This window comes from Lampetra fluviatilis, chromosome 63, assembly GCF_964198595.1.
Source record: "Lampetra fluviatilis chromosome 63, kcLamFluv1.1, whole genome shotgun sequence".
NCBI classification, from domain to species: domain Eukaryota; kingdom Metazoa; phylum Chordata; class Hyperoartia; order Petromyzontiformes; family Petromyzontidae; genus Lampetra; species Lampetra fluviatilis.
In genome coordinates this window covers 4,341,134-4,442,516 of record NC_136337.1, presented here as the reverse complement: position 1 = coordinate 4,442,516, position 101,383 = coordinate 4,341,134, and the positions used below count along the sequence as shown (strand labels likewise).

Sequence of the window (101,383 nt, the reverse complement as noted above, 5' to 3'; positions counted from 1 at the left end):
TCCTTAGGCCCCTCCCCTGACCCCCTTTCCCTTAGGTCCCTCCCCTGACCACCCCCCCCCCCCCATATCCTCAGGCCCCTCCCCTGACCCCCCTTCCTTAGGCCCCTCCCCTGACCCTCCTCCCTTAGGCACCTCCCCTCTCCGTACCCGGCAGTAGGTCTCCACCAATCAAAGAGCTGTTTGTAAGGTCTCCACCAATCAAAGAGCTGTGTGTATTATATATTTATTTATGCACGACAGACATACAGTCAGACAGACAGCTAAATAATCCCTGGTGGGCAGTGTGGAACATTGTTCCTCCCTGTATAAAAGTTGTTTAAAAGTCAAAAGACTCCTCCCTCTCTCTCTCCCCTCTCTCTTCTCTCTGCCCTCCCTCTCTCTCCCTCCCCCCCTCTCATCTCCCCTGCACCCCCCTCGCCGCCCCTCCTCCATCTCTATAAGAGCCGTACACACAGGCTGTGTGGATGAGCCGCTGGCGATGGGGGCAGGATTGTTCGTGAACATTAGCGAAGGGTCATGGTGAGTTTTTTTTTATTTTTTAGTCGTTGAGCACAGGGCCAAAAGGGTCGAAACGTGATGCGGCCAGCCACAAACACTCACCGTCAAGAGTTGTGATAGATGAGGATGCACACGTTTCTCGAATTGAGCAAGGGCTATTACGACGGCCTGGCGATGCTGGGAGGGAATTCCAAAGCGGACCAGTGCGAGGGAAGATGCCAAAATAGCAGTGTAGTGACCTGCAGTGTGGTGAGTGGGTGAGTGAGTGAGTGGGTGCATGAGTGAGTGAGTGGGTGAGTGAGTGGGTAAGTGAGTGAGTGGATGGGTGGGTGAGTGAGTAAGTGGGTGAGTGAGTGGGTGGGTGAGTAGGTAACGATGTGTGACGAGGTGGGAGGGTTTGAGAAATGTGACGTCGTATCAAAATGCGCAACTTAAAATAAATATAGACAACACGTTCTACTTAATTAATTCGACTTTTTAATAAATGTTTTATCCTACAACATCAGAGTGCAGCGCCACATTAAAACGCACTACAATGACAATAGTTTAAAGCGATTTGAAGCATGTTTGATTTTGGGGGGGGGCAGAGCTTTATGACGTCATATTTGAGGGGGGGGGGTCTGACTTTTTGTGACGTCGTGTGACGAAGGGGGGGGGGGGGTCAAAAATCGTCCAAAATCGCGTGACATCATTTATGGACGGCCCCTTGTCGCGATCGGGAGGCGCACAGAGCTCCTCCCTCCTGCAGAGGTCCTTCCGCCAGCAGTGGCACGAGTGCGCAATCAGGTAAAGAACAAACTTGCAATCGATAATTGTTTTTTTACCCTTCTATCTGGCAACAAAACTGACACCTTTTTTACAAGGAGTCATGTTTGCATAGACCACAATACCTGCAGCCATAATGCAAACAAAAACATGACTCTGATAATGTATGCACTGTCCTTGTAGTTGATTGGTCCACACCCGAGACAGCTTTCCTTAGAGCCTAGTCTCACATGGGTTGGACCAGATGACGCCAAAAGGCGCACAACTAAAAGACAATGCACCATCAGAGTAGGAGAGCTCGGGGTAAGCATTTACACCATTGGAACCTCATTTGCCAGTAAAAAATATGATAATTGGGTTTTTACCCTTCTTTCTGGCAACAAAACTGACGCCTTTTTTTTACAAGGAGTCATGTTTGCATAGACCACAATACCTGCAGTCATAATGCAAACAAAAAACACAACTCTGATAATGTATGCACTGTCCTTGAAGTTGATTGGTCCACACCCGAGACAGCTTTCCTTAGAACCTAGTCTCACATGGGTTGGACCAGATGACGCCAAAAGGCGCAAACTGGTGTAACAGTAACAATGGTTTTAGGGAGAATAAAATAAAACGCACGGTAAATTAATTTGTATACATACTCTTAGTTTTTTTGATAAAGTCACGTAGGTAAAAAATGAAATTAAAATGAATAAAAATGAAATATCGATTTAAAGCTTTCGTGACTGCAGGGATTAATCTTCTTGGTTCTTTCGGTAAAGTCACATAGAAGGGAAATATTAAAATAATAAAAATAAAACATAATAAAATAATTCTCACGACGTTTCGGCCACAACGCACAACGCAAGCAGCCGTCCTCAGATGCTGTCTCCCCGACAGACCTGTTCTTCACCTGAGGACGGCTGCTTGCGTTGTGGCCGAAACGTCGTGAGAATTATTTTATTATGTTTTATTTGTATTATTTTATTATTTCCCTTCTACGTGACTTTTACCGAAAGAACCAAGAAGAAAAATAAAATAATAAAAAATCACGACGTTTCGGAGGCATTTTGTGATATTTTTATTTTTTTATTTTTTTTTATTTTAATTTCATTTTTTTACCTACGTGACTTTACCAAAAAAACTAAGAGTATGGATCCTTGCAGTCACGAAACTTTCAAATCTAGAATTAATTTGTATACCTCACCGAAAGGGATTGGGAGGGGTTTTTCTTCCTTTAGTTTGTTGCATTAGTATTACTCTTTGCGGCAAAGAACAGAATGCACTATTTGCGATGTATAGCCGCTGGCTGTGGCAGGGTGGAGTGGTTTGTGCCCTAGGGCGGCTGTGAAAACGGAGAAGACAACTTCGTCCCAGTTGTTGACTCAGTTTTAATTTCACGACTTAGGAGTGGGCTCACAGGTCGGGGGGTCGTTAACTTGGTGGGAGTTTTTTTAGTTTGGCCATGTTTGTTTGTTGTAGTACAGAGTTAGACTGATGGCCTTAATCTAAGTTGTCTTGTGGTTGTTGTTGTTGTTGCTTGACTTGCATCCCACTGGGATATTTGCACACAGCGTTGGTGTACGGTGATTTTTCTGCAATATTTTGCTGTCCTTTCTTAGATTTTCTGTTTGCACTTAGTCACTTTAAGATGTTATTTTGTTCATGTTTTTGTTTTTTGTTTGTTGCGGTTGCACCCGATTCAAGAGCCGAATGGCTCACAGGGCTATACCTAATAAATGAACTTTGGCATTACCGGTAAGGGGCCGTCTATAAATGACGTCACGCAACTAGAGGAGGGGGGGGGGTCAGACATTTGTGACGATGTGTGACGAGGGCGGGGGGGGTTGAGAAATGTGACGTCACATCAAAATGCACAACTTTAAATAAATATAGACAACACGTTTTACTTAATAAAATATACTTTTAATACATGTTTTCTCCTACAACATCAGAGTGCAGCGCCACATTAAATACGCACTACAATGACAATAGTTTAAAGCGATTTGAAGCATGTTTTATTTTTTTCGGGGGGGGGGGGGGGGCAGAACTTTGTGACGTCATATTTGAGGGGGGGTCTGACTTTTTGTGACGCCGTGTGACGAGGGGGGGGGTCAAAAATCGTCCAAAATCGCGTGACGTCATTTATGGACGGCCCCTAACCACATGGTATATACAGGTTTTGCCGCGCACACATTATCAATTATAGTATAGGCTTTTTTGGTGGGGGGGGGGGGTAGATCGCGTAAATATATAAATGTGTTGTTAAACCCGCCACCACCCGACACAGCCAACTAGTAAGGGTTGTCACGTAAACAGAACGTGGACAATTCGTTACTAGTACAGCACCAGTGTATAGTGTAGTGTATAGTGAAGTGTATAGTAGTGTATAGTGTAGTGTATAGTAGTGTATACCAGAGGTGTGGACTCGAGTCATGTGACTTGGACTCGAGTCAGACTCGAGTCATGAATTTGATGACTTGCGACTCGACTTGGACTTGCATAACAATGACTTTGTCCCACCTCTGGTGTATACTGTAGTGTATAGTGTAGTGTATAGCAGTGTAGTGTATAGTGAAGTGTATAGTGTAGTGTATAGTGTGTAGTGTATAGTGTAGTGTATAGTAGTGTATATTGTAGTGTATAATAGTGTAGTGTATAGTGTAGTGTATAGTAGTGTAGTGTATAGTAGTGTGTAGTGTATAGTGTAGTGTAGTGTGTAGTGTATAGTGTAGTGTATAGTGTAGTGTATAGTGTAGTGTATAGTAGTGTAGTGTATAGTGTAGTGTATAGTAGTGTATAGTGTAGTGTATTGTATAGTGTAGTGTATAGTAGTGTAGTGTATAGTAGTGTATAGTGTAGTGTATAGTAGTGTAGTGTATAGTAGTGTAGTGTGTAGTGTATAGTGTAGTGTTTAGTAGTGTAGTGTATAGTGTAGTGTATAGTAGTGTATAGTGTAGTGTATAGTAGTGTATAGTGTAGTGTAGTATACTAGTACAGCAACACCGGTGTGTTGGAGAGCAAATCCACAAGTTTTACAATCGGAGTACGACTTTTTAAACCGACTACATTACATGTTTTTAAATAAATTTTATGTCAGGGTGTTGCAATGTACAATGCGAGGATGTGTAATAAAACATGTTTTACAACATTATACACTGCCAGTACGCTCACTCAGTTTAATAACCATTGCTACAGTCTACATAACAGACTGCCAGTACGCTCACCAGCTTAAAAACCAGGCTACAGTCTACATTATAGACTGCCAGTACACTCACCCAGCTTAATAACCAGGCTACAGTCTACATCATAGACTGCCAGTACACTCACCAAACTTAATAACCAGGCTACAGTCTACATTATAGACTGCCAGTACACTCACCGAGGTTAATAACCAGGCTACAGTCTACATTATAAACTGCCAGTACACTCACCCAGCTTAATAACCAGGCTACAGTCTACATTAAAGACTGCCAGTACACTCACCCAGCATAATAACCAGGCTACAGTCTACATTATAGACTGTCAGTACACTCACCTATCTTAATAACCATTGCTACAGTCTACATTATAGACTGCCAGTATACTCACCAAACGTAATAACTAGGCTACAGTCTACATTATAGACTGCCAGTATACTCACTCCGATTTAGAACCAGACTACAGTATACATTAGTGTTTTTTGGTTTTGTTATTGTTTTTTATATAAAAAAATATTTTATTATTTTTATTTACTTAATTTTTCTTATTATTTTTCTATCTACGTGACTTTACCGAAAGAACCAAAGAATATAATTTCCTGCAGTCACGAAAGTTTTAAGTCAAAATTTAATACTGCGGTGCTGATTAATTATTGATGATGATGATTATACTGGTAGGAACCTCCTGGTTACACCAGCCCACAGGGGATTATTGTGTCCGTCCGTCCGTCGTGCAGGGAGGGGCTGGGTGGGGAGGGTGGGGCTGGGTGGGGAGGGGAGGGTGGGGAGGGGCTGGGTGGGGCTGGGTGGGGAGGGTGGGGCTGGGTGGAGGGTGGGAGGGGTGGGGCTAGGTGGGGCTGGTCACCCCGTGGTGCCCTTATAAAACTCAACGTTTAACCTACTCACGCCGGCTTGTGCCCGCCCTCACAGTCGGCCATATTTGCGGAATACACCACGCCGCCGTTGACCCTGGCCATTGACCGAGCAACCCAACGTTCCTATCAGCTCCCTCCGCAGGGATGTGTTTAATTACTACTATTACGGAGATGACTAAATATGACGCTCTGCGTTTTGTGGAACACACAGCTGCTTATAAGAAAGACAAAACACTCTCCCCCTCCCCCCCAGCACGGACAAATAGTTTTTATTGCTGGTGTCGTCAATGAGTCATTGCCCAACTTGTTCGGGTTACCCGCCCCCCATCCCCCGCCCCCCCATCCCCCGCCCCCCATGTATAGGTACATGCATGCTTGCGGTAAACCATACGAACAAGCTTTTGATGTTTGATTTAAAGCTTTCGTGACTGCAGGGATTCATATTATTTGTTCTTTCGGTAAAGTCACGTAGAAGGGAAATAATACAATAATATAAATCAATAAAATTCTCACGACGTTTCGACTGCAACACAAGCAATCATCATCATTAGGTGTGAAATCCACAGAAAGAAAATTTGAAAAAAAACAAGAATAAGCTTTTGATTATTATTATAATAACACGAGCGGGAAATACCCGGCGTTGCTCGGGCGAAAAAAGACAGACACACACATCGACTTACACACACAGACATCGACCCACACACATAGAAACACATCGACTTGCACACACACACGTATGGACTTACACACAGACATCGATAACGTATGCAATAGTAATAGGGTTTTACCCTTTTAACTGGTACAAAAAACTGACACCTTTATACAAGGCATCATGTTTGCAATAACCACAACACAAGCAGTCAAAATGCAAACAAAAATGAACATCTCTGCGCAGTTTCAGAGACAATGCCGTCTATTACACTGGTCAACACACTTTTTCTAGCACAAGGTATTCCAACGGGTTTAAGGTAATTTTGGGGTGCTGATTCCAAATCTGGCATCAGTTTTTGTCTATCACATCAGGTTTTTGAAATATAAAATATTGCATTTTCAATAAAAACTGCGGAAGAAAAATATTAAATAAATGTGGATATCTACATAAAATGATATCATAAACACACTATCCTAAAAATACAGCACCATATTTTAATACTAAAGCAGTCACTGACTCGCAACAACTTGCAATCATAAGTGACAGAGTTAATTTCTGGTAAAATCAATGAAAATGGGGTATGCCAATAGCATAAAATTAGATGTGATAGAGCAAATCTGACATCAGATTTGGAATCAGCACCCTGAAATTAGTCTAAAACAGCTGTAAAAGTCCAGGCCAGAAAAAAACGATTTTTTTCTATTGACCAGTGTTATCAGAGCATGTTTTTGTCTGCATGTTGTACACATGTACGTGCGGTTAATGCCGTAGCCATTGAGTCAACATTGGGGGGGGGGGGGCAAATCTTCCAGGGGGTCTGGGGGTCACCCCCAGAAAAAAATATCTAAATTTGAAAACTCATTTCCTGCCATTTCCTGCCTAAAATATTAAAACATTCACTAGCACATGGTATGGACTTTTTTATTTATTTTTGACAACAATGTCTAATAGTGTATTATATTACACTGCTCTGTTTTTTTACTTTTTCTTGTTTCATTGTATGTAATGGCAGAGATTAGGGATTAATAAAGTACAACCATAACCACAATCATATAAACATAAATCTATGCATTGTTATATGAAGACAAGTCCAGATATTGTGGCCAAGGTTTAGCAAATTGTTGTTTTTATTTAAATAGCATAGCAATTTTTTATATATATTTATAGCAATATATTGGGTGGGGGGGGGCATTTTGAGTATATTTGAATATTGGGGGAGATGTGTCCCCCAATATATATTATAATTAATATATTATAATTAATATATTATAATTAAGGCCTTGCGTGTGGTCAATGCAGACATTCGAACACATTAACTCCTCCTGTTTTATTGCCAGAGAGGGTTATTAAACCTATTCTTATTTTTTCATATCAAGTGATGAATAGCTCGGGGTTGAGTAGTTATATCAATGGGACGCCTTTTGTTCCGTGAATGAAGATGCCTTACAATAGGTGTGTCTATTTGGTCTTTGTACACCGTTAACACCTCCTGTGTTATTTGCCGGAAAGGGTAGAACGCCTCTGTATTATTTCATCATCTTGATACCGGCAAAAAAAAAAATCTTCCCCAAAGCAAACAACGCGATGACTCTTGTTACAAAAAAACTGGCTCAGACTCAATGACGGCTGCCTGCCGGTCACCGGGTAAATCCGGATCGTCCGGTCGGAAGACGCCGGGTGAGATACTGCGGCGGTCGTGTCGCTGAACAGGGGTAGCAGCAGCAGCAGTAGGAGCAGCAGCTGTAGTAGTTGTAGCATCAGCGGCTGTGGGAGCTGCAGCAGCAGCTGTAGCAGCAGTAGCTGTGGTTGTGTAGCTGCAGCAGCAGCAGCAGTAGTAGCAGCAGCTGTAGGAGTTGTAGCATCAGCAGCTGTGGGAGCTGCAGCAGCAGCTGTAGCAGCAGTAGCTGTGGTTGCTGTAGCTGTAGGAGCTGTTGCAGCAGTAGCAGCAGCTATAGGAGCAGTAGCAGCAGCGGCTGCAGGAGCTGTAACAGCAGCTGTAGCAGCAATAGCTGTGGTTGCTGTAGCAGCAGCTGTAGCAGCAGTATCATCAGCGGCTGTAGCAGCAATAACAGCAGCTGCAGGAGTTGTAGCAGCAGCTGTGTGGGCTGTAGCATCAGCGGCTGTAGCAGCAGTAGCAGCAGCTGTAGGAGTTGTAGCAGCAGCGCTGTAGGGGCTGTAGCTGCAGCTGCAGCAGCAGCTGTAGGAGTTGTAGCATCAGCAGATGTCGCAACAGTAGGAGCTGTAGCAGCAGCTGGAGCTGTAGCAGCAGCAGCTGTAGCAGCAGTTGGAGCAGCAGCTGTAGCAGCATCAGCAGCAACAGCAGCTAGAGCAGCAGCAGCAACAGCAGCGGGAAACTGACCAAACGAGACTATCCCTGGAACAAACTCAAACATGTTCTCGTGACTCTGCTGATGAGACGCTGAATATCAAAACCAGCATGGAACTTTGCTTATTTTGAACCAATGCCGCTGAAATTAGACAGCCCCAGAAGACGGAAAGGCTGATGGAATGTGTTAAACATGTTTTGCGTGGACATAGTTGGGTGGCTTTGCGAGAGTTTGAAACTCATAATTAATGGGTTCCCTGCAGCCAGTTGTGTTTGAAACTTGCTCACCCACCTTCAGCTACCCCAACCACTCCCCCCCAACCACTCCCCCAACCTCCCCCCAACTACCCCCCTCCCCCCAACCCCCCCCCAACCACCCCCTCCCCCCAACCACTCCCCAACAACCCCCTCCCCCAACCACCCCCCAACCTCCCCCCAACCACCCCCCTCCCCCCAACCTCCCCCAACCACTCCCCCCCAACCACTCCCCCAACCTCCCCCCAACTACCCCCCTCCCCCCAACCCCCCCCCAACCACCCCCTCCCCCCAACCACTCCCCAACAACCCCCTCCCCCAACCACCCCCCAACCTCCCCCCAACCACCCCCCTCCCCCCAACCTCCCCCAACCACTCCCCCCCAACCACTCCTCCAACCTCCCTCCAACCACCCCCCTCCCCCCAACCACTCCCCAACAACCCCCTCCCCCAACCACCCCCCAACCTCCCCTCAACCTCCCCCCAACCACCCCACACCCACCCCCCACACCCACCCCCCTCCCCCAACCACTCGCCCCCAACCACCAAACACTGCTGGTTCTGGTTCTAGTTCTTACCTTGCCCAGATGCACTTTTAAAATCCCTCCCATCCTTTCTTTCACCCGAGCATAGGCCCAGAGGTCAACGCAACATTTTAATTTTAACAAACGTCTATCAATTACAACTCTGATAGTGATGTCGATTGTTAGCCTCCCGGCATTTGTTTGACCTTCGGGCCTGTGCTTAGGAACCTCGTTTATACAAACAAATACGAAGTTAAATACTTATCAATAATTCAACAACAATGGCCTGTGTTAATTCAGGAAAGCCTCACAGAGTATCAAGACGTTTCACAAGGGGCCTGTCACATTGGGATATTTGGCCATTTTTTGTTTTATTAATGAGGTTTGGCTACGCGTTGGGCACAGTTTCATGTATTAGGTATAGCCCTGTGAGCCATGCGGCTCTTGAGTCGGGCGCAACCGCAACAAACAAAATATAAACAGAGAAACATCTTAAAGCGACGACGCGTAACAGAAACATCCTGGATAGACCAGCAAATCTTCCAGAACAAAAACAAACTTATTACAACGCTGTGTGCAAAAATCCCAGTGTGATGCAAGTCAAACAATAACAACCATAAGACAATTTAGATTAAAGTTATCAGGCCAATTCCGCACTTCCGCAAGAGACATGGCTTAACCATATGTTTTCGAAATCACCAAAATACAGCCATGAAATACAATGTAACAATAGTAATCGTAGGAACTTTGATTAAAATTTAACAAACCCCGCTGTGCGTTGCAGGATGAAAGCACTCGGAGATGCACGCAAATGTGGAGTCGTCTCCACTGCTGCCTTTCCATTTCCTCGCCACATCACAGCGAGGCCGGGTTTAGGAGTTTCACAAATGTGCGTGACCCGCGCCAATGCTCGCCTCAACAGCGCCGTCTCCTTGCAGTGGAACCAGTTCTACTGCAGTTCAAACACATTCCTGCGGAGCGAGCTGGTAGGAACGTTGGGTTGCTCGGTCAATGGCCAGGGTCAACGGCGGCGTGGTGTATTCCGCAAATATGGCCGACTGTGAGGGCGGACACAAGCCGGCGTGAGTAGGTTAAACGTTGAGTTTTATAAGGGCACCCCGGGGTGGCCAGCCCCTCCCCACCCAGCCCCACCCCTCCCACCCCCCTCCCCACCCAGCCCCTCCCCACCCTCCCCTCCGCACCCAGCCCTTCCCTCCCCACCCAGCCCCTCCCTGCACGACGGACACAATAATCCCCCGTGGGCTGGTGTAACCAGAAGGTTCCTACCAGTATCATCATCATCATCATTATTCATACAATGTCGCCACCTCGTGCCAACTGCCAGTATATCCCTCGGATTCGCCGAGCCACAAATCGGCAGAGGTGGGACAAAGTCATTGTTATGCAAGTCCAAGTCGAGTCGCAAGTCATCAAATTCATGACTCGAGTCTGACTCGAGTCCAAGTCACATGACTCGAGTCCACATCTCATAGGTGGGACAAAGTCATTGTTATGCAAGTCCAAGTCGAGTCGCAAGTCATCAAATTCATGACTCGAGTCTGACTCGAGTCCAAGTCACATGACTCGAGTCCACATCTCATAGGTGGGACAAAGTCATTGTTATGCAAGTCCAAGTCGAGTCGCAAGTCATCAAATTCATGACTCGAGTCTGACTCGAGTCCAAGTCACATGACTCGAGTCCACATCTCATAGGTGGGACAAAGTCATTGTTATGCAAGTCCAAGTCGAGTCGCAAGTCATCAAATTCATGACTCGAGTCTGACTCGAGTCCAAGTCACATGACTCGAGTCCACATCTCATAGGTGGGACAAAGTCATTGTTATGCAAGTCCAAGTCGAGTCGCAAGTCATCAAATTCATGACTCGAGTCTGACTCGAGTCCAAGTCACATGACTCGAGTCCACATCTCATAGGTGGGACAAAGTCATTGTTATGCAAGTCCAAGTCGAGTCGCAAGTCATCAAATTCATGACTCGAGTCTGACTCGAGTCCAAGTCACATGACTCGAGTCCACATCTCATAGGTGGGACAAAGTCATTGTTATGCAAGTCCAAGTCGAGTCGCAAGTCATCAAATTCATGACTCGAGTCTGACTCGAGTCCAAGTCACATGACTCGAGTCCACATCTCATAGGTGGGACAAAGTCATTGTTATGCAAGTCCAAGTCGAGTCGCAAGTCATCAAATTCATGACTCGAGTCTGACTCGAGTCCAAGTCACATGACTCGAGTCCACATCTCATAGGTGGGACAAAGTCATTGTTATGCAAGTCCAAGTCGAGTCGCAAGTCATCAAATTCATGACTCGAGTCTGACTCGAGTCCAAGTCACATGACTCGAGTCCACACCTCTGCAAATCGGTGGACCTGCTCATGGATTCGCGATTCGCACACACTTCATAACGGTGGCTGCAAACACGAGACGCAATGGGAAATAATGCAAACGAGACAACAACAACAGCAACAACAACGAATCGGTTCTTTAATCGCAATCGAATCGTGCAGAGAATTGGATCGTGGGAAACCCACGAGTGGCGGGCAGGAACCGCGCAGATTTATTCATGAGCCCCAAGCGTCCCCTGGGATTTGCGGCCACGGTACAATCGTCATCTTCTTCTTCTTAGACATAATATAAAAGAAAACGACACAGTTTTAGAAACTCCTGCCTTTCTTACACGTGACTAGGGTACTCTTATGAGCTACACATTCTTGTTTTGGGTGCAGCCGCAATTGCGTTTGCATATACCAGTTTGCCATTTGCTTTTAAAATGCTTGCCACAATAACTGCTGATGCCTCACCCATGTTGCAAGCAATTTTCTATTTTTAAACATATGCCGGGCTCAACTTCAAACCGGTTTTTTTTCTTCTACTGCCCTGCAATACTATGCAGCATTACCCGTCAATCTAGATAAAATTGTATAATTAATAAAACAAATTCGATTTTCCTCCATCCACGACAGTAGATGTGGAGCACTAGGTCGACCAAGTTTACTGCTGTGTCTCGCCCACGCTGTGTTCACGCCACCATAATCAAGGTCAACCCCCGATTAGCACGGTTGGCTACGTACGGTGAGAAAGAAGTTGAAGATGCAGACAACATACTCTCTCTGCGTTTCCCCTCACACTGCTGCACTTTGAAATTCCCTGCCACCATCGTATATTTTCCCCAAGCCTTGAATCCACGGTGGCTAGGAGATGTTAACGACCTCGCCTGGTGTGCAGGAGGTCGTGGGTTCGACCCCGACCCTGACGCCTGCTGTCTGTATGTTTGGAGTTTGCGTGTCTCTCTCTCTCATCATCATCACGGTGGCTATGAGATGTTAACTACCTCGCCTGGTATACAGGAGGTTCGTGGGTTCGATCCCGACCCTGACGCCTGCTGTATATTTGGAGTGTGCGTGTCTCTCTCTCTCATCATCATCACGGTGGTTAGGAGATGTTAACTACCTCGCCTGGTATACAGGAGGGTCGTGGGTTCGATCCCGACCCTGACGCCTGCTGTCTGTATATTTGGAGTGTGCGTGTCTCTCTCTCTCATCATCATCACGGTGGCTATGAGATGTTAACTACCTCGCTTGGTATACAGGAGGTCGTGGGTTCGATCCCGACCCTGACGCCTGCTGTCTGTATGTTTGGAGTTTGCGTGTCTCTCTCATCATCATCACGGTGGCTAGGAGATGTTAACTACCTCGCCTGGTATACAGGAGGGTCGTGGGTTCGATCCCGACCCTGACGCCTGCTGTATATTTTGAGTTTGCGTGTCTCTCTCTCTCATCATCATCACCGTGGTTAGGAGATGTTAACTACCTCGCCTGGTATACAGGAGGTTCTTGGGTTCGATCCCGACCCTGACGCCTGCTGCTGTATATTTGGAGTCTGCGTCTCTCTCTCTCATCATCATCACGGTGGTTAGGAGATGTTAACTACCTCGCCTGGTATACAGGAGGTCGTGAGTTCGATCCCGACCCTGACGCCTGCTGTCTGTATGTTTGGAGTTTGCGTGTCTCTCTCTCTCATCATCATCACGGTGGCTAGGAGATGTTAACTACCTCGCCTGGTGTGCAGGAGGTCCTGGCTTCGATCCCGACCCTGACGCCTGCTGCTGTATATTTGGAGTTTGCGTGTCTCTCTCTCATCATCATCACGGTGGCTAGGATATGTTAACTACCTCGCCTGGTATACAGGAGGGTCGCGGGTTCGATCCTGTACTGTCCTGCAATACTATGCAGCATTACCCGTCAATCGAGATAACATTTTATAATTAATAAAAAAATTAGATTTTCCTTCATCCACGCCTGACCCCCCCCCCAGGTGCGTGACGTCATTTTTAGACGGCCCCTAACCTCAATAAAAGTTGAAGGCGGTACAGTACTAATGTAATAGAGCAAGTGCAGAATCACCGAACCGGAATTGATAGCTTGAAAGCATTTAGCGCGGGCACCCGTAGCATATACAGCTAAATTTCGATTTAAAGCTTTCGTGACTGCAGGGATTCATCTTCTTGGTTCTTTCGGAAAAGTCACGTAGAAGGGAAATAATAAAATAATACAAACAAAAATAATAAATTAATTCTCACAATTATTTTATTTTGTTTTATTTTTATTATATAAACATAAAACATAATAAAATAATTCTCACAATTATTTTATCATGTTTTATTTTTATTATTTTATTATTTCCCTTCTACGTGACTTTACCGAAAGAACCAAGAAGACATATGTAGCTACTTTTGCTACTACGCCACTGCTCCATGAACAACCTGAACACACACAGAGGGCAATGTCGAAATACGACAAAGGGGGTGAGGTGGGGGGGTGGAGAATGGTAGCGACGAATCGCTTGTCGGATCGCTCTTTGCAATTTGGGAGCGTCGCTTTGCGCCCACGGCCACGTCACGTTTCGTGACACGGCTGACTGCCTCTCTCTGACCGCCTTTCCGAGAAACTACGTTGCCCCCCTTCGGGTGACGCGAATATAAATAAAGCCGGCAAAAGCGCCGCTCCGCGTTCAGCCTCGCCCAGCTGAACCAGAGGGCATCCGTTGATGCTGGTGAGTGATCAGTGTTTCACTATGACCACCGTTTCATTGCTTTTATGGCTTAATTTGGTGATTTTTGAAAAGTTTTTCGGTTTGGCCATGTTTGTTTGTTGTAGTACAGAGTTAGACTGATGGCCTTAATCTAAGTTGTCTTGTGGTTGTTGTTCTTGTTGTTTGACTTGCATCCCACTGGGATTTTTCAGTCCCTCCAGAAAAACGCGTAGTTTTTTGGTGATTGTTGCGGGCAAAAATCGTTGATTATGCGGCACGTTTTCTTAAAAAATGCGATGGAATATGCGGGATATTTATGCAATTTTATGCGATTAAATTGCGGGAACTTGCAAAAATTGCGGGAACTTGCAAAAACTGCGGTTTGATGAAAAAGAGAAAAAAAAGTGATTCCCCCAACACCCTATTCACTAGGCTACTACTTTAATGTAAAGAGTCATTTCTTATTACTTCCTATGATAAGCAAGCATACTACATCACAGAAAGTGCTGGGAATATTTAAGTTCTCATCTTGTTTTATTTCAGACCTTAACAAACAGATGGCTCAAACTTACAAAACATTGAGTCGAACAAGTTCTGTAGCTTTACAAAATGAATATGCTACAACTTCTGTAAAAATGAATAAATAAAATATTAAAAAATAAAATGTGTGCTTCCTGTTTTACAGAGGTAGCTATGCAAAATAATTTGCCCCCACTGTCATGTAACACACTGGGGAACTGCTTTGCGCGGTCTTTTGCGCTTATGTTTGTTGGCAAATGAGAAAGATTTGCGGGCTTCATCATGGTGTCATTGGCATCGCGGGGTTTGCAGCTTTTCAATGATGTCGCGTAATGAGTGACGTCACTTCATAACGTTCCCATGGCAACAGGGGAAATGGCTGCGCTTGTGTGAAGTAAACGCAACATTTTTCAACTTTCTGCTAAGATATATGTGACTTTTTGCAACGAAAATGCGGGGATTATGAAATCATGCAAGCCCGCATATTTTGCGCGCGGAAATCTGCAATTTATGCGGCGAAAGTGCGGCGTATTTGAAAAAACGCGCCCCCCGCATAAATATGCGGACTTTGGCTGATTTTGCGTGAAATCTTGCGATCGCATAATCGCGTTTTTCTGGAGGGACTGATTTTTGCACACAGTGTTGGTGTACGGTGCTTTTTCTGCAATATTTTGCTGTCTTTTCTTGGATTTTCTGTTTGCACATAGTCACTTTAAGATGTTTTCTTGTTCATGTTTTAGTTTTTTCTGCTTGTTGCGGTTGCACTCGATTCAAGAGCCGAATGGCTTACAGGGCTATACGAATATAAGCATCCTTTCGATTTAAAGCTTTCGTGACTGCAGGGATTCATCTTCTTGGTTCTTTCGGTAAAGTCACGTAGAATGGAAATAATAAAATAATAAAAGTATAAACATAAAACGTCGTGAGAATTAGTTAATTATGTTTTATTTTTATTATTGTATTATTTCCATTCTACGTGACTTTACCGAAAGAACTAAGAAGATATAAGCATCCTGTTTTGGTTTTTTTTAAAGTTACCGCATTCACTGCACCGTGCTTCAATCTCGAAGACTTGGGGGTGATGTTTTTCCATGCAGTAATTTTGATTAAGTTGTATGTATGTGGTGTGTAACGTCGTGTATGTAAAATTTGACACTGGAATCAAGCGGAGCGACTTTTCTTTTTTGTCACGCTCGAAGACTGGCTTACAGATTGGTAACACATTGCCATGTTCTGTTCACGTGACAGCCCTTACTAATTGGCTGTAGTGAGTTTCACGACGCGTTTATATGTGTACGCAATATAACCCATAAACCTCTACTATGGATGGTATTGGTCGCGAAAGCCTACGTGTTAAACTGAGTCGTTCTCGTCTCCACGACGTGCCACGTATAACCCATCCGATGTCGCGATGGTGGCTGTTGGCAGTTCCTGAAGAAGAAAAAGAAAGAGGAAGTGAGTGAAAAAAACGTTTTGGTCACTAACGATTCACAGCGATCATTGCGCGTCATTGTGTGGAATGTAAGTAAACACCTAACCCTCATTTTACAGGGAAGAGTATGCAGATTGGTGATTTAACTATATATTGCCGCCCACCCCCTCCCCGATATGTGATATTGCAGATAACAGGAAGATATTTCTTCCCAGCTCCTGTGTGTGGATACACGCCCCGGTATGTTATACGACTCCTCACACATCTCAATTTACACCATTGGAACCTCATTTGCCAGTTGCAAAATATGATAATTGTTTTTTTGCCGTTTTATCTGGCAACAAAACTGACACCTTTTTTTACAAGGAGTCATGTTTGCATTAGCCACAATACCTGCGGTCAGAATTCTTACCCCGAGCTCTCATACTCTGATAGTGCATTGTCCTTGAGTTGTGCGCCTTTTGGTGTCATCTGGTCCAACACCATGTGAGACTAGGCTCTAAAGAAAGCTGTCTCGGGTGTGGACCAATCAATTTCAAGGACAGTGCATACATTATCAGAGTTGTGTTTTTTGTTTGCATTCTGACTGCAGGTATTGTGGTTAATGCAAACATGACTCCTTGTAAAAAAAATGTGTCAGTTTTGTTGCCAGATAAAAGGGTAAAAAAAAACAAATATCACATCTCAATTTGTGTGTGTGCCTCCTGTATTGTGAAATAAAAAGCATCTTAGGGAACGTTGCAAAATCATCTCTGCTGCCAACATTGCAGATGGCTCGTCGTTTGTACCGTACAGTATTTCTATTCATGGACGCAGTAGTCGCAGCCAGTGAGTAAACGTCCGGGTTTGATGAACATTGACCCGTCGACCAAAGGTCCAGGAGCCGGTAATCCATCTCGGTGGAATGTCAGCAGGGGTGGCGGATCGAGACTCTCTGCTGCGAGCAACTTTGGGGACCATTTTGCGAACCGTTCAATCGACGCCGCCACCACCAACCCCAAGGGCAGATCTCGGCTGAAGTTTTGGGTAAACTGGGAAACATTTAGTCCCCCAATTTTCCGTTTTAATGTTTTTTTTAAACAGACGCAGAATTTCGATTTAAAGCTTTCGTGACTGCAGGGATTCATCTTCTTGGTTCTTTCGGTAAAGTCACGTAGAATGGAAATAATAAAATAATAAAAAATAAAACATAATAAATTATTTTAATAAAATAATCAAAATAAAGCATAATAAATTATTTTATAATGTTTTATTTTTATTATTTTATTATTTCCATTCTACGTGACTTTACCGAAAGAAGCAAGAAGAAGAGGCAGAATTATTCGGTTTTACATAATAGGGGTTTTTGTGTTTTTATAAATGTGTCGTTAAACCCGGCACCACCCGCCACAGCCAATTAGAAAGCGTTGTCACGTAAACAGAACATGCCAATTCGTTACTAGTCCAGCACAGCAGTGTGTTAGAGAGCAGATCCACAACATTTACAATTGGAGTTCGACGTTCCGCCAGTAATTACAACTAGCCTCATCAGGTGACAGCTGGTTTGTCCATCCGTCCGTCTGTCCAACCAATACATTCTCAGAAATGTTGAGAAACTAATTAACACATTCCTGCGGAGGGAGCTGGTCGGAACGTTGGGTTGCTCGGTCAATGGCCAGGGTCAACGGCGGCGTGGTGTATTCCGCAAATATGCTCGACTGTGAGGGCGGGCACAAGCCGGCGTGAGTAGGTTAAACGTTGAGTTTTATAAGGGCACCACGGGGTGACCAGCCCCTCCCCACCCAGCCCCACCACTCCCACCCCCCATCCAGCCCCTCCCCACCCAGCCCCTCCCTCCCCATCCAGCCCCTCCCCTCCCCACCCAGCCCCTCCCTCCCATCTTCACCCAGCCTCTCCCTCCCCACCCAGCCCCTCCCTGCACGACGGACGGACGGACACAATAATCCCCTGTGGGCCGGTGTTACCAATATGTTCCTACCAGTATAAATGTATGAATAATGAACATCAATATTTCAACCAATTGCCCTAACTAGCTAGTAACTGGAAGCGGATAAAACTACAAATTAATGAACGCTCTATTTTATTATTTCCCTTCTACGTGACTTTACCGAAAGAACCAAGAAGATGAATCCCTGCAGTCACGAAAGCTTTAAATCGAAATGCAATCGGTAATGTTTATCACGTGAACAGAAGGTGCCAATTGGTTACTACTTCAGCACCAGCGGTATGTGTGTTGGAGAGTGAACTCACGACACATTTACAATTTGAGTCAAAGGGCGTTTGGCTGGTGTTTACAAGAACAACAACAACAACCTGCATCATCATGCGATTGCCAGAATTGTGAATGAGTCTTCCACTTTTCCGCTCTTAAAGCCTAACGTGTTAAAACTATTTTTGAAAAAGAAACAGGGTGCGTTTGTTGTTGCCAGTCATTTTTGTACGTGCGGCGAAAAATGTTAACCGGCTTCTAACCGCTTTTATAAAAAATAGAATACTGCTCTGAAAGGAATGTCGTTCGTCGTCGTCGTCATAACATAGACAGCTTACAATTTATATTCTTGGTTCTTTCGGTAAAGTCACGTAGAAGGGAAACAATAAAATAATACAAATATAAAACAAAACAAATTCTCACGACGTTTCGTCTGCAACAAAAGCAATCATCATCAAGGTGTGAAATCCACAGCAAGAAATTTTTCAAATTAATAAAATAATAAAAATATAAAACAATAAAAATTCTCACGACGTTTCGACTGCAACAAAAGCAATCATCATCAAGGTGTGAAATCCACAGCAAGAAATTTTTCAAATTAATAAAATAATAAAAATATAAAACAATACAAATTCTCACGACGTTTCGACTGCAACACAAGCAATCATCATCAGGTGTGAAATCCACAGCAAGATTTCACACGTGATGATGATTGCTTGTCTTGCAGTCGAAACGTCGTGAGAATTTTTTTTTATTGTTTAATATTTGTATTATTTTATTGTTTCCCTTCTACGTGACTTTACCGAAAACAACAAGAATATGAATCCCTGCAGTCACGAAAGCTTTAAATCGAAGCTTACAATTTGCCCATCGTGGTAAAAAGGGGCAGAGCCATTTGTTTTCTCCCCACAGTTTTTGGACAGCGAGGGGCGATGCTAATGGGTGTGAGTGGCGCTTCGCCGTTTTCTCTCCGTCACGATTATAAAATCATTTTATTGTTGCCACGTCTTACAACTAGTAAGGTGGCGAATGAGGAAATAGACTCACCATGTGACGATGCCCTTATCTAACCCTCGCCTACTATCATGTTTTTGTATCGTCTGTTGTTGTAGCGTTCGTACCTGAAAAAAAATCCACGCGACCACGGAGAGAAAGACATCGCAAACTGCAAACACACATCAGACATCAGGGACGAGATCGAACCCACGACCTACTGCATACCAGGCGAGGTAGTTACCACCAAAAACATCAAATAAAACGGTGAATTTGATGACTGCCTCGACACTTTGCCCAGTGACAGTGGTGGATTTCTCCCTGTGCCTGGCAACTGTCCAATGCAGCCTCGGGACAAATAAGTTAAAAAAAAACACCTTAAGTAAAGGGTCAGATTCATGAATAGAAACATGCATACGTGGTGAGCAAAGGTGCTCGGCATCTGCACATGTGAAATGAGTGGCTCCGACACGGTAGAAATTCAAGTTGTTTATTCAATTCTTCGGTAAAGTCTTCTTGGTTCTTTCGGTAAAGTCACGTAGAAGGGAAATAATAAAATAATAAAAATAAAACATAATAAAATACAATTCTCACGACGTTTCGGCCACAACGCAAGCAGCCGTCCTCACCTGAGGACCGAGCAACCCAACGTTCCTACCTGAGGACGGACACAATAATCCCCTGTGGGCTGGTGTAACCAGGAGGTTCCTACCAGTATAATCTCTACTCGAGAAAAGCCGTAGCTGTATAACCAATGAGCGCCCCGCAATATTACAGGGGACGGCGCTCACATCACACATGTGTTTACCTTTGTTGCACTTTGCACTGCTATCGTGTTTTTGTACTGTTTGTTGCGGTAACGTCCTTATCCGCCCCCGACTGGACATCTGTGAGAAAAAAAAGCTTTATATCTCATCTGATTGCTCCAGGAAAATAAATATTACGACACTGTTTCCACCCACCACGAACCTTACACAAACCCCAAGCATTACCCCCCCTCCCCTCCCCCCACTCGCACTGTCTCACACAAAGCAACTTTTTAGCTTTTGAGCCCAGAGTTGACAAGTTGTAAAACACAAGACAAGTGGCCAGAGGGAAGGGTAACACTCCAGTATACGGGAGGAGCGCTTCGACCACGAACCCTTTCTGTTTTCTGGAAACGAAAGCAAACAGCGATCAAATTCATGTTCTTGGTTCTTTCGGTAAAGTCACGTAGAAGGGAAATAATAAAATAATAAAAATAAAACATAATAAAATACAATTCTCATGACGTTTCGGCCACAACGCAAGCAACCGTCCTCAGGTGCTGCTTGCGTTCTGGCCGAAACGTCGTGAGAATTATTTTATTATGTTAAATTTTTATTATTTTATTATTTCCCTTCTACGTGACTTTACCGAAAGAACCAAGAACATGAATCCCTGCAGTCACGAAAGCTTTAAATCGAAATTTGAAGCGATCAAATTATTGCTGCGGGCAGCAACAGCAAAATGTAATGTTGTAAATGCGGCCGCAGGCCTAATGCGGATGTCATCGACATTGCCATTTAGGTCCGTCATGCGTCAAGGAGAGTTTAATTTCGAGCTAGTGATTTCATTTCAATCAAGTGCAGAGCCAAATGTAATGTGATGAGCCTTTTGCGTATTGATTGGTGACTGGGCCGAGATCATCACTTCACAACACTTAAGAAGCCCACTTGTAATCACACGTTAAAAAAAAAAAACTCGCATTCATCAATAGCACTGTCATAAATATTTATTAGGTAATGTTTCAAGAAATGGCCCTTCTTTGAATGGCAATTGCCCAAAATGTGGCTTATTAAATACATTAATTTAACAGTCATTTTGTTTCTTGCTGTGGTTGTCCCACCTGATGACGGAAGCTTGTGTTGCTTCCGAAACGTCGTAATTTAATTTAGTTATTATAAAAAAAAATCTTATTTAAAAAAAAAAATTCACCTAAGTGACTTTACCGAAAGAACCAAAGCGTATGGATCCTTGCAGTCACAAAAACTTCAAAATCTAGAATATTAAATACATGTTAAGGCAGTGTTATTGTTACTTTTCTGCTAATTATGCTGTTGCGCCACTGCAAACGCACCATCACAAAATAATGTATATCACGGAACTGAGGGTCTTTGCACTCTGACCTGGGGGCACCCCCTGGCGACCAGAGTAATGTTGAATTTGGCCTGCAGCTAAGGTGCAGATGGCATTGCAAAAATGATGAGGATTTTTTGGCCTGTGAAGTAATAAGGATACATTCCATTATTGATCAGAGGCAGATTTTGCATGTTCAGCAGTACAGAATCAGAATATGCATTTGTCCTGGAGGAATCCGATGAGCTATTAAGCTATTTTCACAGATTTCCAGTAGGGGCAGGTCAGAACGTTGCAAGGCTCTGTCACATCTGTGATGGGGTCTACCCCGTCCTTAATTAAAATGCAATCTAAAAAAACTAAAATGCGAGGGTGGTGTGTAATGCTCAACATTATGTCATTATATACTGTATATAATAATGCTTATTCTTGGTTATTTCGGTAAAGTCACGTAGAAGGGAAATAATAAAATAATATAAATATAAAACAATAAAAAATATGAATCCCTGCAGTCACGAAAGCTTTAAATCAAAATAATAATGCTTGTTAGGAATCACAAAAGTCAATACATTTGAGGTAAACTTTTAACGGTTAACAGTAATTAACAAAAAAAATTGTGTTGCAGTGAACTACTCCGACAATGGCGTCTGGCACCGATCATCTGGACGAACTTAATAAATTCTACAAAAAGAAAGTTGAATTCCCACCTAAACAGCTCGAAGGCCACATCAACACTGCTAATCGAGAGGTGAGGAAACTTCTGCAAGAGATGAGAAAAATTCAACAGCCAGGCTTGGAACCCGTCATTGCAGATGATTTCATTCCCACCGGCAGCTCTTACGAAGGACTCAAAGTTCGGGGAGATATGGAACTGGATTTTATGATTCCTCTCTCTCACCCTGAATTCAACTTTGTCCCAATCTCACATGCCAGTGTACCAGGTGGCTATCGTCAATTAAAAGTCGAGCGACACAAACAATTGCAAAGGCCCGAGAAAGTATCAACACCACCAAGTCAATTTGAAAATAAATTCACCGAAGGCGGATACCTGATCCCATCAAAGGTATATCATTGGTTTCAGTCATTAGTAGACCAAGCAATGAACAACATACGACCTCTGGTTAGATTTGATGTGAAGTTTACAGGCTACCAACCAGCCCGTACGCTCGTCATAACTCTCAGCCCTGACAATGAAATCCACGTGGACCTGGTTCTTGCGGTCTACATTGGGGATGGTCTCTACGTGGTGGCCAAGCCTTTGAAGATTGTCCCAGAACAGCTTCTCTGGAGGCTGTCGTTCTCGGTCTTCGAGAAAGACATCCTGAATAAGCTTCCAAGCTCTTCCTGCCACCTGAAGACCCTGAAGATCCTCAAGTACCTGCGGGAGCACGACACTCGGCTGGAGGAGACGTCGCAGTTCGCGAGTGGAATCTGCTCGTACCACCTGAAGACGGCCTTCCTCCACCTGCTCACGCGCACGAACCCGACGCAGTGGGAAGACACCGCAACGAACCTGAATGCCCGCCTTGACGACCTCATGGATCTCCTGATTCAGGGCATGGAGAAAGGGGAGCTCAACCACTTCTTCCTGGGAAATAAATCGAGCCTGGCAAAAAAGGTGGGCGCACGGAGCATGAAGAGTGAGGGTGTTTTCAATCTCTTTGACGCAAAATTTATGAATGAAACCACCCTCAAACAGGCCAAGGCGAGACTCGTCATCATTAAATGCTCTCTGCCTGCCATACTCAATAAACATTAATCCGTTTGTGTAGCTAAACTAAGGCCCACTGATCAATGTAGCTCTTCTTCATAAGTGGCCTGGCCACAAATGATAACTCAACGACGTGGTTCATCATGTGCAAATTTATAGCAGCCAAATACTCTAAACGTATGTTGATTCTAAAAACCACGCGACCACAGGGAGAACATGTGTAGTAGTGACTTAACTCGGAGACACTAAGAGTTGGAGGCCCTTCTTTTATTTAACCGAGCACCCTCGGCACAATACACAGCCTACGCTGGTAGACACTCTTCTGTCGCGAGTTGTTTATAAACAACTCTACGTGGGTTGCTAGCCTATACACAACACGAGCCTTTTAACACTGACGGTGCTGAACCGAGACAGCCAACTACCGTCTAGGAGCAAATTATCGAGTGAAGACGACAGCGACAATGGCGACGATCTTCAACAACACAACGGGGCTCCCACTCCAAACGACAGCCCCGAGCTCTCGCTCAGGGCCCCCTTTTATACTCCCGGTGTGGCCTTGCTCTGCCCCAACCACGTCCCCTCTCTAGAACCTACTAACGGGTTCCTGGGCTTCACCCAAGTGCCCCTTCTGTAACCTTTACCCCAAATATTCTGTCTGGTGGGTCACGTGGTCTGCTGACATCAGGGCTGCTGTAAGCCGCAGATCCCCTTCCCCGCCAGCAGCCAGCGCTATGCTGCTACATTACTTATTCTATGCCACTACACATGTAAACTCCAAATATACGATCTCCTATATACCAGGCGAGGTAGTATGTTGGAGAGTGGATTTACTCTCCAACGTACGGGTGGGCTGAAGTAGTATCTAATTTGGTCCTGTTTACGGGACAAATCCGAATGATGGAAAATTATTTAAAACATAGAGATTTTATACGATTACGCGTGAAAAATAATATCTTGTAAACGACCGCCTGCATTGCGTTGCCAAATCCGTGCTCTTTCACCGGCATTTTCCGTCACTCTCCTCAAAACTTGTGGCGAAGTCGGAGATCGACCCGGTTCGAGGTCTGCCAACAACGCTTTGCGTCCGCCGTTGTTTCTGATTCCCGAAATCGGGACATCAACGCCCGAAAACGGTGCGGAGTTGGGAGCTGTTCAGCTCTTAGAATATCTGCGATAGTCTCTCCGTGTTGAAATAATTGGAAAAAAAATCTGAAAATTAATTTCAACTGTTATTGCATGCTGCTGAGGTGTGTAACCGATGCCTCATAAACTCCCAGGCTTCTACTTTATTTCTGCAAAAAAAAATGGTTTAATACAAAATACCGCTTTTTCAAATCAGGAAGTTAATTATGGACAACCCTATAGAAATGCCATGAAGATTTGGTTAAATAAATCCGTGATAATAAGCATGTTGAACATTGGGTTTGCAAATGATTTTGGGATTGGGTGTTTGCTTACAGAAATAAAAACGTTATTCCAAATTGATTGCCTCTGCTATTTATTAAATCAACGTGTTGTAACACTTAGTCACGGTTTCAACCCCAACAACAGTGCCTCGCCAGATTACAGTCTAGTAAAATTTTAATTTCATTAATAGTTGAAGTGCATGGCACTCTTAACTTACATTTGTAATGACAGTGGAGTCTACATGCAGTGTGAGTGGACTAGTGGTCACGGGTGGTAATGACAGGGGAGTCAGCTGTGAGTGTGAAGCGACTGGTGGCCACGGGAGGTAATGCCAGGGGAGTCAGTTGTGATTACGAAGGGACTGGTGGCTACGGGAGGTAATGACAGGGGAGTCAGTTGTGAGTGCGAAGGGACTGGTGGCCACGGGAGGTAATGACAGTGGTATCAGTTGTGAGTGCGAAGGGACTGGTGGCCACGGGAGGTAATGAAAGGGGAGTCAGTTGTGAGTGCGAAGGGACTGGTGGCCACGGGAGGTAATGACAGGAGAGTCAGTTGTGAGTGCGAAGGGACTGGTGGCTATGGGAGGTAATGACAGGGGTATCAGCTGTGAGTGTGAAGGGACTGGTGGCCACGGGAGGTAATGACAGGGGAGTCAGCTGTGAGTGTGAAGGGACTGGTGGCCATGGGAGGTAATGACAGGGGAGTCAGCTGTGAGTGTGAAGGGACTGGTGGCCACGGGAGGTAATGACAGGAGAGTCAGCTGTGAGTGCGAAGGGACTGGTGGCTACGGGAATGATTGAGAAGGAAGCGCGGTCAGGTGACGGAAGAGGACGGTGGAGTCTGCCGGTGGAGCGAGCGTCCAGAGTCAGCAAGAAGGTTCGGGAAGGGGGGTCGTGGCCTCGTGTTGGTATATAAGGGGGAGATGTGCGGGAGACTTGGGGCTGTTGCAGTGGGGGTCTCCGCCTGATGTCAAGTGAGCGTGTCTTCAATAAACAGCCATCTCAAGAGAAGTTTGTAAAGTCTTTACACATTTGAAGATAGAAAAAATAGATGTTTATGCAGCCTCGTACACACGCTAAAGTGTAATTTAGCACTGAACAAAAGATATGTGCCAAGGTCGGTCTTGGATATCATCTCTGGAGGACATCCCAATGAGACACAGACTAGATTTCCTGTAAAAGGAGTTTGAAAGCGTGAACGCATTGCTGTGTCCGCCTGTGCATGTGTAATGTGAGGATATATCCAGCTCACTGACGTATCACAACTCGTCATGATGATTGGCTCTGCCGGTCCTGGTCTATAGCCAATGGGGGGAAGCCTAGGGGCGTGGCCCTGACGTAACGGAAAGGTGACAGCTGGAAATAGAGGATTGGTTCTGCTGGCTTTGGCCACAGCCAATGGGGAGATGAGTCAGGGGCGTGGTCCCGGGAACTTACGAGGGAGCCTGGAATATTCCATGGAGGCTAACCAGGATTGGTGGAAACGTACCACGTGACCCGGGTATTAAATAGTGGTGGAGACGAACGACACGTGGTCAGAACGGAAACGAACGGAGGAAGGGGGCCACGCGGGAGCGGGGCTCTGGGTTGCCACGTGGCGGTGCGTCTCTATCTATCCCTCTCACGCTGCCTGTCAGCAGCGTGAAGGAAAGCTGCAATGCAAGTTGAATAAAAGACCGGATTTCAGAAGTCGCCTCAACGACCTTTATTACACATGTGTTTTATGATGCAATGTGAATTCAACGTTCGTGTGCTAAGTTGCGTTGCCATTAGAGACGTTACACTCGACCAAAAACCCGGAGAGAAAGACAAAGATAAAAGCAGCGCTACAAAGGATTCAACAAAAGCTTCACCGCCCACTCTCGTCACCGGATAAGAAGTTGCGTGCGACTGCATCCCACTACGTCATCACGTCACCCAACACGAGGAGATAATATTCCCGCAATGATTTGATGTTCAGGCACCAAATTGACACTTTTTTTTGTTGCACGGCATCAAGTTTGCACTAACCACACGTGATTTCTTTAGGGGACGTCCATAAATGACGTCACGCGATTTTTGACGATTTTTGACCCCCCTCCCCCCCCCTAGTCACACGGCGTCACAAAAAGTCAGACCCCCCCCCCTCGAATATGACGTCACAAAGCTCTGCCCCCCATCCCAAAATAAAACATGCTTCAAATCGCTTTAAACTATTGTCATTGAAGTGCGTATTTAATGTGGCGCTGCACTCTGATGTTGTAGGAGAAAACATTAATAAAAAAGTCTATTTAATTAAGTAGAACGTGTTGTTTGTATTTATTTAAAGTTGCGCATTTTGATGTGACGTCACATTTCTCAAACAACCCCCCCCCCTTTCGTCACACATCGTCACACATGTCTGACCCCCCCCCCCCCCTAGGTGCGTGACGTCTTTTATGGACGGCCCCGAACCTTAAACACCCAGTCGTTCATAAAAGTTGAAGGCGGTACAGTACTATAGTAATAGAGCAAGTGCAGAATCACCGAAGCGGAACCCCCCCCCCCCACCCTTCGTCACACATCGTCACAAATGTCTGACCCCACCCCCCAATAGGTGTGTGACGTCATTTATGGACGGCCCCTTAGAACTGCGTGTTCTGTCCTCCACAACAGCTGAGAACCAGGGTGTGGTGATTGTGAAACGGCAAAAACTTGATTTCAAAGTTTCGATGTAAAGCTTTCGTGACTGCAGGGATTCATCTTCTTGGTTCTTTCGGTAAAGTCACGTAGAAGGGAAATAATAAAATAAATTTAACATAATAAAATACAATTCTCACGACGTTTCGGCTACAACGCAAGCAGCCTTCCTCAGGTGAAGAATGAAACACCACCAAGCTTGGAGCGTATATTTAAGCTGGGTTGGAGGGGGAAGGAGAGCGCCTTGACAAAATAATTTGCATATCAAGAGGAATTTAGCATATTTATTGGAAATACTCTGTGGTTCTGCGTGTTCTTCAGAAAGGCACACCTGCCAACCCACACGGTTTACCCCGTATTCTTGTACATGGAAATTGAATTTTCAGGTTCACACGGCGTAACAGCCGTTTCAAATATTTTTTTTCTCCCCCTCCCCACCCTCCCCACCCAGCCCCTCCCTCCCCACCCTCCCCACCCAGCCCCACCCTCCCCACCCAGCCCCTCCCCACCCTCCCCACCTAGCCCATCCCTCCCCACCCTCCCCACCCAGCCCTTCCCCACCCCACCCTCCCCACCCAGCCCCTCCCCACCCTCCCCACCCCACCCACCCCACCCTCCCCACCCAGCCCCTCCCCACCCTCCCCACCCAGCCCCTCCCTCCCCACCATCCCCTCCCCACCCTCCCCACCCAGCCCCTCCCCACCCTCCCCACCCAGCCCCTCCCCACCCAGCCCCTCCCCACCCTCCCCACCCAGCCCCTCCCCACCCTCCCCACCCAGCCCCTCCCCACCCTCCCCACCCAGCCCCTCCCCACCCTCCCCACCCAGCCCCTCCCCACCTAGCCCCTCCCCAGCCAGCCCCTCCCTGCACGACGGACGGACACAATAATCCCCTGTGGGCTGGTGTAACCAGGAGGTTCCTACCAGTATAATACCCGCACATGGGCTTGCCTGTGGCTATCAGCAGTGCACATTTTGAACGTGGTTGGTAACAGCAGCAGGAGTTGGGATAGAAACCGCGAACCTCCTGCGTACCTGGTGAGGTGGTTAACATCTCGCACACGATGGATTCCAAATACATCCCCGTTGCCCGTGACCTGTGTTTTGGATTAGTGTGCTGATCTTAAAGGTGCATTGAAAAATTATAATACTCCGACTGATGCTCCTGCTGTTGTGGAGTGACTCATGCAGCCAGCTATGGCTGCAGGGTTTTTGGTAGTACATGTTGTTTATTGTGAAAATTCCGTCACAGTTCCTATTAACACTGTTTCATTGCTTTCATGGCTTTATTTTGGTGATTTCGAAAAGTGTATAGGTTTGGCCATGTTTGTTTGTTGTAGTACAGAGTAAGACTGATGGCCTTAATCTAAGTTGTCTTGTGGTTGTTGTTGTTGTTGTTGCTTGACTTGCATCCCACTGGGATATTTGCACACAGCGTTGGTGTACGGTGATTTTTCTGCAATATTTTGCTGTCCTTTCTTAGATTTTCTGTTTGCACTTAGTCACTTTAAGATGTTTTTTGTTCATGTTTTTGTTTGTTGCGGTTGCACCCGATTCAAGAGCCGAATGGCTCACAGGGCTATACCTAATACATGAACTTGAACTTGATCATGGAATTTAAATCGTAATCGTTTTTTAATTTAATTAAAGGTATGTACTGCAAACTGCTGTTGGAGACATCATTTTTCGTGCGAATTGGTTATTGTGAACAGTTGTCAGCTACGATTATTCGGTTTTATTTTTGCCCTTAAAGATTTGAATTGCTATTATTAATTGGTTCGTTTACTTTATGTAAATACATATTTTTAGTTTAAATTGTGATATCGTAATGTAAGTATCCTAAAGTATTTGATTCACATTCAGCAACCACAAAATATTCGGAACCTTCAGTTAATGTTTTGTTTTGTTTCTGTACGTAGTTTTTATTTATGATCAGCTCAGTCTTTAGTATTTGCCCAACAATAAGCCGTTCTTAAAACACAATAGAAAGGCTGGAATCTAAATCGAATCCGTCAAATCATGGAAAGCGAATCGATTATGGAATCAACTCCATTCTTTCAATGGGAATCGCCCATCCGCGGTAGTGAACGCGCCACTCGGAATCGCCTTAAGCGATTAACAAAAAACGCCGCGACAGCCGGAGTCGATTCCGATTTGTACCGCTTCGCGGACGGCGAGAGAATCGAAGGGCGGGAATCGGAAGCTCTAACTGGTGACTGAATCGATTAGCTCAGGCGAAAGCTGTGATTTTGCGGCGTGGTCAGATACACAGAGACAGAAACACAGAGAGACAGAGACACAGAGACACAGGGACACGGGGACAGAGACACAGGGACACGGGGACAGAGACACAGGGACACGGGGACAGAGACACAGGGACAGAAACACAGAAACACAGAGACACAGAGACACGGGGACAGAGACACAGAGACAGAAACAGAGAGACAGAGACACGGAGACAGACACAGAGACACAGGTACAGAGACAGAGACACGGGGACAGACAAGAGGACACGGAGACACGGGGACACGGGGCTCCAAACGAGAGACTCAACGGACTGAATGGTGGTAAGTCTCTAGTCACTGTCCCACTGTACACTGTCTCACTGTACACGGTCTCACTGTACACTGTCTCACTGTACACGGTCTGACTGTCCCACTGTCTCACTGTACACTGTCTCACTGTACACTGTCTCACTGTCTCACTGTCCCACTGTCCCACTGTCTCACTGTCTCTAGTCCCTGTCTCACTGTCTCACTGTCTCTAGTCACTGTCTCACTACACTGTCTCACTGTCTGACTGACTGTCTCACTGTCTCACTGTCTCACTGTCCCACTGTCCCACTGTCTCTAGTCACTGTCTCACTACACTGTCTCACTGTCCCACTGTCCCACTGTCTCACTGTCTCTAGTCCCTGTCTCACTGTCTCACTGTCTCTAGTCACTGTCTCACTACACTGTCTCACTGTCTCACTGTCTCACTGTCCCACTGTCCCACTGTCTCACTGTCCCACTGTCTCACTGTCTCTAGTCCCTGTCTCACTGTCTCACTGTCTCTAGTCACTGTCTCACTACACTGTCTCACTGTCTCACTGTACACTCTCACTGTCTCTAGTCACTGTCTCACTACACTGTCTCACTGTCTGACTGTTTGACTGTCTCACTGTCTCTAGTCACTGTCTCACTGTACACTGTCTCACTGTCTGACTGTCTGACTGTCTGACTGTCTCACTGTCTCTAGTCACTGTCTCACTGTACACTGTCTCACTGTCTCACTGTCTGACTGTCTCTAGTCACTGTCTCACTGTACACTGTCCCACTGTCTCACTGTACCACTGTCTCACGTCACTGTCCCACTGTCTCACTGTACACTGTCTCACTGTACTACTGTTTCACTGTCCCACTGTCTCACTGTCTCTAGTCACTGTCTCACTGTCTCACTGTACCACTGTCTCACTATACCACTGTATCACTGTCTCGTCACTGTCTCACTGTACCACTGTCTCACTGTACCACTGTCTCTAGTCATTGTCTCACTGTCCCACTGTCTCACTGTACACTGTCTCACTGTCCCACTGTCTCACTGTCCCACTGTCTCACTGTCCCACTGTCTCAATGTCTCACTGTCTCACTGTCTCACTGTCCCACTGTCTCACTGTCCCACTGTCTCACTGTCCCACTATCACACTGTCCCACTGTCTCACTGTCCCACTGTCTCACTATCCCACTGTCTCACTGTCCCACTGTCTCACTATCCCACTGTCTCTCTGTCCCACTGTCTCACTGTCCCACTGTCTCACTGTCCCACTGTCTCACTGCCCCACTGTCTCACTGTCCCACTGTCTCACTGTCCCACTGTTTCACTGTCTCACTGTCCCACTATCACACTGTCCCACTGTCTCACTGTCCCACTGTCTCACTATCCCACTGTCTCACTGTCCCACTGTCTTACTATCCCACTGTCTCACTGTCTCACTGTCCCACTGTCTCACTGTCCCACTGTCTCACTATCCCACTCTCACTGTCCCACTGTCTCACTATCCCACTGTCTCACTGTACACTGTCTCACTGTCTCTAGTCACTGTCCCACTGTACACTGTCTCCCTGTCTCCACAGACGCCGCTGGCAGTGTGAGGATGAAGCTGCCGCTCCGCGTGGCCCTGGCGGGCTGCGTCCTGGCGCTGTGCGGGGCGCTCTACGCCCTGGGCTGGAGCTCTACTCTCCTCTTCGAGTTCAAGGGAGGAGGAGGTGGAGGAGGTGGTGGTGGAGGAGATGGAGGAGGAGGTGGAGGGGTCAAGGTGTTGAGCCGCGACCTTCACCTGCACGGTGCCGGGGCTCAGCCGCCCGTCTTGGGCGTCAGGTACCAGACGGAGTCCGTGCGAGGTGGTGGCCATTTTATTTTTGTTACTGCTGCTACTGCACGCGTTCATTTAGCTCACTCGGTCTGTCGTCGTTGTTGTTGTCGTATCCTCAAATCTTGTAACTCAATTTGAACCCACTTCCCAATGTGGTATCGACTGCAAACTTGGTATACTTATGTCATACTGGTGACAATACTATATTATATCATAATAAATCCAAGACATATTTTTAAAACATTTTTACACGCTTTTATTTAACTTACTATGTGTGTTGTCGTATCCTCAAATCTTGTAACTCAATTTCAACCGTATTCCCAATGTCGTATCGACTGCAAACTTGGTATAGGTATGTCATACTGATGACAATACTATATTCTATCATTAAAAAATAAAAAATATATATTTTTAAACAATCTTTTTAACGGCTCTAATTGTCCACGATCAACTGACGTTGCCTGTAAATCACCACGTGGTCCCTGACGTCATGGCAAGCCTCGGGGAGCCACGCCCAGGGGCGGGGGGTGTGGAAGGAGGGGAGGGGCGATGGGGGAAGGGGGCAGGGGGAGGGGCAGCTCGGACAGTACATTTCATTAATGCGTGTTTTTAAAAAGTATTTTTAAATATTTTTTATTATTACATGCTTTCATTTGACTCACTCCGTCTGTTATTGTTGTTGTTGTATCCGCAAATCTTGTAACTCAATTTTAACCCACTTCCCAATGTGGTATCGACTACAAACTTGGTATACTTATGCCATACTGTTGACAATACAATATTCTATCATGGAAAAAAAAATTAAACAATCTTTTTTTACATGTTATGTTTCGGCTTGGGTCTAATTGTCCACGCTCAACTGACGTTGGCTGTAAATCACCACGGGCCCCTTACGTTATGGCAAGCTTCGGGGCCACTTCCTGGAGTCGTGGAGTTCTGCCATTACTAGTACGGTACATTTCATGAAAGCGTGTTTTTAAAAAGTATTTATTAATATTACTTAAAAATGTTTATACAAATAACGAAGACGTCATTATTTTAATTCCTGTGCGTGTGCAGAGGGAATACGAATTATACTGGTAGGAACCTCCTGGTTACACCAGCCCACAGGAGATTATTGTGTCCGTCGTGCAGGGAGTGGCTGGGTTTAGGAGGGGAGGGTGGGGAGGGGCTGGGTGGGGAGGGTGGGGAGGGGCTGGGTGGGGAGGGAGGGGCTGGGTGAGGGGTGGGAGGGGTAGGCTGGGTGGGGAGGGGCTGGTCACCCCGTGGTGCCCTTATAAAATTCAACGTTTAACCTTCTCACGCCGGCTTGTGCCCGCCCTCACAGTCGGGCATATTTGCGGAATACACCACGCCGCCGTTGACCCTGGCCATTGACCGAGCAACTCAACGTTCCTACCAGCTCCCTCCGCAGGAATGTGTTTGACATGTAAAACGGTTTTTTTATTTAATTTAACGTAGAAATTCGATACGCGCTCGTACATGCACGCGCGTTGCGCACGCCGGACTTATTTCGCGCCGTACGTAGCCAACCGCGCACAGCCGGACGGAACCTTAAATACTCTTAGGTTTTTTCGGTAAAGTCACGTAGGTTAAACTTTTTTTAAAATAAAAATTAATGAAAGTAACATAAAAATCATGACGTTTCAGAGGCAACACAAGCTTCTGTCTTCAGGTGGAACCGTCACAGCACGCTCGTTGCGGCTGAAGCTGCTGCTAGTCTACATAACAAACGACTAAGCCTTTGTTATGTAGACCGGTTGAGAGGGGGAGGTGCCAGAGTTGTTAAGGTGCGGTTAAATTTCGATTTAAAGCTTTCGTGACTGCAGGGATTCATCTTGGTTCTTTCGGTAAAGTCACGTAGAAGGGAAATAATAAAATAATAAAAATAAAACATAATAAAATAATTCTCACCACGTTTCGGCTGCTTGCGTTGTGGCCGAAACGTCGTGAGAATAATTTTATTATGTTTAATTTTTATTATTTTATTATTTCCCTTCTACGTGACTTTACCGAAAGAACCAAGAAGAAGGTGCGGTTACTTTTTTTTAACCTACGTGACTTTACCCGAAAAAACCCTAAGAGTATGAATCCTTGCAGTCACGAAAGCTTCAAATCTGGAACCTTAAATGTCGCCCGCCGTTTCGCAGCGAGCGCTTGCGGCAGCAGCAGCGGCGGCGGCGCGCGTCCGAGACGATGCACGTGGCAGTGGTGGCGTGCGGCCAGCGGGTGAACGAGACGCTGGTCATGGCCAAGTCGGCCGTGCTCTTCAGCCGCAAGCACCTGCACTTCCACATTTTCGCCGAGCTGCAACTCCACCGCAGTTTCGCCGAAAGCGTACGTTGCACGATGCCCCCCCCCCCCCTCCACCACCACCACCACGCCCGTTGATCCGGCTCCTGCCCCGGCAGTCTGGCTACGGCTCTGCGGGGTGACGAGACGTTGAACTGCCTCGCCTGGTACAGTACAACCTCTGGTCACGACCATAATTCGTTCCATAACTTTGGTCGTAACCCGATTTGGTCGTGGTCAGAAGCGTTCGTGACCAGAAGTTCTACTGTATACGGTTTGAGGTCGTGCGGTTTGATCCCCACCCCAGAGGTCGCAAACGGGTTTTGATTCCTTACCCGTACCCGTACCCGGCCGCACCAGGGTCGCAAATGGGTACCCGTACCCGTACCCGGCCGGGTACAGGTAGCCGTATCCTACCCGTACCCGTAACCTACCCGAAATGAGTGACAAACGGTGACTCACCAGTGACTCACGGCCTACCCGTATCCGGCCGCACCAGGGTCGCAAACGGCTACCCGTACACGGCCGGGTACGGGTAGCCGGGTATCGGGTAGGGTACGGGTATCGGGTACCCGATTGCGACCTCTGCCCCACCCTGACCCCCGCTGTATATTTGGAGTTTGAGTGTTCTACCCGCGGTCGCGTGGATTCTTATACGTGTCCTCCGGAATTTACCTACACATTTAGCAACGTGCATTGAGGTTATTGAGATTATTTTGGTCCTATAGATGCCCAAATGATGGGCCGCTTTGTGGCCGATATCCATCTCCGCGTGATGATCCCCCTATAATATGAGGCCAGGTCGCTTCTAAAAAACGAGCGAATAGCCCCCCAAATTCCTTTGTCAAGGCGCTCTTCCCCCCCTAACCCAGCTTAAATATACGCTGCCAAGCTTGGCGGTGTTCATTCAGACGCTGTCTTTCCGACAGATCTTCGTCTTGATCGTGTCGCGGGAGTGAGGAAACGGCTCGTCGCTCGTGTCTCCCCCCAGCTCGACTCGTGGCCGGACGAGTATCGGAGGAAGTACAACTTCTCCGTGTACCCCATCACGTTTCCCAAGGAGTACGCCGAAGAGTGGCGACAGCTGTTCAAGCCCTGCGCCTCCCAGCGCCTCTTCCTGCCTGTGAGAGACCACCGTGTCCGCACTCGCAACATTTAGTGCACTGATCTTAAAGGTGCATTGAAAAATGTTGATACTCCGACTGATGCTCCTGCTCTATGGGAACCTCATTTGCCAGTAAAAATATGATAATTGGTTCTTTACCCTTCTATCTGGCAACAAAACTGACACCTTTTTACAAGGAGTCATGTTTGCATAGACCGCAATACCTGCAGTCATAATACAAACGAAAGAACATAATCTTCTTGGTTCTTTCGGTAAAGTCACGGGTTGGACCAGATGACGCCAAAAGGCGCCTTTTGGTGTCATCTGGTCCAACCCATGTGAGACTAGGCTCTAAGGAAAGCTGTCTCGGGTGTGGACCAATCAACTTTAAGGACAGTGCACATTATCAGAGTTATGTTCTTTCGTTTGTATTATGACTGCAGGTATTGCGGTCTATGCAAACATGACTCCTTGTAAAAAGGTGTCAGTTTTGTTGCCAGATAGAAGGGTAAAGAACTAATTATGATGCTCCTGCTGTTGTGGAGTGACTCATGCAGTCAGCTATGGCTGCAGGGTTTTTGGTAGTACATGTTGTTTATGTTGGTTATTGTGAAAATTCGGTCACAGTTCCTATGACCACTGTTTCATTGCTTTTATGGCTTTAGTTTGGTGATTTTCGAAAAGTTTTTTGGTTTGGCCATGTTTGTTTGTTGTAGTACAGAGTTAGACTGATGGCCTTAATCTAAGTTGTCTTGTGGTTGTTGTTGTTGTTTGACTTGCATCCCACTGAGATTTTTGCACACAGCGTTGGTGTACGGTGTTTTTTCTGCGATATTTTGCTGTCTTTTCTTGGATTATCTGTTTGCACTTAGTCACATATTCACTATAAGATATTGTCTTGTTCATGTTTTAGTTTTTTTGTTTGTTGCCGTTGCACCCGATTCAAGAGCCCAATGGCTCACAGGGCTATACCTAATACACGAACTTGAACCACTTGCCCGGCTCAGACTCTGCTGACCGACGTGGACTCTCTCCTCTACGTGGACACGGACATCCTGTTCCTGCGCGCCGTGGACGACCTGTGGGCCATGCTGCCGGAGTTCACCGCGGCGCAGGCGGCCGCCGTCGCTCCTGAGCACGAGGAGCCGCGCGTCGGCTGGTACAGCCGCTTCGCCCGGCACCCCTACTACGGCGCCACGGGCATCAACTCCGGCGTCATGCTGTTCAACCTGACGCGCGTGCGGGCCGCCACGTACAAGGTGCGCCGTGTTGACTGCCTCGCCTGGTACACGGGAGGTCGTGGGTTCGTAGAAGGTGTACGGTGTTGACTACCTCACCTGGTATACGGGGGGTCGTACAAGGGGCACGGTGTTGACTGCCTCGCCTGGTGTATGGGGGGTCGTGGGTTCGTACAAGGTGCACGGTGTTGACTACTTCGCCTGGTGCACGGGGGTTTGTAGAAGGTGCGCCGTGTTGACTGCCTCGCCTGGTGTATGGGGGGTCGTGGGTTCGTAGAAGGTGCACGGTGTTGACTACTTCGCCTGGTACACGGGAGGTCGTGGGTTTGTACAAGGTGCACGGTGTTGACTGCCTCGCCTGGTATACGGGAGATCGTAGAAGGTGCACGGTGTTGACTACGTCGCCTGGTATACAGGGGTTGGTACAAGGTGCATGGTGTTGACTACCTCACCTGGTACACGGCACGACAGCGCTCGCAGTACGATAGCGCGCAAGGCACTGTGTGTGCACGCACGTTGAACTTCTTTTGCACCGTACATAGCCAACCGTTCTCTTCGGAGGTGCTCGTATTGCCGTGCGTGCCGCTGCTGTTTGTATTTGCCGCTGCCGCTGATTTGTCTAAAGCTAAAGCCAAGCGGGGGGGGGGGGTGTGCGCCGTCCGTGTTTTCTGTCGACGCAGAACGACATGAGCCCCGTGGAACTGCAGTGGGAAGAGATGCTCCTGCCGCTGTACAAGAAGTACAAACTGAACATCACCTGGGGGGACCAGGACCTCCTGAACATCATCTTCCACCACAATCCCGGTGAACAGCTGCTCAGAGCTCTTCGGAGGAGGGCGTCGAGAGGGAGACATGGTTTCAGTATTGCCTCGTCATTCACGAACTTGGCCATATCTATACTCTTAGTTCTTTCGGTAAAGTCACCGTGTAGGTAAAAAATGAAATTAAAATTAATAAAAATAAAACACTTGATGCAGCAAATCTGGCTGTGACGGTCCCACCTGATGACGGAGACTTGTGTTGCCTCCGAAACGTCGTGATTTTATTGTTTTATTTTTATTAATTTTTACTTCATTTTTTACCTACGTGACTTTACCGAAAGAACTAAGAGTATGAATCCTTGCAGTCACGAAAGCTTCAAATCTAGAATTGGCCATATCTGCTGCATCTATAGAGAGAGCGAGAACGAGAGTGATGGTATTAAAGCAACGAGAGAGAATGTGATGCGATAAAGTGATGGGATCACGGTCATCATCATCGTTGTTGTCAGAATCATCGTTACTGCATCCTTCGACTGTGCAGCATCATGATTTAGCGTAAGTTAATTTACAAACGTTTATTTAATACTTTCATATTTATAGATTTTTTACTTTAGGTTTATTATTACCAATTTAAAAACGTTTGCGTTGTGATAATATACGCTGCCAAGCTTGGTGGTGTTCATTCAGACGCTGTCTTTCCGACAGACCTGTTCTTCACCTGAGGACGGCTGCTTGCGTTGTGGCCGAAACGTCGTGAGAATTGTATTTTATTATGTTTTATTTATTTTATTTTATTATTTCCCTTCTACGTGACTTTTACCGAAAGAACCAAGAAGATGAATCCCTGCAGTCACGAAAGCTTTAAATCGAAATTTGTCATGTATTTATATAGGTAATTAATTTCGTAGGCCAATATCATCCGCGAATTTTATTTTGCTTTTCACGAGCATCTCCGGGGATACGTACCTCTAGCGGATAACGAGGGAATGCTCCACTCATTTACCCAGGAAAGCCTCGCTGGGACCGGGGGACTTGTTTCAAAAGGCTCCCGCTATCTTTGTCTTCATCATTTTACTTTTTTAAATCCTTTATATTAAGTTCGCTTGCTTGCTTAGGACCGTGCAAATCTTTCGGTCGTTTTTTAACCCACTTCCCGTGATCCAATCGAGCTGACATTTCCCACACAGACTCGTTGTGCGTGACAATTAATGTTCGTGAAAAAATTTTCCCAAAATGTTACACTTTTTAGGACAAAAATATTATATTTAATTACCAATTGCTTAATGGTGCAATGCAATCATCTGACCCATAGGTGGCAGCCATCTCAAGCCAGAGGACGAGAGGACTCTAGCCGCCACACATATAAAGGATTTATAGTGAAAAACTTTGTTTTTACTGGTTATACTTGTTCTTTCTTCTGTCGTTGCTTTTATCAATTTCGTTGACCCGTGGCCACTTTTTTTTACGCGAACGGAACTCTCCCTTGTCTCTGATTTATTCCTTTATTGCATTTTCAACATGAGCCCGGCACTGAGCACAAACCGCGCAGCAGAGAGGAGTGACAGAAACTTGCGCGGACGAATGTCCCGAACTCTCTGCTTGCCTGGGTTCAGAGGAGAGAGCAGGGGATTGGTCCCACAGCTCCCCCTCTCTCCTCGTGTCTCTCGCCGTCGCTCACACCCCTGGCGAAGCGAAACTTTAACTTTTTTTTTACGTTTGGCGCTACCGCAGAAATGCTCCGCGTGTTTCCGTGCGAGTGGAACTACCGACCGGACCACCGCATGTTCGGCAGCAGCTGACGAAGGTCCCGAACTCTCTGCTTGCCTGGGTTCAGAGGAGGGAGCAGGGGATTGGCTCACAGCTCCCTCTCCTCGTGTCTCTCGCCGTCGCTCACACCCCTGGCGAAGCGAAACTTTAACTTTTTTTTTACGTTTGGCGCTACTGCAGAAATGCTCCACGTGTTTCCGTGCCGGACCACTGGATGTACGGCAGCGAAGCAAAACTTTATCTTTTTTTTTACGTTTTTACGTTTTGGCGCTACCGCAGAAATGCTCCGCGTGTTTCCGTGCGAGTGGAACTACCGACCGGACCACTGCATGTACGGCAGCAGCTGCAAGGGCGCCGACGCGCACGGGGTCTACGTCCTCCACGGGAACCGCGGAGTCTACCACGACGACAAGCAGCCGGCCTTCCGTGCCGTCTACGACGCCATCCACAACGTACGCGACACGCCAGTTCGCGTTTTGAAAGCGACGTCGCGAGCGCGTTTCGTTTGTCGTTTCGATTTTTTTTTGCGGCCGTGAATTTCTCGCGCCTCGGGTACGTTATGGCGGCGTACACCGGACGTCAAGCGGGATTGGGTGTTTGGCTGCTGATATAAATTTACACGTGGTGATGATGGTGATGATGATGAGCCGTTTCGTTGTTTTAGCTCATTAGACTTTACCTGATAAGATAGAAAAAATATATATATATTTTTTTAAATATTTTTTTTTAAGTGATTTGTTTACATTTCCTCAATTTTGCACTCTTATTGTGAAAAAAAAGCTTGATAGCTCATAGAATTACTCCCGGATAAATAAACACATATTCAGAATATGACGCAATGGCAACGCAGCCTAATAAACAAGCAGGGAATGTGCCGCCTTCACATCTCCACCCCTCTGAGCTAAGGAGGCATTGGAGAAGCTTGGTCTTTAATTATTTAACTAAAACTAAACCACTTTTTATTTTATCAGCTAAGGCCCACTGAGCTATTTAGCTCGTTTTACCGACTTTGCGCAGGAATTGGTTACCGGTTCCCGAATTTCGGAAGCAATCACCGATTCTGAAAATGGTTTACCGGTTACCGTTTGACAACCATAGTTTTCAATTGAACATCGGGACAGGGTGTCATTCGAGATCTGAGTCGGCTCGGTGATATTCTATCAAGTTTTAATGCTGCCCAGATAGGACATTTCTTAACTGGATGTGAAATTGGTTGTCGTTATTTCTAAACTATTTTTTTATACCATTGGAGCCTCATTTGCCAGTAAAAAATATGGTAATTGGTTTTTTACCATTCTATCTGGCAACAAAACTGACGCCTTTTTACAAGGAGTCATGTTTGCATAGACCACAATACCTGCAGCCATAATGCAAACAAAAAACATAACTCTGATAATGTATGCACTGTCCTTAAAGTTGATTGGTCCACACCCGAGACAGCTTTCCTTAGAGCCTAGTCTCACATGGTGTTGGACCAGATGATGCCAAAAGGCGCACAACTCAAAAAAGACAATGCACCATCAGAGTATGAGAGCTCGGGGTAAGCATTTACACCATTGGAACCTCATATTTTTTACTGGCAAATAAGGTTCCAATGGTATATGGCCTCTTGTCACGGCAGCCCTTTGGCCCACTTCAGCAATTGTTTCTTGCTGTAGTTGTCCCACCTGATGGCGGACGCTTGTGTTGCGCCCGAAACGTCATGATTTATTTCACTTTAGTAATAGGTTTTTACCCTTTCAACTGGTACAAAAACTGACACCTTTATACAAGGCATCATGTTTGCAATAACCACAACACAAGCAGTCAAAATGCAAACAAAAAGAAACGACTCTGATGATCTTCTTGGTTCTTTCGGTAAAGTCACGTAGAAGGGAAGTAATAAAATAATAAAAATAAAACATTATATTATTTTATTACTTCCCTTCTACGTGACTTTACCGAAAGAACCAAGAAGATGAATCCCTGCAGTCACGAAAGCTTTAAATCGAAACTCTGATGATGATGATGATGATAATGATATGCACTGTCCTTGAAGTTGATTGGTCCACACCCGAGACAGCTTTTCTTAGAGCCTAGTCTCCATTGGTGTTGGACCAGATGGCGCCAAAAGGCGCACAACTCAAAGACAGCGCACCATCAGAGTATTGAGAGCTCGGGGTAAGCATTTACACTATGAGACATCTCCTTTACCAGTGGCAAAATATAGTAATAGGTTTTTACCCTTTCAACTGGTACAAAAACTGACACCTTTATACAAGGCATCATGTTTGCAATAACCACAACACAAGCAGTCAAAATGCAAACAAAAAATCATCATCGTGCAATTTTGTTTATTATTTGTTGTTGTTGTTGTATCCTCTGCCCCCCGCCCATTCACAGTTCCCGTTTGACGAGAACCTCTTCCAGTCTCTGCTCTATCCCCTGGAGCGCGAGCTGCTCGCCACAGTGCACACTCACTGCGGACGCTCCTCACACCTCTTCACGCGCCAGCTGCAGCGCACCATGCGGGCGGTGTACGACAAGATGGGGCTGGCCTCCTAGGCGGCGCCGGCAGGGACCCGTGCCGCGTTCTGTGTAAGCGCCGTGGGTGCGTGCGCGTGTTGGGCAGTGTGTGCGTGCGTGTGTGTGCTGTTGTGTGGGGAGTGGTAGTGTAGCGGTTAGCGCTACGCCGCGCTACGAAGCTGGCGACCCGGGTTCGATTCCCGCTCACGGCGAACACCGCTGACGATTATTTGAACCGGTCCTGGGCCTCCCTTAGGTCGACTCAGCCTTAAATGAGTACCTGGTGCGGTGTGTAAACATCGCCACTGGGGAGACCAAGGCGGTCGGGCGTGGTGCTGGCCACCCACCCCCTAGTGTACCGTTCCGGCCTTCATAGGTGCTTGCTAACAGCACTTGCCCCTACAGTCTGTTAAGGCTATACGGGGGATCTTTGTTATCTTTGTGCTGTTGTGTGTGCTGTTGTTGGTAGTGTAGCGGTTAGCGCTACGCCGCGCTACGAACCCGGCCACCCGAGTTCGATTCCCGCTCACGGCCAACACCGGTGACGATTATTTGAACCGGTCCTGGGCCTCCCCTAGGTCGACTCGGCCTCATGAGTACCTGGTGCGGTGTGTAAACAAAGGCGGGTCGGGCGTGGTGCTGGCCACCCACCCCGTCGTGTACCGTTCCAGCCTTCATAGGTGCTTGCTAACAGAACTTGCCCCGACAGTCTGTTAAGGCTATACAGGGGATATTTGTTTGTGTACCGTACTGTTGTGTGCACTGTGTTGTGTGTACTGTGCTGTGTGTCCAGGGCTGTGTCTGTGCAGTATGCGTGGGGCCGTGTGTTGATGTGTGTGTGTGTGTGTTGGGCTGTCTAGCACGGAGAGAAGAGTGCACTTTTCGTTTTTCGTCCCAATTACATTATTTTTTTTTAATCTGCGCCATCGGAACTTCGTCGCGAGGAAGAGACACGCGGCCGTTCGGTACCCTCGGACCGGGTCGGAGTAACAGCAGCCCCTGGATGATGACGTCACCGGCGACGTGTCCAGTCGTCCGAGGTGCCCTCCCCACGCGAGCCAGAGGCAGCGGCATCGCGGGTCGAAGCGGCGTCGCCGTTTGCGAGAGAAGAAGAAACACATCGTGGGGGGGGGGGGGGTGTGGGGTGGTTGAGATCGCCAACAGGAGACATCGTGGACCAGAGGTCGCAAACGGGTTTTAATTCCTTACCCGTACCCGGCCGCACCAGGGTCGCAAATGGGTACCCGTACCCGGGTACTCGTTCCCTACCCGTACCCTACCCGAAATGAGTGACAAACGGTTACTCACCAGTGACTCATGGCCTACCCGTACCCGGCCGCACCAGGGTCGCAAACGGGTACCCGTACCCGGCCGGGTACGGATACCCGTTCCCTACCCGTACCCTACCCGAAATGAGTGAAGCCATGTTGCAGGCGCGGGTGGGTTGATTCTAGGAACTTGAATTGTGAGAAGAGACAAGATGTTGGGAAATGAGTGCCAAACATTTACTCACCAGTGACTCACGGCCTACCCGTATCCGGCCGCACCAGGGTTGCAAACGGCTACCCGTACCCGTACCTGGCCGGGTAGCCGGGTATCGGGTAGGGTACGGGTATCGGGTACCCGGTTGCGACCTCTGTCGTGGACTACGTTTACAAAACCTTTTTTGCCTGTTTCCCAGCCGCTGCACGGAGATGCATCCGTCTGCTTTTTAAATGCCCGCCGGGTTCAAATAAGGCGGCAAAGACGCCCACCTCCGCATGTCTGTTGTGCCTCGCGTATGTGAAGGCGGGCGACTTGTCGTCTTATTTATTCCGTCAATTATCTTCTCAGCAGCTACGCTCGTGAATAGTTTGCGTTGTGCGTTGTGTTTAGTCTCGTGTGCAGAGCTCGGAACCATGTCTAACAGAGAGGGGTGGTTCTTGGCTAGAAACATTGCCTGGCATTTCATCAGCATCGGCTCAAGCGCAAGCCTTGCTGATGAGACATTTAATGTCGAAATACCAGCCCAGAGCTTTGCTTGTGTTGAACCAATGCTGCTAAAATGATGCCCTCCCAGAAGGCCGTGCGGCTGATAGAATGTGTAAAATACTTTTAGATTATTTTTTTACGTGGAGGGACAGATATATATATATATTTGTAATATAAATGGGCACATGTAAGTTCATCGAAATGTGTGTCACGTGAAAATATTCCACATTGCCTTCATAGCATATCGATTGAGTTGCTGTTGCGTATGCCACCTGCCTGGGTTTATTCCCTGCCAAGTCAGTAAGTTGGTGTCTGTGTTTGGGTGGCAGCAAATGATTTGTACGGAGATCTGGTACCAGTATTGTGTTGAACTTTATGACGGTAAACTGCACGGTTTTCACAGACCAGGGCTGTCTACCGTGAAACGCCACGGTGGCTAGGAGATGTTTACTCCCTCGCCTAGTATGCAGGAGGTCGTGGGTTCGATCCCGACCCTGATGCCTGTTGTATATTTGGAGTTTGCATATTCCCTCTCCCTGTGGTCGTGTAGATTTTTTTTCCTCCGGACGCCTCCGGTTTTAACCTCCAGATTTAGAAACATGCGTTTAAGAGTATCTGGCGGCTATAAATGTCCACGCGATAAGCCGTCACCTCGTTCGGCTATGAGTTGTGATGATAGCCAGGTCATAATCAGGTCGCTCAGTGGGCCTTACCTGGTCAAAACACATTCCTGCTGCGGAGGGAGCTGGTAGGAACGTTGGGTTGCTCGGTCAATGGCCAGGGTCAACGGTGGTGTGGTGTATTCCGCAAATATGGCCGACTGAGGGTGGGCACAAGCCGGCGTGAGTAGGTTAAACGTTGAGTTTTATAAGGGCACTACGGGGTGACCAGCCCCTCCCCACCCAGCCCCACCCCCCACCCAGCCCCACCCTCCCCACCCAGCCCCGCCCCACCCTCCCCACCCAGCCCCTCCCCACCCTCCCCACCCAGCCCCTCCCCACCCTCCCCACCCAGCCCCTCCCTCCCCACCCAGCCCCTCCCTGCACGACGGACGGACACAATAATCCCCTGTGGGCTTGTGTAACCAGGAGGTTCCTACCAGTAAAATAGCTACGTAGCTCAGTGGGCCTTACCTGGTCAAATAAATAGTTGTGTAAGTATGTTTGGCGATGGTCTGTGCATCGCAGCAGCCATTGGCATTTGCGTGTGATCACGCGGTGGCTCGGTGTGCCACACACTGCTCCAGGGACTCTTCTACTTACGCACATTCAACTTACGAACTTCCAGAGATACGAACAAACCTGTCCCCGTATGTCCAGTTGCCTCTGCTGCACAATAGATGGCGGTGGTGGCATCTACATCTGCGGACAGAACATGAATCGAGTGGCATCTACAGGAGATTATAGAACTTTTAAAGCCATTCCTCGTGTTTATTGTACACGCCGTACAACGTGTTTGTAATCGACAGGAGTGAAGTTTGGACTTACGAACACATCGACGCACGAACTTACCTCTGGAATTTCGATTTAAAGCTTTCGTGACTGCAGGATTCATCTTCTTGGTTCTTTCGGTAAAGTCACGCAGAAGGGAAATAATAAAATTATAATAAAACATTATAAAATAATTCTCACAAATTATTTGATTATGTTTTATTAACAAAATAATTCTCACAAATTACTTTATTATGTTTTATTTTTATTAATAAAATAATTCTCACAAATTATTTGATTGTTTTATTTTTATTAATAAAATAATTCTCACAAATTATTTGATTATGTTTACTTTTTATTAATAAAATAATTCTCACAAATTATTTTATTATGTTTTATTTTTATTATTTCCCTTCGGTGTGACTTTACCGAAAGAACCAAGAAGATTACCTCTGGAACCTAACCAGTTCGTAAGTAAAGGAGTCCCCTGTATAGGTCCAATGCATTTCTGTTCTGATGGTCGAGTGCCTTACGTTGTTGTTCAGGCTGTTACAGTGTTATCGTTACACAAGGTATGACTGCCCTCTGTCGAGAGAGAGATCGATGCCGCTGTCAGAGAGAACTTGAGCACAGGGCGTTCCAAATGCCGAGAGCTCAATTGGGGATTCAGCCACTCCCGGATCAACCCTCGTTCGACGTCGCAGCCTGGTCATTGTCGGCTGCGACAAAAGACACACACCATTGGAACCTCATTTGCCCGTAAAAAATATGATAATTGGTTTTTTTACCCTTCTATCTGGCAACAAAACTGACACCTTTTTTACAAGGAGTCATGTTTGCATAGACCACAATACCTGCAGCCGTAATGCAAAAAAAAAACATAACTTTGAAGTTGATTGGTCCACACCCATAGCAGCTTTCCTTAGAGCCTAGTCTCACATGCGCCTTTTGGCGTCATCTGGTCCAACCCATGTGAGACTAGGCTCTAAGGAAAGCTGTCTCGGGTGTGGACCAATCAACTTCAAGGACAGTGCATACATTATCAGAGTGTTTTTTTTGTTTGCATTATGGCTGCAGGTATTGTGGTCTGTGCAAACATGACTCCTCGTAAAAAAAAGTGTCAGTTTTGTTGCCAGATAGAAGGGTAAAAAACCAATTATCATACTTTTTTACTGGCAAATGAGGTTCAAATGGTGAAGATTGTATTGTTTTTTTTGCAGCCATGGGACATGAAACGGATGGTTGTTTTGTTGTTGTAAATTGCTACGTAACGTAGTAATCTTGACATTCCAAAACGTACGTGGCCTTTGATCAGCTCTTTGCTGTGTCGTCTTTTAAATTGTCTTGCAAATACCATCGTCCTCAAGTTGGCCAAAACATCCCAATATAGGACCACAGATCTTGGGCAACTTGCGCGTTCAAAACGCCGCGGTGTGTTTATTTTTTTCCTGTCCGCAAATTCGCATGCATTACGCTTTATCAAAAAAATAAAACATTACAGTGTTATTACAATACGCAAGACCGGCTCTGCTTGGAGTTCGTCCGTGTTCGACGCTGGGCGCAGCCGTTGTGGAGGCAGCGGCGATGGTTTGGTTGATCGGGACGACTGTTGGCCAGAGGTCGCAAACGGGTTTTGATTCCTTACCCGTACCCGGCCGCACCAGGGTCACAAACGGGTACCCGTACCCTACCCGATACCCGGCTACCCGTACCCGGCCGGGTATCGGGTAGGATACGGGTACCCGATTGCGACCTCTGGGATGAAGCCATGTTGCAGGCGCGGGTGGGTTGATTCTAGGAACTTGAATTGTGAGAAGAGACAAGACGTTGGGAAATGAGTGACAAACGGTTACTCACCAGTGACTCACGGCCTACCCGTACCCGGCCGCATCAGGGTCGCAAACGGGTACCCGTACCCTACCCGGCAGGGTATCGGGTAGGGTACGGGTATCGAGTACCCGGTTACGACCTCTGCCACCGTCTCATCCGTATGGGATCGAGGATGACCCCCTCGCACGTGCGTGGGTTGAACTTCTTTGGCACCGTACGTAGCTAACCGTGGGTGCTCATGGGGGTTGGGAAGGACGACAACTCATTAATTTACCGAAAATATGTATAGAGTGACTCTACTTACGAACGTCCGACTTACGACCTTTCAGAGATGCGAACAAACCTGCCTGTTGAGACCGAGAGTCGCAAGCTCAACCGCCGCGCAATAGATGGCGGTGGTGGCATGAAGAACCAGTGGCATCTACATCTGCAGAACGTGAAGAACCAGTGGCATCTACATCTGCAGAACGTGAAGAACCAGTGGCATCTACATCTGCAGAACGTGAAGAACCAGTGGCATCTACATCTGCAGAACGCGAAGAACCAGTGGCATCTACATCTGCAGAACGTGAAGAACCAGTGGCATCTACATCTGCAGAATGTGAAGAACCAGTGGCATCTGCAGAACGTGAAGAACCAGTGGCATCTACATCTGCAGAACGTGAAGAACCAATGGCATCTACATCTCCAGAACGTGAAGAACCAGTGGCATCTACATTTGCAGAACATGAAGAACCAGTGGCATCTACATTTGCAGAACGTGAAGAGCCAGTGGCATCTACATCTGCAGAACGTGAAGAACCAGTGGCATCTACATCTGCAGAACGCGAAGAACCAGTGGCATCTACATCTGCAGAACGTGAAGAACCAGTGGCATCTACATCTGCAGAATGTGAAGAACCAGTGGCATCTGCAGAACGTGAAGAACCAGTAGCATCTACATCTGCAGAACGTGAAGAACCAGTGGCATCTACATCTCCAGAACGTGAAGAACCAGTGGCATCTACATTTGCAGAACATGAAGAACCAGTGGCATCTGCATCTGCATAACGTGAAAAGCCAGTGGCATCTACATCTGCAGAACATGAAGAACCAGTGGCATATACATTTGCAGAACATGAAGAACATGTGGCATCTACATTTGCAGAACGTGAAGAACCAGTGGCATCTACATCTGCAGAACGTGAAGAACCAGTGGCATCTACATCTCCAGAACGTGAAGAACCAGTGGCATCTACATTTTCAGATCATGAAGAACCAGTGGCATCTACATCTGCAGAACGTGAAGAACCAGTGGCATCCACATCTGCAGAACGTGAAGAACCAGCGGCATCCACATCTGCAGAACGTGAAGAACCAGTGGCATCCGCAGAACGTGAAGAACCAGTGGCACCTGCAGAACGTGAAGAACCAGTGGCATCTACATCTGCAGAACGTGAAGAACCAGTGGCATCTGCATCTGCAGAACGTGAAGAACCAGTGGCATCTACATCTGCAGAACACGAAGAACCAGTGGCATCTACATCTGCAGAACGTGAAGAACCAGTGGCATCTACATCTGCAGAACGTGAAGAACCAGTGGCATCTGCAGAACGTGAATAACCAGTGGCATCTACATCTACAGAACGTAAATAACCAGTGGCATCTACATCTATAGAACGTGAAGAACCAGTGGCATCTACATCTGCAGAACGTGAAGAACCAGTGGCATCTACATCTGCAGAACGTGAAGAACCAGTGGCATCTACATCTGCAGAACGTGAAGAACCAGTGGCATCTACATCTGCAGAACATGAAGAACCAGTGGCATCTACATCTGCAGAACGTGAAGAACCAGTGGCATCTACATCTGCAGAACGTGAAGAACCAGTGGCATCTGCAGAACGTGAATAACCAGTGGCATCTACATCTACAGAACGTGAATAACCAGTGGCATCTACATCTGCAGAACGTGAAGAACCAGTGGCATCTGCAGAACGTGAATAACCAGTGGCATCTACAGAACGTGAAGAACCAGTGGCATCTACATCTGCAGAATGTGAAGAACCAGTGGCATCTACATATGCAGAATGTGAAGAACCAGTGGCATCTACATCTGCAGAACGTGAAGAACCAGTGGCATCTGCAGAACGTGAATAACCAGTGGCATCTACAGAACGTGAAGAACCAGTGGCATCTACATCTGCAGAATGTGAAGAACCAGTGGCATCTACATCTGCAGAACGTGAAGAACCAGTGGCATCTACATCTGCAGAATGTGAAGAACCAGTGGCATCTACATCTGCAGAACGTGAAGAACCAGTGGCATATACATCTGCAGAACGTGAAGAACCAGTGGCATCTGCATAACGTGAAGAACCAGTGGAATCGACATCTGCAGAACGTGAAGAACCAGTGGCATCTACATCTACAGAACGTTAAGAACCAGTGGCATCTGCAGAACGTGAAGAACCAGTAGCACCTACATCTACAGAACGCGAATAACCAGTGGCATCTACAGAACGTGAAGAACCAGTGGCATCTACATCTGCAGAACGTGAAGAACCAGTGGCATCTACATCTACAGAACGTGAATAACCAGTGGCATCTACAGAACGTGAAGAACCAGTTGCATCTACATGTACAGAATTTGAAAAACCAGTGGCATCTACAGAACGTGAAGAACCAGTGGCATCTACATCTGCAGAACGTGAAGAACCAGTGACATCTACATCTGCATAACGTGAAGAACCAGTGGAATCGACATCTGCAGAACGTGAAGAACCAGTGGCATCTACATCTACAGAACGTTAAGAACCAGTGGCATCTGCAGAACGTGAAGAACCAGTAGCACCTACATCTACAGAACGCGAATAACCAGTGGCATCTACAGAACGTGAAGAACCAGTGGCATCTACATCTGCAGAACGTGAAGAACCAGTGGCATCTACATCTACAGAACGTGAATAACCAGTGGCATCTACAGAACGTGAAGAACCAGTTGCATCTACATGTACAGAATTTGAAAAACCAGTGGCATCTACAGAACGTGAAGAACCAGTGGCATCTACATCTGCAGAACGTGAAGAACCAGTGTCATCTACATCTGCAGAATGTGAAGAACCAGTGGCATCTACATCTCCAGAACGTGTATACACGCCATGCACCGTGTTTGAAATCGACAGGAATAAAGTTGGACTTGCAAACAAATTGACTTATGAACAGACCTCTGGAACCGAACTCGTTCGTAAGTAGAATCGTCCCTGTCGACGTTTACACGCCTCCCGCGTGTTGTGGATTAGCGTGGTGAGATGCAGTTTAAATGAAGGATGCCAACTGCAGCGTGTAAAAAAGCTCATTGCTTAAAACAGCTCACGCATTTTGTATGTTATATAAACAGCTTTGACAAATATACAACCTTTTGTAAACGTACACTGCATGTCTGGAGGTTGATTAACGTTCAAATATTTGTTTTAGATTCCTCGCGTGACGTTTGGTTTTGTTAAAACTTCAAAATTAGTTGTAACTTTATATTTTGTTTGTCATTTTGGTGCCGTAAATCACTCGCAAATTACCAGATCGTTTTTACCACCCCCTCCACATTTTCGAAATCAGAAACGACCTGGCCATAATTGATCGCTAAAGCATGTGGGACTCTTCGTGCGGACATTGACGGCAGAAACAAAATACTTCTTGAACTCGTGACGCCGATTCTCAATGTGTGATTAGTTGGAAAAAAAACGGAGGACCCGGAGACAAATCCACGCGACCACATGGAGCGACAGAGAACACGCAAACTCCAAATGTACAAAAGGCGTCAAGGTCGGGATTGAACCCATGACCTCCCGTACACCAGGCGAGGTGGTTAACATCTCGCCACCGTGTTGCCATTAACCACACTGGCCTTAAAGGAAACATATATAATGAGTGACGTTTCGGGCAATGACCCTTCTTCAGAGTTCGCGAATGGAGAGGCCAGTAGAGAGACGGAGTGGGTGATGCGTGTCGGTCACTGCACCTGTTTACACCATGGGGAGCTGGATGATGAGAATTTGATTGCAGAAATGAGTTGGTTTTTAAACAGGAATAGCTTACCTATATTTGGGGTGCTGTTTGCATCAAGTTACCTATTCTAAGTCGCGATTATCACCACTACCACTGCCACCACTGCCACCGCGATTATTACCACCACTACCATCGCTACCACTGCCACCACTGCCACCACCACCGCGATTATCACCACCACTACCATCGCTACCACTGCCACCACTACTATCGCCACCACTGCCACCACCACCGCGATTATCACCACCACTACCATCACCACCACTACCACCACCGCCGTCATTATGATCACCCCCACCACCACCGCAGACCAAAGCGCGGGTGACCGCGGCGAGGTGACGCTACGAATGTGAATGACGACGCCTCGTTTCGCAAACAGGTCGTCGCTTTATTAGTAACACCGCGACCCCATTGGCGTTGCCTCGACCCCATGCTCGCGTCGCTGACAGCCTTGTCCGTCGCCTCTCGGCCTTTGCCTCCACCACCACCGACCACCGACCACCGACCACCGACCACCGACCACCGACCACCGACCACCGACCACCGACTACGACTACTACTCCTGCTCTATAAATCGCTTTGATCGACGTCGTTGTGATATCCGTCGTCGCACCTTCCAAGAACGCGTCCCCCGCTTAAACCGCGGTATCACCGTACCGCTCATTGTATTGATCCCTGAGTGACGGCGATGATGACGACGGAGATGATGACGACGATGATGATGATGATGACGATGACGACGACATTGACGGTAATGGTAATTTGTTTTTTACCCTCTTATCTGGCAACAAAACTGACACCTTTTTTACGAGGAGTCATGTTTGCATTGAACACAATACCTGCGGTCATAATGCAAACAAAAAACATAACTCTGATAATGTTTGCACTGTCCTTGAAGTTGATTGGTCCACACCCGAGACAGCTTTCCTTAGAGCCTAGTCTCACATGGTGTTGGACCAGATGACGTGGGTTGGACCAGATGCGCCTTTTGGCGTCATCTGGTCCAACACCACGTGAGACTAGGCTCTAAGGAAAGCTGTCTCGGGTGTGGACCAATCAACTTCAAGGACAGTGTATACATTTGTAGTGTTGTACAGACGGACTCTTCAACGTCTTTTGTAGCACACACTTTTATTCGTCTTATGAACACAGTCCCTATGCACTGAGGGGTATACGGTCCCCTCACCCGTTACACTCAGAACGTACAAGCCTCCGCACCCTACAGGCTACTTAATATCCCGCTCTTTCAATGTCCTCTGACTGGACCTAGGGAGATGTCTCCCCGACCACTTGTTACTCTGAACCCTAGCCCTTATAAGGGCTGGAGGGCTTGGTCCAGGGTCCTAGGCTTCTTCCGCCGTCTTGGGTCTTCGTGTAGTCGAACTCCCCGAGAGCTCTGAGCGCTCTGGCTTTATACTTGTTCGTGGCCGGGTTGTCCAATCCCCGGCCACCTTGTGGAACCCTGTGATTGGTCGTTCCCAATCTGCTTTTCGATCCCAATTCACCCTATCTGACCCTGACCGTTTGGTCACGCGGGAAAACCTTGTTTACAGTCAGCTCTCACAGCTTGTGAGACCCTGACCGTTAGTTTGAGCGGGAAAACCTTGTTAACGATTTGCTCTCCCAGTTTGTGAACATCGAGTAGTTAACTCTACTACACATTATCAGAGTTATGTTTTTTGTTTGCATTCCGACTGCAGGTATTGTGGTCTATGCAAACATGACTCCTTGTAAAAAAGGTGTCAGTTTTGTTGCCAGATAAGAGGGTAAAAAATCAATGATCATATTTTTTACTGGGAAATGAGGTTCCAGTGGTGTAAATGATTGACGGCAATGTTGATGACGACGTTGAGGACGATGTCGATGACGATGTTGAACTTCTTTCGGACCGTACGTAGCCAACGGTGCTAATCAGAGGTGGGGGGCCAGCGGACCGCTTGGTGAAATCCGACAGCAGCATTCACCCGCCCCCCCGCCCCCCCCCCCCCCCCTCTCCGGGGAGGTCAACGTTCAACATCCGACAGCGGCACGTCGGATTAAATGACGCTTTTGCTGCGATTACTCAGCATTTCTTCCTCTGGCTTTGCCGATGAGCCAAATTGCATATGTGCTCATGTGACGAGATGGCCCGGATTTGATTGGCTATGCCGTGGTCGGGTGGTGGAGGGCTATGAGTTACGACACATCAGAGGTGGGACAAAGTCATTGTTATGCAAGTCCAAGTCGAGTCGCAAGTCATCAAATTCATGACTCGAGTCTGACTCGAGTCCAAGTCACATGACTCGAGTCCACATCTCATAGGTGGGACAAAGTCATTGTTATGCAAGTCCAAGTCGAGTCGCAAGTCATCAAATTCATGACTCGAGTCTGACTCGAGTCCAAGTCACATGACTCGAGTCCACACCTCTGCGACACATTACATTGCCACGGACACTGCGATCGAACCTAAAATAAACTCGCAATGAATCAACGCGCCTCCCGATTTCCCACAGTGTGCGACTTCAACAAAATTCAACATCGCATTCGTTTGTGAACTACTTTTCGTGTTCAGTTCGTCGTCCTTGTCTCGCACACCTCCGATTAGCACGGTTGGCTACGTACGGTGCGAAAGAAGTTCAACGTACATGCGTACATACCAGAGGTCGCAAACGGGTTTTGAATCCTTACCCGTACCCATACCCGGCCGCACCAGGGTCGCAAACGGGTACCCGTACCCTACCGGATACCCGGCTACCCGTACCAGGCCGGGTATCGGGTAGGGTACGGGTATCGGGTACCTTATTGCGACCTCTGGGATGAAGCCATGTTGCAGGCGCGGGTGGGTTGATTCTAGGAACTTGAATTGTGAGAAGAGACAAGACGTTGGGAAATGAGTGACACACGGTTACTCACCAGTGACTCATGGCCTATCCGTACCTGGCCGCACCAGGGTCGCAAACGGGTACCCGTACCCATACCCTACCCGATTCCCGGCGACCCGTACCCCGCCGGGTACGGGTCGCCGGGTATCGGGTACCCGATTGCGACCTCTGGTACATACATATGATATATATATACATCAACTCGAAGGTTCTTCCACACAGGGATAGCTGCCATCGATTAAAGAAATGCGCTTGGGAGACCTGTGCTACCGTTGTTGTAAACCATCGCCTTCTATAGATTAACACCGTCGGCTTTCGCCACCAATTTTACCCACAGTTCATGTTTTGAAGGTCAAAGCAGGAAGACTCTTTCACAATTCTGGCTGAACGCCCGATGGAAGCTGCTTGCTGCTGTTGTTGTTGTAATAATCGCCAGCGAAACGTCTTACACAGCTGCTCGGGAAAATAGTAAATGTTTTCATCTTCTTGGTTCTTTCGGTAAAGTCACGTAGAATGGAAATAATAAAATAATAAAAATAAAACATAATAAAATAATTCTCACGACGTTTCGGACGCTGTCTTTCTGACAGAACTGTTCTTCACCTGAGGACGGCTGCTTGCGTTGTGGCCGAAACGTCGTGAGAATTATTTTATTATGTTTTATTTTTATTATTGTATTATTTCCCTTCTACGTGACTTTACCGAAGGAACCAAGAAGATGAATCCCTGCAGTCACGAAAGCTTTAAATGAAAATTTAGTAAATGTTTGTCGTGGTTTTACTCTCCCAACGCACGCAACTGGTCAGTGATGAAGTGGTCACGAATTGGCACACACCTTCTGTGTACGTGACACAACCTCTACCGATTGGGATGTGGCGGGTTTAACGACACATTTACATCTCACCAAATTAGACTCTTTGGTGTTTTTTCCGGTAAAAGTCACGTAGGTAGTAAAAACATTAAAATGAATTAAATCGCGACGTTTCGGGCGCAACACAAGCATCCTTCTGCAGGTGAGGACAACTTAGCGAAAGCACAACACCGCTTAAGTGTGTCTAACGCTTGTTTTCACGCCAAGATACGTCGTGATTTTATTAAATTAATTTTTTTTACCTACGTGACTTTACCGAAAAAAACACCAAAGTGTCTAATTTGGTGAGATGTAAATGTGTCGTTAAACCCGCCACATCCCAATGGGTAAAGGTTGTGTCACGTAAACACAAGGTGTGCACCAATTCGTGACCATCTTCTTGGTTCTTTCGGTAAAGTCACGTAGAAGGGAAATAATAAAATAATAAAAATAAAACATAATAAAATAATTCTCACGACGTTTCGGCCACAACGCAAACAGCCGTCCTCAGGTGAAGAACAGGTCTGTCGATCAGACTCTGTCTTATCGACAGACCTGTTCTTCACCTGATCGACAGACCTGTTCTTCACCTTAGGACGGCTGCTTGCGTTGTGGCCGAAACGTCGTGAGAATTATTTTATGATGTTTTATTTTTGTTATTTTATTATTTCCCTTCCACGTGACTTTACCGAAAGAACCAAGAAGATGAATCCCTGCAGTCACGAAAGCTTTAAATCGAAATTTAATTCGTGACCACTTCAGCTCTGACCCGTATGAATCCTTGCAGTCACGAAAACTTCAAATCTAGTCTCACCAAATTAGTATTTTTTTATACTTTCTAACAATGTCCAAATTATTAGTATGATTCTGTTCGTTTACCCAGGAAAGCCTCGCTAAGTCTCAAGACTCGTTTTAGTAGAGGGGGGTTGGAGACCGGGGGGGGTGGGGGGTGGCGATGATCGCTGGCTGCTGCTGCTGTAATCACAGTCGAGCCATCTGTGGTGTTAGTTTTCATTGACATTTTTTGGCTAATTTGGACCACAAGGGCCCACTCTTGCACGCACGCACGCCTGCCTTGCCTGCCTGCGTGGTCGTGCGAGATCATCCGCTAAGCGGCCGCAGTATTAAAAGGGGGCCGGCCCCGCTGGATCCAAAACCGTCGTCGAAAAAGGTCGGGTTGCCCCCCGGCGCGCTAACCACAACGTATATGCCCGGCCATAGCGAGCGACGTTGTACTGTACTACGGGGGGGGGGGGGGGGGGGCAGTTCGCGGTTTCAGAGCCGAGAGGGCGAGGCGCCGGGCTCGGTCCGTGCGCTCCGCACAGCGTTCTCGTAGCAGAGCTTGGCGAAAATGGGCTCCACCTGGCGCGGCGAGAGAAAAAAAAACGACGGCTTAACAACGACGAATGTGCTCACTTTGACACGCAGGCTTTCGAAAAGCGATTTTTATCATGGTAAAGGTTTTACTTGGGTTGGATCGCGTGGGTGTAAATTCGTCGTTAACCCACGACAATTCTAGCAAAATTGCTGGATGACACTGGATGTAATCACCGGGGAAACGGCACGGTACTCAAATTGTAAACGTTGTTGGATTTACTCTCCAACACACTACCGGTAGCAGCCTATTGGCGCGTTTTGTTTACGTGGCAAACCTTACTCAGTGGCGCTTAGCTGGCAAAGTCAAAATTGGTTAATAACAGTTTAATAGTTTATACGTGGACGTCTATGTTTCTCCGAGTCTCGACGGGTTTCTTTGTGTCCGATTTCTATAGATCACAATGGGTCCCTACTACAACAAAACGACGTTCGACGCGCGGGCAGGGCGGGTAGGGTGGGGGGGGTGGGCGGGGTGGGTGGGCGGGGTGGGTAGGGTGGGGGTGGGTGGGTAGGGTGGGGGTGGGTGGGTGGGTGGGTAGGGTGGGCAGGGTGAGGTAGGGTGGGGTGGGTGGGCTGGTTGGGCGGGGTGGGCGGGGTGGGTAGGGTGTTCAGGGTGTTCAGGGTGTTCAGGACGGGCAGGGCGTGGTCAGGGCGTGGCGGTGCGCCCGGCAGGGCACCGACCTGCACGGTGACGAACTTGTGGTGCAGGGGCCTCTCGTCGGGGAACTCCTCGCCGAAGCAGAGCACGACGGTGAAGCGCGGCTCGGGCCCACGGCCTTCCTTGAAGGCCCTCAGCTCTATGTGCACCAACGACAGCGTGCGGGGGGCAGGTGACGGACGGTCATCGGCACGGACGAACATCTCAAGTTTAAGTTCATTTATTAGGTATAGCCCTGTGAGCCATTCGGCTCTTGAATCGGGTGCAACCGCAACAAACAAAAACATGAACAAAAAACATCTTATAGTGAATATGTGACTAAGTGCAAACAGAAAATCCAAGAAAAGACAGCATAATATTGCAGAAAAATCACCGTACACCAACGCTGTGTGCAAAAATCCCAGTGGGATGCGAGTCAAACAACAACAACAACCACAAGACAACTTAGATCAAGGCCATCAGTCTAACTCTGTACTACAACAAACAAACATGGCTAAACCAATACACTTTTCGAAATCACCAAAATAAAGCCATGAAAGCAATGGAACAGTGATCATAGGAACTGTGACGGAATTTTCACAATAAATGGCATAAACAACATGTACTACCAAAACCCTGCAGCCATATCTGCCTGCCCCCCCCACTCCCGCCCCCCGCGCCCCGCCGTGTAGCCGTAACGGACCGTCGGGGGTGGGTTGGCACGTGTATGCTGCTATTCGTGTGCCTCCGAAACGTCGTGATTTTTATTATTTTATTTTTTATTAATTTTAATTTTAATTTTTAACCTACGTGACTTTCCTCTTGGTTCTTTCGGTAAAGTCACGTAGAAGGGAAGTAATAAAATAATAAAAAGAAAACATAATAAAATAATATAATATTATATTATTTTATTATAATAAAATAATATTTTATTATATTATATTATTATGTTTTATTTGAAGGGAAGTAATAAAATAATAAAAAGAAAACATAATAAAATAATATAATATTATATTATTTTATTATAATAAAATAATATTTTATTATATTATATTATTATGTTTTATTTGTATTATTTTATTACTTCCCTTCTACGGGACTTTACCGAAAGAACCAAGAGGATGGATCCCTGCAGTCACGAAAGCTTCAAATCTAGAATCAGCACCTATAAGACTAAAAATTGGAACTGTTTTTATTTTGATAATTGGTTTTTTACCCTTCTATCTGGCAACAAAACTGACACCTTTTTTACAAGGAGTCATGTTTGCATAGACCACAATACCTGCGGTCATAATGCAAACAAAAAACATAACTCTGATAATGTATGCATTGTCCATGAAGTTGATTGGTTCACACCCGAGACAGCTTTCCTTAGAGCCTAGTCTAACATGGTGTTGGACCAGATGACGCCAAAAGGCGCAACAACTCAAAGACTTTTATTTTTATCATAAAAATGTTTTGGTAAATCTCAGTGGCCCCGTCCGTCGCCCCGCCCGCCCGCCCCCCCGCCCGCCGTTCACCCACCGTCCCAGAAGCGGCGCACGTCGAACATGGTCACCACCTCCCTCTTCTCGAGCTTGTTGGGCACCGGGGGCGGGACCGGCGGCGGCGGTGGCGCGCAAGGCCCGTCCCAGAAGACGCGGCCGCGGCACAGCCGCTGGGCCTGCAGGCCGCGGCGCGGGTCCAGGCGCAGCAGCAGGCCCCGGCGGGCGTGCCACACGGCCGCGCTCGCAAAGTCCTCGTGGAGGGGACGCGCCAGCGAGCGGACGCGCGCCGTCGGTGGGAACGCCAGCAGCTGCAGCGGGGGCGACGGCGGTGGGGATGGAGCGCGGCGTGGTTGTGGCGGTGGTTGTTGTCGTGGTGCTGGTGAACGTGCTGGTGGTGGTACTTGTGGTGGTTGTGATGATGAGGAGGAGGAGTACGGTCGTGGTGGTTCTGGTGGTGGTGAACGTGGTAGTGATAGTGGTGATGATGATGAGTGTGGTGGTAGTGGTGAACGTGGTAGTGTTAGTGGTAATGATGATGAGTGTGGTGGTAGTGGTAATGATGATGGTGGTGGTGGTAGTGGTGATGATGATGAGTGTGGTGGTAGTGGTGATGATGATGAGTGTGGTGGTAGTGGTGATGATGAGTGTGGTGGTAGTGGTGATGATGATGAGTGTGGTGGTGGTAGTGGTGATGATGAGTGTGGTAGTGGTGGTTGTGATGATGATGAGTGTGGTGGTGGTTGTGATGATGATGAGTATGGTGGTGGTTGTGATGATGATGAGTGTGGTGGTGGTGGTTGTGATGATGATGATGATGAGTGTGGTGTTGGGGATGGTTGTGATGATGAGTGTGGTGGTGGTTGTGATGATGAGTATGGTGGTGGTTGTGATGATGAGTATGGTCTTGGTGGTGGTGGTAGTGGTTGTGATGATGAGTGCGGTGGTGGTTGTGATGATGATGAGTATGGTGGTGGTTGTGATGATGAGTATGGTCTTGGTGGTGGTGGTAGTGGTTGTGATGATGAGTGCGGTGGTGGTTGTGATGATGATGAGGATTGTGGTGGTGGTAGTTGTGATGATGAGTGTGGTGGTGGTGGTTGTTGTGATGATGAGTGTGGTGGTGGTGATGATGAGTGTGGTGGTTGTGGTGATGAGTATGGTCTTGGTGGTGGTGGTAGTGGTTGTGATGATTGTGGTTGTGGTGGTTGTGGTGGTTGTGGTGATGAGTATGGTCTTGGTGGTGGTGGTAGTGGCTGTGATGATTGTGGTGGTGGTGGTTGTGATGATGAGTGTGGTGGTGGTGGTTGTGATGAAAATGATTGTGGTGGTAGTGGTGATGATGATGATGAGTGTGGTGGTGGTGGTGGTTGTGATGAAAATGATTGTGGTGGTAGTGGTGATGATGATGAGTGTGGTGGTGGTTGTGATGATGATGATGAGTATGGTCTTGGTGGTGGTGGTAGTGATGAACGTGGTAGTGCTAGTGATAGCGGTGATGATGATGATGGTGGTGGTGGTGATGTTAATAGTTGTGATGGTGTTTGCGATTGTGGTTGCATCGTTGATGGTGGCGCTGGTAACTGCAGTTGTGATGATGGCGGTGGTGTTGGTAGTATTGGCCGTGGTGATGATGATGATGAGGGTGGCCATGGGACTGGTAGCAGAAGTCCTGATAATGATGGCGTTGTTGATAGTAACAATCGGGGTGATGATGACGACGACGACGACAACGATGATGATGATGATGATGACGATGATTGTAGTGGTAGCAGTAGTAATGATGACGATGGCGGCGGTGGAGGTGGTGGTGGTTGTGATGCCGACTGTAGCAACACCAGTTGTACCGATTGTGGTCGCGGCGCTTGTGATTGCAACGATGGCAATGGCGAGGATGACGATGACAATGATGATGGTGGGGGCGGGAGTTGCAATGCCCGCGGTTGTTGTGGTTGTGGTTGCAATGAGGACCGTGGTAGTGCGAGCGATAGTGGCTGTGGTGACGATGATGACGGTGGTGGTGGTGATGATGACCACGATGATCGTGGTGGTAGTGATTGTGATGACGATATTGACAATGTTGAAGCTGACGATTGTGGTGGTGGTGGTGGTGTTAGTGATCGTGATGATGATATCGACAATGACTGTGGTGATTGTGTTGATGCTGATCGTCGTGGTGGTGGTGGTGATTGTGATGATGGTATTGATGCTGCTGCTGATGTTCGTGGTGGTAGTGTTGACGCTGTTGCTGCAGCTGCTGCTGCTGCTGATCGTGGTGGTGGTGGTGGTGGCTGTGGTGGCGATGATGATGGTGGTGGTGGCGGTGATTGGCGGTGAGCCGAGTGCTGGGAGCCGGGTTGGCGGTTGGGGGAGGGAGCGATGCGGTATCCATGGGGGTTGGAGACCCGGACCCGTTTCACCACCAAACCCCGGTAGCGGAACGTCACCTCCAGTTCTGGGGACCGGAGGAACAGCGGGGGAACAGCCACGGAACAGCGGGGGAACAATGGGGGAACAACAGGGGAACAGCGGGGAACAGCGGGGGAATGGGGGAACAACAGGGGAACAGCGGGGAACAGCAGGGAACAGCGGGGGAACAATGGGGGAACAGCCGTGGAACAGCGGGGCAACAATGGGGGAACAGCGGGGGAACAGCAGGGGAACAATGGGGGAACAGCAGGGGAACAATGGGGGAACAGCAGGGGAACAATGGGGGAACAGCAGGGGAACAATGGGGGAACAGCGGAGGAACAATGGGGGAACAACAGGGGAACAATGGGGGAACAACAGGGGAACAGCGGGGGAACAATGGGGGAACAGCCGTGGAACAGCGGGGGAACAATGGGGGAACAGCGGGGGAACAGCAGGGGAACAATGGGGAAACAGCAGGGGAACAATGGGGGAACAGCAGGGGAACAATGGGGGAAAAGCAGGGGAACAATGGGGGAACAGCGGGGGAACAATGGGGGAACAACAGGGGAACAACGGGGGAACAGCGGGGGAACAATGGGGGAACAGCCGTGGAACAGTGGGGGAACAATGGGGGAACAGCGGGGGAACAGCAGGGGAACAATGGGGGAACAGCAGGGGAACAATGGGGGAACAGCAGGGGAACAATGGGGGAACAGCAGGGGAACAATGGGGGAACAACAGGGGAACAGCCGCGGAACAGCGGGGGAACAATGGGGGAACAGCCGTGGAACAGCGGGGGAACAATGGGGGAACAGCGGGGGAACAATGGGGGAACAATGAGGGAACAGCAGGGGAACAATGGGGGAACAACAGGGGAACAATGGGGGAACAATGGGGGAACGGCGGGGGAACAATGGGGGAACAACAGGGGAACAGCCGTGGAACAGCGGGGGAACAATGGGGGAACAGCGGGGGAACAATGGCGGAACAGCCGTGGAACAGCAGGGGAACAGCGGGGGAACAGCAGGGGAACAATGGGGGAACAGCGGGGGAACAATGGGGGAACAGCCGTGGAACAGCAGGGGAACAATGGGGGAACAGCGGGGGAACAATGGGGGAACAATGAGGGAACAGCAGGGGAACAATGGGGGAACAGCGGTGGAAGAGCGGGGGAACAGCGGTACGAACGGTTTAACAATGGGGGAACAACGGGGAGAGAAAGACGCAATTGGAAACATTTAGGCTGGCCTGCCTACGATCCATCCTGGGTTTAACCAGGCTGGATTGTGTGAGGAGCTCACAAATCCTTAAAAGATCTGGGCAAAGTCCCATCGGTGAGCTCCTCCGGCAGGCAAGGCTGCGGTGGCTGGATCATGTAGCCCGCATGCCCAGCCACCGCATGCCGAAACAGCTTTTGTTCGGCCGGATCGAGGGGGCAAAACGGGCGCGGCACGGGCTGGAGAAGAGATGGAGTGAGAGATGGAGTGATGTGGTACAGGAGGACGTGGAGCTGAGTGGACTTGCCGATGACTGGTACCAGCGGTGTCAAGATCGGCCTCAGTGGAGGAGGCTCGTAAAGGACCCTACTGGGCAGTTGGAGGCAGTCGCCCTCCAACAACAACGGAGGGCGGAGGAGCGACGCTCACAACAACGAGCGGAGCGCCGGGTGGCTAAAGCACAGCAAGTTGGCACAGTAGGGGGCACAGGTGGTGCATCAGCCAGTCATCTCGGTCATCTCGGTCAGTCGACCCGTGGCACATGGGTCTGCCCCGTGACCTCCTGCCAGCGGGCGTTCGACACTTCACATGGCCTCAGGGTGCACATGGCCTGGCACAAGCGTCGTGGTGACGTCACCGCCACTTAGTGGCGAATGGCGGTTGTTGTTGTTGTTGTGTGTATGTGTGTGTGTGCGAGTGTGTGTGTATGTGTATATTTGTGTGTGTGAGTGTGTGTGTGTATGTGTGAGTGTATGTGTGTGTGTATGTGTGTGTGTATGTGTGTGTGTGTATGTGTGCCTGTGTGTATGTGTGTGTGAGTGTGTGCGTGTGTGTGTGTGCGTGTGTGCGTGTGTGTGTGTGCGTGTGTGTGTGTGCGTGTGTGCGTGTGTGTGTGTGTGCGTGTGTGTGTATGTGTGTGTGAGTGTGTGTGCGTGTTAAGCATCGCTGAGCGAACGTCGATGTTTGTGGCACTGTGAACTAACTCAAGTTACCGGATCGGAGCAGAGCTCTCCACTCGTCTTGGTTCATGAACGAGATGGCCTGCCCCAGCAGGACAGAGGACACTGCCAACACAGTCAGACGGACAACATCACTGACATTGTCGACATCATCGACATCATTGCCACCATCTACATCATCTCCATCATCATAATCATCATCGCCACCATCTACATCATCGCCATCATCATCATCATCGCCACCATCTTCATCATCTCCATCATCATCATCATCATCGCCACCATCTACATCATCTCCATCATCATCGCCACCATCTACATCATCTCCATCATCATCATCATCGCCACCATCTACATAATCTCCATAATCGCCACACCATCTACATCATCTCCATCATCATCGCTACCATCTACATCATCTCCATCATCATCATCGCCACCATCTACATCATCTCCACCATCACCACCATCGCCACCATCTACATCATCTCCATCATCATCATCGCCACCATCTCCACCATCGCCACCATCGCCACCATCGCCACCATCGCCATACCATCGCCATCACCGCGATACGAGCCGATTCCATGGCCCCTTACCATCAGTTGCGTGCACCCCCTCTTGGGAGAGGGCTCTGGAAAACTTCACCTGCACGGTCGCCACGCTGCAGGCTGAACCCCTCCACCCCTTATCCCCCCCGCTCCCCCTCCCCCGCAAAGTAGGATATTATTTTTTTGTATATTTGTATGTCTATGGCGATTTCATATAGTAAACAAACTTAAAACACTAAAGAAATAACACATTCCTGCGGAGGGAGCTGGTAGGAACGTTGGGTTGCTCGGTCAATGGCCAGGGTCAACGGCGGCGTGGTGTATTCCGCAAATATGGCCGACTGTGAGGACGGGCACAAGCCGGCGTGAGTAGGTTAAACGTTGAGTTTTATAAGGGCACCACGGGGGTGACTAGCCCCTCCCCACCCCTCCCACCCCCACCCATGATGACGACGATGATGACGACGATGATGACGACGATGATGACGACGATGACGACGATGACGACTATGATGATGACGACGACGATGACGATGACGACGACGACGACGACGACGATGACAATGATGATGACGACGACGACAATGACGACGACGATGATGATGACTAGGATGATGATGACAACGACGATGACGACGATGATGACGACGACGAAGACAATGACGACAATGACGACGATGACAATGATGATGACGATGATGACGACGATGATGACAACAGTGACGATGACGACGACGATGATGACTATGATGACGACGACAATGATGACGACGATGACGACGACGACGACGACATTGATGATGATGACTATGATAACTATGATGACAACGACGATGATGACAACAATGACGATGATGACGACGACGATGACGACGACAATGACAACGACTCACCGGCCAGGGGGGAGGGCAGGCGACTCATGTGTGATGTGAAGTAATCAAATCCCGGGGAAGAGGAAAGCGAAGAGGACGACTCGTAGCAGTAGGAGGTGTTGGTGCTGGTGGACGCAGCGTCGGAGCTCGTCTCGAACTGCACTCGCAGAGACCCACAGCACCCCCGCTCACACCCACAGCACCCTCGCTCACACCCACAGAGACACACACAGAGACACCCACAGAGACACCCACAGAGACACCCACAGAGACACCCACAGAGACCCACAGCACCCCCGCTCACACCCACAGAGACACCCACAGAGACACCCACAGAAACACCCACAGAGACACCCACAGAGACCCACAGCACCCCCGCTCACACCCACAGAGACACCCACAGAGACACCCACAGAAACACCCACAGAGACACCCACAGAGACCCACAGCACCCCCGCTCACACCCACAGAGACCCACAGAGACACACACAGAGACACCCACAGAGACACCCACAGAGACACCCACAGAGACACCCACAGAGACCCACAGCACCCCCGCTCACACCCACAGAGACACCCACAGAGACACCCACAGAAACACCCACAGAGACACCCACAGAGACCCACAGCACCCCCGCTCACACCCACAGAGACACCCACAGAGACACCCACAGAGACACCCACAGAAACACCCACAGAGACACCCACAGAGACCCACAGCACCCCCGCTCACACCCACAGAGACCGACAGAGACACCCACAGAGACACCCACAGAGACACCCACAGAAACACCCACAGAGACCCACAGCACCCCCGCTCACACCCACAGAGACCCACAGAGACACCCACAGAGACACCCACAGAAACACCCACAGAGACCCACAGCACCCCCGCTCACACCCACAGAGACCCACAGAGACACCCACAGAGACCCACAGAGACCCATAGAGACCCACAGAGACCCACAGAGACACTCACAGAAACCCACAGAGACACCCACAGAGACACCCACAGAAACCCACAGAGACCCACAGAGACCCACAGAGACACCCACAGAGACCCACAGAGACCCACAAAGACCCACAGCACCCCCGCTCACACCCACAGAGACACCCACAGAAACCCACAGAGACACCCACAGAGACACCCACAGAGACACCCACAGACACCCACAGAGACCCACAGAGACCCACAGAAACCCAAAGAGACCCACAGAGACCCACAAAGACCCACAGCACCCCCGCTCACACCCACAGAGACACCCACAGAAACCCACAAAGACACCCACAGAGACACCCACAGAGACCCACAGAGACCCATACAGAGACCCAGAGACCCACAGCACCCCCGCTCACACCCACAGAGACCCACAGAGACACCCACAGAGACCCACAGAGACACCCACAGAGACCCACAGAGACCCACAGAGACCCACAGAGAGACCCACAGAGACCCACAGATACCCACAGAGACCCACAGAGACCCATACTCACAGAGACCCACAGAGACACCCACAGAGACCCACAGCACTCCCACTCACACCCACAGAGACTCACAGAGACACCCACAGAAACCCATACTCACAGAGACCCACAGAGACCCACAGAGACCCACAGAGACCCATACTCACAGAGACCCACACTCCCACTCACACCCACAGAGACTCACAGAGACACCCACAGAGACCCACAGAGACCCATACTCACAGAGACCCACAGAGACCCACAGAGACCCACAGAGACCCATACAGAGACCCATACTCACAGAGACCCACAGAGACCCACAGAGACACCCACAGAGACCCACAGAGACCCATACTCACAGATACCCACAGAGACCCATACTCACAGAGACCCACAGAGACCCACAGAGACCCACAGAGACACCCACAGAGACCCACAGAGACCCACAGAGACCCACAGAGACCCATAGAGACCCACAGAGACCCATACTCACAGAGACCCACAGAGACCCACAGAGACCCATAGAGACCCACAGAGACCCATATTCACAGAGACCCACAGAGACCCACAGAGACACCCACAGAGACCCACAGAGACCCATACTCACAGAGACCCACAGAGACCCATACTCACAGAGACCCACAGAGACCCACAGAGACACCCACAGAGACCCACAGAGACCCATAGAGACCCACAGAGACCCATACTCACAGAGACCCATACTCAGAGACCCATACAGAGACCCATACAAAGACCCACACTCACAGAGACCCACAGAGACCCATACTCAGAGACCCACAAAAACCCATACTCCTAGAGACTCACAGAGACCCACAGAGACCTATACAGAGACCCAGACTCATAGAGACCCATATTCAAAGAGACCCATACTAAGAGACCCACAGAGACCCATACTAAGAGACCCACAAAGACCCATACTCCTAGAGACTCCTAGAGACTCACAGAGACCCATACAGAGACCCATACTCAAAGAGACCCATACCAAGAGACCCACAGAGACCCATACTAAAACTAAACTAGTTTTATTGTACCAGGTAAGGCCCAGTGAGTTGTACAGCTCTGTTTTAGAATAGCTATACAGCCATGGTGACGAGATGTTAACTACCTCGCTTGGAATACAGGAGGTCGTGGGATTTGATCCCGTCCCCGACGCCTGCTGTGTATTTAGAGTTTCCGTGTCTCTCCCTCCACATTTAGAATCAACGTCACGCGTCCAGAGTGTTTGGCTCCTGCTGTAAATCCCCACGTCATGATGGTGACAATCCAATTCGTTGAGCTATCATTTGAAAAACAGAGCTAAGTAGCTCAGTGAGCCTTACCTGGTAAAATAAAAAGTTGTTTTGTTTAATCATTTAAAAACAAGCTTCTCCAATGCCTCCTTAGCAGAGGTCGCAACCGGGTACCCGATACCCGTACCCTACCCAATACCCGGCTACCCGTACCCGGCCGGGTACGGGTACGGATACCCGTTTGTGACCCTGGTGCGGCCGGGTACGGGGTACGGGTAGGCCGTGAGTCACTGGTGAGTCACCGTTTGTGACTCATTTTCCAACGTCTTGTCTCTTCTCACAATTCAAGATCCTAGAATCAACACACCCGCGCCTGCAACATGGCTTCATCCCAGTGGTCGCAATCGGGTACCCGATACCCGTACTCTACCCGATACCCGGCCGGGTACGGGTAGCCGGGTATCGGGTAGGGTACGGGTAAGGAATCAAAACCCGTTTGCGACCTCTGCTCCTTAACTAAGAGGGGTGGAGATGTGAAGGCGGCACATTTCCCGCTTGTTTATTAGGTTGCGTTTCAATTGTGTGAGAATCTGAGTATTCATTTATCCTGGAGTAATCCAATGAGCTGTAAGCTTATCGTAAAAAAAAATAGCCGATCGTTTTCGCGTCCCATCCCCTAGCTGCCGCTCCGCGATTCGTCTCGAACAAAACCACGAGACCCAGATAGGTTGACGGTCCGAGATGACTGGCTGATGCACCACCTGTGCCCCCTACTGTGCCAATTTGCTGTACTTTAGCCACCCGGCGCTCCGCTCGTTGTTGTGAGCGTCGCTCCTCCACCCTCCATTGTTGTTGGAGGGTGACTGCCTCCAACTGCCCAGTAGCGTCCTTCACGAGCCTCCTCCACAGAGGCCGATCTTGACACCGCTGGTACCAGTCATCGGCAAGTCCACTCAGCTCCACGTCCTCCCGTACCACGTCACTCCATCTCTTCTCTAGCCCGTGCCGCGCCCGTTTAGCCCCCTCGATCCGGCTGAACAAAAGCTGTTTAGGCACGCGGTAGCTGGGCATGCGGGCTACATGACCCAGCCAACGCAGCGGGTGTCAGGGACTCCGAAAGCACGAAGTACAACCCAGAGCCCAGGCCTACACACACACACACCCACCTTGATCTCCAGAGCGGGGCCTTCAGGCTTCACCCCGGCCTGCTTCTCGTAGAAGGCGTGCCCCTCGTAGTCGTGGTCCATGCGCCTGCGTTTCTCTGCGGCGGCGGAACGCGACGACAAAGGGCAGAGGTTACGATCACCCCCCCCCCCGTGTGTAGCCCACACAGCGGCACCTATAAAGGCCGTCGGCACGGAGCCCGGCCGCCTTGGTCTCCCACGGCGCCGATGTTTTTACGCGCCGTGCCGGCTAGCCATTTAAGACTGAGTGGATCCAGGGGAGGACCCGCCACCACGTAGTTAAGTCGCCGAACTTTGGCTGCGAGCGGGAATCGAACTCGGGGTGTATGAGTCTGCAGTGATCCACTACCACTCCTCATAACCATGGCCTATACCACATTCACCACCACCACCACACCCACCACCGCACTCGCCACACCCACCGCCACTCACCAACACCATCACCACTCTCATCACCGTCACCACACTCACCGCCACCACTACCCATCACGACCACCGCACTCACTCTTTCCTCCTCCTCCTCCGTCGGCGCCGATGCTGCCCGAGGAGCTTCCGGTGTCTTCCGGCAGCACGCGGTAGACCTTGTAGGGCTCGGGGATGTCGAGCTGGCTGCGCTGGGACACCTCCTGGAAGTCGGTGCTCTTGTTGAGGGCGCAGCGCAGACGAGTCTTCATGGCAGACGGCTCGGCCTGCTCCTTGATGCTGAACTTGCCCCGGTTCTGGGCCCATGCCTAGGCCGGTGGTGGCGGTGGCGGTAAACCGTCGTCATCGGCAAGAACGCACGCCGATGGGGAGAAGCGGCGACGGCAAACGGCGACAAATGGACGCGAACGCCAACAACAAAAAGTCCACGGCAACAACAAAAAGTCAACGGCAACAACAAAAAGTCAACGGCAACAACAAAACGTCCACGTCGACCATTGACGGCAAGCGTCGACAAACGGACGCGAACGTCAACAACGCACGCCGATGGCCGACGTCGGCAAACGTCAATGGCAAACCATCAACGACAGGTGTTGACAAATGAATACAAACGTCAATGGCGGCAACAGCAAACGTAAACAGTGACAACGGAAAATGTCATAAACGTCGACACACGAACTGCAAGCGTCGACAACCAGGCTCATAGGAGGTGCGGGCGAAGGACAACAAACTAAACACAACAACATGTCTACGGCCTTGCAACAAACTAAACACAAAACAAGTGTTCTAAATGAGTCTCTGTGCCAGTCTATGGGTCTCTGTGTGTGTGAGTCTATGGGTGTCTGTGTGAGTCTATGGGTCTCCTCTGTGTGAGTCTATGGGTCTCTGTGTGAGTCTATGGGTCTCCTCTGTGTGAGTCTATGAGTCTCTGTGCGAGTCTATGGGTCTCTGTGTGAGTCTATGGGTCTCTGTGTGAGTCTACGAGTCTCTGTGTGAGTCTACGGGTCTCTGTGTGAGTCTATGTGTCTCTGTGTGAGTCTATATGTCTCTGTGTGAGTCTATATGTCTCTGTGTGAGTCTATGGGTCTCTGTGTGAGTCTATGGGTCTCTGTGTGAGTCTATGGGTCTCTGTGTGAGTCTACGGGTCTCTGTGTGAGTCTATGGGTCTCTGTGTGAGTCTATGTGTCTCTGTGTGAGTCTATATGTCTCTGTGTGAGTCTATGGGTCTCTGTGTGAGTCTATGGGTCTCTGTGTGAGTCTATGGGTCTCTGTGTGAGTCTATGGGTCTCCTCTGTGTGAGTCTATGAGTCTCTGTGCGAGTCTATGGGTCTCTGTGTGAGTCTATGGGTCTCTGTGTGAGTCTACGAGTCTCTGTGTGAGTCTACGGGTCTCTGTGTGAGTCTATGTGTCTCTGTGTGAGTCTATATGTCTCTGTGTGAGTCTATATGTCTCTGTGTGAGTCTATGGGTCTCTGTGTGAGTCTATGGGTCTCTGTGTGAGTCTATGGGTCTCTGTGTGAGTCTACGGGTCTCTGTGTGAGTCTATGGGTCTCTGTGTGAGTCTATGTGTCTCTGTATGAGTCTATATGTCTCTGTGTGAGTCTATGGGTCTCTGTGTGAGTCTATGGGTCTCTGTGTGAGTCTATGGGTCTCTGTGTGAGTCTATGGGTCTCTGTGTGAGTCTATGAGTCTCTGTGTGAGTCTATAGGTCTCTGTGTGAGTCTATGGGTCTCTGTGTGAGTCTATGGGTCTCTGTGTGAGTCTATGGGTCTCTGTGTGAGTCTATGGGTCTCTGTGCGAGTCTACGGGTCTCTGTGTGAGTCTATGGGTCTCTGTGTGAGTCTATGGGTCTCTGTGTGAGTCTACGTGTCTCTGTGTGAGTCTACGGGTCTCTGTGTGAGTCTATGGGTCTCTGTGTGAGTCTATGGGTATCTGTGTGAGTCTATGGGTCTCTGTGTGAGTCTATGGGTCTCTGTGTGAGTCTGTGGGTCTCTATGTGAGTCTCTGTATGCATGTTGAACTCTTTCGTACCATACGTAGCCTACCGTGCTAATCGGAGGTGCCGGGAGTGGAAGGGGGGTGAGGACAACTAACTAAACACAACACGAAGCAGTTCGAAAGAAACGAGTTTGTCAATCCTAGACGACAATTTTAAAGTGCCATAGCTCCCAGCGGGAAAGGAAGAGCTTTCCATTCTAGATTTGAAGCTTTCGTGACTGCAAGGATTCATACTCTTAGGTTTTTTGGTAAAGTCACGTAGGCAAAAAAATAAATAAATAGATAGTAATATAAATAATAGAAGAAATAAGATAAATAAAATATGCATTATTATTATTATTTTATTTCTATTATTTCTTCTATAATTTTTTTTACTTGACTTTACCGAAAAAACCTAAGAGTAAGAGCCAGAGGTCGCAACCGGGTACCCGATACCCGTACCCTACCCGATACCTGGCTACCCGTACCCGGCCGGGTACAGGTACGGGTACGGGTACCCATTTGCGACCCTGGTGCGGCCGGGTACGGGTACGGGTAAGGAATCAAAACCCGTTTGCGACCTCTGGTAAGAGCAATCCAGCGGGAAAGGGAGAGCTTTTCAGCGGTAAAGGAAGAGCAATCCAGCGGGAAAGGGAGAGCTTTCCAGACGGCCGCCGAGGAAGTTTGGGCGTGCGCAGCGAACCCTGAAGATGGCGCCGTGCATCCCCCGCGAGTAGTCGTGTTTGGCCGCGTGCTTCCAGGGGATGCGGAACGTGGCCTTGCTGTCGTCCTCCCAGCAGAGGCCCGGGTAGAGGCCGCTCTCGATCTGCTCCAGCAGCCAGGGCCTCAGGCGAGCCTTGCTGTGCGCGACGTCTGCGGCGGCAGCAGCAGCAGCAGGAGGAGAAGCAGGAGCAGCAGCAGGAGTAGTAGCAGCAGCAGCAGCAGCAGGAGGAGAAGCAGGAGCAGCAGCAGCAGCAGTAGCAGCAGCAGCAGCAGCAGCAGGAGGAGAAGCAGGAGCAGCAGCAGCAGCAGTAGCAGCAGCAGCAGCAGCAGCAGCAGCAGCAGCAGGAGGAGAAGCAGGAGCAGCAGCAGCAGCAGCAGCAGCAAGAGGAGAAGCAGCAGCAGCAGTAGCAGCAGCAGCAGCAGCAGCAAGAGGAGAAGCAGCAGCAGCAGCAGCAGTAGTAGCAGCAGCAGTAGCAGCAGCAGGAGCAGCAGCAGCAGTAGTAGCAGCAGCAGTAGTAGAAGTAGCAGCAGCAGCAGGAGCAGCAGCAGTAGCAGCAGCAGGAGGTGGAGGCAAAGGTGGAATCATCATCGTTATCCACGGAGTTGCCTGCGTCGTCAAGAAAACGAAACGACTAAAACCATTTTTGTTTTACTTTACCGGGTAAGGACCCCCCCTCTCATTCAGAAGCGACTTCTTCATCACAGATGATAGCATCCCAACGAAAGTGACGGATCATCATCGATCGTGCGAAAATTTAGAGCAGCCAAATTGCAAGACTCGAAACGAAAGCGTTGATGCCGATTTCGAATGCGGAGGGGGGAGGCCGGAGAAAATCCGAGCGACCACGGGGAGAGAGAAACACGCAAACTCCAAAGAAACTGAGATACATTTCCACATAATGAGCAACTTCGTTAACACACTAACACTATACACCTCACTATACACTACTATACACTACTATACACTACACTATACACTAGACTATACACTACACACTACTATATACTACTATACACTACACTATACACTACACTACTATACACTACACTATACACTACACTACCATACACTACACTATACACTACACTACTATACACTACACTATACACTACACTACTGTACACTACACTATACACTACACTACACACTAGTGCTGTACTAGTGACGAATTGGCCACGTTCTGTTTACGTGACACAACCCTTACTAGTTGGCTGTGTCGGGTGGTAGCGGGTTTAACGACACATTCATATATTTACGCGATCAACCAAACAAAACCTCTATTATGGATGTTTCAAGTTTGTTTACTCTACGAAATTGGCATCAACATACAAATAGACAAACACAAATACATCCTAATTGCGGGGTAGGAGGGGGGATCAGGGGGAGTTGAGTTTAGACTGCGATGACTGGCAGATGGCACCACGCGTGTGCCCCCACGACCACCACCAACACCACCAACTCCACCACCAACTCCACCACCACGACCACCACCACCACCAACTCCACCACCAACTCCACCACCACCACCAACTCCACCACCAACTCCACCACCACCACCACCAACTCCTCCACAACTGCCGCACGGCGAAGTTGTTGTGGCAGTCAAAGCCTCACGAAAACACATTGTCCTGCTGCGGAGGGAGCTGGTAGGAACGTTGGGTTGCTCGGTCAATGGCCTGCAGGGTCAACGGCGGCGTGGTGTATTCCGCAAATATGGCCGACTGTGAGGGCGGGCACAAGCCGGCGTGAGTAGGTTAAACGTTGAGTTTTATAAGGGCACCACGGGGTGACCAGCCCCTCTCCACCCAGCCCCACCCTACCCACCCAGCCCCTCCCCACCCTCCCCTCCCCACCCAGCCCCACCCCTCCCACCCGCCACCCAGCCCCACCCTCCCCTCCCCACCCAGCCCCACCCTCCCCACCCAGCCCCTCCCTCCACACCCAGCCCCTCCCCACCCTCCCCACCCAGCCCCTCCCCTCCCCACCCCCTCCCTGCACGACGGACGGACACAATAATCCCCTGTGGGCTGGTGTAACCAGGAGGTTCCTACCAGTATTCAACGAAAGCAAATCTCGAGCCGCCGTCGGCAGTCTAAGCGGAGCCGGCCGTGCCGCCGGATTTTGTGTTTTTTTATTTTATTTTTGTCGCTTCTCTGAGCCCAGGTGGAATGTTGCGAGCGAGAGCGCCTGCCAAGGGCGCAGCCCCTGCAAGTGCCGACTTCGTCGCACTGCTATCAGAGGTGGGGGGGGGGCCTTTAAGGGGGGGGGGGGGCCTTGGCTCTCAGTCTCTCACTTCACCACCCCCCAAAAAAAAGACAAAGACAAAGATTTCCATACCACCCGTATAGCCTTCACAGACTGTTGGGGCAAGTGCTGTTAGCGAGCAGCAGCACCCTGTGAAGGCCGGGGGGGTGAGTGGGGGGTCGGGGTCGGTGGGACTGGGGGGGGTGAGTGGGGGGTGGGGGGAGGGGTGAGTGGGGGGTCGGTGGGACTGGGGGGGGTGAGTGGGGGGAGGGGTGAGTGGGGGGTCGGTGGGACTGGGGGGGGTGAGTGGGGGGTGGGGGGAGGGGTGAGTGGGGGGTGGGGTTTACACGCTTTCTATGAACTCACTGTCTGTTGTATCCTCAAATCTTGTAACTCAATTTGAACCCACTTCCCAATATGGTATCGACTGCAAACTTGGTATACTTATGTCATACTGTTGAGAGTACTATATTATATCATTAAAAAAAAGTTAAATATTTTTTATCGATCTTTTTTATACGTTATGTTTCGGCTTGGGTCTAATTGTCCACGCTCAACTCACGTTGGCTGTAAATCACCACAGTTCCTTACGCTATGGCAAGCCTCGGGGCCACTTCCTGGGGTCGTGGAGTTCTGCCATTACTAGTACGGTACATTTCATTAAAGCGTGTCTTTTAAAAAGTATTTTTAAATATTACGACTTCTTGTGTGTGCGTTGTTATTTGCTGCTGGAACTTTCTGACCCTGTGCCCCCTTTCGCGGGACCATCTGCGAGAGAGAGCACTTTATAGCTCATCGGATTTCCTAAATAAATATTCTGATTCTGGAACGGGCACAAGCCACGTCCCTTGTCCCCCCCCCCCCCCCCCCCGGGAGACGGATCGATTTATTTCGGGGCGATCCTTTTATTGATACCCCACTAAAATAAACCGTTCACAATTTTGCTTATTTCACCAGCTAAGGCCCACTAAGTTATTGGCTTCTTCTTTTTTCAGAAGCAACAAACGCCGTTCACCACCTTAGTGGTGGTGACGTCAACACGGCACTTGTGCCAGGCTAGGTGCACTTTGAGGCCACTTGGAGTGGTCAAAGGCTGGCACGTCACGGGCACACCCATGTGTTGACTGACTGAGATCACTTGTGCCACCACTGATCCAACTCGCTGTTTTATCCGTCCGGCGCTCCGCTCGTTGTTGTGAGCGTGACTCCTCTGCCCTCTGTTGTTGCTGGAGGGCGACTGCCTCCAACTGCCCAGCAGCGTCCTTCACGAGCCTCCTCCTCCACAGAGGGCGACCTTTACACCGCTGATACCGATTATCAGCAAGTCCACTCAGCTCCACGTCCTCCTGCTCCTCATAGGCCCATCCCCTCTCTAGCCCATACTGTGCCCGTTTAGCCCCCTCTATCCGGCCAAACAGAAGATGCTTGGGCAGGCGGTGGCTGGGCACCCCTTGATATACACAAACACGAGTGCACCCACACACTCACCTGTACACACACTCACCTGTACACACATACACCCACACTCACCTGTACACACACTCACCTGTACACACACTCACCTGTACACTCACACACTCACCTGTACACGCACACACTCACCTGTACACACAAACACGCGTACACCAATACACTCACCGACACACTCGCCTGTACACACACTCACCTGTACACACACTCACCTGTACACACAAACACGAGTGCACATATACACTCACCGACACACTCACCTCCACACTCACCTGTACACACACTCACCTGTACACACATACACGTACACCCACACACTCACCTGTAACACACACTCACATGTGCACACATACGCGTACACCCACACACTCACCTGTAACACACACTCACATGTGCACACATACGCGTACACCCACACACTCACCTGTAACACACACCTGTACACTCACACACTCACCTGCACACACAAACACGCGTACACCAATACACTCACCGACACACTCACCTGTACACACACACGCATACACCCACACTCACCTGTACACACACTCACCTGTACACACACTCACCTGTACACACAAACACGAATGCACCTCCACACTCACCTGTACACACACTCACCTGTACACACACTCACCTGTACACACACTCACCTGTACACACAAACACGCGTACACCAATACACTCACCGACACACTCACCTGTACACACACTCACCTGTACACACACTCACCTGTACACACACTCACCTGTACACACAAACACGAATGCACCTCCACACTCACCTGTACACACACTCACCTGTACACACACTCACCTGTACACACAAACACGCGTACACCAATACACTCACCGACACACTCACCTGTACACACACTCACCTGTACACACACTCACCTGTACACACACTCACCTGTGCACACATACGCGTACAACCCACACATTCGCCTGCACACACACACACACACACCTGTACGTACACACGCGTGTACACCCACACACTCGCCAACATTCCACAACAAAGCCAGATTTGCTTGAACCAACAGCTGGCTTAAAGCCCGGCGCTCTCGACAAAGGCCATCTCTCTCTCTCTCTTGAAGATGTCGGTCTTAAGTTGGACAGGGGAGGAGGGGGGTGGAGGCAATGAGTTACATAACATAACACGAAAGAATGACATAACACCAAAGAAGTTTTGAGCGCCCTTGGGAGAAGTTGTGTGAGTGACGAACGTACGATCGAGTTGGACCGCCTTGCAAGCCAGGGGATGTTCACCTTCCCTGCGCCCTACACCCCATTCGGGGATTCTCGTGCCCTGAACCCCCACGTGAGTGTGTGGGGGTTCAGGCGATGTGAGTGTGTGGGGGTTGAGGTCACGTGGTGGGAGTTCAGGTCACGTGTAGGGGTTCAGATCACGTGTAGGGGTTGAGGTCACGTGTTGGGGGTTCAGGTCACGTGTTGGGGGTTCAGGTCACGTGAGTGAGTGGGGGTTCAGGTCACGTGATGGGGGTTCAGGTCACGTGTTGGGGGTTCAGGTTCAGGTCAAGTGGTGGGGGTTCTGGTCACGTGTTGGGGGTTCAGGTAACGTGAGTGAGTGGGGGTTCAGGTCACGTGACGGTTCAGATAATCGTCACTGTGGTGTTGGCCGTGAGCGGGAATCGAACCCGGGTCACCGGGTTCGTAGCGCAGCGTAGCGCTAACCACTACACCACCGCTCCCCACCCATACAACCACACATATCTATACATACAACAACAACCGCCATTCGCCACTAAGTGGCGGTGACGTCACCACGACGCTTGTGCCAGGCCATGTGCACCTTGAGGCCACGTGAAGTGTCGAACGCCCGCTGGCAGGAGGTCACGGGGCAGACCCAGTTGCCACGGGTCGACTGACTGAGATGACCGAGATGACTGGCTGATGCACCACCTGTGCCCCCTACTGTACCAACTTGCTGTGCTTTAGCCACCCGGCGCTCCCCTCGTTGTTGTGAGCGTCGCTCCTCCGACCTCTGTTGTTGTTGGAGGGCGACTGCCTCCAACTGCCCAGTAGCGTCCTTCACGAGCCTCCTCCACAGAGGCCGATCTTGACACCGCTGGTACCAGTCATCGGCAAGTCCACTCAGCTCCACGTCCTCCTGTACCACATCACTCCATCTCTTCTCTAGCCCGTGCCGCGCCCGTTTAGCCCCCTCGATCCGGCCGAACAAAAGCTGTTTAGGCATGCGGTGGCTGGGCATGCGGGCTACATGACCCAGCATACACACCCCCCGATACACACAAACCCACATGCCCCTATACACACGGACACTTCTATGACCAGGCCCACGCCCATCACTGTATACCGTCACTTCAATTCACTCACTTCCTTCACTACACTCTCACATTCACTTGTTAACACACACACACACACTCACATTCACTTGTTAACACACACACACACACTCACATTCACTTGTTAACACACACACTCACATTCACTTAACACACACTCACAGGTACACACACTCACATGTACGCACACGAACAAAGATTTCCCCCTGACAACCTGTAACAGACTGTGGGGGCAAGTGCTGTGAGTGAGCACCTATGAAGGCCGGAACAGCACACGAGGGGGTGGGTGGCAAACACCACGCCCGACCGCCTTTGTCTCCCCAGTGGCGATGTTTACACATAGCACCAGGTACTCATTTGAGGCTGAGTCGACCTAGGGGAGGAGGCCCAGGACCGGTTCAGATAATCGTCACCGGTGTTGCCCTATGAATCTGGTGAACCCGGGTCACCAGATTCATAGGGCAGTGCTCACACTCACCTGTACACACACTCACCTGTACTCACAACAACAACAACCGCCATTCGCCACTAAGTGGCGGTGACGTCACCACGACGCTTGTGCCAGGCCATGTGCACCTTGAGGCCACGTGAAGTGTCGAACGCCCGCTGGCAGGAGGTCACGGGGCAGACCCAGGTGCCACGGGTCGACTGACCGAGATGACCGAGATGACTGGCTGATGCACCACCTGTGCCCCCTACTGTGCCAACTTGCTGTGCTTTAGCCACCCGGCGCTCCGCTCGTTGTTGTGAGCGTCGCTCCTCCGCCCTCCGTTGTTGTTGGAGGGCGACTGCCTCCAACTGCCCAGTAGCGTCCTTCACGAGCCTCCTCCACTGAGGCCGATCTTGACACCGCTGGTACCAGTCATCGGCAAGTCCACTCAGCTCCACGTCCTCCTGTACCACATCACTCCATCTCTTCTCTAGCCCGTGCCGCGCCCGTTTAGCCCCCTCGATCCGGCCGAACAAAAGCTGTTTAGGCATGCGGTGGCTGGGCATGCGGGCTACATGACCCAGCCAACGCAGCCTTGCCTGCCGGAGGAGCTCACTGATGGGACTTTGCCCAGATCTTTCAAGGACTTGTGAGCTCCTCACACAATCCAGCCTGGTTAAACCCAGGATGGATCGTAGGCAGGCCAGCCTAAATGTTTCCAACCGGCGAAGATGCTCCACTAGGGGGGTCCACGTTTCGCAAGCATAGAGAAGGGAGGGAATGACCGTGGCCGAGAAGACCTGAAGCTTCGTGCGGAGCGACAGACCAGGTAGCTTCCACACAGCGTTACGCAACCGATGAAAAGATATTGCCGCTCGACTGATTCGGAGTGAGACCTCTGCTGATAAACTGGAGCCGGTCATGAGCACACTGCCCAGGTATGGGAAACTCTCTACTCTCTCCACAACTGCCCCATCACCGATTGGGAGTTGTGGGGGCGGAGTGCCCGATGGTACAAAATACCCAGGCAGGTGCTTAGTTTTGGTGGGGCTGATGGTAAGGCCCCACCTCTTAGTGGCACGCTCCAGTCTCAGCAGCAGCGTCTCCAACTCCTCTTCTGAATGAGCAGCTATTACCAAATCATCGGCATACATAACGTGGTTGACCAATAGGGAGCCATCCCTTGATCGCACCCGGGCGTCGATCAGCCTCCCATTGTATCTGTACCAAATGGTAATTCCCCCGGTACAGCTATTGAAGGCTTCACGAACTACGCAGTCGAAATAGATGTTAAATAATGTGGGAGCCAGAGGACATCCCTGTCGCACCCCAAGGTGTACAGGGAAAGGCTCCGACTCCCGGCCACGTAGTTTTACCCGGGCCCGCTCACCATCATGAAGGTCCTTAATGATCGTGAGCAGAGGGTCAGGGACTCCGAAAGCACGAAGAACAACCCAGAGCCCAGTCCTACTGATGGTATCATAGGCCTTGACCAGGTCAATAAAGCAGAGATGTAGGTCTTTTTGGAATTCCCTACACCTCTGCTGTAGCAGACGGACAGAAAATATGGCATCTGTGCAGGACCGCCCTTTCCTGAAACCACATTGGGGCTCCGCAAGCCTCTCCTCAGCATGCCTAGCAAGGCGATGTTGAATAATCCTTGCCAGGACCTTACCCGGCACACTGAGGAGTGAGATGCCCCTGTAGTTGTTACAGTCGGTACGGTCCCCCTTCTTAAAGAGGGGGACCACCAGGGCATCCTTCCAGTCCTGCGGAACCCGTCCAGTGGTCCAGACTGTTGTTATGATGTCATATAGGGCAGTCTGTGCACAAACGCCACCCTCCCTCAGCATTTCGCCTGGGAGATCATCTCTGCCCGGTGCCTTCCCTGGTCTCAGACTCCGGATCGCCCTCAGTACTTCCTCAACAGCCGGTACCTCAGCCAGCCACTCACAGGGGGTGACCTCTTCCAATATTTGAGGCACCGCAGCCTCAGCAGGGTTATCCCCACTTTGTGCCATGATGTTTTCCTGGCTGAGAGATTTTCCCTCCCCCAGGACCTCACAGAAATGCTCAGCAAATCTGCAAACCTGTTCCTGGGGGTCGGAGATTGGATCACCGTTTTTTCCTCTAATGATGGTAATAGGTGTGGCGCTGCAGGTTACTTTTTTGATGGAGTTAAATAGTGATTTGTGATCGCGGGCCACTGAGGCAGACTCCATCTCCTCAGCAACCCGCGACCACCACCCATCCTTACAGCGCCTCACGGCTCTCCGAACCTCCGAGCGAAGACTGCGGTAAACCTCCTCATTCTCTGACGTGGGATGCTGTAGGCGATGAGAGTGGGCCTGTCGCTTTTTCTCAATTAACCTGAACACCTCCTCCGTCAGCCAGGGTTCCCGGGGAGGTCTGGACCGCGTACCCAAAGCAGCCATTGCAGCTGCATGAGTCACAGTCTTAAACCTCGCCCATTTACCCTCGACATCAGGTGGAGTGGGGGACGATGCCAACCCCAGCTGCAAGCGATGATGAAATTCTCGCTTGCAACTTTCATCAGCTAACTTAGACCAGGCCACTTTTGGTTGGAATGGGATCCTGGGTGTACACCCACCACCGGAGTGGAAGAATGGCAGGCGCATCTTACAGATGACTAGTCGATGGTCAGAGGGCAGATCAGCTCCACGGTAGGTCCTGGTGTCAAGGACATGGGCTCGCATCCGCTGGTCCGTCACTACGTAGTCCAGCAGATGTTCTTGCTTGGACCCGGCATGCATCCATGATGTTGTGTGGATGCGCCGATGCCGGAAGAGCGTGTTAGTAATTACAAGCCCATGGGCTGCACAAAAATCTAGCAGCCTCCTACCGTTATTATTGAGCTGATCTGGCCCATGCCTTCCAATCACTCCAGACCAGGTGCCAGTATCATGACCAACTCGGGCATTGAAGTCACCCAACAAGATGACTCTGTCCCGAGTGGCCACTTTAGCCAGCACCTGTGACAGGAGGTCATAGAAAGCGTCCGACTCATCGGCTTTGCCTGCATCCCTCCACAGATGTTCGTCTTCGGTGGGGGCATAAGTAACCACGACCACCACTCCTCGCCTCTGGTTGATGGGAAGGCGAGCCCAAAGTAGCCTGGGGCTTACAGCTTCCCACACCTCACCGCCACGCTCCCACGCCCCCTTCATTCTTTTGTTCAGAAGAAGAGCCACACCCTGTTGTTTGGCAGTCTCCTGCCCCGAGTAGAGGACTGTCCACCCCTCATGGTGGCAGGAGCCAGAACCGGTCCACCGGACCTCCTGAATGCCACAGAGATCCAGGCGGTACCGGTCCAGCTCCCGACAGAGGAGTGGCAGCCTCTCCTCTGCAGTGAGCGTTCGAACATTCCACGTGGCCATCCGCAATGGTTTTTCGTTGTTTCTGGAGGAGCCCCGAGGGTTAAAATTCAATCTCCTGGCTCCGCCAAATGGGGTTTGGCCAGGAGACGTCATAAAAGCCTGACCCCCCGGGGCCTCCGGCACAAGCTTATTAATTACAGGTTTATGTTTACTTCGTAGTTTAGTGGTGGTTAATTGAAGGTGGAGGGGTTACCAGCCCCTCGCACCCGTCCAGAGCCCCCGTTTAGCCACTGTGGTGGTCACAGACGCCATGAGGGGAGAGGCCAATGGGCATTGGCCCTCCCCCCACAGCACTGCCCACGACAATGTTGCCCGTCCGGCACCGCGAGGAGGTAGGAGGTTGTTTTGCCGGACCTGTACTCACACACACCTGTACACACTCACCTGTACTCACACACACCTGTACACACACTCACCTGTACTCACACTCACCTGTACACACACTCACCCGTACACACACTCACCTTTACACACTCACCTGTACTCACACTCACCTGTACACACACTCACCTGTACACACTCACCTGTACTCACACACACTTGTACACACACTCACCTGTACTCACACACACCTGTACTCACACTCACCTGTACTCACACACACCTGTACACACACTCACCTGTACACACACTCACCTGTACTCACACACACCTGTACACACTCACCTGTACTCACACACACCTGTACACACACTCACCTGTACACACACACACCTGTACACACACTCACCTGTACTCACACACACCTGTACACACACTCACCTGTACACACTCACCTGTACTCACACACACTTGTACACACACTCACCTGTACTCACACACACCTGTACTCACTCACCTGTACTCACACACACCTGTACACACACTCACCTGTACACACACTCACCTGTACTCACACACACCTGTACACACTCACCTGTACTCACACACACATGTACACACACTCACCTGTACACACACTCACCTGTACACACACTCACCTGTACTCACACACACACCTGTACACCCACTCACCTGTACACACTCACCTGTACTCACACACACTTGTACACACACTCACCTGTACTCACACACACCTGTACACACACTCACCTGTACTCCCACACACCTGTACACACACTCACCTGTACACACACTCACCTGTACTCACGCTCACCTGTACTCACACTCACCTGTACACACACTCACCTGTACTCACACTCACCTGTACACACACTCACCTGTACTCACACTCACCTGTACACACACTCACCTGCACACACACTCACCTGCACACACACTCACCTGTACACTCACCTGTACTCACACTCACCTGTACTCACACTCACCTGTACACACACTCACCTGTACACATACACCTGTACACACACCTGTACACATTCACCCGTACTCACACTCACCCGTACTCACACTCATCCGTACACACACTCATCTGTAAACTCACCTGTACACTCACCTGTACTCACACTCACCTGTACACACACTCACCTGTACACACACTCACCTTTACACACACTCACCTTTACACACTCACACCTGCACTCACACTCACACCTGTACACACACTCACCTGTACACACACTCACCTGTACACATTCACCCATACTCACCTGTACTCACACTCACCTGTACACTCACCTGTACACACACTCACCTGTACACACACTCACCTTTACACACTCACCTGTACACACACTCACCTGTACACACACTCGCCTGTACACACACTCACCCGTACACACACTCACCCGTACACACACTCACCTGTACTCACACACACCTGTACACACACTCACCTTTACACACTCACCTGTACACACTCACCTGTACACACACTCGCCTGTACACACACTCACCCGTACACACACACACCTGTACTCACACACACCTGTACTCACACTCACCTGTACACACACTCACACCTGTACACACACTCACCTTTACACACTCACCTGTACACACTCACCTGTACACACACTCACCCGTACACACACTCACCCGTACACACACACACCTGTACTCACACTCACCTGTACACACACTCACCTGTACTCACACTCACATATACACACACTCACCTGTACACACACTCACCTGTACACACTCACCTGTACTCACACTCACCTGTACACACACTCACAGATACACACACTCACTCGTATGCCCGATGTACACACACGCACCTGTACACACACACACCTGTACACACACTCACCTGTACACACACTCACAGATACACACACTCACTCGTATGCCCGATGTACACACACGCACCTGTACACACACACACACCTGTACACACACTCACCTGTACACACACTCACAGATACACACACTCACTCGAATGCCCGATGTACACACATGCACCTGTACACACACACACCTGTACACACACTCACCTGTACACACACTCACAGATACACACACTCACTCGTATGCCCGATGTACACACACGCACCTGTACACACACACACACCTGTACACACACTCACCTGTACACACACTCACAGATACACACACTCACTCGAATGCCCGATGTACACACATGCACCTGTACACACACACACCTGTACACACACTCACCTGTACACACACTCACAGATACACACACTCACTCGTATGCCGCATGTACACACACGCACCTGTACACACACACACCTGTACACACACTCACCTGTACACACACACACCTGTACACACACTCACAGATACACACACTCACTCGTATGCCCGATGTACACACACGCACCTGTACACACACACACCTGTACACACACTCACCTGTACACACACTCACAGATACACACACTCACTCGTATGCCCGATGTACACACACGCACCTGTACACACACACACACCTGTACACACACTCACCTGTACACACACTCACAGATACACACATTCACTCGTATGCCGCATGTACACACGCACCTCACCTACCACATCACGCAACAGCCGCCATTTGCCAACAAGATGACACCACCACAGCACCTGTGCCAGGCTAGGTGCACCTTGAGGCTATCACGTTGAGTGATGGAGGCTCGCCGCTGACAAGAGGTCACGGGACAGACCCAGGTCGACTGACTGAGATGACCGGCAGATGCGTCACATGCGCTCCCCTACTGTCACAACTTTCTGCGTTTTATCCGCCCGGCGCTCCGCTCGTTGTTGTGAGCGTCGCTCCTCCGCCGTTGCTGGAGGGCGACTGCCTCCAAACGAAATTTGAAGTTTTCGTGACTTCAGGAATCCATACTCTTCGGTTCTTTCGCTAAAGTCACGTAGGTATCGCGCCCGAAACGTCGTGATTTATTTTATTTTCTACCTACTTGACTTTACCGAAAGAATCAAAGATTATGCCTCGAAACTGCCCAGTAACAAGCAGCGTCCTTCACGAGCCTCCTCCTCCTTCAGCCTCCTCCACAGAGGCCGATCTTGACACCGCTGGTACCGCTCATCGGCAAGTCCACTCAGCTCCACGTCTTCCTGTAACCACATCGCTCCATCTCTTCTCGAGCCCGTGCCGTGCCCGTATAGCCCCCTCGATCCGGTAGAACGAAAGCCGTCGGGGGTATGCGGTGGTGGGGCATCGATGGGATTTCGCCCAGATATCTCAAGGATCCGTGAGCCCCTCGTACAATCCATCCCCGGTTAAATCCAGGATGAAAGCGAAGGAGTGACTCATGCAGCCAGCTATGGCTGCAGGGTTTTGGTGGTACATGTTTTGTTTATGTCGTTTATTGTGAAATTTCGGTCACAGTTCCTATGATCACTGTTTCATTGCTTTTATGGCTTTATTTTGGCGATTTCGAAAAGTTTTTTGGGTTGGGCCATGTTTTTTGTTGTAGTACGGGGTTTGACTGATGGCTTTAATCTAAGTTGTCTTGTGGTTGTTGTTGTTGTTGTTGTTTGACTTGCATCCCACTGGGATTTTTGCACACAGCGTTGGTATACGGTGCTTTTTCTAGAAGAATTTGCAGTTTTTTCCTGGATTTTCTGTTTGCCCATAGTCACTTTAAGATCTTATTGGTTCTTTCAGTAAAGTCACGTAGAAGGGAATTAATAAAATAATACAACTAAAACATAATAAAATAAAATTCTCACGACGTTTCGGCCACAATGCAAGCAGCCGTCCTCAGGTGAAGAACAGGGCTGTCGGAAAGACAGCGTCCGAATGAACACCACCAAGCTTGGCAGCGTATATTTAAGCTGGGTTAGAGGAAGGACGCCTTGACAAATGAATTTACATATCAACAGAGGAATTTAGCATATTTATGGCAAATGCAGATATGGGATTAGTCACTACTTGTGGAATGTGTGAGTGGTGGGGGGGTCTCAAAGTCATATTATGCTCGTGCATTATGTAGGATTAGCAGTAATAAAGGGAGGAAGTAGGATTAGCAGTAATAAAGGGAGATAGATTTTAATAGTAAGGAGCTGCAGCAGCCAAACCACCACGTAAAAAACTAACGATGTTGTCTCGTTCATGTTTTTGTTTTTTGTTTGTTGCGGTTGCACCCGATTTAAGAGCCCAATGGCTCACGGGGCTATACCTAATACATGAAATGAAAATGAAAAACACACACCCACCACCCACACACACCCACACACCCACACACACACCCACACACACACACCCACACACACACACACACCCCCACACACACCCCCCCACACCCCCACACACACTCCCACACACACACACACCCACACACACACCCACACACACACCCCCCCACACACACCCCCCCACACCCCCACACACACTCCCACACACACACCCACACACGCACACACCCCCACACACCCACACATACACCCACACACACACCCACCCACCCACACACCCACACACACCCACACACACCCATCACCGGACGACCCCTCATCCCGATCGCATCGCCAACACCTTCTTCAAGAGCCCAATGGCTCACAGGGCTATACCAAATACATGAAACTGAAAATGAAACTGAGGTCATTTGAGGGATGGGGAGTGGGGGAGGGGGGGTCCACGTTTTGCAAGGCTACGTTAGAGAAGGTTTTGAAGACTTTGCAGTTTTTTCCTGGATTTTTCTGTTTGCGCGGAAGTCAATTTAAATTTCCATCACAGTTCCTATGATTGCTTTTTCATTGCTTTCATGGCTTTATTTTGGTGATTTCGAAAAGTGTATTGGTTTAGCCATGTTTGTTTGTTGTAGTACGGAGTTAGACTGATGGCCTTAATCTAAGTTGTCTTGTGGTTGTTGTTGTTGTTGTTGTTTGACTTGCATCCCACTGGGATTTTTGCACACAGCGTTGGTGTACGGTGCTTTTTCTGCAATATTTTGCTGTCTTTTCTTGGATTTTCTGTTTGCACTTAGTCACATATTCACTATAAGATGTTTTTTGTTCATGTTTTTTTTGTTTGTTGCGGTTGCACCCGATTCAAGAGCCGAATGGCTCACTGGGGCTATTACCTAATGAATGAAACTCAAACTGAATGACCGTGGCCGAGAAGACCCAAAAGCTTCGTGCGGAGCGACAGACCCAGGTAACCTTCCATGCAGGTGACCACAGATATATAGAATGCCGCTCGACTGATTCGTCGGAGTTGAGACCTCTGCTGTCAACCCTGCTTATGAGAATGCTGCCCATGTCAAAGTAAACGCAAAGACAAAGATCCCCCGTGTAGCCTTGACCACACTGTTAGGGCAAGTGCTGTGAACGAGCAGCAGCACCTATGGAGGTCGGCACGTCACACGAGGGGGTGGGCGGTGACCAGCCGCTGGGTGACACATCACAGCAGGGAGTGACTTGAGGCTGAGTCGACCTAGGGTAGGCCCAGTACCGCGACAAATAATTATATAATGATCGTTACCGGTGTCGGGAATTGGATTGTGAGCGCAGTGCGCGAACTACTGCGCCACCGCTCCCCACTTACAACAACCACGTACTGTACAAACAGCAACAAACTGTACAAACAACACCAACATACTGTACAAACAACAACACACTGTACAAACAACAATATACTGTACAAACAACAACAAGTCAATCGCCACGAGGTGGCGGTGATATCACGACGGTGCTTGTGCCAGGCTAGGTGAACTTTGAGGCCACCACGTGACAGACCCTGGTGCCGTCCGTGGGTTGACACTCACCCCACACACCCCGACACTCACTCCACACACTCACTCACCCCCCACTCACTCACCCCCCACTCACTCACCCCCCACTCACTCACCCGCCACACACACTCACTCACCCCCACACTCACTCACTCACTCACCCACTCACCCCACACACTCACCCCACACACTCACCCCCCCCCCCCCCCACTCACTCACCCCCCACTCACTCACCCCCACACTCACTCACTCACCCCACACACTCACCCCCACACTCACCCACACTCGCCACCACACTCACCCCCACACACTCACCCCCACATACTCACCCACACACACCCCGACACTCACCCCCACACTCACCCACACTCGCCACCACACTCACCCCCACACACTCACCCCCACATACTCACCCACACACGCCCCCACTCACTCACCCCCACACTCACTCACTCACTCACCCGCCACACACACTCACTCACCCCACACACTCACTCACCCCACACACTCACCCCCACACTCACCCCCACACACTCACTCACCCCCCACTCACTCACCCGCCACACACACTCACCCCCACACTCACTCACTCACCCCACACACTCACTCACCCCCACACACTTACTCACTCACCCTCCACTCACTCACCCGCCACACACACTCACTCACCCCCACTCACCCCACACACTCACTCACCCCCCACACTCACCCCCACACTCACTCACTCACCACACACACCCCCACACACTCACCAACACACTCACCCCACACACCCACCCCCCACACCCCCCCCACCCACCACACACTCACCCACACACTCACCTCCCACTCACCCACCCCACTCACCCCCACACTCACTCACTCACTCACCCCCCCACACTCACCCCCACACTCACTCACTCACTCACCCGCCACACACACTCACTCACCCCACACACTCACTCACCTCACACACCAGAGGTGTGGACTCGAGTCATGTGACTTGGACTCGAGTCAGACTCGAGTCATGAATTTGATGACTTGCGACTCGACTTGGACTTGCATAACAATGACTTTGTCCCACCTATGCCACACACTCACCCCCACACTCACCCCCACACACTCACTCACCCCCCACTCACTCACCCGCCACACACACTCACTCACCCCCACACTCACTCACTCACCCCCACACTCACTCACTCACCCCACACACTCACTCACCCCCACACACTTACTCACTCACCCTCCACTCACCCGCCACACACACTCACTCACCCCCACACTCACTCACCCCACACACTCACTCACCCCCCACACTCACCCCCACACTCACTCACTCACTCACCACACACACCCCCACACACTCACCAACACACTCACCCCACACACTCCCACACACTCACCCCCACACTCACTCACTCACTCACCCCACACACCCACCCCACACACCCCCCCCACCCACCACACACTCACCCACACACTCACCTCCCACTCACCCACCCCACTCACCCCCACACTCACTCACTCCCCCACACTCACCCCCACACTCACTCACTCACCACACACACCCCCACACACTCACCAACACACTCACCCCACACACCCCCACACACTCACCCCCACACTCACTCACTCACCCCACACACCCACCCCACACACCCCCCCCCCACCCACCACACACTCACCCACACACTCACCTCCCACTCACCCACCCCACTCACCCCCACACTCACTCACTCACCCCCCCTCACTCACTCACCACACACACCCCCCCACCCCCCACACTCTCACCCCCACACACTCACCCCCACACACTCACCCCACACACTCACCCCCCACTCACCTTCAATCACATCGTTCACCCCCACCACGGGCTGGGCCGACCCCACGCCGCCCAGAGCCACCGCCGTTCGCTCCATGCCACACGGTCCGATGGGGAACCACAAAACACGGGGGGAGACTTCTTTCACACCGTACGTGTCCAACCGCCCTAATCCATCGTCGCGACGTCCACGGGTAGAAAATCCTCTTTGGCAGCCCGCTTACAACACACTTTGGTCCAAACGCAGCGATAGTTAAGAGCGAGGCAACCTCCCTCCTCCTCCCCCCGTGTGTTGTTATCGAAGTGCTACTACTACTGCTGCTACTGCTGCCGTGATCTTGACAGTCGAGGAAGACTTCTCCAGCTCGCTCGCCCTTCTCTCCTCGTGATCCGTGAGCCAACAACACACCAGCAAGTAGCACAAGCACCCTCCACCCCCCGGTCATCCACGAAAGAGGCTACGCCAAGCGAAAGCTCTCTTTGAGGAAGTGAAACATGTCGCAGGCGAGAGAGAGAGAGACACTGTGGGTCCCTGCCATTGGCTGCCTTTCTGAAGCGTCGGACGAGGAGGAAGTTGAGTTTCTGCTTTCGCTTTTGCGGAACGAGTCGTGGTGGTTGGTAGTGTCGTGTGTGTGGTGGTGGTGGTGATGTCGCTGCTATTGGCAGTAGATGTCAACCCATAGTACGGGTTTGCACCGTATTTTTGTTACAGGAGGAAATTGATCTTCTTGGTTTCATTCGGTAAAGTCACGTAGAAGGGAAAAAAAAAATAAACCATAATAAAATAATCAAAATAAAACATAATAAAATAATACCAAGAATATGAATCCCTGCAGTCACGAAAGCTTTAAATCGAAAAAGGGGGAATTGAGTTATGGGGTCAATGTAATGCAGTACCCGTCTACCGGGTATCGGGTAGGGTACGGGTATTGGGTAGGGTACGGGTAGGGTACGGGTATCGTGTAGGGTACGGGTAGGGTATCGGGTAGGGTACGGGTATCGGGTAGGGTACGGGTATCGGGTAGGGTACAGGTATCGGGTAGGGTACGGGTAGGGTACGGGTATCGGGTAGGGTACGGGTAGGGTAGGGTACGGGTAGGGTAGGGTACAGGTATCGGGTAGGGTACGGGTAGGGTACGGGTATCGTGTAGGGTACGGGTAGGGTACGTGTAGGGTACGGGTAGGGTACGGGTAGGGTACGTGTAGGGTACGGGTAGGGTACGGGTATCGGGTACCCGGTTGCGACCTCTGACTGTGACGAGCGCGCGGTGCGGCAAAGAGGCGCGGACGGAATTGGTAAATAATAAAATAATAGTTTGTTAAACTTTTTTTAAAACACGCTTCAATGAAATGTACCGTACTAGTGATGGAAGAACTCCACGACTCAAGGAAGTGGCCCTGAAGCTTGCCACAACGTAAGGGGCGGTGATTTACAGCCAACGTTAGTTGAGCGTGGACAATTAGACCCAAGCCGAAACATAACATATTAAAAAAAATGTTTAAAATATATTTTTTTAAATGATATAATATAGTATTGTCATCAGTATGACATAAGTATACCACGTCTGCAGCCGATAACACATTGGGAAGTGTGTTTTAATTGAGTTACAAGACTTGAGGATACAACAGAGTGAGTTAATAGAAAGCGTGGATTCATATTCTTGGTTCTTTCGGTAAAGTCACGTAGAAGGGAAATAATAACATAATAAAAATATAAAACAATAAAATTCTCACGACGTTTCGATTGCAACACGAGTAATCATCATCAGGTGTGAAAACCACAGCAATTTTTCTTTTTAAAAGTGGCGTTTTTTTTCCTTGATTTTTTCCTTGCTGTGGGTTTCACACCTGATGATGATGATTGCTTGTGTTGCAATCGAAACGTCGTGAGAATTTTATTACTTTATTATTTTATTATTTCCCTTCTACGTGTCTTTACCAAAAGAACCAATAATATGAATCCCTGCAGTCACGAAAGCTTTAAATCGAAGAAGAAAGCGTGGAATAAAATAATGGAGGCGGGCCACGCGCAGTCTCTGTGTGAGTCTGAGTCTCTGTGTGAGTCTGAGTCTCTGTGTGAGTCTGAGTCTCTGTGTGAGTGAGTCTGAGTCTCTGTGTGAGTCTGAGTCTCTGTGTGAGTCTGAGTCTCTGTGTGAGTCTGAATCTCTGTGAGTCTGAGTCTCTGTGTGAGTCTGAGTCTCTGTGTGAGTCTGAGTCTCTGTGTGAGTGAGTCTGAGTCTCTGTGTGAGTCTGAGTCTCTGTGTGAGTCTGAATCTCTGTGAGTCTGAGTCTCTGTGTGAGTCTGAATCTCTGTGAGCTCAAAATGCCCCCCCCCCCAATATATTGCTATAAAATAGATTTATGTTTATATGATTGTAGTTATGGTTGTACTTTATTAATCCCTAATATCTGCCATTACATACGATGAAACAAGAAAAGGTAAAAAAACAGAGCAATGCAATACAATACACTATTAGACATTGTAAGTCCATCCGATGTGTTAGTGAATTTTTTTAAATTTAGGCAGGAAATTAGTTTTCAAATTTAGATTTTTTTTTTCTGGGTTGGGGCCCCAAGACCCCCTGGAAGATTTGCTCCCCCCCAAAGTTGACTCCATGTCTACGGCCTTGCAACAAACTAAACACAAAACAAGTGTTCTAAATGAGTCTCTGTGCGAGTCTATGGGTCTCTGTGTGTGAGTCTATGTGTCTCTGTGTGAGTCTATGCGTCTCTGTGTGAGTCTATGGGTCTCTGTGTGTGAGTCTATGGGTCTCTGTGTGAGTCTATGGGTCTCTGTGTGTGAGTCTATGGGTCTCTGTGTGTGAGTCTATGGGTCTCTGTGTGAGTCTATGGGTCTCTGTGTGAGTCTATGGGTCTCTGTGTGTGAGTCTATGGGTCTCTGTGTGAGTCTATGGGTCTCTGTGTGTGAGTCTATGGGTCTCTGTGTGAGTCTATGGGTCTCTGTGTGTGAGTCTATGGGTCTCTGTGTGCGAGTCTATGGGTCTCTGTGTGAGTCTATGGGTCTCTGTGTGTGAGTCTATGGGTCTCTGTGTGCGAGTCTATGGGTCTCTGTGTGAGTCTATGGGTCTCTGTGTGAGTCTATGGGTCTCTGTGTGCGAGTCTATGGGTCTCTGTGTGAGTCTATGGGTCTCCGTGTGGCGAGTCTATGGGTCTCTGTGTGAGTCTATGGGTCTCTGTGTGTGAGTCTATGGGTCTCTGTGCGAGTCTATGGGTCTCTGTGTGTGAGTCTATGGGTCTCTGTGTGAGTCTATGGGTCTCTGTGTGTGAGTCTATGGGTCTCTGTGTGCGAGTCTATGGGTCTCTGTGTGAGTCTATGGGTCTCTGTGTGTGAGTCTATGGGTCTCTGTGTGAGTCTATGGGTCTCTGTGTGCGAGTCTATGGGTCTCTGTGTGTGAGTCTATGGGTCTCTGTGTGAGTCTATGGGTCTCTGTGTGCGAGTCTATGGGTCTCTGTGTGCGAGTTTATGGGTCTCTGTGTGCGAGTTTATGGGTCTCTGTGTGTGAGTCTATGGGTCTCTGTGTGAGTCTATGGGTCTCTGTGTGCGAGTTTATAGGTCTCTGTGTGTGAGTCTATGGGTCTCTGTGTGAGTCTATGGGTCTCTGTGTGCGAGTCTATGGGTCTCTGTGTGCGAGTTTATGGGTCTCTGTGTGCGAGTTTATGGGTCTCTGTGTGTGAGTCTATGGGTCTCTGTGTGAGTCTATGGGTCTCTGTGTGCGAGTTTATAGGTCTCTGTGTGTGAGTCTATGGGTCTCTGTGTGAGTCTATGGGTCTCTGTGTGAGTCTATGGGTCTCTGTGTGCGAGTCTATGGGTCTCTGTGTGAGTCTATGGGTCTCTGTGTGAGTCTATGGGTCTCTGTGTGAGTCTATGGGTCTCTGTGTGAGTCTATGGGTCTCTGTGTGTGAGTCTATGGGTCTCTGTGTGTGAGTCTATGGGTCTCTGTGTGCGAGTCTATGGGTCTCTGTGCGATGAGTCTATGAGTCTCTGTGCGAGTCTATGGGTCTCTGTGTGAGTCTATGGGTCTCTGTGTGTGAGTCTATGGGTCTCTGTGTGCGAGTTTATGGGTCTGTGTGAGTCTATGGGTCTCTGTGTGAGTCTATGGGTCTCTGTGTGAGTCTATGGGTCTCTGTGTGCGAGTCTATGGGTCTCTGTGTGAGTCTATGGGTCTCTGTGTGAGTCTATGGGTCTCTGTGTGAGTCTATGGGTCTCTGTGTGAGTCTATGGGTCTCTGTGTGAGTCTATGGGTCTCTGTGTGAGTCTATGGGTCTCTGTGTGAGTCTATGGGTCTCTGTGTGAGTCTATGGGTCTCTGTGTGCGAGTCTATGGGTCTCTGTGCGATGAGTCTATGAGTCTCTGTGCGAGTCTATGGGTCTCTGTGTGAGTCTATGGGTCTCTGTGTGTGAGTCTATGGGTCTCTGTGTGCGAGTTTATGGGTCTCTGTGTGTGAGTCTATGGGCCTCTGTGTGAGTCTATGGGTCTCTGTGTGTGAGTCTATGGGTCTCTGTGTGCGAGTTTATGGGTCTCTGTGTGTGAGTCTATGGGTCTCTGTGTGAGTCTATGGGTCTCTGTGTGCGAGTTTATGGGTCTCTGTGTGTGAGTCTATGGGTCTCTGTGTGAGTCTATGGGTCTCTGTGTGCGAGTTTATGGGTCTCTGTGTGTGAGTCTATGGGTCTCTGTGTGAGTCTATGGGTCTCTGTGTGAGTCTATGGGTCTCTGTGTGCGAGTCTATGGGTCTCTGTGTGAGTCTATGGGTCTCTGTGTGAGTCTATGGGTCTCTGTGTGAGTCTATGGGTCTCTGTGTGAGTCTATGGGTCTCTGTGTGTGAGTCTATGGGTCTCTGTGTGTGAGTCTATGGGTCTCTGTGTGCGAGTCTATGGGTCTCTGTGCGATGAGTCTATGAGTCTCTGTGCGAGTCTATGGGTCTCTGTGTGAGTCTATGGGTCTCTGTGTGTGAGTCTATGGGTCTCTGTGTGCGAGTCTATGGGTCTCTGTGCGATGAGTCTATGAGTCTCTGTGCGAGTCTATGGGTCTCTGTGTGAGTCTATGGGTCTGTGTGTGTGTCTATGGGTCTGTGTGCGAGTCTATGGGTCTGTGTGTGTGTCTATGGGTCTGTGTGCGAGTCTATGGGTCTGTGTGTGTGTGTGTCTATGGGTCTGTGTGCGAGTCTATGGGTCTGTGTGTGATGAGTCTATGGGTCTGTGTGTGTGTGTGAGTCTATGGGTCTCTGTGTGTGCGAGTCTATGGGTCTGTGTGTGTCTATGAGTCTATGGGTCTCTGTGTGAGTCTATGGGTCTCTGTGTGTGCGAGTCTATGAGTCTGTGTGTGTGTGTCTATGGGTCTCTGTGTGTGTGTGTGTCTATGAGTCTCTGTGTGTGTGTGTGTCTATGAGTCTCTGTGTGTGTGTGTGTGAGTCTATGGGTCTCTGTGTGTGTCGATGGGTCTGTGTGTCTATGGGTCTCTGTGTGTGCGAGTCTATGAGTCTCTGTGTGTGTGTGTGTCTATGAGTCTCTGTGTGTGTGTGTGTGAGTCTATGGGTCTCTGTGTGTGTCGATGGGTCTGTGTGTGTCTATGGGTCTCTGTGTGTGCGAGTCTATGAGTCTCTGTGTGTGTGTCTATGGGTCTCTGTGTGTGTGTGCGAGTCTATGAGTCTCTGTGTGTGTGTGTCTATGGGTCTGTGTGTGTGTCTATGGGTCTCTGTGTGTGCGAGTCTATGGGTCTCTGTGTGTGTGTGTGTCTATGGGTCTCTGTGTGTGTGTGTGAGTCTATGAGTCTCTGTGTGTGTGTGTGAGTCTATGGGTCTCTGTGTGTGTCGATGGGTCTGTGTGTGTCTATGGGTCTCTGTGTGTGTCTATGGGTCTCTGTGTGTGCGCGAGTCTATGAGTCTCTGTGTGTGTGTGTCTATGGGTCTCTGTGTGTGTGTGCGAGTCTATGAGTCTCTGTGTGTGTGTGTCTATGGGTCTGTGCGTGTGTCTATGGGTCTCTGTGTGTGCGAGTCTATGGGTCTCTGTGTGTGTGTGTGAGTCTATGAGTCTCTGTGTGTGCGAGTCTATGAATGTTGAACGTATTTCGCGCACCGTGTGTAGCCCAACCGTTCTAATCGGAGGTGCTGGGGAAGGACAGAAGACGAAACACAAAACCTTCAGCAGATTTCAACAACTGACCTTTGTTGGGACCTCCGCCATAAAAATCGAGAAGACATTTGAACGCAACGCGGGATGGCACACACGGACACCACAAGGGGGTGAAAGTTTTTCTTTTACAAGCTGGTTTTATTGGACCGTATATTGGTTTTTTTTTTACTTCGAAATGTAAAATCTCACTCCGGCACTTCTTTAAAAAACAAACTCACGTCGCCACTTTGGGTCGAATTGAAATAAAAAACATCCGTGGTGGATAACAAAAAAATTTTAGACGGCGAAAAAAAATAACGCCAGAGCACTGCTTCTTAAAAAAGATCGTTTTTGCACTAAACAAAGACGATATTTAGATTTAAAGCTTTCGTGACTGCAGGGATTCATATTCTTGGTTCTTTCGGTAAAGTCACGTAGAAGGGAAACAATAAAATATATAAAACAATAAAATTCTCACGACGGTTCGACAGCAAGAAATGTACTTGCAGTTTTTTTCACACCTGATGACGATTGCTTGTGTTGCAGTCGAAACGTCGTGAGAATGTAATTTTTTATTTTTATTATTTTATTATTTCCCTTCTACGCGACTTTACCGAAAGAGCCAATAATATATTTTTCATATTTTTCACCTCTTTTTTTTGTTTCGATTTAAAGCTTAAATATACGCTGCCAAGCCTGGTGGTGTTTCATTCAGACGCTGTCTTTCCGACAGACCTGTTCTTCACCCGAGGACGGCAGCTTGCGTTGTGGCCGAAACGTCGTGAAAATTGTATTTTATTATGTTTTATTTTTATTATTTTATTATTTCCCTTCTACGTGACTTTACCGAAAGAACCAAGAAGATGAATATTTTTTTGTTTTTAAACACGGGTCTCGCGTGGTGGCCTAGAGAGAGTGGGTAACTGCAGTCCACACGTGGAAGAGTAAGGCCAAAATTGCGCTCGAGAGAGAGGAGGGGGGGGGCGCGTCTCCTCCGGAGTTTCCTCGAGTTGGAGAGAGACACCTTCTGCAGGCAGTGGCTTGAGAAGGTAATTGCACGATAATTGGTTTTTTACCCTTCTATCTGGCAACAAAACTGACACCTTTTTTACAAGGAGTCATGTTTGCATAGACCACAATACCTGCAGTCATAATTCAAACAAAAAAACACAACTCTGATAATGTATGCACTGTCCTTGAAGTTGATTGGTCCACACCCGAGACAGCTTTCCTTAGAGCCAAGTCTCACATGGGTTGGACCAATCTTTTGGCGTCATCTGGTCCAACCCATGTGAGACTAGGCTCTAAGAAAAGCTGTCTCGGGTGTGGACCAATCAACATCAAGGACAGTGCACATTATCAGAGTTATGTTTTTTGTTTGCATTATGGCTGCAGGTATTGTGGTCTATGCAAACATGACTCCTTGTAAAAAAGGTGTCAGTTTTGTTGCCAGATAGAAGGGTAAAAAACCAATTATATTTTTTACTGGCAAATGAGGTTCCAATAAGGTAATTGCAGCGCTGCACCTTTTTAACCTTGGTGGTCAACTCGGCACATCATCACCATCTTCAACTCTCTGGGAGTGGGGGGAAGATAAAATAAGGTGCCGAAATGATCTCGATTTTTCTTTCGCACGCGACTTATTCCGGTCGCGCCGCTGCGTTGTTCAGAGCGACGTCCCGACGTTTCGCAGCCGCGCCTTTTTCAGGATGCGACTTCAAATCACGTGACGTCGCGTGGCGTCACTCTGGGCATTACGGAGATCGACATTAATACATCGTAGACATCCAAGCATCTGATACATTGATCTGAAATAGTACACAAAAAATCTGTACTAAATGTTCAAGTCTAAAATTCATGCCAAGTTAATATATATCCGATATCCGTACTTTAAAACGACATTTGCAGTTTGTAAAAAAAAACAAAATTGCCGGCAATTTTACAAATGAAGATTAAACTGCCACTCCCTTAAAAGGGCGCTGCTATTCCATCGCTTGTTAATTCATTTAAAACGCACCACTGGGAAAAAATATATATATTAATTGCATAAAATAATAACCCGAATTACAAACAAAATAAAACACCATTCATAATTCGTGAAGTAAACAAGTTAATAATCGTAGCAATATACATACACCCTTTTTCCAATGGCAAGATCTCAGACAAGCCAGCATGGGTCCAGTACGGTAAGCGTCGTTTTTCCACTGGCAACATTCGAGCCAACGTGGGTCCAGTACGGTACGGGTCGTTTTTCCACTGGCAACATTTGAGCCAGCGTGGGGCTAGCACGGTACGGGTCGTTTTTCCACTGGCAACATTCGAGCCAGCGTGGGTCCAGCACGGTACGGGTCGTTTTTCCACTGGCAACATTCAAGCCAGCGTGGGGCCAGCACGGTACGCGTCGTTTTTCCACTGGCAACATTCGAGCCAGCGTGGGTCCAGTACGGTACGCGTCGTTTTTCCACTGGCAACATTCGAGCCAGCATGGGTCCAGTACGGTACGGGTCGTTTTTCCACTGGCAACATTTGCCAAGCTACGCCGGAACCAAATGTGATACGCTGCTGGCATCGCAAGACAATCTGAATCGAGCTCGGAGCCAATCGGGTACGTCAAACTTCTTTCGCGCCGTACGCGGCCAACCGTCGGTACGACATGTTAAGCGACACACACACACACAGCGTCACCGCCGGCGGTCGTCCCCGCACGACGTGAGCACGGCGTGGCACGACTCAGTTGTGCAGTGGGAAAAAGGGGCGATAATTCGTTCCTTCACCAAAGGAAAGCCTCACTGACAGTTTCCGCATCTAGACTGACAAATTCATTTCTTGAAAACTGCTTTTTGCGTTTAGTTTGTTGTCCCTCCCCCGCACCTCCTATTGCCGCGGTTGGCTACGTACGGTGCGAAAAACATGCGCCTTTTGGCGTCATCTGGTCCAACACCATGTGAGACTAGGCTCTAAGAAAAGCTGTCTCGGGTGTGGACCAATCAACTTCAAGGACAGTGCATATCATCAGAGTTGTGTTTTTTGTTTGCATTCCGACCGCAGGTATTGTGGTCACTGCAAACATGACTCCTTGTAAAAACGGTGTCAGTTTTGTTGCCAGATAAAAGGGTAAAAAAAACAATTGTCATATTTTGCTACTGGCAAAGGAGGTTCCAATGGTGCAAAAGAAGTTTAACATGCATACATTTTTGGCTCACCATGGAACAAAGATTGTAACCGCAATGCGCGCGCACTTTCGGATGCGCTTCTGTGTCCGTCTGGAACGCTCTTCCTTACCGATAGCAGGAAGTCACTGGGAGCTTTGATGCACTTTTAAATCATCTAGGATTGACAAATGGATTTCTTTAAAACTGCTTAGTTGTGTGTTTCGTTTGTTGGTCTTTCCCCCGCGCCTCCGATTAGCGCCGTTGGCGATGTACGGTGGTCCGAAAGAAATGCCACGATAGAAACCCACGCGGAATGATGAGAGAGGGGGGGGGGGGGGCAAGGGGAACAGCGCTCAGCAATCCGTACAGACAGGTCAGCAAAACCAAATTTGGAGTTTGAATATCGTCTCTCCCCCCACGTACTGCCGTGGGTTTCCTCCGGGTTTCTCCGGTTTCCTCCCGCAGCTAAAACAAACACACACACACAACACACAGCACGCGCCCACATGCGTGCGCAGACCGTGACGGAAAGTGGCCAACAAAACGTCCCGATGCTGAAAAACGTACCTGCAAATTACTCAACGTGGGATATAAATAACGTAACACCGCCCCAGCCCCACCGCCACCGCCACTCCTGCGAACACTTGGCAGGAGCCTCCTGCAAGGGAGTCCTGAGACTCGGCGATGCTTTGCTGGGGGGTGTGTGGGAGCAAAGTCGCCGTGTTATTTAATCCCGATTGAGTTCGTTTGTGGGTACGTTGACCAAAAACTTGGGGAATTTGTAATCATGCTCTTAGCTTTTTCGGTAAAGTCACGTAGGTAAAAAATGAAATTAAAATTAATAGAAATAAAATAATAAAAATCACGACGTTTCCGAGGCAACACAGATTTACTGTATCAAGTGATACAGCAAACCTGGCTGTGACGGTCCCACCTGATGACTTGTGTTGCGTCCGAAACGTCGTGATTTTTATTATTTTATTTTTATTAATTTTTATTTCATTTTATACCTACGTGACTTTACCGAAAAAAGTAAGAGTATGAATCCTTGCAGTCACGAAAGCTTCAAATCTAGACATTTGTAATCGAAGCATCGCAGGCAGACCGAGTGTATTCTTGGTTAATAAAACTTCAGTATTAACCATGGTTAATAAAACCTTCAGTATTTACATGGGTTAATATTCCTTCAGTATTAACCAGGGTTAATAAAGCCTTCAGTAAACTAATAGGGGTTTTCCCCTCTTTTCTGGCAACAAAACTGACACCTTTTGCAAGGAATCATGCTCACATTAACCACAATACTTGCAGTCAAATGCAAACAAAAAACAATACTCTGATAATTTATGCATTGTCCTTGAAACGGATTGGTCCACACCAGAGACAGCTTTCTTTAGAGCCTAGTCTCATATGGAGTATTAACCTTCAGATCGCTTCTTATTCAAGTAACACTCGGGTCCGTACAGAACGGCACGCGGAAGTGGATATGGCAGAGCTACTGCCGAGTTCCCTTCTTCACCAAGCGACCCCTGGTGCCCACAGTAGGGGGGCATCACTGTCCCCACCCGCTCTCTCTCCTACGAGGTTCGTCGTCGCGATTCTCATGGCCAGAGTAGAGCCAAATGAAGCACAGAACCGAACTTTCACGTGAAGGGTTAATTGGCGTTTTAATGTTCACTCGAATCGGAATTCGAGCCAATATTTGGTGCAATTCCCATATCTGTGTTTTTTTTTTCTGTGTGAATCTGGTGTCCCTTGGATTGCTTGGGACTCCTTAAGCTTCTGCTTGGCTTCCTCTACAGAGCGCAAACACTGGCCCCTTTACCCCTAACTCCTGTCCAGGCTCAAGACATTCTCCTCTGCCCGGGTCCGACTGCCTCTCTCTCTGTCTCTCTATATACGTAACATAAACACAATCACCGTTCCTGAACTGCATCTTGAGATACGGTTGCATTTCGACGGTACATAGACTCACACGGAGACCCACGGACTCGCACCGACTCGCACGGAGACCCAGGGACTCGCATGGAGACCCAGGGACTCGCACGGAGACCCACGGACTCACACCGACTTGCACGGACTCACACCGACTTGCACGGAGACCCATGGACTTGCACGGAGACCCAGGGACTCGCACGGAGACCCAGGGACTTGCACAGATACCCACAGACTCACACGGACACCCACACACTCGCACAGAGATCTATACCTTGACTGCCCCTGTCTGTAAAGGAATGAAGCCCCGATATTTTTGAGTCGAGATCCCACTCCGGTGCTGCGTAAACCCGCATGGTTTCAGTGTTTGTATTGGGACCGTCGTAAACTTAACTCGGGCCAAATTTTATTTCCCCTTCCCCCTGGTGGACAGCCGTGGAATTAATCGAATCGGCCCAACGCGGATTTCGCCGCAACCCAGAGGTCGCAACCGGGTACCCGATACCCGTACCCTACCCGATACCTGGCTACCCGTACCCGGCCGGGTACGGGTACCCATTTGCGACCCTGGTGCGGCCGGGTACGGGTACGGGTAAGGAATCAAAACCCGTTTGCGACCTCTGCCTCAACCTCCACCCCGTCACGTGGCCATCGGAGAGACAAACGCACACCCAATATGTCGGTCGCCCACTCGTCCTTAAATTGTCACCCGCCGCGTCACCCCCACGTGTCACCCCCCTACCCCTGGTGCCCGTCACAGGAATGTGTCATTTCTACGGCTGGTTCATGGACGCTGGAGATTTTTTTTTTGAGCGAGGACACGGCTATGGCTTCAACTTGTACTGGCCAAAAGTGGTCGTTTTCTGGATGGACAGGCGCCCGTCATAGGCATGTGGAATTGTTACCGTTGCCTAAGCGCCGACTTTACGTTGAACGTCTTTAGCAGCGTACGTAGCCAACCATGTTCTTAGGTTTTTTCGGTAAAGTCACGTAGGTCAATTTTTTTCAAAAAATTAATAAAAGTAAAATAAATAAAAAAAATCACGACGTTTCGGAGGCAACACAAGCTTCCGTTGCCTACGTGACTTTACCGAAAAAACCTAAGAATATGAATCCTTGCAGTCACGAAAGCTTCAAATCTAGAATTAGCAACCATGTTACTCGGAGGTGCGGGGGATGAGCAAGGTTCGTTTCTTGTCGATTCCCCCTCCCCCCACCTACGTACAGCTGCTTGCAACCGGTTGCACGCAGCTGCTCACAACCGGTTGCAACTCGCTTGCTCGCAGAGTAGCATTGCGATTTGCAGCGACGCGTTTCATCGCCACGTGATGAAACGTTTGCGCACTCCCGAATTGTCCGTTGCGATATTTGAACGCGCCCGTTTAACAGTCACTGTTACGCAAACACTTGCTCGGATGGGAAGAACAAAGCGGCTGCGGTTGATCGAGTTGTGCGATTGCGGGGAGCCAGCGTTAGGGCGTGGTGGGGCTGGTGGGGGTGGGGGTGGGACCCCCGCTTCCTTCCCACGGGACGAGCAGGACTGATGGAAGCTGTACACGGGTGGCCGTCGCGAGAGCGAGGTCCACTCGCGTCTTTGCGCAAAGTCAATTCTGCCCTCGCTTGCGTCTGCTGAGGTTTCTGCGTGTCTGCGTGCATGTTGCCCGCGTGCGTGCCCGCGTGCGTGCCCGCGTGCGTGTGTGCGTGC

The 101,383-nt window shown here is 49.2% G+C and overlaps 3 protein-coding genes across 11 annotated transcripts; 2 read left to right on the top strand and 1 right to left on the bottom strand.

Moving 5' to 3' along the window:
- The first annotated feature begins 444 nt into the window (after nt 1-444).
- LOC144951623 (inositol 1,4,5-trisphosphate receptor-interacting protein-like) lies at nt 445-24,565 on the top strand. Of its 7 annotated transcripts, none has more exons than XM_078881907.1 (4): nt 445-519; nt 16,265-16,314; nt 19,396-19,512; nt 21,999-24,565. In XM_078881907.1, exon 4 carries the CDS (start codon nt 22,014-22,016, stop codon nt 23,130-23,132), a length of 1,119 nt encoding a protein of 372 aa, XP_078738033.1. In that variant the 5' UTR covers nt 445-519; nt 16,265-16,314; nt 19,396-19,512; nt 21,999-22,013; the 3' UTR covers nt 23,133-24,565. The 7 variants fall into 7 exon arrangements, with proteins under 7 accessions (XP_078738033.1, XP_078738038.1, XP_078738034.1 ...); XM_078881908.1 differs by lacking the exon at nt 445-519 and adding an exon at nt 545-747; XM_078881909.1 differs by lacking the exon at nt 445-519 and adding an exon at nt 1,181-1,284.
- Nucleotides 24,566-29,375: 4,810 nt separating this feature from the next.
- On the top strand, nt 29,376-46,089 carry LOC144951722 (glucoside xylosyltransferase 1-like). Of its 2 annotated transcripts, XM_078882053.1 has the most exons (9): nt 29,376-29,714; nt 31,263-31,506; nt 33,652-33,838; nt 34,785-34,916; nt 35,906-36,157; nt 36,817-36,940; nt 38,944-39,116; nt 41,047-41,241; nt 42,118-46,089. In XM_078882053.1, the coding sequence occupies exons 2-8, from the start codon at nt 31,283-31,285 to the stop codon at nt 41,206-41,208; spliced, it is 1,254 nt and encodes a 417-aa protein (XP_078738179.1). In that variant the 5' UTR covers nt 29,376-29,714; nt 31,263-31,282; the 3' UTR covers nt 41,209-41,241; nt 42,118-46,089. The 2 variants fall into 2 exon arrangements, with proteins under 2 accessions (XP_078738179.1, XP_078738178.1); XM_078882052.1 differs by having other exon boundaries at nt 41,047-46,089.
- Nucleotides 46,090-54,735: 8,646 nt separating this feature from the next.
- LOC144951780 (interferon regulatory factor 8-like) lies at nt 54,736-88,889 on the bottom strand. 2 transcript variants are annotated; one of them, XM_078882151.1, is made up of 9 exons: nt 88,487-88,889; nt 70,665-70,834; nt 68,068-68,293; nt 67,545-67,639; nt 63,686-63,821; nt 62,275-62,346; nt 57,694-60,108; nt 56,214-56,329; nt 54,736-55,517 (listed from the first exon to the last, which is right to left on the bottom strand). In XM_078882151.1, the coding sequence occupies exons 1-9, from the start codon at nt 88,560-88,562 to the stop codon at nt 55,431-55,433; spliced, it is 3,393 nt and encodes a 1,130-aa protein (XP_078738277.1). In that variant the 5' UTR covers nt 88,563-88,889; the 3' UTR covers nt 54,736-55,430. The 2 variants fall into 2 exon arrangements, with proteins under 2 accessions (XP_078738277.1, XP_078738278.1); XM_078882152.1 differs by lacking the exons at nt 54,736-55,517; nt 56,214-56,329; nt 57,694-60,108; nt 62,275-62,346; nt 63,686-63,821 and having other exon boundaries at nt 67,414-67,639.
- Nucleotides 88,890-101,383: the final 12,494 nt, after the last annotated feature.

Excerpts from the sequence above, each read along its gene's own strand:
- LOC144951623 (XM_078881907.1), top strand. The coding sequence starts at position 22,014 with ATGGCGTCTGGCACCGATCATCTGGACGAACTTAATAAATTCTACAAA.
- LOC144951722 (XM_078882053.1), top strand. The coding sequence starts at position 31,283 with ATGAAGCTGCCGCTCCGCGTGGCCCTGGCGGGCTGCGTCCTGGCGCTG. Across the intron at positions 31,507-33,651 it reads CCGCCCGTCTTGGGCGTCAG|CGAGCGCTTGCGGCAGCAGC; the intron begins GTACCAGACGGA and ends GCCGTTTCGCAG. Across the intron at positions 33,839-34,784 it reads ACCGCAGTTTCGCCGAAAGC|CTCGACTCGTGGCCGGACGA; the intron begins GTACGTTGCACG and ends GTCTCCCCCCAG.
- LOC144951780 (XM_078882151.1), bottom strand. The coding sequence starts at position 88,562 with ATGGAGCGAACGGCGGTGGCTCTGGGCGGCGTGGGGTCGGCCCAGCCC. Across the intron at positions 67,640-68,067 it reads CGGAGGAGGAGGAGGAAAGA|AGAAACGCAGGCGCATGGAC; the intron begins GTGAGTGCGGTG and ends CCGCCGCCGCAG. Across the intron at positions 55,518-56,213 it reads ACAAGTTCGTCACCGTGCAG|GTGGAGCCCATTTTCGCCAA; the intron begins GTCGGTGCCCTG and ends TCGCCGCGCCAG.